At 40.7% G+C, this 138322-nt stretch overlaps 17 protein-coding genes across 25 annotated transcripts; 9 read left to right on the top strand and 8 right to left on the bottom strand.

Moving 5' to 3' along the window:
* Nucleotides 1-1193: 1193 nt before the first annotated feature.
* emx2 (empty spiracles homeobox 2) lies at nt 1194-4642 on the bottom strand. Its single transcript, XM_067236853.1, has 3 exons — nt 4252-4642; nt 2804-2988; nt 1194-1361 (listed from the first exon to the last, which is right to left on the bottom strand). The coding sequence occupies exons 1-3, from the start codon at nt 4640-4642 to the stop codon at nt 1194-1196; spliced, it is 744 nt and encodes a 247-aa protein (XP_067092954.1).
* A 3226-nt stretch (nt 4643-7868) lies between these two features.
* eif3s10 (eukaryotic translation initiation factor 3, subunit 10 (theta)) lies at nt 7869-16457 on the bottom strand. The gene is made up of 22 exons (XM_067236222.1): nt 16291-16457; nt 15445-15635; nt 15091-15227; nt 14710-14873; nt 14286-14485; nt 13947-14155; nt 13681-13852; nt 13248-13352; nt 13040-13138; nt 12821-12937; nt 12451-12636; nt 11943-12290; nt 11744-11848; nt 11525-11638; nt 11277-11399; nt 11014-11167; nt 10695-10876; nt 10487-10590; nt 9796-10241; nt 9466-9619; nt 8984-9339; nt 7869-8432 (listed from the first exon to the last, which is right to left on the bottom strand). Exons 1-22 carry the CDS (start codon nt 16337-16339, stop codon nt 8239-8241), a joined length of 3909 nt encoding a protein of 1302 aa, XP_067092323.1. The 5' UTR covers nt 16340-16457; the 3' UTR covers nt 7869-8238.
* A 395-nt stretch (nt 16458-16852) lies between these two features.
* dennd10 (DENN domain containing 10) lies at nt 16853-20105 on the top strand. 2 transcript variants are annotated; one of them, XM_067236703.1, is made up of 9 exons: nt 16853-17291; nt 17545-17741; nt 17845-17924; nt 18011-18159; nt 18282-18393; nt 18483-18583; nt 18729-18836; nt 19040-19134; nt 19281-20105. In XM_067236703.1, the coding sequence occupies exons 1-9, from the start codon at nt 17246-17248 to the stop codon at nt 19446-19448; spliced, it is 1056 nt and encodes a 351-aa protein (XP_067092804.1). In that variant the 5' UTR covers nt 16853-17245; the 3' UTR covers nt 19449-20105. The 2 variants fall into 2 exon arrangements, with proteins under 2 accessions (XP_067092804.1, XP_067092805.1); XM_067236704.1 differs by lacking the exon at nt 19040-19134.
* An 87-nt stretch (nt 20106-20192) lies between these two features.
* sfxn4 (sideroflexin 4) lies at nt 20193-23667 on the bottom strand. Its single transcript, XM_067236705.1, has 14 exons — nt 23478-23667; nt 23309-23374; nt 23158-23220; nt 23033-23059; nt 22856-22910; nt 22654-22679; nt 22492-22545; nt 22344-22406; nt 22188-22256; nt 21931-22021; nt 21666-21781; nt 21248-21333; nt 20937-21054; nt 20193-20854 (listed from the first exon to the last, which is right to left on the bottom strand). Exons 1-14 carry the CDS (start codon nt 23514-23516, stop codon nt 20777-20779), a joined length of 951 nt encoding a protein of 316 aa, XP_067092806.1. The 5' UTR covers nt 23517-23667; the 3' UTR covers nt 20193-20776.
* A 155-nt stretch (nt 23668-23822) lies between these two features.
* On the top strand, nt 23823-26027 carry prdx3 (peroxiredoxin 3). Its single transcript, XM_067235835.1, has 7 exons — nt 23823-23878; nt 24232-24346; nt 24492-24633; nt 24717-24852; nt 25049-25152; nt 25237-25402; nt 25494-26027. Exons 1-7 carry the CDS (start codon nt 23843-23845, stop codon nt 25542-25544), a joined length of 750 nt encoding a protein of 249 aa, XP_067091936.1. The 5' UTR covers nt 23823-23842; the 3' UTR covers nt 25545-26027.
* Nucleotides 26028-26076: 49 nt separating this feature from the next.
* tm9sf3 (transmembrane 9 superfamily member 3) lies at nt 26077-33344 on the bottom strand. The gene is made up of 15 exons (XM_067235834.1): nt 33180-33344; nt 31824-32019; nt 31530-31652; nt 30431-30591; nt 30267-30344; nt 29989-30120; nt 29702-29868; nt 29516-29610; nt 29269-29399; nt 28961-29100; nt 28637-28705; nt 28387-28533; nt 28165-28248; nt 27911-27987; nt 26077-27723 (listed from the first exon to the last, which is right to left on the bottom strand). The coding sequence occupies exons 1-15, from the start codon at nt 33273-33275 to the stop codon at nt 27656-27658; spliced, it is 1764 nt and encodes a 587-aa protein (XP_067091935.1). The 5' UTR covers nt 33276-33344; the 3' UTR covers nt 26077-27655.
* Nucleotides 33345-33773: 429 nt separating this feature from the next.
* Nucleotides 33774-38103, bottom strand: si:ch211-117n7.7 (Monoacylglycerol lipase ABHD12-like). 2 transcript variants are annotated; one of them, XM_067236107.1, is made up of 13 exons: nt 37927-38103; nt 37682-37803; nt 37489-37594; nt 37195-37314; nt 36992-37022; nt 36852-36897; nt 36499-36628; nt 36210-36247; nt 35951-36030; nt 35142-35224; nt 34481-34559; nt 34189-34313; nt 33774-34103 (listed from the first exon to the last, which is right to left on the bottom strand). In XM_067236107.1, exons 1-13 carry the CDS (start codon nt 38016-38018, stop codon nt 34076-34078), a joined length of 1080 nt encoding a protein of 359 aa, XP_067092208.1. In that variant the 5' UTR covers nt 38019-38103; the 3' UTR covers nt 33774-34075. The 2 variants fall into 2 exon arrangements, with proteins under 2 accessions (XP_067092208.1, XP_067092210.1); XM_067236109.1 differs by having other exon boundaries at nt 37775-37803.
* A 590-nt stretch (nt 38104-38693) lies between these two features.
* On the bottom strand, nt 38694-43904 carry mocos (molybdenum cofactor sulfurase). Its single transcript, XM_067236106.1, has 15 exons — nt 43778-43904; nt 43426-43515; nt 43146-43212; nt 42373-43023; nt 42195-42271; nt 41895-42094; nt 41606-41722; nt 40919-41317; nt 40114-40276; nt 39917-40004; nt 39711-39835; nt 39509-39602; nt 39217-39358; nt 39027-39131; nt 38694-38926 (listed from the first exon to the last, which is right to left on the bottom strand). Exons 1-15 carry the CDS (start codon nt 43902-43904, stop codon nt 38825-38827), a joined length of 2547 nt encoding a protein of 848 aa, XP_067092207.1. The 3' UTR covers nt 38694-38824.
* A 3041-nt stretch (nt 43905-46945) lies between these two features.
* On the top strand, nt 46946-53052 carry zgc:110045 (uncharacterized protein LOC664755 homolog). 2 transcript variants are annotated; one of them, XM_067236049.1, is made up of 13 exons: nt 46946-46990; nt 47700-47827; nt 47916-47939; nt 48026-48058; nt 48142-48258; nt 48354-48485; nt 48821-48949; nt 49064-49153; nt 49896-49937; nt 50376-50451; nt 51249-51301; nt 51458-51627; nt 52983-53052. In XM_067236049.1, the coding sequence occupies exons 2-13, from the start codon at nt 47750-47752 to the stop codon at nt 53017-53019; spliced, it is 981 nt and encodes a 326-aa protein (XP_067092150.1). In that variant the 5' UTR covers nt 46946-46990; nt 47700-47749; the 3' UTR covers nt 53020-53052. The 2 variants fall into 2 exon arrangements, with proteins under 2 accessions (XP_067092150.1, XP_067092149.1); XM_067236048.1 differs by lacking the exon at nt 52983-53052 and adding an exon at nt 51999-52353.
* Nucleotides 53053-59368: 6316 nt separating this feature from the next.
* Nucleotides 59369-66152, top strand: vwc2 (von Willebrand factor C domain containing 2). The gene is made up of 3 exons (XM_067236953.1): nt 59369-60101; nt 61293-61422; nt 66001-66152. The coding sequence occupies exons 1-3, from the start codon at nt 59442-59444 to the stop codon at nt 66150-66152; spliced, it is 942 nt and encodes a 313-aa protein (XP_067093054.1). The 5' UTR covers nt 59369-59441.
* Nucleotides 66153-74402: 8250 nt separating this feature from the next.
* On the top strand, nt 74403-79380 carry LOC136942741 (protein SPMIP7). Its single transcript, XM_067235711.1, has 7 exons — nt 74403-74786; nt 75473-75664; nt 75854-75921; nt 76070-76111; nt 76204-76311; nt 77008-77109; nt 78768-79380. Exons 1-7 carry the CDS (start codon nt 74448-74450, stop codon nt 78886-78888), a joined length of 972 nt encoding a protein of 323 aa, XP_067091812.1. The 5' UTR covers nt 74403-74447; the 3' UTR covers nt 78889-79380.
* Nucleotides 79381-83350: 3970 nt separating this feature from the next.
* On the top strand, nt 83351-98253 carry ikzf1 (IKAROS family zinc finger 1 (Ikaros)). Of its 5 annotated transcripts, none has more exons than XM_067235977.1 (8): nt 83351-83442; nt 88029-88082; nt 88228-88347; nt 92752-93018; nt 95019-95186; nt 95328-95453; nt 96093-96224; nt 96717-98253. In XM_067235977.1, the coding sequence occupies exons 2-8, from the start codon at nt 88043-88045 to the stop codon at nt 97424-97426; spliced, it is 1563 nt and encodes a 520-aa protein (XP_067092078.1). In that variant the 5' UTR covers nt 83351-83442; nt 88029-88042; the 3' UTR covers nt 97427-98253. The 5 variants fall into 5 exon arrangements, with proteins under 5 accessions (XP_067092078.1, XP_067092077.1, XP_067092082.1 ...); XM_067235976.1 differs by having other exon boundaries at nt 96090-96224; XM_067235981.1 differs by lacking the exon at nt 92752-93018.
* A 3187-nt stretch (nt 98254-101440) lies between these two features.
* fignl1 (fidgetin-like 1) lies at nt 101441-104634 on the bottom strand. 2 transcript variants are annotated; one of them, XM_067236635.1, is made up of 2 exons: nt 104587-104634; nt 101441-103631 (listed from the first exon to the last, which is right to left on the bottom strand). In XM_067236635.1, the coding sequence occupies exon 2, from the start codon at nt 103612-103614 to the stop codon at nt 101668-101670; it is 1947 nt and encodes a 648-aa protein (XP_067092736.1). In that variant the 5' UTR covers nt 103615-103631; nt 104587-104634; the 3' UTR covers nt 101441-101667. The 2 variants fall into 2 exon arrangements, with proteins under 2 accessions (XP_067092736.1, XP_067092735.1); XM_067236634.1 differs by lacking the exon at nt 104587-104634 and adding an exon at nt 104045-104123.
* Nucleotides 104628-110017, top strand: ttl (tubulin tyrosine ligase). The gene is made up of 8 exons (XM_067236636.1): nt 104628-105366; nt 105748-105826; nt 105958-106190; nt 106354-106489; nt 106571-106840; nt 107022-107165; nt 107618-107818; nt 107996-110017. The coding sequence occupies exons 1-8, from the start codon at nt 105198-105200 to the stop codon at nt 108117-108119; spliced, it is 1356 nt and encodes a 451-aa protein (XP_067092737.1). The 5' UTR covers nt 104628-105197; the 3' UTR covers nt 108120-110017.
* A 285-nt stretch (nt 110018-110302) lies between these two features.
* Nucleotides 110303-115695, top strand: polr1b (RNA polymerase I subunit B). Its single transcript, XM_067236223.1, has 15 exons — nt 110303-110487; nt 110624-110791; nt 110933-111079; nt 111184-111316; nt 111437-111573; nt 111677-111900; nt 111992-112163; nt 112264-112435; nt 112555-112836; nt 113051-113184; nt 113312-113482; nt 113609-113765; nt 113861-114057; nt 114146-114396; nt 114511-115695. The coding sequence occupies exons 1-15, from the start codon at nt 110311-110313 to the stop codon at nt 115391-115393; spliced, it is 3405 nt and encodes a 1134-aa protein (XP_067092324.1). The 5' UTR covers nt 110303-110310; the 3' UTR covers nt 115394-115695.
* Nucleotides 115696-115787: 92 nt separating this feature from the next.
* nanp (N-acetylneuraminic acid phosphatase) lies at nt 115788-116827 on the bottom strand. Its single transcript, XM_067236889.1, has 2 exons — nt 116693-116827; nt 115788-116569 (listed from the first exon to the last, which is right to left on the bottom strand). The coding sequence occupies exons 1-2, from the start codon at nt 116780-116782 to the stop codon at nt 115922-115924; spliced, it is 738 nt and encodes a 245-aa protein (XP_067092990.1). The 5' UTR covers nt 116783-116827; the 3' UTR covers nt 115788-115921.
* Nucleotides 116828-133734: 16907 nt separating this feature from the next.
* cyp1b1 (cytochrome P450, family 1, subfamily B, polypeptide 1) lies at nt 133735-137812 on the top strand. Its single transcript, XM_067236469.1, has 2 exons — nt 133735-135337; nt 135755-137812. Exons 1-2 carry the CDS (start codon nt 134328-134330, stop codon nt 136353-136355), a joined length of 1611 nt encoding a protein of 536 aa, XP_067092570.1. The 5' UTR covers nt 133735-134327; the 3' UTR covers nt 136356-137812.
* Nucleotides 137813-138322: the final 510 nt, after the last annotated feature.

The following is a 138322-nucleotide window of genomic DNA, read 5'->3' as shown; positions in this document are numbered from 1 at the left end:
ACCAGCGTCTTCGTACCATCTAGACACGACTGTCATAGTTTCATGGGCGTCTTATTATGCGATTGACTTACAAAAATATCTAGGTCTTAGATAGAGCCAAGATTAGTGGCCAAATTGTAAACAATGGAGAAACTCTGAAGAGCTTGTTGTGACATGATCCTCTTCAAAGATGCTCGAAAAACTGTTTTGAATCAAACCTCTGTGCTTTTAATGCTCATGTATCATATTGATAAAACTTTATTGACAAAATATTGACAATTACATACTTCTTGGAAGTATACTTTGTGTTAAAATTGTAGCAAACTTAACACAAACACAAAAGTATTTACATTCTGGTAAAAGAGGGTTTAACAGAAACATTAACTTTTAGTATCTCTGTACATGGAATACGTTCAGTGCTTGAAGATTTCTCGCCTCTACGGCTGTCAATTCTGTAATAGTCCTTCGTGGCAACTCTCATGGGAGGGTCAAGACCTGACAATGCTAGGGCCAGAATAACAGATACTTGGTAAAGCTTTAGATTAAAGGAATGTCCTGATACCTTCCTTTAAAGTACTTTATCTGTGGTATGATAAACTTTTATAAAGTTTCGAAATTAATTTTAATTATTATTTTCTTTAAAAACACTATAACGCAGCACCGCTACTTCATACTGTTTTCACAATCACTTTAACACGAGAATTATTAATTAAAAGACTGCACACTTTGTAAAAAGGAAGAAGCACAACATCTCTGAGATTGAAAATAGAGTAAAAACAAGTTATTTTTGAGAAATTTGTCAAATTAAAACAACTACCAGAAATTCTACCATGCAATTCAAGTTTTACAAAAACAGTTTTGTATTTTGGTATCTTGAGTGGAAACTTTTAACTTTCAGAAGTGCAAATGTCCAATGTGAATTGGAGATACATTTTTGGGTGATATGTGTGAGATTGTAGTGGTGGGTTGGTGCGTGGAAGGGGTCAGGTGGACTGCGACACTGTCAATCACTTTTGCCTAGGCAATTTGATACGGATTGACAGAACCATAGTAGTGACAGCAGTGCCACCAATAGGATCTATCTCACCCTCAGCTGCCGATCTCCGTAGAATCGAAATGTGACATTGGCTTTACCCTCTCTCTGTCTTTACACATCGTTATCCATGTCATCCTTCACGACACGCTGATGTCCCATGTTCAAACAATTTAGTCTTTCAATCGTCTGACGTGACGTCAATTTCCTCTGGACTTCCTTGTTTAGTTGCGAGTCTCCATCGGTTTATGTGATGGGTCCCCTTCTTCTTCTGCTGCGACTCCGAACCCTCCTCTTCCAACTTTTGGCGTTTGAACTTGGTTCTTCGGTTCTGAAACCACACTTTTACCTAAAGAAAATAAATATGATTTTTTTAAATAAATTCAACTTTGACAGAAACTTCTACTACCCAAAGTCAATGCAAAACTAACAGAAGAACAATTGCATTTTGTATGGGCTATGATGTTTTTATATGGCCTAGAGTAGCCTATTGTCCGGTGCAAATTAGCTCATGCGCAAAAAGTAGGCTATATATAAAAAATACTAAAGATTTTTAAACGTTTGGACAATTTTTATATGTAGGTCAAACACATATGCCTGTAAAGGGCATAGATGTTTTGGTGGGCCTAATGTAGGTCAACAAAGTGCATAGTCTACTGTAGGCCCAAGGTAGGCCGGCTACACTTTCATTGTCTACATGTGGGACGATAGACAAATAACCCTTTGCATAAAGGACAATTATTGAAACACGACAGCCTGATATACCCTAGACGTAACAATTGTAGGAATTCACATTTCCGAAATAAATATTATATATACACAGATTCATAAATGTAGGCTATTTTATTTCAGATCCATCCAGGCTACTACTGTATGCATAGGCCTATTGAGCCATTCGTCAGTCAGCTTTGCAAGTGAGGTGCATTTAATGTGCATTCAGTCAACTAATTGAAGGAGGTGATGGTTCATTTCTCCCTCCTACCCTTTTAAGAGGGTCCGTTCATAAAAGAACCAGCACTGACACTGGGACAATAGATATCGACCGATCCACATGCTGATAGGCTAAAACACGATCTTAATATGTCTCTGGAAATTCATTGAGTCCGCCTTATTCTTTTAAGTAGCATAGGCTATCCCGTAGATCCCCTAAAATGGTTAACTGGTTAATTGCCCTCCATTTTAAATGGAAACCTTCCCCCCATAACAAAGTAATTCAACCCTGCTTAAAACGAGGTTATGTTCATCATGGGTTTCATCCAGAAATCCTTTGGGTCGATGGCGAATGGGCCACAATTATTTTCATGCATGTCTCTCGGAAACTACGGGTTGCAAAAATAAATAAAAGAAAAAATCCTCTAGAACCTACCTATTTTACTATTTCTTTCCATATAATTATTAGCCAACACTTACCTTCAATAGACAATCCAAAACACGTCAATGTAGCCTACTAATGGACACTACTGAATTTGATACGCCTGTGGAATTGATAGTGTAGCATGGTCTACCCGGGACACAAAAACAGTGCTTTCACTGTTAACCAAAAATCCAAAATAATTTTAACGAAACAAAATGTAATATTTGGGGGGCTGTATTCCGCTATAGCAAGTATGGTTTGATTATTCAGAAAGGCTTTCTGTGCATAGGCTATATTCATGAGTTTTAGGCTTTTAATCTTAATTAAAGACGAATCAATGCTATTGGCCTATGTTTGGTGCAGCCTAATTTGTCTTCAATTCAAACCCATGTGGATTGACGGAGTATATGTGTTTATTATGAACATAATATTCTTACCTGAGTTTCTGTGAGGCTAAGGCTGTGTGCAAGCTGTTTTCTTTCGGCTCCTACGACGTAATGGTTTTTTTCAAAAGCGTGCTCAAGCCGCAGAAGTTGCGAGGGTGAAAAAGCTGTCCGAATTCTTTTGGGTTTTCTGGCCAGTGCATTGTGCAATAGGAAGCTCTCCGGGCTGGTTTCGTTTCCTGAAAACGAAATTGGAATGGATTTTTATTAAAACTGCCGGATGATTTCCATTGTGAAAATAACCATATGAGCAGGTGAATTCTAGGCTATGCTTTCGCCTGGGCTACTTCTCTTTTAGGTAGGATAGAAAGTTCCAAGACAACTGACACAACATCCTAATTGTTCCTATATTTTGTACAAATAACTGTGAATTAGGCACATATGTTTAAACAAAAGGATATCGTATCATGTAGGCTAAATATAAGGTGTGCTTGAGGTTAAGTTAGGCTATTGACCATCCGTCATTAGCCTAATAGAAGCCAACAAATTCGCAAAGGAAATGTAGGCTGACGTTTCAAAATTTGCTCACAAAACACAAGCTATCTCGTTGTAGCCTAAACGCGTAAACGATAGGACATAACCTATCAGTATTTGGTTTTAGAAGAAGCCTTGCCAATGTCCTCTTAACCTACATTTAAATCTCGTATCTTATTTAAAGCAATAGGCCTACAAACAAGAGGCTACAGTTTACACACATTTCATATAGGCCTAATTTATTTTATATTCTATAAAATCATCACACACACACACATAGCCTATATATATATACATAGAGACAGACTATATTATATATAGCCTATATATATATATTTAGGGGAGGTGTTTTGATATAAACACCAATGGGAAAAATAGAAATTAAAACTGCAATGATCGCAATTTAAATGAATTGGCTATAACTTCCCACCGCAAAGCATTACTGAACTATGGATACACAGGCTTCAAACGAACTATTTTGTATAGCCTATTTGTAAGTACTTAAAACAGTCACCTAGACCACAATAACAGTTTAGAAAATATTGGATCCTTTGGGTAGGCTATTGTGCAATTAGGCCGCGTGTTGAAAAAATGTGAAAGGTCAAACTTTAAAAAAAGAAGTGAAATTGTTAGATGCTATTTAATTCACAGTTTTAATTTACGTCAAAGCATATGGGCCTGTTCTTACTTAAATATCACCACAAATTTAGGCTACATCGATGTTTTTCATTTGCAGGCTATCCATTTCAATGTTCACACGAATCAAATGTTAATTTCTCATTTATAAATATGAAACTAAAAACAGTCAACTCTGAACTTAATAAAAAAATATATGAATTACGAACACAACCTAATCGGGCGTTCAGTTTGACTTCACCTACTTTGAACTCAACGGTATGTCGAAAATTCTAATAACTGTAAAGTTTGGTATAGCCCAATAAGTGCGTAAAAGTAAAACTAATTCTTACCTTGAAATCTGTGTCCCAAGTACCTATATCTATGTATTAACCATGGGTAAAAGGTTGAGGGGTCCCTTTGCTGGCTGGCAAAAAGAGGGTGCGGACTATGTGAGGATGAAAGAGGGTGAGCAGCCAAAGCATGTGGTGGGGGTACTGAATGCACTGGGACAGCGGAGTTTGTAGGATGTGAAACCGCCTCAGCGAACACCAAGTCCGGATTAGAATAGACGCCCCTGCCGCTGGAATGAAAGCCGTTCAGAAATGGATTCATCTGGCCAGAGTTTGCATAGCTGAGAGCCGCTGGTCGAATGGGTTCCTCGGACCTCGACGCCGGTAGAGGATTATCCTTCGCTACCAACGATTCAATAGTAAAACACCTCTTCGGTGTAGGTTGAAACATGGTTTGGTAGTCAAAATTCCCCAGTTTAAGTTGAAGAGGTGCAGGCGTTTTCGCTAGAAAATACTCCACACCCAAGAAAGACGAAAGTTTGTCTGCAATAAATAACTCTGAAACGGATTGTAGAAAGAATAGAACCGAAAGTATCAACAAATCGCCATAAAGATAGCCGACTGCTCCAGACAATCCATGGATGTGATCGGTTCCTCGCCAGTTGTGCAAGCGATTTGTTAGTTCATGAGCCTAATTAGCGCTGGAGTCACATAAACAGCTTCCTCTGAAGCCTGTAATGGCATGGTGATTGGTCGCTGCTACTCGCCTTAAGGTTGAGGGAAGAGTCTTTAAGTGCGTCAATGGGAACAGGCACAGAGAGGCGGACTCGAGCAAAACGGAACGGATTCGTTCAGAACCAGATCTTCAGAACATTTTACATACTCAGCTGAACCAGTAGAAAAGCTCAAGGTACTTACGTTTGCATTTATGTCTACCGACGAGGCCTGAGGACAGTCGAAGCCCTTATTTCCCATATGTATTTTAAAGTAGCAGCATACAGTATATAGGCTACTGCTACTTTCCTATAAATCCGTTGGAGATTCGACTTCATAAATTAGATCTATATGGCAAATTTAGCTAGTAAATACCTTGAAACTAATGCATTGACTAGTCATATGAATACACCGTCTGTGTGGATTTATCCATTCCACGCTTGACTTTATGTACAATTTGTAGGCTAGTGTTGTTTGGTTTCAGTCATTACAGAAAGGCAATTTTTTTAATTCTAGTCCTACTTCTAATTTTGTCCACCCGGGGGCTTTTAGTTTGCGTATTGAAATTAATAAGGTTAAATATTGATTCGTATAGGCTATACTGAATATTGGATGGTTGTGATGTTTATTTAATTCTCATTCAAATGTAGGCTAAGTCAATAGGCTATCATAAACTATATGTATAGAACATTTTACATTATAAGGTCCTTCGGATGCCATAGTTTCAAATGTGTTGTCTCCACTGATGAGTTTAGTCACATCGCCTGCTTCGATGTACAGCCTATAGTTCCTAATAAATAAACGAGTTCAAATGTGTTGGTTCGATTCACCAACAGCAGCCATACCATATCAACCAAAGAGAAACTGTGAAGGCCATATTTTTGACGGCTTCAATGCTTGTATTAATATCACAATTTTTTAGCCTATGTACATTTTCTTTAGCCTATTTAATTGGCCAATTGGATTATAAACATTATCGCCTAGATTATTAGCCAACTAAATCGTATTATACCTATCACATAGGCCCTATTAGGCCTACTGTTTCATTGTAACATTCTTATTTGCATTTCATATTTTGTTTGTGCATTGTTTACCTTATTGTGCACCTTATTAGTTTTACAGTTGTTGTTGTTGTTGTTTTATAATAATTTGTAAAATGATACCACATTCATCCCAGGTGTAGCCTACCAACATAACTGCATGGAACACTATCTACAGTACACTGTAGCCCACAAAATATTTGCTTAAGTTTAGATTAGTCAAAAGCTACTTAAGTAGCCTGAGCATTAACTGTATTACGACACATATGCTGGTCATAACCAAGGAGAAATGTTCTATAGCAAAATATATCCTAAAACTAAAATGAATTTTAGGCTACATCACATGGAATATTGAAAGTTCAACATTGTGTTACATACCCCAACATAGTAATTGAGACCTACTTCTAGGCTAGATTGCCTGGTAGCTTTGCCTCATGAGTACACTGTTGGACATTTGGTCTTGTTCTGTTGTTACACAGGCTAGCCTGTTTATCTTTAATATTATAGCCCATCTTAAATCAGACATATTATAGAGACATAAGCTTTGCACCACGTTTGCGTCGACTGCTGAAAAATAGTCAATTATAACAATAGCTTAGTAGGCTAATATAATTTATAGTAATACAAGTCTACTATAAAAATGTATTAATTGCCTAGTCTACTATTAATAGGTTAATAGCGGCGTCAATGGTAATAATCGTGTATTATAATTTATAATACCTACTTTATTAACCTTTTCGCTAGCAAATATATTATATTTAGGCTATTGATTTAAAAGTGGATTAATATTTGATAACAATTAGGTTTCAAATAATATTTAATTAATGTTAAGATAGGCTACACTTCTCAGTCTCAATCTGTTTTGTCTCTTTGCTCTTTGTGAGTTAGCTGCATGATTCAGTATTGCGGCACCTATTGGTTGCTCTTTTTTATTATTTTACTTTAGCCTAGGCCTAGATTCTGCTAAAGTATACAGAGAAAGTTGATATTATTTTCAGTTATATTTTGCAAGTTTCTAAGCCGTATTTTGCATTTTCATTGCAGTTTGCTGCAGTATCCTGGACACCTTTATGGGTGTCTTGCTATGAACCATGATGTGTTACTGACCTCTAGTGGACAAATGGAAGAAGTGCAGAAATATAGGCCCGTAACTTAGGCTGAAGGTGTTCGGAACTGTTAAAATATAACTAGGGTCCAGACGCCGATTTGCAGTTGGTACACCTTAATATGCGCATCTGGTCAACCAAGCAATATTCAAATGATGGCGTAGCACTTCAAATGTATTTCTTTCTCTCCATTATAATAATTTAAGACCAGAAGAGTTCTGCAATGTTAGAAATACAACCATGAACCTAACCAAAATAAAATATTCGGTCAACATGATTTAGCAATTTCTTCAACTCAACATTATAAGTATTGCATTATTTTCCCTAGAGAAAATAAAGCTATCATTAATTAAAGCCGTAATTAAAGCCTGTGGGTTTAAATAATTAAGCCTTCTGCAGATTCCTCTTTGAATGGGATCTTCTGCCCAGTTATTTTCAGTTTAGGACTCACTAATGTCGCTACAAACATGCCTGTGTGGCCCTGTGGTCGTCTGCATACATTAATTCTCAAGGCATCTAAATCTTTACCCTACACATTTATGTGAAAATCATTTGAATGCACACTAATGACATTGGTAGCCTATTCTGTTTTTGTATTTGGTCTGGGATCTACAACTGAGTTGCTGATTATTAACGAATACCAGCACTCCATTTTAAATACGACAATCAGGGTTATAGAGAAAAATATTGTTAGCTCATTGAACTACTCCATTTACGATATAAATGAAACATGAATGGCTATTATTAACACTAACACATATAAGCCATCAAAACAAGTATAATAGCTCATTCGCTTTACAGAAAACAGACCAGAGTATATTGTTTGAGCAAAACGTATTTATTAATAAATGCTTTATCAGTCCACATGCAACACATCGTTTCAATTGTGGTTGAATGCTTTACGATAGAGCCATACACTGGATACTGAGTAAGACCAATTTAATACCCTAAGCATGCACATCAAAATGGAGTTTAAACTACTAGTTGAAAAGGTTAGGAAGCCGCTTAAACATTACACAATATTTGGCAGTCATAGTTGATGAGATGAGTTTTAACAATTACCAGTATCTGCTATGCCATAGTATTTATATTTAAGCTTGTGTCAATGTTTTATCCCTAATAGCTGGAAATCAAGAAATACATTTGCCCTGCTTGCCATTTGGAAAAAGAGGCCAGAGAATGTGGGCTCAACGGCGGACTGTGGTCCAGCCATCATCATCGGTCTCCTGCTTGGTACGCCGATTTTCTTTATCTTTGTCAGAACGCCAGGAACTCTTCTCTCCATCTCCTTCACGCTCACGTTCCCGCTCCCTGGGTCTGGGTGGAGCCTCCTCTTTACGCTCCTCCCTCTTCTCGTCCCCAGCACGACGCCAAGAGCCTCCTGGGTTGTCAACATGCAAACAGTTAATAGCAAAATTCTTACAGCTAGTATTTTCTACACTACAAGTTTTGCAAGAGAGCACTTTTGTCATGGGATCAGCAAGGGTAAAATAGGGCCACCTGCTGGCTGTTGCACCACAAATCTGGTTATTCTATCAAGATTAGCCTGACAGACAAATTATAATGATGTTATTTGCATTACAACCATACATAGTTGAGATATTTTGTAATGTGTAGCACTTGGGTAATATGTCCTTCTCAGCAGAAATAAGCCACAATGAATCGGGTCAAAACAATCTAGAAAGGAAAACATCAGGTCAGGGAGTCAAGGTGGCTGAGCGGTTAGGGAATCGGGCTACTAATCTGAAGGTTGCCAGTTTGATTCCCGGCCGTGCAAAATTACGTTGTGTCCTTGGGCAAGGTACTTCACCCTACTTGCTTCGGGGGAATGTCCCTGTACTTACTGTAAGTCACTCTGGATAAGAGCGTCTGCTAAATGACTAAATGTAAAACAAGTATTGCTGAGAATTTTCAAACCAAGGCAAGTCTTACCCTCCTCTTGTTCTCTGGGTGGGGCTCTAATTTCACGGTCATCCCTGCGGTCTATCTCGCGACGTTCTCCTCGGCCAGCCTCTTCGCGGCGCTCTCCGCGGCCAGCCTCTTCGCGGCGCTCTCCTCGGCCAGCCTCTTCGCGGCGCTCTCCTCGGCCAGCCTCTTCGCGACGTTCTCCGCGGCCAGCCTCTTCGCGGCGCTCTCCGCGGCCAGCCTCTTCGCGGCGCTCTCCTCTGCCAGCCTCTTCGCGGCGCTCTCCTCGGCCAGCCTCTTCGCGGCGAGAGTCCCTCCAGCTGGACGCCTCATCGGTACCTGCCCTTCTCCAGGCTCCTCCTCCTCCACCCTCCTCTCGGTCTCTGAAAAGAAGAATATCCAAAAGATGCATTCATCATTATGAGCCCTCAAACAAGTCTATGTTGTAAGGAGCAAATGCTGGTAGGAGCAAATGCTGGTTTCTTCCAGTGAGCGAGGTGGTAGTTCACCTGGGAGGAGGACGGCGCTCCTTGAAGCTCGGTCTCTCCTCTGCTTCTTCTTCAGCCTCGTCGCGGCCACCATCACGGGGCGGGGCCCAGCTCTCCTCCCTGGCCTTCTCTCGCTCCCTCCAACCACCTGGAGCAACAGACACCAGAGCTACCTCTGATCCCGCACAATTCGGGTAAACATTGGGACAATGGCAACACCCATTACCAATACATGCTATGTAAAACCAAACAGTAAGTAGTATTAAGCGAGCACAAATCGATCAATAGGTTTTCAATAAAATCTGTGAAAATGTAAATAAAGTGTTAAGAGTAAGAGGGCTAATTTCATACCGGGTTTGGTAAGGGGTTTCCAGGGCTTGGCGTCCTCTCCACCATTGGGCCCATCATCTCCTCCTCTCCTTGGACCCCAGTCGTCATCCGCCCCCCGGCGGGGAGCCCTAGGCTCGTCCATGCCTCGGCGGGGACCTTTGTCTTCATCAAAGCCACGCCTGGGGGCACGGTCTTCATCAAAGCCACGGCGGGGGCCACGGTCGTCGTCCCCTCCTCTCCTGGGGGCGCGGTCCTCATCGAAGGCCCTTCGCGGCCCGCGGTCCTCATCCAGCGCCTTGCGGACGGGACGCTCGTCCTCCACGGCGCGGCGTGGGCCTTTCTCTTCGTCCACGGCGCGCCGAGGTGCTCGTTCCTCTACGGCCCGGCGGGGCACCTCTCCTCCCCTCCGGAAAGGGACCTCCTTTTCCTCTTTGTCATTTTCCTCTCGGCCTTCCTGTCTCCACTCCCTGCATTAAGGTTGCCAATTACAGTCATTCCAACAAGTAATGCTAGTATCACTAATACATTCAGATGTTACATTAATTCCAAATGATATGAATGAAGTGAGCAAGCATTTTTACCTCCCCCCAGGATATTCATATTCCTGTTTGTGAAATGGGTATTAAAGCAACTCTGACAAACAGAACTAGTGCAATTGCTGCATCAAAAACACGAGCAGGGCAGAATGTTTCGCAAAATAAAAATCCCACACCTATCAGGAACAGGTCGTCGCCACTCCGATTCACCCTCTGTGCGCTTCCTCCAGCCACCACTCCCTCCTCCGCCTCCCTCCTCCTTCTCTTCTCTTGCCCATTCCTGGAGAAAAAAGAAAAAAAAAGAAAGCATTAAGCTATTTTACATCTAGATTACAAATACAGTTCAGGTGTAGCAAACAAGCCGCTGGCAGGGGAGAGATGTACCTTGGCTGGTTTCTCTTCGGGGGCTCTCCTCTCCTCGTCGCGACGGCGCTCGCGCTCCTCGATCTCCTGCTGGCGCGCACGCTGCTTCCTCTCCTGCTCCTCCAGCTTGCGAAGGCGTTCCTGGTACTCCCTCTCCTCCTCCTCGCGCTGCTCCTGCTCGATGCGCTCGGCCTCCTCGCGCTCTGCGGGACAACGCGAGCTCAGTCAAGTGGCACGAACCAACAGGGAATGTGTGAGTAAGCATACATGCAATCCTATACATACGAATACGTAACCAGGTATCATGCAAAGCCCCATTCAATGGTCCACTATTCGATACCTTTTTTGAGCTGCTCCTCATGGATGCGCTGGGCATCCTCCTCTTTCTGGCGGTAGAAAGTATTGCGGCGGTCTTCCTTGCGTTGTTTCTTCCTCTCCTCCATGCGCTTCTTCCTCTCCTCCACCAAGCGCTCCTGGAACTGCGCCAGTTTTTCCTTGGAAAAGAAAAGAGCAACAGAATTGAACACGGCTCGCCACCTTACCTCCAGCATCTGGGGCTTTCAAGGACGACAACAAACTGCATGCGGGCTATCGCGCATTTACCTCGTAGATGAAGCTGCGCGCAGCTGTGATCTTGGACACAAAGTTCTCCTTGTCCTCCATCATCCTGGACATCCTCTGCTTATGCTCCAGAGCCTTCTCACGCTCCACCTTCATGTTGCTGATCTACAATTTAGACAGGGACCCACAAGCTTGGACATCAGCATTTACCGTGGTCATTACATTCTTGGGAGACCTAACATCGAATGGATTGAGTTTAGTTTGTTGGGTTGCCAGATATGTTTCCTTACCCTCTCCTCTTCCTGGAGCTCCCATAACTCCATGTCCTTGATGCGCTGCTCGTCGTAGGCCTTCTTGATCAGAGGTATCTCCTCTAGACGCTTGGCTCTCTCAAAGTAGTCAATCTGAAAAGACCCAGCCACGTGTCAGAACGGTGAGTGCTTTACGGATAAGGTTTTACAGGACCGTCGATGCGTTTCCCCTAGTTTCTGTCGAGTTCACATCCTCACCTTTTTCTCCTGGTTCTTCAACCGCTCCTGCAGCTCTTTCTTTTCCTTCTCCAGCTGCTCCACCTGCTTGGCCATGATGAAGTCTGGGTCCAGCTCCTCCAGGTCCTGTGGAAATGAAAATTAAGTGTTAACCCCCCCACCGTCTCCATTTTTATCATGACCCATTTTAGCACCACCTGAACCCTTCGGGGCGTCTCACCTCGATGTCGATGTCTTTGAAGGCTTTGGCTCCCAGCTCCGTCTTCTTGATCTGCTCCAGCCTCTCGCGCACCGTCTTCTTCTTGATCTGCTCGTGCTCCTGCATGATGCGCTCCTTCTCCCTCTCCTTGGCCTCCTGGCGGAGGCGCTCCTCCTCCGCCTTGCGCACCTTCTGCAGCTCCGCCTCCCGCTGCTCCAGCTCCTCCTTCTCCCGCTGGATGTTGAGGCTCTCCAGGCGCTCCTTGCGCTCCTCGATGGTCTGCCGGCGGGCCAGGATGCGCTGGTGCTCCTTGCGGGCGTTCTTCAGGTAGGCCGCGATGGCTTGCTGGCTCTGCTCCTCACGTTCTTGCTGCAAATGATTTCGAAAGAATTGATTACACTTGTGCAGCAAGGGTGAAGGGGTACGGGTATTCTTGAGCCAAATCCAGTAGAGATAAGTTCATTAGTGGAGGTTTAACTCTGAACAGCGTATATGGGTGTGTGTTTTAACTCGAACAGTATGTGCTCACCAAGATGGAGGCAGGCTTGATAACCTGGATGGCCTTGGCCAGGGAGGAGGACATGGCAGTCAGCTGGTTCCTGATCTGCTCTGAGGGCATGTTCTGCAGGAAAGGACCCACTGGAGAGTCTTCTTTGGTTGAGTAGTTCAGGTCGGAACCAAAGCTCAAGGTTCGAGAGGTGTGGTCAATGCGAACCTACGAGGAAATTGTCTTCTAATAAATATGCAGTTTGCCATTGATAAAAAATGTATATTAATGTTGTATTTAAACTGTGGAAATATTGACTTTGTATATTATAACAGTTTTTCCCATATTGACTACCAGTTGTATCAATGTGTATGACTATCAGTGTAATGTAATTCCATCTCCAAGACTGTACCTGCAGGTCGCAGTGTCGGGCAGCATCCACAATGGAGCGCTCCAACTGGAATGCATCCACAAAGGGAACCAGGGAAGCCAGGCGGCTGAACTCAATGCTCTGGTAGATTTGAGCGACCTACAATATAAAAACATACAAATAAGGCACGGTCACTCTTATGTTCATGTTAAGAACATTCACAAACCTATAACACTCACTCAATAAAGAACAAAACATCACCTGCTGCAGGAGCCGGAGGATGGTGTTGCCCTGGAGGTGAGGTACATACTGCTGAAGGTCAGACTCCTTCTCAGCCTGGTCTCTTACCCAGTTCAGCACCTTCAGGTCAACGCAAAAAAGGTAAATACCACAAAGTAGGAAATTACAATGTTTAATTCATGTGTCATATAATATTGTAACTGTCCAAAAACCATAGTCCATTCATTACCTTTGTCACTCTCCCACTCAGCTTCAGTGGATGGAATTCCACCTCCAGCCAATTGTACACCTCCTTCACCTCAGGTACAATGTACTGCATCAGATTGAATCTCACCTAAAAGTAAACACCACAATATAAAGCACCCATTAATAAAGACAAGAAAACAGCAACTGGTAGTCCATGTTTTTTCAAGGTAATATTAAAGTCGACCAGTTTTACCACTTATGCCAAAGTCACATATGAATCGCAGCAGACAAACAGGTGTTGCTTTGTATTACCAAAAGAAACTGAGTCTGTATTGGTACTCTATGGCAGTTAAGTCCTGAACACATTTTAAGTATGATTATAGGCCACGGCTGCTCACAAACTGAATGCATGATACCAATTTCTATAATCAATATCATGATAATGTGTATTGTCATGAAGAGCATAAATGGACTACCATATCATTGATGAGGCTCTGTCGAGTTGGTGGTGACTGCAGGCCCAGAAGGGTGGCCAGCCTGCGGTGTTTCTCCACTATAATGCCATCCATGTCCAAAAGGCGGGCAATGTCCGTGCGCTCCGGGGTGATTGGGATGGAAAGGGTGGCTAGAAGGACTCTGGTGGACATCCTTGGGAAGGAAGAAAGAGTTATAGCGGTTGGATCTCCATCAGGAGACATACAACACAAAACCATTGCTGTTCATCTGGACAATCCTGGCATACCTCTGCATCTCCTCCTGAGTAAGATTCTTGCGCATCTCCCGGGAAAGGTGATAAAGGCGGTGAAGGGTGCAGGCATGGAACAGAGCATTTCCAGACTTCCAGAACACAGTGGACACCTTGTTGTAGTAGTTGGCCATCAGCTGGGGCTTAGGAGGCTTCTTAGACAGGGCAAACAGCCCGTGGATGTCTTCCACTGCCTTGAAAGCTTCCTACAGAAAGAGGAAAAATCGAGTTATTAGACAAACAAGACTTGACATCTTTGACAAATGCTGGCATGTGTTCATTGCCATTATTACAGGGAACATTACTGTAACCAAGGTTCGTGCATTATGTCCAGACCTGCCAGAGCTCCATGCTGATGGCACTGTCCAGCTGCACCAAGCGGGTCTCCAGGTGCATAGACTGGCTTTCGGGGTTGTTGAGGTTGATGGCCGTGCTCTGGTTGTGGTGGCGCTGGATCTGGCCCAGGTGCATACGCAGGTTGTCACACAGCTTACGGAATTCAGCCTTGCGAGTGTACTGCAGGCAGAACTTGAAAGCTGTAGAGTACATAGAGATTGTTAACATGAAGGGTTCATTACAGTGAATTAAGCATTTCAAGGGGAATTTGTTTTTTTCACTTTGAAATTGTATGTCCCTTTTAGTCAGTTTAATTGAAGTCAAAAATTTAACTTCAAACATTGTTATTTTGTTTAACAGAAAGCATGCTATATTGCTAGATATTAACACAAGTTGTGACCCAGTCTCAGTACAGTGTTCTTACCTTGCTGGGCAATGTCATGGTAGAGACGCTCCACCTTGGAGTTGTTCCTCAGCAAGTCCAGGCATTGGCGGTAAGACTCCCAGAGGAACTTCACCCACGGCGTGAGCAGCAGACGGTCCGTACGATCCTGAGTGTCCTCACCACTCACAGCGCTCAGAAGCACACTGACGATACACACCAGAGAAACGCATTGTGTTACCACAACACAGTCTCACACAACAGCCCGGGACTGAGCAGATACGCAAGTGGTTTACAACGTCGCCGCAATCACTGGCAACAGTTTGTGTGACAAATAGTTAAGATAATACAGGACTAAAACATGGAAAGGTCTTATGTGACAATTGAGTTATCAGTGATTAGTCATCCTTTATCTGTACGCACCTCTCGGGGGTCTGGATGTTATCTAGATCCTCGATGTCCAGAACCATCTGCTGAGACTCCCCCTTGGCTGTCTCTGTCTTCTCCTCTGCCAGCTTCAGGTAGGCACGAACCACATCCTCAAGGGATTTGATGTTCACCTGCAGCCCAAAATATTACATTTAGTCATTTAGCAGCAGATGCTCTTATCCAGAGCGACTTACAGTAAGTACAGGGACATTTCCCCCGAGGCAAGTAGGGTGAAGTGCCTTGCCCAAGGACACAACTTTGACGCGGCCGGGAATCAAACCAACAACCTTCTGATTAACAGCCTGATTCCCTAACCGCTCAACCTACTGTTGAGTCGTTTTCACTGACCTGCTGGCAGATGTTTTTATACTGGTAGAGCCCCTCCTTAGCCAGGTGGCTCTTGCGCAGATCCACGCAGAGCTCCAGGTATTTGAGCATGATCGGCTCGTGGATTTTTTGCCATGTTCGATGTTTCTTGCTCTTGATGACATCGTACAAAACATCCAAAGCTGGCTGCTTCTTACCAACCTCCAAAAACTCTGTAAATACACTGGCATTATTATAAAGACGAACACCGCCAAGTTTAACAATTAAATAACATAATTAGATTAACAAACATCAGTTCAGATACAATATGGTCTATAACAGCAGACAGACGTAATATCAGTCTGCCAGTTTACTTTTCAGTTTACAAGTCAGGACATGAAGGTTAACTGACGACTATTTTATGTTTCTGACTTGAATAAACCAGCAGTGTGAGCTGACGTATGGCAATGTAAAATTTGCTAACGTTAGCTTGCGAGCAAGATGGCAGCCAACTACCGGTAAGCTAACTAGCTGGCAACTAAAAACACTTGTCCTCATATCGACATTCATCAGAACCAGTCGTGTTGACAGTTTATTTGTCTATGCCTTATGCCATAACCTTAAGATATTTATTCCACTCAGGCTTTTAGTCACTTAGATATAGTAATAATGCCGTCTCAATTATTTTCGGTGGGAGAAAGGGATGGACAGTCAAGGCGTAGATAGCGTTCTCGTTAGCTAAATTAATCTGTACCAATGGAGCAGCAGTGCAACATGGCTTCCCCGCCATGCTAGCTAGCTACATCCTGACACGAGCCATCCAACAATGCATGTCAGGTAGGCTAACTGGCTAAGTTGACGTGTCTAAAGTAACGTCCTTCAACTCACCGTTTGCTCGTTTAAGAGCATTCTCCGGTCGTTGAAAATATGCCGGCATGTTTATGACTTGATCACAGACACAGTGCTGGGTTGACTTAGGTGAATTTTACTTATTTCACCAGTCCATCCGCGCCAGGCATTCACCAGCTCCGACAAGCTCCTGGGAAAGGACTGCCTCGTGAGCGGCCTACATCCGTGGTGGACTTCCGGTAAGCGTTGGAGGAGCTAGATGTACATCAACTAGATTGTCCAGGATAGAAAGAGAAAGAGTTCTAGAATTTAGGTTGGCCAGTATAACTGGTGTTTGTATATTGTACCCTTACGTTTACCGATGCTATTTCAGCTTGGTTAAAACGCGTTGTTTTTAATTGAATAAATATAATTTAAGGTCTGTGAGTTGGATAATCATTTTTTTTGTTGTGTACTACAGTTAGTGTTAATATTGCTAATATGTAGTATTTATGTTGGATCTACATTGTTATTACACCACTACTACAGCAGGGGGAAGCATAGCTTCTTTGACCAGAAAGCGGAATTGTCATGTGTTTATCTCGTGTTCTTTTCGGTGCCATATATTAAAATGTCAACATTGACACATTTTAAATGTGTATTACTTTCTAAGGGCACCTTATACAAGTTTAAAACGTTGTTTGTTTAAATGCGATCGTAAAACTATCTATAGCAACAACAATTCAAATTTACCGTAGAAGAAGCAGATTCAGGAAGAAGGAAGGCGAGCTGGACTCAGAAAGTTGGACAACGAGCTATATTTACAATTTATTTACATCACTTGCACCAATTCGCTAAAGGAAGACGGAAACTTTTCAATATTAACTACGTTTATCAAGTTTGCGGGTGTTGACAATCACGAGTTAAGAGCCAGCTCGATAGTTCTACCCTAAAACATCATCTTCCTACATTCAAGTATCTCCTGTATTAGATACTCTTCCCATAGGGATGGAATATGGCATCTCCTGAGACACAGCTGATGCTAAGTGTTGGATTGATTGGTAAGGATTTTGGTAACGTAAAGTTTACTGTTAAGCGTGAATACCTTATAGATTGATGCGTGTTGAAACGAAATCAGAAGCAGTAGCTACAGATCTGCAGTTGGAATCACATGACTACAATGTGAAAGAACCTTCACATCCATTCGATTAATGAAAAATGTTACAAGCTGTTAGCTGTTAAATAAGACAATCAACTGTTAATCGGGAAAAATATTTGGTGTAGTGATTGCATACCTGTTTCGACCTTTCATAGAGAAGGATGTCAACGCAGACACCTTGTGGGTTTGGTGCTACCCATCTGTCAAACCAGAGTTGCGGGAGGTCTTGCTCAGCAAGTGCTGTCTGACACAGGGCAGAAAAGGGTTACACACTTTTGTTTTTGGCCAGTTCTGCCGAACCTGGTACTACATATCCACTGTCGAAGTGCAAGAACCCACTGCCCTTAAAAAGGTAAGTAGGGCCACACAGGTACCATACACGACTACCTAAGTTTCTACACAGATTGATAACACATTACTTAATTTTTGATGTCATATTTGATTTACACATTTAGGTCACCCATTTTTCAATGGTTGTCACATCTAAAGACTTCAACCCTGAAAAGTATGCAGCATTCAGCAGAGTACTATGCAGGTAAAGCTTACACAAGTTTTTATGTTATGTCTCTTACAGCTTAAATCAAATGCAATGTCAGCCATGGCTATTTTTCTGTTTGTCAGGATGTACATCAAACATGGCAGCCCAGTGAAAATGATGGAGGGGTACATTGCAGTCCTCACCAAAGGCATTTGCCAGAGTGATGAGAATGGCTCCTTTCTTATAAAAGATTATGATGTCAGAAAGGCATACTCTGCAGGCTCAATTAAGGGTAAACATCACACTTATAAAGAGATAAATTAAATCCACTTCAAGAAGCCAAATCAACAGAGAACGGGATTCAAATGCACAGCTATCATTAAAATAGTCTAATCTGATGTGATTACATTTCAGATGTGGTGTCCCAGTTTGGGATGGAGACCATCATACTGTACACAGCCCTTATGCTGAAGAAAAGGATTGTGGTCCATCATCCACGTGTTGAAGCACTTTTGGAGTTCACAAGGTGACTAAATGGACATAAAATAAGATTTTTTCTGCATGTTTACTTTGTCCCTATTGGCAAATTAATGAGAAGTTATTTCTAATATTTAGAGTTCTTCCAGCCTTGATGTGGCACCGAAAAGACTGGTCCATTCTGCACCCCTATGTCCACCTGAGTGACATTGAGCTTGAAGATTTGAAGATGTGCACAGGTTAGAAAGGTTAATGGGTATCATTATTGGAGATGCTCAGTCTAGTGCTCAGTGATAAACCACGATCTGCATTTGGATCCTGAAAAAAAAAAAAATACTGAGGGAAATAAATAATAATACACCCATATGCTCCCTTTCTATGTAGGATATGTTGCAGGATTTGTTGATTCCGAAGTCAGCAACAGAACCGATTTGTTTGATGTGTATGTGAACCTCCCAGACAGCGAGATCACAGTATCTCATAATGCCAAAGGTTTGTGACTGCCCTAAAAAAATGAAAGAAAGTTAACCAACTTATCCACAAGTCAGCTCCTAACTAACCATTCTGTCTTGTTGTATGGAGATATATCAGTTGATTAGACTCAGATATCCAGAAGTACATCTATGGAGGTTTCTTTAGGAACTAGTAGACCCTGGTTACAGGATTTTGTGTTGAGATCTAGTTTCACACCACAGAAGCCTTGGCTATGGGGAAGTTGCACAAGGACATTGGCCAATTCATTGTTCAGTCAGCAGAGGATGCCGACAGAACAGATGGGCAGGTTATCAAGGTGACATTTCACACAAATAATATTCTATAATCTCTTTGGTTCTATAGACTACTTGACAGGACTAAAGTATGTGTTGTGTACATTTTGTGGCATTTTTATATTTTAGAAAAACAATATATTCATTTTGTACTTCATTTCATTTTCAGGACATTTCTGTGAAGACAAGAGAGATCCTTACCAATCTTGTGGCCCTTGCTGACGAGTCGGACAACTCAAAAATCACCCTGGACACTTTAAAGCGTCATCACCTCCCACCTGCAACCGAGAACTTCCTGTTTCACCTGGCAGCTGCTGAGCAGCTCCTGAAGATATGACCACCTGTCTTCCTTTACTTAACTACTGAATGCAATGTCTCCTAATATCAGCATGGGCATTCGTCAATATGAGAATACATTGTGAACAAGTACTACGGACATCATTTTTCTTTCCAAACTCTTGAATTCCTTAGACAAGCAAATATGATGTTTTAGCTTTCAAAGAAGAGTAGCAGATCCTTACAGTCATATCGATGTATTTAGTGCAAGTGATGTCATAGTGGAATGTCGCTATTTCATTGATCATTCGAGTAATAATAATGTGCCTACGCTGTAGGTATGAGCAACATTCATGCTTAATCACCTGCTAGTCCCCCAAGCACAGAAATGCAACACTGCAGTGAAAGGACAGTCTTGAAAACAAGGATGTACCTCTAAACATTCCATATACCTTTGATTATCTTATGATAGAAATGTTTTAGAAAATATATGGATAATGCATATTTTGCTACATATTTGGCCATTGCATACCGTATGCAATTATCATTACTTTCTTACAATTATATACATTAAGTAATGTTTGGAAATGTAAATTACCAAAAGTGTCATAACCAATCTAATCCTCACACAGCCTGTTAATCACTTATTCACTGCTCGTGATTGTTAAAATTATGATTGTTTGTTAAAAATGAAATTTGGTATGTGCTTTGTGCAGAACACAGAAGTGCTGAGTTTCTTTGTGGCTTATCATACAATTGTTGCCTAAAGTTGTCTGTGTCAATTCCTAAGAAGCAGTCCAATATGTAAGTGCATAATTGTTTTAGTAGTAAATTATTATATTTTTCATAAATGTTACAGGCATAATGTGTATTAACAGTACTACTAAGTAGCTTATCACACTATTGGACACCAAAAATTGTTCAAAGAGTTCATATTTTTCCAACCCTTTACAAGTGCATGTTTCCTACAAATAAATAATGAGCAATAACAGAATTAAACAATCCTGCAAACACGAGAAAAATCTTAAAAGATTAATTGTTGTACAATTGTATTTCATCGCTTGTATCCAATCGCGTCCTGAGGCATTTTGGTTTGCACCCGTTTATAACGCCCATTCGAAGGAATCGGATATTAATTGAGAGGTTCCAAACTAATACGCATTAACAACTGGTCTGGTGATGGCAAGCTGTTGTTATGTAACAATTATCTAAAATGTATTGTCTTCTTACTTCTTTCATAAGTGTTTGTTACTGGGAAATATGACAAATGTATTTATCAGGTACACAAAGCAGCCATAAACTGTGTCTAATTTCATTGGTGTGATTCTTATTTCTACCAAATCTACAGAGTTTGGTGATGATTTGATGTCAGGCCTTTGTTATCCTTCCTCACAGCCCCCTGTGGTAGAATAGCTGGCCATCAATTGTAGCAGCCTGCAACTCCTTTTCTAGCTTTTCCCTTTTAATCTGTAAAACAAAAATGATTATATTGAGGTGTGTACTCCAGTGTGGCACATATAAGCACATATAACAGTTCTCTAAGACTTACAGTTCCAAGCTGAGGAAAGAGACTGAAGGATACTGGGATCATTAGGCCAAGGACTAATGCAGTGCTGATGTGACGAATAGGGGCAACCAACAGAGGGCTCCTGGTCAAAAGTTTTGCTCTGAAATAACAGGAAATTTAGCACATTTTAAAATATACCGAAGATAACATTTATGAAAGGCTAAAGGCAATACATACAATCTGATATGCTGAGAATGTAAACAAATGCCTTTATATCATAATGCAAGACAATACAATAATAGGTATGTCCGTGCCAAAATTACAGAGCTGTTAACATAATAAGAAAGACTCACGTTTTTGAAAAAAACACCAGGAGATTAGGAACAGCAGCCGTAGTGCCTAAAAGTATAGCTCTGGACAGAGCTGTGTCCTGCACGGCCTAAACAAAAAAACATACAATTTTAACATTTATTCTCATGTTTTTTAATTTATTTAACCCTCGTGCTGCCTTCGGGTCACATGACCCAAAGGTTCATAACGAATCATCGTTGTGTTTACCCAATTTTACCCGATACAAAAACAAATTAAAATAATTTTCTTTTAACCTTTGCAATGTGGGGGGTCTGAGACAGCCTAGCTGTTAAAAGAAAAAGCTTCACTTTGTCTTTGTATGCGGTAAATCTGTCGCAATACGACGGTGGGTCACAATGACTGATGGGTCAGAATGACCCGAAGATAACACAAGGGTTAACTTGAATGATCTTCACTTGCCTTTGCTCCAGCTTCCTTGGAGGTGCCAACAGCATTTCCATTGGAATCAAACACCAGAATTCCATTTTCAGACTCCTCACTTCTGACAACATGCACATTAAAGTAGGCCAGGGCAACTAGAGGATTACAATCATAATCAAGACACAGTCAGTAGATTAATATCACTCAAAATTAAGGAAGTGTCAGACATTGTTTGCCAGTATACTTATAACATGTGGGATAAGTGGATTAAAAAGAGTTTCTTACATAAATACAAAGAACTTACCTGAGAGGGGCACTGGCAATACTGACCTAAAAAAAACCTGGGTAGGTGGGTTGATCACGCCAAGGCGCTGTACAACTATTTGTGGAATTGCCTAAAAAACATGACAATTACACATTACTAAAAACCTAAGGCATTTGATATCCACTCTACCCTTCAATTGACAATACTGTGTCAAACAGTTTAATATAAGAAGTGGACAAATGACAGGACAACATACGATACATTAAAAAAAAGAAGCTTGGTCAAGCTGTACGCACCCCTGCACATGTTGAATATGCCACTGATCCAACAAGCAACAAAACCTGCTTCATTGAAGTATTTCTTCCCTGACAGTGAGACAACATAATCAATATAATGCATGGTACAACACAAGGAAAACACAGTGGGACATCTTGATTAAAAAAAAATAGTACCTGCTCAGCTGATGAGTTCCTGTTAGCAAAATTGAATCCAGCATTGTAACTCTGCAACAAAAACTAGAAAATGCACGTTTTGATTATTAATAAACTTTTATGGTTTATCTTTATATGTGGAATAGATGATCAGCAGTAGATTCCTCACCTGCCAAAACAGAGCTGGTTTAACTCCACTATGTGGCAAAAAACTGGCCACAATCTAAGAATGGAACACACATTAGCAGAGTTAGCTGTTCTTGTTCATCAAATAGTAAAGATATTACAGCTGAGTTCGTAGTTAAATGTCCTCAATAAAATTGTTACTTACCAAAGGGGCTGATATAGGAAACAGAGCTGATAATAAAAAATATATATATTGCAGACATTACTTTAAAATAATCAGGCATAATGCAGCAGTGACACAGTATTCGTATAGCATCACTAGTACATCTTAATTAGGCAACCACACTTAGTAAGCTTCCAGTTCAAATAAAGTAAGATTACTTAGAGAAGGTTTTTTCCTACAATACCTTGAGGACGAAAAACAACTGGTAGTACAGCACCAGTATCAGCATGGACAGAAGACTGCAAATAGAGGCACTGATAAATACATTGAACTATTATACAGGTACACACCCATGTCTTTCTAACAAATTACACAAATAATCAAAATAAATAAATATTGGTCATAAAATATCATCACTTACCAGAGAAAGCTTCCATGCATTCACTAGCTAGAGAAGAAAAACAGACCAAGATGATGAACTTAAAACACTTAATCAGTATAACGACACAAAATGCGTGGTTAAATTAGCTATGAACAGTAAATTACCGTGTCATCATTCGACAATTTTTCCCCAGTGGCAATGAGGACACGAGCCTTTTTTATTTCAGCCTAAAAAAACAATGATTACAACAATTTGGTTGACGACACTTCATGTGTCGGTAAAAAATCCATCAAAAGGGCCGGTAAGGATACTCACGTCGGAGGAGAGCAAATAACTTGGATCAAGAAGATCGAACCACAGGCGTAAACGACTGAAGAACGACTGTAAAAGAATGAACACATTTAAATCTGACATTTCTCGAAAATGTTTCTCTTGGAACACTGTTTACGGTATTGTTGCCAAAAATCTGTTGCAAGTTAACTACCTTGCCTTGGCTTTTCCAATACTGCAAGTTAGGATCCATTTTTGCCACCAATCTTTATTGATTGTCTTTGGCTAACTCTCTGGCTGTTTATAACCCTATGGCATTATTTTACGGGAGTACAACTAACTGTTCAGTGGGGTCCTAGTCAGGAGCAGGACATGTGTTTGAGGTCAAGCTCTATTTACAAACCTCTTCCTGAAACAATCACGTGATAAGTGGGCGTGTTTACACCAGTTTCATGAGCGTCAAGCCAACATACAAGTTGCGCAGTTTTAAAATAGGAATGTTATTCAACAACCCTCTGCGCAAACCAAGTGTATGATGTGTAAAACTCCATTAAACTGTTCTTCTTGTCATAGCAGAAAATGGCAGCCACCATCGGAAGATTACTGAGGACCTCTGTAAGTTCTCGTAGTCATCATAAAGTAGATTTTGAAGTAACAATTACTGTTATCATTTGTAATTGTCACAGTTGATTTTGGTTGCGTATGATATTAGATGTTTACGCATATCTAGCTCCATTCAACGATTACTTGTTAACGGAGTCAAGTTTAGCATAATGGCAGGCAGCGAATAGCTAATGCTAGTAAGCAGTAAGATCGTTGAATTAATTCCGCTTCTAATTTGTGTCCCAGTAAAAAAATATAAATACACATTGTTCGGTATACAGTCTGCAAAATAACATTTAGAAACAGTCTGGCCATCAAAGTAATGCTCGACAATAATGCAATATCTGTGTCACTCATGGCGTTAGGCAAGGGTTTCTACAGGAGTTAAAGTCGGCACCTGTCCACATGGAACATCATTAGTAAATGGCACCGCAGGAAGTCTTAGTTTTCCTGTTCTTAAAAAAGCCAGTTTTTCAACCAGTAAGTATGGAATGACAGCTGAAAACAATGTCCCACATGTAATGACACATTCATTTTTAAATGTATACGTATATTTATAAACTAGTATATTGCTAGAGAAGTAGGCCTGCGAGTGATTACTCTTTTGGTTTGATCTTTCCTTTAGTCGCTTCCAGGTGGGCTCCAGCTGTCACTCAGCATGCACCCCATTTCAAAGCAACAGCTGTCCACAATGGAGAGTTCAAGGAGATGAGCCTAGATGACTTCAAGGGCAAATACCTGGTCCTTTTCTTTTACCCCCTCGATTTGTGAGTGCTGTCGACTTATCTGTAGAAGTGCGTGATGTCTGTGTACATTTGTGTATGATCATTGGTGCTTTTTTCCGTTTCAGCACATTTGTCTGCCCGACAGAGATCATCTCATTTAGTGACAAGGCCAATGAGTTCCATGACATCAACTGTGAAGTTGTGGGTGTGTCTGTGGACTCCCACTTCACTCACCTTGCGTGGATAAACACCCCACGTAAGGTATGTTGAGAACTAGTCCATCATCAAACCCTAAATGGCAGACATTGGTTGATAGAAGCAGAATGGTGCTTACTTTTCACCCTCACACACATCTCACAGCATTAGAGGAGACAGAGCTTAGATTGGTACGTGTTGAAAATTCAAATTACTTAAATGTCAACAGTATTTCTCTAATCGGTCATTTTTCCATCTGAAGACTGGAGGCTTGGGTCACATCCACATCCCTCTGCTGGCAGACCTCACCAAACAGGTTTCAAGAGACTATGGAGTTCTTCTAGAGGGTCCAGGCATTGCACTGAGGTAGAGCATGTAGCTTGATGCAATTTAAGTTAATGTTTCAACAATAGATTCACATTCTGATGAAACTTGCATTTTTCTTATTAGGGGTCTGTTCATCATTGACCCTAACGGTGTGGTGAAGCACATGAGTGTGAATGACCTGCCGGTAGGCCGCTGTGTAGAGGAGACCCTCCGTCTGGTGAAGGCCTTCCAGTTCGTGGAGACCCATGGTGAAGTGTGCCCAGCAAGTTGGACTCCAGACTCCCCCACGGTGAGAACACACCTGACCTACAGCCGCTATTCTGCCACAGCCTTACACAAATTGAAAACCATTTTACAATATTGTTTCATGTGTCTTTCAGATCAAGCCCACCCCTGATGGTTCCAAGGAGTACTTTGAAAAAGTTAACTAGACACCCATCCCACAACTGAAATCAAATGTGGACCGAAATACATTTAGAATGATACATTTTGTGACATCTTCATCCTAGCAGGAGTAACCGGCACTTTTTTTAAATTTAATTCAGGTTTTCAGTGCAAGACTTGCTACTTGTATGCAAATATATATGACTTTTGAGTCATTTGGCTAAGTTACACTCATTCTTCTGGTTATCAGTGGGTGAATGCTGAGACTTCAGTAGTCTGTAATAGTTATATACATGTTAGGTTCTTTATAGATCAAAGCAAATTGAGATGCATTGTTGGATTTCAGATTATGGTCTAAATTGTATATGCAGACCTCTTACATGGAATTATATTATGAAATATTTATATATCACAGCCGTTTAATTCTGTTCTTCAAAATATGACCATACAATGTCTCTACCCTCCCCCTAGTGTCTTACACTCTGGCTTGTAAAGAAAAAAATATATAAAAAAATGGTCTGGTTCAAACATTCTGTGCCTGATAACATTCATTAATAAACCAGGCATAAATAACCCCTGTACATAAACAAGTTTATTTTGTTTATTTTTTACAGCAAGTTAATATGCAGGTTCAAAATGCCAGACATATGGTACACGTGAGGTGCCAAAATCAACTTCAGTGAGGGGAAAAATTGAAATTAGAAAAAAAGGCATTGCCACTTCTCATACAAGGAACATACTGTATTTACACAACAAAATGGAAAAAAGCTTTTAACACTCTGCAGCACTGTATGTAGCTATGAAAACATCTAGTTAAGTGTACATAAATCTAACTTTGTACAGTATGTTTGCAGAAATTCAGCAACTGCCTCATTCCATCTGACATTCACGTTTCAGTTTATGGTAACAAAAGATGAGAAAACAGCTGACCAAAAATGGAAAGCCTTTTAAAGCTTTAAATAAAATACATAACCAAAATGACAGAAGTGTCAATACACCTCTTCTGCAAGCAGAGCAAAGTCAACAAAACTTGCCTTTAATTTCTGAACCTGCGAGAGCACAAGAGATGCACGCACCAGGGGAATAAAAAAAAAAACTAAACTATAACTGGCAAAGAAAATACAATTTAATGAGAGGTTCATGCAAGTTCAGGCAAGATGAAAGAGTGCCACCCGCCCCATCCCCAACGCACCAAACCAAAATCTTTTTTGTTTATAACTGAATGATTCATTAAAAAAAACACCCTGTAGTAAATCTGTACAACCAAAATACATTTGGGATCTACATCTAAAGGTACATTATTAAGGTTATATACACATTTCCCCCTATCCATATATTATCTTTACAAGTAGACTTCATTCAAACCCAAACATTAAGAAAACATAAGACTAAACAGGGATTGGATCACATCAAACATCCATTTAAAACAATCTGTCATTTAAACTGTACCTCAAAAGCATTGATCCTGTTTTTATTGGTTTACTTCTTTTTATTTGTACAGTTAACTACAACAGAGCTAAAATATTTGTCCTTAGGTGGGATGGATGTCCACTACTGTATTTGGGAACTAAGATATAATTGTCAATATATGGAAATTGTGTCTACTCTGCAAGTAACATCCAGATTTACCATGGATGAACATTTTATGAATAGGTGTAGCTGTATGTGGAGACCAACATACATGAACAACACGGAACTCTGAGTGACTCCGTAATACAAAATAGAATCAAATCAGAGCATGGACGCAAACCCACCTTTCCAATATTCTAATACAATAGAACAAAGGCTTTCTATACACTTCGGCCTCTTCACTGAAGAGAGCTAGACTATACCATCAATAAAGATCTGTGTTCTCGGTGTTGGGTGGGACTGAGTTTGAAAGATTTAAGAAGCCATGTTACATTTTCCCCACAATATTGTTTGAAAGAAGTTGATAAAAACAGAACCAAAGTTAGTGTATTGTCTGCAAATGTACTCTTGTTCATCAAGGTGGATTTCATTTTGCAACATTGAAATTCATTCAGAAAATGGAAAACTACATTTGTACAAAGTGAGATAGCACAATCTCTTCCTGCAAACAAAAAAATTACTTGTGCCCTCGGCTTCAGTTGGGAAAAGCTCTTAGGCTGATCCATGGAACTCTGTGGTAACTTGCTTCTTAGTCAATTTTCACATTTGTGTAGATCTTCCTCACAAAGGCACTTGTTCCCATATACCCAACAGCCCCTGAAAAAGTAAGGTACATTATGATTTCTTTTTTTTGAGTCACTGAGTCATAAAAAATATTTTAGTTAGTGAAAACACTCCAAAGCCCCAGACATGAATACTAATCATGAATGCAGCTAGAATACTTGGCACATCCCTGCCAGGCTGGGGGCCTGAAATTAAGTGAATAAGGGTCCACGGAACTCACCACACATGATTCCCAGGGAAGTGCTGAACACAGCCATGTAGCCAAAGTAGAAGGATGTCTGGAACAGACCATACATCCTGAAACAGCCAGGCAGGATTTAGTGGTTAGTTACAGACACAACAATAACTACAGTTAAAATAAAACACTGGGATTGAATATAATTTTTCCAACAGCCAGAATATTTGCTTTAACAGTGCAAATATGAAATAACTAATTTTCATGCAAGAAATAAGGGAAAATTCAGTTGAACTCACTTAGTTTTGAAGAAGTAGTAGTAAAAGGAGTACATGTAAACATAAACAGCAGTGGATGCAGCAGAGAGGAAACTTGTCCATTGCCTGTAACAAAAAGACACGGAACATTCAATTGCAAGACACACAATCCTCTATTGATGAATTGATATTAATCTGCACATAGCAGTGCCAACTTAAATATAGTGGGACAAGCAAATGGACTAATAATGATCCTTTACTCACCACCTGTAGTCTTCAGCATTGAGGAGAAAGTATGTGCAGACAATGGTTACACACACAGTCACGATGCACAGGATCACCAGGACCAGCATCATGAACCCATACACATAGTAAATCTTGTAGGCCCAGAATGAGGTGAAGATGAAGTACCTGAAAGGTGAGCAGAAAATATATATATTTCTTTATGTAATGTCTAATATACTGTAAATGTTGGGAATTGCATAGCCTATTGACAGGTGTAGGACTGGCTTACATTTCAATGAAAATTGAACCGAATGGGAGGATTCCTCCAAGGCAGACAATGACAGCCGGCTCCATGAACCTGGAAAAAATGTGTTCATTTCTTATTGACCACAATTTGGTTTTGCATACATATGCAACCTGAATTTATTAAAAGTCAAAGCTGCATTCATATGACCTGAAAATGACATGGAAGATGTGGCCTGTCATTTATAGTCATATATACGTTCAATAAAAGAATAAAGGTCATATCTCATGAATATAAAATTATTTGAGATTAAAGTTTGAATGAAACAAAAACTCAAACAAATGACATGTCTTGTCAGTATGTTCGTACCATTTCTTCTCTGGGATCGGTCTGGGCACAGCATTAACTCGACAGGGAAAGTTAGGTTGGCCCGACAAATTTCTTCCCAGAATGGTTCCCACAAGGTTTAGTGGCAGAATTACAAAGAAGCAGATGCAGCAAACAGCAATCTGAAGGGAAAAAAGTACCAGATAAATTGATGAGAGCATCGAGGAAATACTCCTCTAAATGTTTGGTGAATATTCCACGTTGACTTTTCCTGGATTGGTTCATTTAAATGGGCTTCCTGCAGTTTGTGCAATGGTCATAACTGGAGGGGTTTTACTTTTAATACTCACCATAGTACCAAAGGGGATGGCTCGGGAGGCATGGTAGTAGATGGCAATGAAGTTGATGAAGAAGGCTGTCCCACACACCATGGCTGGGATCAGGAAGGCTCCAATAAACATCTGTTTAATCCATCGCCTGCCTACACGATGACATGGATATATAAGGTGTTAGGTCCACTTCATTGGGTGTGAACTGTCCTGTTTTCAAAGGAAAGTGGAGGTTTGGCACGTCAGAACTAATATGAAACCAACTCACCTCCTTGTTTTGCATACAAACTTCCACCAAAGTATCCATTCACTGGAGAGGTGGCGGCATAGACAAATATGGCTGTGCTCAGCATGGATCCTCTCCTGCAGAGATAAATGGTCACAGGGTTCATACAAGAGTAAGGAGTAAGATACAGCATCCATAAGGTTTTGATCCATTGTTTTTATGACTCACTCTGTGTACAGATCCTCAATCATGGCCACGAGGATGACGATGAAGGAGACGGAGAAGATCTGGCAGCCGGAGCCAATGAGGGAGGAGAAGATCATGGGGTGGCTGGAGGGTCTGAACACATCTCCATGGACCTGCTTCCACCCATACTCATCTCCTAAGTCCCGGTCCTATGGTACAAAGTTATACCATCAGGTTATATCGAAGACCAATGACACACAGAAAGATTTGACATTGTTACTGCAAATAATATGCAATCATCAGTACTGTTTATAAAAAAACACAGATACCATGTCATCCATCTCTTCCTCTTTGCTGTATCTGGCATAGTCTTTCCTGAGCGTTCTCATCAGGATCATGGATACCAGGCCCACCAAGAAAATCACCATCATGAAGGAGTTGAAGATGGAAAACCAGTGAATCTATATAATAAATTAATGAATGAAGAATACATTACAAATCTTATTAACATACAGAACATATCAAAACCCTTCCTAGATTTCACAGCGGCGCAGATATTTGGCAGGTTGTGGATCTACATACATGTCACTGTGAAAAAGCAACTTACTCTGTGCTGGAAAAAGGATGGATCAAGGTATTTGTCAAACCGGTCCTCAAACTTCACGTCTGACTTCTTCCACTTCACCTATGATGAGATGGATGGTTGTGACTTATTGCCAATGTGGTACCATCCCATTTTACACAATGAATATGAAATATAACAACACTTACAGAATAAGACATAGCAATTCTTGTGTTTGGAACAAGCTTGACTTTGCCCTCACTGGTCAAGTTGACATCAACAATTCTATTTCCATTGAAGCCAATCTCCAGTTTCTTGTAAGTCCACAAGTAATGGTCTTCTCCATTTTCATCTGCCTCTCCGACAATTCCTGCAACACGGTCAACGCTGAGTAAACTGGTAATAGCAAGGTGCTAGTATAAAACACAGCAACTGGATTTAGGGCCAAAGTCTATATTGATTCTCAGTGAGTAAACCATAAGGAAGTACTGAATTCCAATTGTATGTAATAACTAGACAAAGGCCTCTAGACCCACCTTCAGTTCACAAACATCCGGTTCAATAACAGATTAGAGTTGGGTATCGAGAACCGGTTCTATTTTAGAACCGGTTTGGAACTGGTTCAATTTTAGAACCGGTTCCTAATTCCCAAATTGGAAAATTGCTAATTTGCAAGAGGTTTCTTCCGCACTGTCACTTGTTCTCCCCCAGTTGAGCCTTTCAATTGGCTACAGGCTGATTGGTTGACTTTACAGCTCAAATATAAAGCCAAAAAGTATCTAGCCTTCTACGGCCTCTCCATTAAATGATCACCAGACAAAAGGAAACAAAAATGGCAAAATGGGGCACAAAAAGGCAAAATTGTTTAAACTAATCTGACTGAGGTATTTTTTCATTTTCTTAAACCAGAATTTCAATAGATAAAATTTGAACAATACCCAACCCTATAACAGATGAACCTATATAAATGTAAGAGTTATTGGTCATGGCTTTTGATTTACTTTGTCTAAAAGTAAAACAAAAACAAATATATGAGGCACTGGTATGTTAAATGATCAATGCAAGAAACTGTACCATGTAAACGGGAACATACATAGTCAAATCCTACTTAAAAAATCTATAAAAGAAAATTACTCATATTCATTACCATTGCTAAATCAGCTTTACACAAGAACCACCAGTATCATGGTCATCAATGTTATATGTCAACCACTGGCAAAAAAAGGTTAATATAAGCTCATACAAGGAGTGTTAAAACTTAGAACGGTAAGTTGTAACTTTACAGGCCTGTAATCCAACATCACTCACCCCAAATAGGTAGGTCATCAATGTACATTTGGTACCAGTAATGGTTCTTGATAGCATACACAAAAGCATCCCGTTTCTCTCTGTCCAGCTCAATTTCACAGTATGTGGTTTGCATGACTTCATCTGTTGAGAGAAAAACAATGGTATAAGGTAATACACAAAATAGCACACTGCATATAAATAAGAAATCTTGTGCCCACAGAATGGATTCCAATAATTGTTTTATGTATAAGACATGTTAATACATCTACTGTAAGTCTGTAAAGACTGACTTCATGGTGGAAAATTAGATACCTTTGAATTTGATGTCTAACCCACTGAATTCCAACTCCACTCCCTGCAGCGCCTCTCCGAGTGTTTCATGGTAATGGCTAATGGTTTTTTTAGTGCCCACACAGAAGGGTAGGGAGAAATACTTGTATGTCTCTTGTCTGTTATGGTAAGGCCCCACTGTATTCATCCATAGAACCACCTCTTCTTTATCTATGTACTGTTGAAAAAAGAAAACATTAAATACATAGCTCTACACATGCTGCACCCTTTTCACTTGTCTTTCTGGTTCCATAAAGCTTGAAGACATGTTATTCAACCCATAATAACTATAGCATACCAATTCAGACAAAACTATTTCCTTGGCTTGATTTGCATACTGGGAACTTTTTTAGGTAATTATAAATGTTTCAAATGTATGTTAACACTAAATGAAGTTGTTGTGTGCATTCACTGGTAGACTAGCTACAGAATTTTTATGTATAATATTGTCAAATACGCAAACGTGTATTCACTGTACGTAAACACAAAATTGTCTTTAAGTAAAGTGATTACAAGGGCTATGCAACTACAATTTTCTGACATTGCCTGGTTTTTATCAGTACAGGTCACGATAGCAAATTTAACATTGGATCGCCGAATACTGTAGTGCTAGGTCTTCTGCAGCTAGCAAGCAATCTGTAAAGTCGCTACACAAACTTGTCTTGACAAACCTGATAGAGATTGATGTTGCTGTGGCTACACGTCATACACAAACGATCGTGTGTAAAGCTACCACCGTTACAAGCACTCAACTTCCCCACACAACACAACTTTAATGTATTTATATTGGTCTTCTGCAATGGCTTTGGAGAGGGAGGCCCGAAGACCCGAACGCCTGGCTGCTTTCTTGCACTGACGTTCACATTGTGCGCTTGCTATTTACAGTAGTTTGCTTATGCCCACTAACGTAATACGTTGCTGAAATGACAACATTTAAACCATATACAGTAGCTAAAGCAACTACAAGTGAGTATGTGCATGCATCTGGTTAAATCTGTGATTATTCCGAAATCCTTGCGTTCTACCTGTCAGTGCTAGCTAGTTAGCTAACATTGTCGTTAGCTAGCTACCACTACAGTAACCCGACCGAGGTACTGTCTAGCTAACGCGACTCGCTAGCTTGCTAACAAATCAGTAAGGGCAGAACTGTTTCCACGGACTCTTCGTAGACGTAGGATGTGACAAGTCACCAATTGCATTGCTATAGCTGGCTATATTCCGATACTTATGCTAGTATCACAATCAAGCGAGTTCCTGTAGCTAACTATAGCTAAAACTGACCATTATTTTCGGCACACGCAAGGCTTCCCATTTGCAATCGGCCTCAAATGTTCTTACCGTGTGTTCGTGTTCATCAGATTCGACAGGCATTAATAGCCCCGCAATAGAGACAAAGACCATCACTGCAATCTTCCATCTGGAAGACCCCATCATTTTCTGGGAAAGTTTACACGGATTTGGGATGTTAGCTTTGTTAGGGCTATCCCACCTTCTTCCTGGTTGTATGACAGTGGCAGTTTTTTAGGATGCTTGCAGACGCATATGGCGTAAATGCCTCACACTTTACAATCGCACTCACTCCTGATTGATGAAATGATGTCACATGGTATGTCTCCTCCAACCAAAGGAAAAAACGTTGAGCAAGCTGTTGAATTTTGAAACTAGTGTGCTGCGCTGTCCGCCACCTTCAGCCACGTCATCTGATTGCTTGAACTACATCGTTTTACCTTTGGTAAAGTGATTTTATGAAACCGGACTTAACTCACGCCACAACAAATAGGTTGATTATGTATATAACAATGTTTGAAAACCGAGTTTTCCAGTGATCAAGACCGGAAACAGTAACTCCACAGAACTTCATAAGATATATAAATTCCTTGAGTCAGACATTCTCTCAGAAAAAGAGTAATGATAAGTTATTTGTTTAAAGGACACTTTAATTATTTTGGGGTATTTAATCCAGACACATCAAACTCCTTAAACATTAGAAGAGGGTTGCAGTTTTACCATAATGTTATTCTCAGCCATATTTACACAGCATAATAATACATTTAATCCGAATGCTTTCAGGGCTGTAACTTGTTGACTACTAAAAGTTTGTAATCTGGTGATCAATGACACTGATACATAGGGGTTGCCTAGTAGTCTAAAATCGTGCAGCAATATTTCACAGGCAGTGTCCTGAAATCACCTGAATCGTGATGTCTGATGAGTCTTGTGTATTCACTGGTGAATTACTGGTGCAGTGACAGAACAAATTCACTGTTGTGAAAAGGATAAACAGTTACGTACATTGTAGGAATGCATAGCATTAAAATAACCACTTCAAACTTTAACATTTTCTCACCGAATTATGTCTGGCAGGTGAAGGTCTTTGTATAATCCATTGTGCTTATACCCAAGGGATCCACTAAATGGTACCATTTTGACTTGATTCTTTAAGTTCTGGTTACTCTGCGCTATTTGATACAGCTTTAAAGGAGTGTAAAAAGTAGCAGTTGTGAAGTTAGACAATTTAAGAGTTTTATATATGAGTTTAATTTGAAGAGAGGGTAATTCAGCTTTAGAATTATGCTTATTATAAACATGAACAGATAGAAGACAAAAATAAAGACTTTGCTGATAAATGTTCATCTTACCTGCTCAGCCATGTGGATAGGGACTATGTGATCATCTTCCGCATGAAGAATTAATAGAGGACTAAGGATTCTTTTTAAACTGCAGAAAGACAGAAGCCCAACTGTGATACAAATATTATTATACAAAAAAAATATATAATTATTTTCAGTCAGGGTGAATAAAGAATTATATATATTGTGACAAACTGGCATGAAGCAATCATGCGGACGGAGATGTCTCAGTTTTTTCTAAGAAAAACATGTATGCCTTAAAACGACAGGATTGCTGTTTATTAACACTTTATTAACACTTTCAACCGGTAAACTGACCAGACGTCATCAATTCCCATCCCAAACTAGGTCATGGTGACATTACAAAAAAGTCCTCAACACTGTCCTAGACATACAAATACCAAAACCCATACAACATGAAACACAACAATGACTAAAACATGAACACAGCATTATAAAAACATAATTAAATGAAAACTAACAGCCCCATAAACCCTTGCGCTAATCAGCACAGACTGTCAACAAATAGCATGACCGTTTCCTCAGGTTTCTACAATATTTTAAATGGTGCATGTTATGGTATATGGATCATATTTGGAATTGATTTCTATATGTGCCTCTCAAACAGGCAAATGGGCGGTGTTTGAATACAAACGTACAATTTACTTACTTCTCATCATTAGGGAAGATAACATTGTTCTTTGACAATGTGTCCAGAAAAAAGTAATCAAAGCCTGGAAACCTCCAGTAAAACTAAGGGTGGAAAGATATAAAATATGTTAACAAACAGATTATATTAGAATTGGAACAAGTCCTATTTAACCCATATTTATGTATTAATATAATATACACTACCGTTCAAAAGTTTGGGGTCACCCAGACAATTTCGTGTTTTCCATGAAAACTCACACTTTTATGTATCAAATAACTTTCAAAATGAATAGAAAATGTATTCAAGACATTTACAAGGTTAATTATTATTATTATTAGAAATAATTATTTGTATTTGAAATATACATTTTGTTCTTCAAACTTTGCTTTCGTCAAATAATGCTCCATTTGCAGCAATTACAACATTGCAGACCTTTGGCATTCTAATTCTAATCCTTCTCATCATCCATTAGTCTTCTAAGGCAATTAGCAAACACAATGTACCATTCGAACACATACAGTAATAGTTGCTGGAAATGGGCCTCTATACACCTATGTAGATATTCATTAAAAACCAGACGTTTCCACCTAGAATAGTCATTTACCACATTAACAATGTATAGTGTATTTCTGATTAATTTAACGTTATCTTCATTGAAGAAAACAGTGCTTTTCTTTGAAAAATAAGGACATTTTTAAGTGACCCCAAACTTTTGAACGGTATATATATATATATATATATATATATATATATATATATATATATATATATATACACACACACACACATTTTTATAAATATATACATATATAAATACTGTGTCTCACCCAGGTGAAAGGATGATGGGCACCTTGCTGTCGAATATTTGTGAATACACCCTCAAGAATCACACCATCAACCACCACCCCTTTAAAATGTAAAATGTAATTACATTCTCACTACCAGAAGAATAGTATTCAGGAAATGTATATTATGATAATTTATGACTTGTTTGGTGTTGTATTGTTAATTTTTTTTTTTGATGTCTTTCCATTTTGTAACTGAAAAACCCCCCAATCATAACGTAAGTAGAATTTCTGTACCTACCATGTTCCATTAGTTTGACTGCAGTGTTTGTGGCCACTCTGCATTAAGATAAGGAGGTGCATTAGCGGAAGTTACTTCAGGCCCTTTTCGATTATTTATTTAATTGACACAAGTAGTGGTAGCCAGGGCAATCTAATTTTTGTTCATTTTTACCAATTCAGTATGCGTAAAAGGTAAGGTTCCAGCAAAGGACTTTTCAAGGAAAATGTGTAAAAGCTCTCAATACAGAACCAGAAAACATTGATCATCCATTTGCCTAAAAAATATATAATAATTGATTACCACTGACCCAGTGCCAAGGGAATGTCCCCAAATTAAGACCAGACTGCTACCGCTGTGAGCTTTCACCCACTGATACAAATGAAGGACATCAGTAGTCAGTCCAGCTTCAGTGGGTTTCCCTGAGGAATCTCCAAATCCTGACAGAATTTCCAATGTCAATGGCTACACAACTCATGTATGACATAATGTGGCCACAAGGTGGCAGCCAGTCAGATGGAAACCAACACCAGAAGAAGAGGTCAAAAATAGTAGAGTGGCAGCCCTAGGACATGACAAATCTGAAATATCTTGGAGTATCAAACCAAGCAAAAACATGTTACGTCATACAATAGCTTCACTAAATAGATTTAATTCACCAACCTCTGTAATCCAAAGCCAGAACATGGTAACCTACTGCACTCAGAACCTATGGACACAGCAGCGAATAAATCACCTATTTTTAAATAGTAGGCTTATAATATGTAGTAGAAAACTGAGATTTGTAAAAAGCAGTCCCTTACATTAGCTAGTCCCACACGGTGACTTGCTGCCCTATTGGAATGAACACAATGAGCACAGATATAGGTAACAAAGATCACAAACAGTTGTATAAGTAACGAACACAACTTAATTATCATTCCTGTAGTGTCTTCTGAAAAAGTATAGCAATGTCCATCATATGCAGTATGTTTAGCAAAGAATAGGCCTACAATCATCCTGATACCTTGTACCTCCATTTCCATGTAGATAAATAACAATTGGACTTCCACCTCCCAAAGAGCTATGATACCAGTCCAAGTCCTTCCCCTGAGCCTGTTTCCACTGATTTTCAGGAACTGTGTGCCTGAGTAAAATGACACATTGAAAATGGATTACATCCTGAATATTTAAATAGAGCATACACCTGGTGACAAATTGATACAACATTAAATTTCACTTAAGTTTATTAGCCTAGTAGTAGGCAAGATGGACCACATAATCTCTCCATGTGCCTCATCATAACAAATTTCCAACTCACCATACACCCAGTGATACTCCTTCTTCAGGTGAAAGGTACAGGTTCACAGTATGATTTAGAGAAAGGTCAGCAGGTTGGCTGAGATCAGTTAAGAATGGGACCCTGACTGAAAAAGAGGAGCAAAACTCAGTGGGTTCAGTTACGTCTTCTTATTTTATTATGTTAATAGACAGGCTGATGTTTAAAATCTTACTTCTGTGGGAATATACTATATGTGTCAGAAAGTCAGGGGATAGTCGCAACATAAAAGGCACGGAAATGTATAAAACAACAAGTGCCAATAAACCTCTTTTAAACCACAACCAACAGCTGGAGCTGGGGAGAGAGAGAGAGGTAGAAGACGTTATTCCTAAATTAAATATTCGCTGACTTACTTAAATTCATTTTGTGTGCATTGTTTCTTATAAACAATAGCTAGCATTTATTTAGCATACTTACGGTTTCACACTTGATGAGGCAACTTCCACAGGTTGGACCTTGGACCCTGACGATTTGGAAACATCGTCACGGTCACTGGTCCTTTTCCTCATTTTGCTTTGACTTTTCAGCAACTAACAACTATCTGCTTTTTTGTTAATTTGTAACAGTGAACTACAATTTTACAACAGTTAAAACTCAGACCATGCAAATGGGTTAGCCTACAAGTAGTCTGCGTCTTTGGGACATTGCACCTACAACCCCAAATGAATCAATATCAACCAATAAGGAAATGATGCAAATTCGAATAGATGGAAGTTTAAGGTAGTCCTTTGTGATTTGAAGATCCTACATAGAATATGTACCGAGGCATTTTGGAGTCCACCTTTACACAGTTACATAGGACCTTGACACACTCGCCACTTACATAGGACCTAAATATAGGCTAAATCGATTAAATAGGGAGTCAGGTGGCTGAGCGGTTAGGGAATCGGGCTAGTAATCCGAAGGTTGCCAATTCGATTCCCGGTACTGTAAATCGCTCTTGATGAGAGCGTCTGCTAAATGACTAAATGTAAATCTCAATGTATTCCATTCGCATGGCATTACACGACTAAGCACACTTGAGTACGGTCAATTTGTTTACTTCACTCGAGATATAACGAAATATTAACATTATAGCTAACTTAAAAAAGAAAAGAACCACATGAAACGCATGCTCTACTATTTTTACAGCGTACACATTAAAACAGCGTATTGATGTATGACTGTAATCACATGAAGGTTTATTAACATTAACAACTATTTAAAGTGTAATTAACATTAACAACACACAACAATTACAATGTGTCGATATTGTCAAACGCTGACGATATCGACACTACAAACGTGTGGAAGAAAATACAGAATAATAATAACATTATTTTAACATTTCAGGCATTACAGAAGAACCAATAGTTAAAGTATAGGCTTCAGTGGGATTTTCCTGTAATTGATGGTTGAGGTAAACACCAAAGGTCACCTGAAGAGAATGAACAGTATGAGTTTATGGAACAAAATATTTATGCCAAAAAGAGACAAGTTATCAAAGTATGAGAAGGAATCATAGTGTTTTTTCGGACCTTTCCCTTGTGGTATGCAGAGAGAGACAGAAGAGGTTCCTTGGTCTTTGCACCTGTGTCTTGATTAACCCCAATCATCTGGCACCTGCCACATTGACCTGCCACCTTTAAGATAATCATAAGCATGGTCATTAGCCTTTTTGTTGTTTATCAGTCACAGAGGTCTGATCCAATTCAAAAGAAATCCCACCTGAAAATTAGTGTTTCCAATAATCAAGTGTGACCAATCATCTTCTTCAAAGGGTTCTATCCCATCAATTACAAAATTAGCTCGGAAGCGACCAATGAGCTGCTGGATATTGAAGGACGGATGGTCCTCAGTGCCCTCCTGCCTGTATCACAGTGAAAATAAACCACATAACAGATAAACAAACTATTACTAAATTAGTATAAGTTATGATGCTTACCAAACTATGTATTAAACAGGTTTCTATTTTAATTATTGTCTGCCTTAACATAGTCTATTGAACTGATTTCTGTACCTGCTGGTGATGTGTTTCAGAAGCAACTCAACACTGGCACGGTTGATCAATAAATACTGGGCTTCATTCACCAATGAGAGGGCAGAGGGCATGCCTAATAGCAGGGGTAGAAAGCCAAAATCATTTTCAAAATCAATTACATAGGACATAGGGGAATAACTGAACGGATACATTTCTATAGACACTGTCAAATTCAATGCACCTTGTTCAAGACCATTTTTCATGTCACGAATGCCATCAGAACTTTGTCTAATGAGGCGACAAGGCTGTCCAAGGAACTCTGATAGCCATGATGCTGCCTCCTCGCCACAATCCACTGTCTTTACCCTTGGGTAGAGGAATGATCAGTATAACTGCAATGACTTGAAAGTTATTATAAAATCTTGTACGATAAAAAGTCTAACTCACCTGTCACCACAGACTTTGCTTTGACAAACCTTATTTCTCTGGAGGGTCTCATTGGGGATATTCAAGGGAACATAAATTGAATCCATTCCTTAGAACCAAAAAACAACCTTTTTTTGTAAGACTTCTGACACAGAAAATTAATCATTTGAATCCATCTTTGTTCCTAAAGCATTGTAAAATAGAATGTACCATCTAACCTGAGGCATGCAGGTGGAGTGTGTTTGAGGGAAGGTGAACTTGAGGATGAATAAGACATAAGCGTGCCTCCCTCTTCTGGCTCAGACAGATTCCATTCCCATTCACCACCATCCAGCCTCTGTCATAAAGCAGCCCCTGAGGTCCCATAGGCCAGTCACAGACCTGCAAATGATACACACAGTTCCATGACGACACAGCTAGCCCAATACACATTATTAGTGTGAATTTTGGTCTCACTTGGGACCTGCAGTGCTAAGGTTTTAGTTCATTTTGTGGACATTACTTAGTTCTATATCTATAGCACAAAGCATCCAACTAGAGACAATTAGAAGATGGTAGAGACTTAAAGTGTATAATGAGTGATAGTATTGTTATGGTACACTATATAAGGACTGAAGATGTACACTCTTGTACTCCATGTTAAGACTTGATTACCTCATGCTGTACACTAGAAGGAAATAAGTCCATGGAAAATACATTAGTACTTCTTAACTCTATTGTTTATAAGTAACCTAGAATGAAATGTTCAATTTTTCATTATCTTTACCTTGTTCATTAATTTACAACTCTTTGTAAATAGTAAAATAATTGGACAGATAAAGTGTTAAGTCACTATCATTTGGTTACCAAACATTTGACAACTGTGAAAGAAAATGTCAGTGCAATAAGCAATTGTTGAAATACAATCTGAAGGATCTAGCAATCAGAAAGATGTGTAATTTTGAATGTTCCAGATAACTGTAATCTCCCTGGAAGATTTACCGACTGCCCAGAAAACAATACAGAGAAGAAAAACGTACAGACCTGAAATGCTGCACAGGATTTGATGGGATATATGTAAATGTTCACCAGAGTGTGGCCCTTCCCATGGGTGCTGGTGTCTTTGGTTGGGGCATTGTCTTCAAAAGTGTTTACGGAAGGTTCTGTAGTGACATGTATCGCTCCTCTGTGAAAATGTCCAGCTTTCTCCTCAGTTGTTCTGCTAATCAGATCTGGACTGGAGTCTTCTAAGGAAGTGGCTGATTTCAGTCTTTTCCATCTCTTTTGATCCACCTTTACAGGTTTCTCTACAAAGCAGTCTACAACAAACTTCAGGAAGGTCTTGCAGTCTTGAAAGGTTGACATGTAGCCAAAGGAAATACGTACAGATCCTGTTGGTCGGCCATCCACTAGGTCTATGTTATCTCCACACACATGACCAACCTTGAGGTAAACAGCAGAATTAAATAATAATAATCTATAAAATATATGAAATATTTTACAATTATTGGATTGGACACAACACGATTGGACCCCCTTGTGGCCCCCCTAAATGTATGAATAATTATAAACATGTTATTTTGCCTGTTCACGCCTGCAATGCAGTGAAGAAAACAATATGACCACAATCATGTTTAATGTAACTGGTCTCTCCAACAGTACAACTGGCTACAGCTTTCCCCCCCCCTGCTTAAAGTAAAAGGTACATAAAAGGTACACTTCATGACTCACTTGTAAGTTTTTCTTCACCTCTTGATCTGATGTACCAAGGAAAAGCTGACAGGCACCTATATTACAGAAGCAACCTGTGCGCACATGGATGTTGAAAAGGCTCGCCAGCTTTTCGACCTGAACAGAATAAGATATCGGAGGAATGCATCAGAAAGTGGAATTACATTTTTGTAAGCATTCATGTTTACTGTAACTAGATACAGTATTTGTTGACTAAACTTGATGATAATATCTGAATGTAAAATACAGTCTAGTGCCACTGAATAAAAACAGAACCACTTGAATTAACCTGGGAGTATCCAATGGTATGTCCGTGACAGTCAATCAAGTTGAAATTGAGGATTGGTCCTTGTGTGCTTGGACTCTCAAACTCACTGGCAGTGTATATCTGTGCCACTGGTTTACCATTGTTATGGTGAAGACAGGATAGCAACATGTAGGTATAGCGTGCTAAACCAAATGTGTGCATCTGGATCTTGTCCATGTCACCTGAAGCAGAAAATGTAAAATAAAAAGGTTGCTGTTTAACTGTGTACTCAAGATGACAAATCTAGTGTGAATAATGGATCATGTTATGGCTTTGCAATACCTGTTATTGTCTGCAGAGCATCAAATCCATGATTTAAAGAAATTATGTCCAGGAAAGATAGAGTGCCATCTTCAAACCTATACCAAGAAAAAGTGAAATAGACTTAACCGTTTGTAAACATATCCAACATCATAAATCATGCTCACAGATTAAATGTTTTACTTATCTAATTTGCTACCTGTCAGAAATGTTTGTTGTTTGCACGTAGTAATCATCGCCTGCAAGGTAGGCTGCAGCCGTCCCCCCTCCAAAGTAACCCTTCCTCAGAAAGGCTGCAGAATCATTCCTAACCAGCAGAGCCCCCAAACCAGTGGGGAAGCCAAACATTTTGTAGAAGGAGATGGGAATGAAGTCAGCAGAGTGCTCCTGCAAGTCCAAGTGAGAGCAACTGACATAGGAGGCAGCATCCAGCAGGACAAACCACAAGCCTTGGTAGTCACTTGCTGGGTAGAGCTCCCTTGCCTTGATGCCTTTCAAATAACTCAGTGGATATTTTCTGCCTGAGAAGTTGCTCTGAGCTGGATAACAAAAAAGATGTGGAGTCTGGCAACCATTGCCTTTATTCTGTGGCCCATCTTTGGCTCTCGTCTCCACTTCCTGCGGTGAGACAGGGAGAGTAACTACTCCCAGGGCTGAAGTCACTGCTCTGATGCCCACCACTGAGGTATGGTTGTCAGTCAGGTAGCAGAACTGACTCCTGCCCCCTGCCTCTGTTGCAGTAGGAGACCTCCAGGGAAAACTCTCAGCCACTAATTTGAGTGCAGCTGTACAGCCAGAAGTGAAAATCACTGAGTATTCCTCAGATGTGGTGTTGAAATGCTGCAATACCCTGAAATAAATTGCAAGTCTATTATAGCAAAATGACATTGAAAATGAGTGTTCACTTCTTATTACTCACTACTTATTCAGACATTCAGTGTGAAGGTCTGCTATGTAAGGCAATAAAGATACCTGTCTCTGACACGCTCCACTGTATCATATGTTAGTCTGCTGCTGGGGTTTTGGCTGTGAGGGTTACCTATGGGGGACAATGTCAAAGTCCAGAAGTAAACATTCTGTTAAATTAAAATATCACATAGTGTCATAGGCTCATGTCTGAAATGTTTACAAGGCTAGACACGTATGTTCACCTAGTGAGTGACCTTGTGAACATATATACATGAGCAATTCACTAGTAGTAAGAGCTCAAATATATTTGCAATACAAAGGTAGGTTATTTTCACAGTCTTACCATACACATTTGTGGAGATATCCTGGCAGAAGTTTCTCACCAGCGATTCAGGATATAGAGTGGCCGCAGCATGATCCAGGTAAGTTATTTCTGTCAAAAATGGGATGGAATCATTTTACTCATGGCTATATTTTCAATAAGTGTAAAACTGCACCTTCATGTAAGAAGCAGCGTTGTGATCATTGGCATACGATAATAGAACGAGTCACTCTTCAACGAGTTTTAAGATGTCATGTTATGACACCGTTTCTCCCTCTCCAAGAAATATTTCGTAGCCATTTGTTCCAAGATGTTTTTTCAATAAATTGATAAGCAATGGGCTGAAGCAACAGTCGGCAACACCATAGTCTACCTCTAATCCTTCTGAAGTCCTGTTGTAACACATCAGACAAGTTACGTATGTAACCGTATTTCTTCCACACTTCCTTGTAATTGTCAAATGTGCATAGTTTTGAAAAATCCAGCGGTTTCTCCTGCATGTTGATGTATAGTTTTGAAGTGTTTCAGTGTTTTTGACAAAGTTCGAAGTCCATCCATAGGCCCACCTCTTTGGTGCTCACGAGTTTGAATGTATCGAAACGATTTACTTTGGGTTCCTCTTTTCAGAAGGACACGGATTCCTCTAACCCAACCATCAACATTAAACAGGAAACATCGATCTGCCAGTGTGTGTATACGCAAACTTGTTTTAATCGAATTTAGAAACTCTACAGGAGGTTCGGTAGGGGGCAATAAAGGAGCTAAGTTACATAAACACATTGATATGTAACAATATTAGTTGTTGCACAGTAACAGTGCTCTCAAGTCTCACGCTATCGCCGTGAGACTACATTCCAGCCATATATTTCAGCTGAGAAGTAAGGGATCACTTGTCCCACTATATAATGGACGAGGCGCAGGCATACTGAGATGATAGATGTCTAGATTTATACAGAGTGATGCCAATCAGTCTCACGCCAGTCTCAATCTCACGCCAAACTTTGTATAAAACTTGAGAGCCCTGACAGTAATAACTCCATATCACCAATTGCTAAACTAATGGAATTGACATCTGAAGGCCTGTGGCTATAATACTATAAGATGGGTCTCTATGGGATATGAGGACATAGCTCCTCTAGATAGAAATAAATGGTAAATGTACTTAGAAATGTCTGTCTTTGCATCAGCCACTCATGTAGCCCTATCCAGTGTCTGTCTTATTTCAATACACCCACACAGCACATATAAAGCTGCTAAGAGGGAGCCTGCAGCCTGTTTTTTTATGTAGGAAGGTTAAGCACATGGTCTGAAAGAGACTGACATGAATCTAACAAAGGATGTTGTTGTCTCCTTGCAGTGAACAGTAATTAAATATGCCACTTTTGCTTCGCTGATTCATTTCCCTTTACAATTTAAGATCTCAGTTGAATGCATCTCTGGTGCAGAGTGCTGTATTGTGTCCACTGTGCCCTCATTACTGGGTGTAGGAGCTTGGCGTGGGGGAGGGGCAGAGGGGGGTCAAAGCACCCCATGAAGACATTGTTTCATTCCAAACATAACTAAACACTTTATTGTACACTTCTGCCCTCATTGTGTTGATGGTCATGCCTAGTGCTCTTCTGAACTAAATAAAAATTGACATGGAGGATTTATTTTTAGTACTAGTGCCACACTTAATCTGCCAAAGAGTCTAAATGGTTAGCACGCTAATGGTACAAAAAACTGTCACAGACCGATCCCTTTGGGTTACCCACTGTAGCTGGCTTGTTTGGTTTTGTTGACCACAGAAAATAGACCTCCATAGCTTTCCTTAGTGGCTGTAACTAGCACTGTATCTGTACTGGCCAGTTTCCAGACGAAGAGACACTTTGCCCTGCCCTCAGGCCTCTCCATCAAGCAGATCCCTCTACTGAAGACCGCCTCTCTTGTAGCACTGACAGGGAGAATTAGGCGAGGGATGCGGGTTCACTTGCCCTGTGTAGAGGCTTATCTTGGGCTAAGCTAGGGGACGGACTAATAGCAAAGCCAGCCTCACTCGAGCCGGTCTGAGGGCACAGGCAGCCATCTGTCCACTCTGTGCAATAACTGACAACAAAGGGGGCAAACATTTAACAAGGACTGTAAAATAGAGGACTATTCATTCTTGAGAGACAAGGGGAGAGACGAGGGACCATTACACTGTAATAGAAGGTCAGTGTTTCATGCTAACTGTTTTTGTCACATTACAGGCCATCCAATCCTCAGGACTAACAGGATTATGGCTCTCAACTGGCTGTGTAGCCCTTGTAATATTGTGTCAGAGAAGACTGCTATAGAGGTTTGCTTCAATACATTTTATATTTAATCAACGGTTTTTAATAACTTTCAAGTGGGGCTGAAATATCTCAGACCTTCACCTTAAGGCAGAGTGGTCTTGGTAGCTTGCTGCCTTGAGTTGAAGAACACTTAAACCACTAGACTGAGCAGTCAATGGTCAGATCATCGTTGTGAATGTTGTTTAGTAGTTTTCTATATAAATATAAATGGAAGAAAAATATATGGTTTGGGTTAAACTTGTTTCTGCTCAGTTGAATTAATTAAACTGCATTTGTAAAAGTCAAATTTCAAAAGTCAGGTATCTGCCCTTTTTCACCAGGATTTTGTAAAATATTTATTTTTTAGATACAGTGCCGTTATCTGCCTCTATTTTATGACAGGAATTTGTTACTACCATGTAATACTCTGATGTAACCAAGCGCTAGGCCCTATGTTTATGAGATCACAAAACATACTCTATTTAAAGTAATTGCGTATCTCTGAATGTTTGCTGCAATATTGTGTAATCTTTTTTTCTAAAACTTAAAATGTTAATGATAAAATTCCCTCTCATTGTTCTCAAAACTTGGGTTACAAAAAAGAACATGTGCACGCGGAAATTATGTTCAATTTCATTGATCTTAATATTATTAACATCATTTTTTTGTCTGGGAGGATTTTGGTTGCCGTTGCATGGGATGTTAAATTAGATCATCTGAATCTGAAATCATGGTGATGTTATATTCTGAAGTCTTGAGTGGGTGCTGACATGCTAGAGGTGACAGAAATGGGTCAAAAGGGTCTTAGCATTAAGCAAACCAATCCAGGCCTATAGGATTAGGCTTGTGATGTTTCTGTTTATTTGATGCATTTAGTGTAACCTTATCATGCCATAGAGAAAGGAAGACTCTAGTCAGGCCTTCTATCCCATTGCTCGTCTACAACCTCAAGTCCCTAATACTATTGTCTGGATTAAGGTCTTCTAGTTTGTCTGGCATGGTCAACAGTGACTGGTTTATGTTGCTTGCTGTAAATAGACTTGAGCTTCTAGACATTCTTGCTTTAAGTTGACAACCTTTAGAATGCACAACATTTACTTAAAGGAATTTCAAAATATTGGTTATATATATATTTTTATATATATATAAGAAAGTAAGGATTGTATTGAGAAAAATGCGCCACATTTTCTTTTATTGTGTCATTGTCTAATACATTTGGTCCAGTGTGTTAATTTCACGTCTTTTTTAGGTGTGGCATGGCGGCAGAGAGTTATCTTCTTCCATTAGTTGATGTAAGTAACTAAAAAAGTCAAAGTCATGCATCACGCTTTTTGTTGATTATAAATATGTGTAGTGTGTACAGCAAAATTACATGGTGAAGGAATAGATTGAATTATGGATTGTATGAAGGAGAAATCCCACATCAGGTCATGGAATCTCTTCACTTTTGCTGTGTTGTGTTCAGAGAGATTCCACTATAGCTTTGCAACTATGACAAATTACGCTAAGTGAACAGTGAGACATTGTGCTCTCTCAGTGTGATATTTGCAAGCTCTTTTTAAAGATGGTCACACAGACATCACTTGATCTGGGCCCGATGGGCACAAGCAGCTCCTTTAGTTGTTATCTGAAAGAGTCACAAGTTCAACTTAGCCAGAACTAATGAGGAAGTCCCATGTGTAGAGAACATTAGTGGTGATGCTGATTTTACACAGGTTACTGTAACCACTGTATCATCTACAACGTTTTAATACCCACAACAAGAAGTCTTTACCATGAAGAAAAACATGGAACTATTTACTATACATATATGTAGGAACAATTGACAGTGTAGTCTACAGAATTATTGTGATTGATTGTAATACTGACTACATATGCATAAAACACCTGATTAGCAGTGATTTTACAGTGACCGTTATGTATATGGAAGATTTGTGCATACAGTACATCTGTTTGATTATGGAATAACTGATTTAAACGGTTCAATGGTTGTGTTCACAGAGCGTTTAGTGTGAAGTTTAGCAGTCTCAAGACCTTTGTTTGAAGTGAAGATGTCTGACAAGGAGGAAGTGTGCTCAGATGGAGGGTTAAATGTTACTCTCACATTACGACTCCTGATGCACGGCAAGGTAATTGCACACTTTGAAAAGAGCAACAATAATTCATACTTTGAAATGTTTTCTTTCCTTTCATCTTTTGTTGTCCCTTTGTTCACAGGAAGTGGGAAGCATAATTGGAAAGGTATATGGATTTTATCGTGCATAATCATTTGTATCTTTGTGCCATTCTCTCTACCTCACATTGTCTATCTATTTAATTCCTTTCAGAAAGGGGAAACTGTCAAAAAGATGAGAGAGGACGTGAGTAATGTTACATCTGTCCTAAAAAATGGAATGATCCTGTCTTCATCCCGATGTCTGGTAAACTTGATGTATGTTTTTAGAGTGGGGCCCGCATCAACATCTCAGAGGGTTCCTCTCCAGAGAGAATAGTCACCATCACTGGACCAACTGAAGGCATCTTCAGAGCTTTCTCCATGATTGCAGAGAAGTTTGAGGAGGTAACCAGTGGCACTGGAATTTGATCTGAAGACTTTTATGTTCATTCTTGGATCACAGTTTCACTCCATCGTTTAAATATAAAAATATATTTCAGGATATTACAGCTGCGATGACAAACAGCACAGTAACGAGTAAGCCGCCAGTGACACTTCGTCTGGTGTTTCCAGGAAGTCAGTGTGGCTCCTTGATAGGCAAAGGAGGTTCCAAGATCAAAGAGATTAGAGAGGTAGGTGTCATATCTTCTGGGTCTTCTATATCATGTACTCTATGTTGTCATGTCTATTGTAATCTGACACACAGTCTTTTTTCAGCAAGTTGCCATGTGAGAGGTTCATGTAAGAGTCATAAACATACAAACATGGGGAGCAGAATGTTTTTGATTTGCAGGGATTGAACAACAACTTGGTGTCTCTCTTGAGTGAATGGGAACTATTTATGTGTGCACCTCATCAAAACATGCACAGAATTGAATTTGTCAATATCACAGAAATCCTGCATGTTTAAGCAAATACATTCTTGTTGAAGGTCTTGTCTATCTCGTCTTCCTCCCATGGTGTTCAGACCACAGGAGCCCAGGTGCAGGTGGCTGGGGACATGCTGCCAGACTCCACAGAAAGAGCTGTCACCATCTCAGGCACTCCTCCGGCTATTACACAGTGTGTGAGACACATCTGCTCTGTTATGCTGGAGGTAAGCATTTGTATCACTTTGAATGACATTTAATTACTTTAATCTCAAATGTAAAACTATTGAGACCTACTTACATGAACAAGTACTTACATGATTTTACCTTGCTTTTCCCAGTCACCACCCAAGGGAGCAACTATTCCATATCGTCCTAAGCCTCCGCCGGGACAAAACCATGCAGTATTAGCACATCAACACGCCGCACCAGTGAGTACCAATTTCATTCAGCCACTGCTGGTTATTATTGTTGTCTCTCTAACAGTTACAACATTTTTGCATTATAATTAGCTACATTGAAGCTTTTAGTCTTGATGATGTTGAATGTAGATTTATCGAATTGATCCCAGCTTTATGTCAGTAACCATTTTCACGTCAATGTTTAACATCTCCACCACTAGAGGGAGATAAGAGCATTTCCAATAAGGAGACCTTTGTATAAGGTTGTAGGTAGCCAGGGGTGGTGGACCCGCTGTAGCAGACAGATGAAATACAAGTCTATAGCCTTGGGTCAGAACTTTTGTGATAGATGTGTAGACAAAAGCAGCATGAACAAGCATTTCTTCCTGTCCAGCTGCCTCAATGGTCTTCAGTGCTAGAGAACAAACCCTTTCATGCTGTCATGTGACATCCTCATGGACTGTAACCCTTTTCTCCCATCGCCTTTGGCATGCTACATTATGACCTGTCACACATATGCTTATGCAATTGAACATTCTAGCCACGGCCACATTTTTACAGATGACCTTTATAAAAATGTAGGTGGATCGAACCCATGGATCTAGATAAGAGCTATTCAAAAATGGGACATCATTGAATTATATTTTCAGTTTGTCAACTAAGCACTAATGAAGATCATGGATTCTACAGTATATTGATTCAAGACATAATGTGACATATTTTGAATTGATAAAAAGGAATATATATTTTTGTAATCTGAATTGCTTTTCAGGCCTTTGCTTTTCAAGGACAGTATGCTTTCCCTCATCAAGATGTAAGTGTATTTGTCTGATCAAATGACTCGTATTCCTATTACCCTCTCCTGCCCTCCACCTTCCAAGCCACTACTTTGCCCTCAGTGCACCCAATTCAGCAAGGATGAAACATTAACACAGCCCTAAACCATAGTAATTAATAATGACTAATATAGCAGCCTACTTTGTTAAAAAAAAATATATTTGTCCTGTAAACAGAAACACATTCCTTCTTGCTGATTATTTCACATGCACTTTTGACATAACACCTTCAGAAGCCAGCATGATTTTGAAGGAAAATGTCCAATTATTTCCAAAGACTACACAGAACCACGCACACGCGCACACTCTTTGAAACATATCTTTGTGTTTGAATGATAGATGGGCTGTTTTGTAGTTGTCAGCTCCTCTGAAATAATCCATGATTGGCTAGTTCTAACTACCTTCCTACCCTGCAGTTGACCAAGCTTCACCAGTTGGCTATGCAGCATATCCCCCTCCCTTCCCTTGGGCAGAGCAACCCTACCTTCCCTGGTACGTACCCAAGGCTCCCTGGGGAAGTCCATCTATCCCTCTGTTTGTCCTCCTGCTCTCATCACACCATCAAAAACACCTTTTTTTTTTGCTTCAGAGAGGAACCCCTTTCCTTTTAGTGTCTCCCATGATTTTGCTCCCTGTTTTTTCACATAAAAACAGAACCGGATGAGACGATGTAGAGAGACACAGAAACACATCCTTAAAGTATCCACCTCATATCTGGACCACTACACAATGAACACACACTTTTTTTAGTAGTGGCTCTTGTCCCGGGTTACTGAGTTTCTTTTCCCCCTAACCTCCTTTTCATACCCTCTCATCTCACTAAAACCTCCCCTTGACCTCTGCCATGTCTCGCCTGTGTCTCTGACATCCTCCGCACCGTCCCTGAGCTCCACCATTCCATGATCTCTGTCTGCCAACTAACAATGGGAAAGCTAATGACTTTGAGCAAACAGGCCGAATTGTGGTCTGGCCATGATGTAGGAAGAGCACTTACTGACATGATTTTAGGTTTGTGAAAAACCTTTCTGCTGTGGAATGAACATGTCAAATGATACATTAGCAATGGTCTTTAAATTTGTGTGAGACATTTTATTTCCAGTTTGTATGACTTTTTAGACAATGTTTTAAAATATGTAATTATGTTATTATTCATGTCCATTTCTACATGTCAATTTACAGTTGAGCCATTTACTGTTACCAGAAGGACTGGATGATGATGCTTTAGTATTTCTTGAGCGCAAAAATTAACTATTTGTATATTAGTAACTATCTCATGTCTCTTTATACAGGAATGGATGCCTCTGTCCCCACTAGTTCTCAAGAGCTGGCTATACCTAATGACGTATGTCTCTCTTAATCTGTATGAGAGTTTGCATCACAAATCACAGAAATTTAAGCTGATTACTTATTTTGATGAACAAATCAAATGCTGCCTTTTGATAAGAGTGATAAAGCTTATTACATACATGTCATTTACTTCTGCTGTCTCTCCCCCTAGTTCATTGGCTGCATTATTGGCAGACAGGGCAGTAAGATCAATGAGATTCGCCAAGTATCAGGAGCTCACATCAAAATAGCCAGCACCACTGATGGATCTCCCATGCGCCAAGTCACGATCACAGGCTCTCCAGCTAGCATCAGTGTGGCTCAGTACCTCATTAATGCCAGGTAAGACCCACCCCATTACCCACAATAAGGTCATCCATGAATCCTCGGATCTGCAATGTTGGGCTCTAGTAGTCAATATTGAAGTGAACTAGAATCGTTCCGTTTAGGAACTGACATTCAGTTCCCTGACAGTCCACTGTTCCATTCTCATTAAAGCATGAAATCCCCTTTTGTTTTGTTTTATTGTTTTTTAACACATAACATTCCTACTTTGATTCTTGTTTTGTCCTTTCTCTCATTTCCCCCCATGTCTTACCTGTTTTCTCTTCTCCATGGATATACTCTTTAACTTTGTTGCTCACCCCTATCTCACCCTATCCTCCCACCTCCAACCCTCTCCACAATGCTATCTTCCCTGTATTTGTTTGCAGCTTAGAGATGGCTAAATACACCATGCAGACTGCTTCCGCTGGCAACCCTGTTGACCTCAACATGAGCTTCTCTCAATCTGCTCCTACTGTCTCCACACCTACCTCTATGGCTGTCCTGGCTGCCTCCACCCAAGCCCCCAACACCATTAACGTCCACTCTCCCTCCACCCTACCGGCCATCCCCACCCCACAGCACTATGCTGTCCCTGTCTCCAGTCTGCTTGGCATGAAAACCCTCCCTGTGCTGGCAGTCCACCCAGCCTCTGGTCTACCGCAAGGTCTATCCCCTTACAACACTAAGATCCAAACTGCTGGGATGAAAAAATCTGACCGCCAAAAGTTTGCGCCGTATTGATATACAAGCTTTCTTGGTCTTTGTATTGGCCATGTTTCAACTGCAAACACAAACCGATGTTTAATTTGTACTGATCTTACAAGCACTGTCTAGAGAGACAGTCAGAAACAAATTGCATACTTACCAGAATATTAAGGTCAGTAGGGTAATGCTTTGTTACCTGCTACAGGTAAAATCAATGACCTACATAATAAAGGGAAAGGCAGTTATATGTCAAGTCAAGCATTTCTCTTTTATAGACATGAACATGTATGGCATGGCAGAGCACAGGGACTATAGAGGCTCATCAGCAGCATAATAACAAGCAAAGCTGATCTTCTTTATGTGCTGGAATTGTGTCCCACTGAAGTTTACAAAAATAATTTTTCATGAAATTTCTAGCTCAAAAGTTTTCTTATATGTGCTCTACTGACAATTTACTGAAAGTACTTTTTATTTTTTATTGGTATAAATAGTTAACCAGTCATTTAGATTTTAGAAAAAGCAGACAGTGTCACATTAAATTACACTTCTACCTTTCCAGGAACGTATTGATGCATTTTTCCGTAATTACTGTGAAGTTTATTTTAATGACAGTTGTTCCACTCCTTTGTTCCTCTGTCATATTTCCTCCTGTCCTTTCTCAATAGGCTCTCCTCAGTGGTAGCAGGCTTGGGTGTTCTGTAGTAGCGTTTCACAGTTGCAGTTCTGGCGGGATTACCCTAATGCCACATGGATTCTTGTGGATTTGACTCTACACAATAATCATGTAGGGTTGGACTGGCCAAACTCCTATAGGGATGTTTTTGCTAGCTGTTATTCTCTAAAATCCATATGAATTGAGTTGCTACAATATTCATATTTTGATCTGCTTTCAATTTCTAAGGTTGATGCAGAACAAATTCTAACAAATATATGTCTTTGTGTTTGTAGCCAGTGTCTACCCTTGGTTTTGGTAATGAGCTCTCCATATTTGTTACATTTTGTCATATGCAGAATTACCTTGGAATAAATAGAGCTTTTTATGATTACAAAGTGGTATTTTTTATTTTGTTTTGCACTGCACAATTTAACAATTTTGTAGTTTAAGAAAATAGAGTAATTCAAATTATAATAGTACATTTTAGATGTATACTATGTAGATACTCAACTAAAAGGAGTCAGCATATTACATTGCATGGCATAGCCCATCTGTATTTAACCTACAGTACACAGTATAATCAGGGTGCAAATACATTTCCATCATCCTGTATTCCCCATCAATCATTTATTAGTTATGAAAGTCTGTTTTTTTTTCTTCGTTTAAAAGACTAATCCAACATGAACTTGTGAGAGATTTGAAGACTCGAATTCTGTGTATTTTAAACCTTGGACCCAACTAGCAAGATATAGAAGGGAAGACAAAGGACACTTTCCATGTTCAATTTACTTGTGCTGTGTGATATGCCCCTTAGCATAATTTATAAACAGACATGGGAATGGAATTACTGGGGTGGAACGTTTGTATCTCGTCTTACTTTTGTTGGAGGGGTGCAGTGTCTTCCTTAACATTAGAGTGGTTCACAACGTCATGGAAAAGATTTTCGGACTTTACCTCTAACTTTCTATGAACTTAGGGTGACCTTCATTCAGTAAATATTCAACACAAGACATCCTTTAGAATTTCCTCACCAGTGCTACAGGAACCCATTGAGGCATGGCCCTCGCTAATGGCCAGCTAGGTTGCTCCTGCTTCTCTGCCCCTTCTCTCATACCCTGCTGCTAGCTTGCTTCCTGTCTGCTGCATTTTAAATGCCCTTTTCCTAGTAAAGCTTTATCGACTTTGAAATTTCTTACTCACAGTCCAAACCCATAAAAGCACAGAGCTCTTTATGTACATGTCTAAAATACCAATAGTGGGACATTACCACATTAAGGTCTAAAATGCTGTTGGAGATAATCAATAGTTAATAGGGATGGAAACATAATGACAGTGAGAGGTTACATTTAAACCTGAGGGTAACTGTGGGAGAGTTGCACTGTTCCATTTCTGCCGTGTGCCTTGAGCAGTTACTAGTTTACAGACTCTCGCTAATGTTACATTAATGATTTCATCTTTCAAGAGTAGAGGAAGTTGAGCAGAAATTTAAAATGTTGCTGAATAAAGTACCAAATTTAGATTTTAATTGACCTCGTTTTTTGAAATATTTGATCAACACGTAGGAGAGTGGGGTAAGTTGTGCCAGTTTTTACTTAAAGTGACTTTAAAGCGAGGCCATGACAGTAATGCTTCCAACTAAAATATGTACATATATTTCAGGATGTGGTGCATCCCTGGGAACAATCACTTTGGATCTGAAATATAGTATTTAAGAAATATATCTTTCTGAAAAAAAGTGGTCTTGTGGCACAACCTGCCCCCGGTGCGGGGTAAGTTGTGCCTTTAGAGAGAATACATTGGGGTAAATTGTGCCCTTGATTATTGAAGTAAAACAGTATATTTTCATCTCAGAAACTGTGATGCTATATAAAAGCTAGACAAGTTCAATACAAAATTACTCATTTAAGGTTTATTTAAAGTTATTTTACAACATCAAAGGCCGATTTTATACAAGCCAATTGCGCCACATGAGCACATCACAGGCATCCCAACCTGCAGAGACTCATTTCAGGGAGGTGGCTTCTCCCCCCCCCCCCCCCGCCCCCCTCAACCAGCGCCCCCCCCCCTCCGGGACGCAATCAGGACGTGCGATATGCACCTGTCTCGACCAGAAATGACCATTGGACAGTCTCTCGCTCGCTCTAAATACAAAATCCCCGATTTCCGGGAGATTGTATAGCATTTGTGGGCGTCAGGGAGCCGCTATTGAAATGCGGGAGACTCCCCGAACTTCCGGGAGACTTGGGATGTCTGACATCGAAGGTCAATTTTCTTAAACAAGGCCTAGGGCTTCATGAACTCATGAGAACAAAGTTGAGTTCAAATGAAAAAAAAAAAAGCTATTCTATTTAAAGGTAATTTACATGAACACATGTTCAGAACAAAATTAAATTCAAATGAAGACCAAATTGACTGCAATTCTCTTGACAGATTTGGCACAGTTTACCCCAGGCCCTTTGGCACAATTTACCCCAATCCCACGTTTTTGGAAAAAATGCATCATCCAGCAGTTTTGAGCTAAAATCATGCTAGCTATATTGACTCATTGTGTAGCTTACCAAAGCACTCAAACGTGTGAAATGTTTTCAAACTAGTCTATAACTGTTCAGACACAACAATCAAAAAACCTTGATCATAGGAATTTTACTTTGGAAGGCAAAAAACAATTTTTTGAACTTAAATGTGTTTACCTCTCATGCAATGAGTCTCTCTTCTTTACAGGATGAGTAAAATGACTGACTCTTCAAAAATGTGTGGTCCCATGACCAATTTCTTCTATGATTCCCTAGAAACAGGGGGTGGCACAACTTCCCCGCTGGCACAACTTACCCCACTCTCCCTACACATTTACAAGAGGTTTACACACAGACATAGCCTATCTGTTTTAAATCCCTGAACATTTGGCTGTACACTACTCAGATGTATGATGTGAGACTGTATGCCCTTGACGAGGTTTATATCTGTTTGCACAAAAAACTACTTTATTCCTTTTCTTATTTATTCCTTTTCTTATTTATTCCTTTTCTTATTCTAGGATATTAAAGCGTTATATTCTGACGAGCGGGTGGTCGTCAACAATGTTCTCTTCACTACAGTACCTATTTGCTCCATCTAGTGGTCAAGTCGACGGTCCCATTTTCATTGATTCCTTGGATGTGACGTAGGGTTCAACAGTTTTTTTCACCCTCCCTTACAATAAAGTCACAATATAGACAAGGAAAAGCGTTTGCTGCTTCGCTACTCAGTAGCATTCATCGAACGAGGTAGGTCCAAGTTGCGGTAGATGCTTAGATCACCGGAGCTAGATCTACTTTATTGGAGATACGCGCCAGATATCCTACCAGTAGTGATAATTTGTTGCTCTCGTGGGCACCTTTCATCCTTTAATGTGAGTCTTATTTATTTGACTTCTACATCAACCCAAACGGTCAACTAACGGATATCGGTACATTGAGGACCACAGGTACTGAATTATAAAGCTATCACTAAGTATTCCTGTTGTTTAACAACTTTATTTGAAAACTGAAAATGCGTTAAATATTAAATGCATGTTCCTCAAATGTCAGAATAAATTAGAGCATATCATCATCATCAGATCAGCCAAGAGTAATTTACCGTAGTAAACGGTAAATTACTCGCAACATGTAGGCTAGTGTAATCATCAGGACAAGTCCTAGGGGTATTTCAGTAATGCATGATTCCATTGTGTAGCCTACTATATCTTAGAAAAACATGTATGCTACAAAACATGTACATGTAGAAAAGCTGTTGAGCTTCTTCTCACATATACGTTATTTAACATTTAAAATGCATTTTATGGAACTTATTAGCAAACATTTAAATGCATTTAAATATATTTCTGACCAAATGCTGATATCCGTACTACAGTATCTGTGTCAACGTTGCTACAGGTGCTGGCAATGTGAAATGTACCCAACACACGAAGCACAAAGAAAAAGACAACAGTATAGCCTACTTGCAGTAATCTTGTAATTGCAATAGCAATGTAGCTCATGAAAACACGTTTCCGTTCATCATCATTATCATCATCTCCGTAATCATCTCCATCATCAACATCTCAACTTGTTAATCACATCTTTTTTTCTTTTTCTTTTTTAAGTATAATTATGTGTGTTGATTGAGAGATCACATGTTGGGTATTTACCTGCCAAGCATCTAATTCATCAATGTGCATTTCTATTAAAAGGCACAGTTTGCAGGATGTTGCCATGATAATCTAGTTTCAGTGCCTTTGGAAACTTTGGTAAAGTCGGCTGTTTTTACACAAAGGGCACATTTCACACGTTGGATACATAGATCCCAAATACAATGAGTGTGTGTATACGACTGGGTGGGGTGGGGGTGGGGTCGGGGGTAGGGGGGTGCTGGCTGTCATTAGAATGGCACACAGTATTTGCTGCCTGCAGGTGTTTTTACTTTTTGTTGATGATTTTGACACATTGACTTAATGGGAGAGTCTTATGTTTATGTGTCTGTTTGGATTATGGGTCATCAGATTTGATCACTGTCAGGGATAAGATTCTATTCTAGACAGCCCAAAGCAATATTTATTCACTTCCTGGCAGCTTTAGAATATCTTGGATATTAACATGTTCTTTCTTATTTCTGTAATTGGATTTAATCGTTTCACATCATTAATTTGTTTAAATAAACTGTGTCAAAACAAAGCACTGTGTACAAAAGTAGTTAACTCTTGAAGATGCTGTCAATGAAAACGTAATTAGAGATGACTAATTACAATTTAACAATGTGATAGCAGTGATTTAAAGTAGCAATTTAAATGCTATAAGATAGGCGTCTTTCACATTCAGTTGACCATCCATCTCTAATGAGACAGATAAGCTCAGGCTGGGCCACCGTGAGCCTAGGATACGATGACTTGCCTGAGGGCCACACACAGTCCAGTTGGAGAAAAGGAGGACAGGCTGCAGCAGTAGCACTCTAACAGGCTGAAACTGCTGTTAAGATAGCAAGGTTAGGCTGAACAGAGCCAAATTATGTCCTTTTACTAATAAGGGCTTTTCTGGCACTCTCTCTTTCTGCTGCAATCGGTATGCAGCGCATTCGCCTTCTGGCTCTAAGGATTCAGCCTCTAACATAGCAATTCAAATAAACCCCCATTCAGTTACTGCCAGTGTGGCAATGTGGCAAGGCAGATTCCCATCTCAATTCACTCAAGCCTTTCATTCTGAAAAGTATTGGAATTCATGGAGATGTTATGTTTCCCTTGCTATGCATGAAGTGACATTTAGTTTTCATGTTCAGATTTGAAATGAATTGAGCTGGAATTTATCTAGCCCTTTTCTCCACATCGACCACGTTGAGGTGGCATGGTAGACTGCAGAATCCAACTAATTTATTTTCATATTGATAATTTGTTGTTAATCCCCAGATACATGCTCACAGACAGATTTAAGTATCGATAAACCTTATGTTTCGTAACAGTTGTTGAACCGTGTTACCTATCCCTGTCTAATGAAAACAAATTCAGTTTCATGTAGTTGACATATTAATCAATACAGAATGGACTGTGTCTAAATAAACCAGGACAAGTCTACAGCTACTTCTCGAGGTGAAGTCAGTCTAACATAAATGTACCTTTCACACCAGGTTATACATACACTCTTCACTTCAATGTTGTAAGTGAACACTGAAATTCTCCAAAATAGAAATACTATCTTAAATCTTAGGCTATAGGCTTCAATTTTGGCTTTATCTGTCCCATTACATGACGCATTGGGGACAGTACATTTTAACAAAAAAGCATAAAGCATCTACACATTTAAATATAACACCAAGTGGAATAATGAATGTGAGGGGTCTTGGAGCCAATGCAAGGGATAAATTGGAGCCATTACTAAATATCTGTCTTTCTGTGAATTGCAGTCTGTGTTCTGTAGTCACTGATCATCATACATCATCTTCTGGTACTTTCTTTTGGCTTCAGTAAATGCGTAAAAAGAGTTGTGATCTATTTACTAATCAATTTCTTCTCTATTATACACAGTTTCACTCTTTAAAAAGTATGCATTGATTCATCTTCTTTGTTCCAAGAAAAGAGTGTGTGTTACAATCAGCCCCATTTTTAACCCATCTTTCTTCTCAGTCTGTCACTGCTGGAAGCAATTGATAGAAGGTAGTGTTAGAGTTAGAAACCATATTGATTTCTTAACATAGGGCATGTGAATACACACGATTCTGGAAACCCATTTCTCTCTCTACCGCCTTCTGGAGGCTTTCTGTGACTTGACAAACAGTTTGGTGATGAGTGTTATTAAAGCCGATGTGTTGACACCAATGACTAAATGTGGCAGGCCAAATCTGACAAAATGCTATGGACTTAATCCTGGTTTAATCTTCTTTTTCCAGATGGACTGGCTCACACCTGAGATGTGAAGTGTGTTATGTGAGCCAAGGTGTCATCCCACCTCGGTGGTGGTGGGGAGATATGCTGCTCTCTGTTGCCATGACAGCAGAAGTTCTCTTTGTTCTGTGGTTCCTGATGACCGGTGCTCAGTGCAACCCCATAGCGCCCTTGTCAGCCAGCCGGGAACGTTTGGAAAGGGTACTGACCCAAGCCAGGGAGGACAAACAGCAGGACAAGGAGACTTCCAACAGGCCACTGAACTACAGTTCCCTTGAGGAGATTGGATCCCTGGGCCTGGAGGGCAGCAGAGAGGTCAACAGAACCTCAGTCAATAGGCCCAGGCCAAGCTCCCTTTACCAGAAACGAGAGGCCCAGGAAGATAAGTCCCTGGAACTGTTTGGAGAGGAGGACAACCTGAACCGGATAGACGAGGGCCCTACCAGTGATGTCAACCTCTCCTTGGATGTGATTGATGAGTATGCCTACCCAGACTACCGAGGGAAAGGCTGCATGGATGAGAGTGGCTTTGTGTTCGCCATCGGAGAGCAGTTCACCCCAGGCCCCTCCACGTGCCCTTGCCTCTGCACAGATGAGGGTCCCCTGTGTGCCAAGCCTGATTGTCCCAAAGTGCACCCTCGCTGCATCAGGGTGGATACCAGCCAGTGCTGCCCTCAGTGCAAGGAGAAGAAAAACTACTGTGAGTTTCGAGGCAAAATCTACGCATCTTTACAGGAGTTTAAGGTGAGATTGTAACTGCAACCATTAATGGTTCTTAATCTGTTCAAAATCTAACATTTGGGAACTGCTTCTGTATAAGAATACAGGGATAGAGGGTATAATGGAATTAATCTAACAAACACAGAAGCAGTGCTACTTTGGAGTTCAGCAACTAAGCAAGCACATTTATAATGGCAAAGTCTGCATTTACTTCCCTCACACAAAAGCTTGAATATGATCAGAGGCTAAATCTACTGATTCTACATTCAACATGATACACTCAGTTTAGTTTTAAGAAGGCCTATTCAGTATTTAAGACCACCTTATGCTACCTGATATGGCTCATCTCTGTATTTATGTACAAAGCTCCTTTTACAACTACAGTATAATATCAGCCCTGCATTATGTTGTTGCTATATGGTATTATGTCGCTACTTAACGCTTCTCTTCTTTCCTGCTAGGGTCATACCAGGGGGCTGTGGGTAATATGGGATTAATTTTTGCCAAATGCCTTAATACAAGCAGCTATTGAAGCCCAGCATGCTGCTCTCACAGAAGGAAAGAAAAAAGGGAGAGGAAAAGGGGGGCAACAAATTAATAGCTTCCACGGGGATTAGAAACAAAGCAACAGGCAGGGAGGTTGATTGCAGTATTCTGGGGTGGTCCAGTAGGTGCAGCTGATTCACTTCTCACTGAGGTGCCATGCGGCAGCACTTGCTGTTTTGCAATCCGTTCCAGAGCTGTGTGGTTAGGATAAACCTCTGCACTCAGGTTAAGGGTGATGCCGCACCCCTAGTCACAAAGGGCTACAAAATACAGCTTCCTGCTGACACAGCTCCTCATAAGAGGTATGTCTTGCTAGGAGATTTTTATCAACCTTGGCTGCCTTCCACTTTATTTTGTATACTTTCAAACACAGAAAGGTTCATTAAACAAACAATTGTACAAGTCTTTTCACAAGGCGAAGAAATTGGAAACATCCTTCTTCCATTTCCCATTAAGCGCGTAGTCAGCAGACAGATTTTTTGCCATTTCTCTTGATTGTACTCGTAATATTATTCCTCCACTCATACAGTCCCTTAAAGGAAGGATTTGTTTTCCAATAAAGTTTTGTAATATGGAACTTCCCAGTGCTGTAAGACAAACATTTAGGGTTGTTACAGTCAGCCAGACGTGTGTGTGTGTTTTATTAAATGCACATCTCCCCCTGCCTAGGTGTCTCCATGTGAGAAATGCCGTTGTGAGCCCAGTGGAGAAGTGTTGTGTTCGGTGTCAGCTTGCCCTCTGACAGAGTGTGTGGACCCTAAGTATGAGCCTGATCAGTGCTGTCCCATCTGTAAGACTGGTGAGTACACCTGATTTATGTCCAAATACAGTAATTAAACACAAAATCAGATCACACGTTGCACAATGATATGATTAATCAGCAATGATATGATTCAACCATTACATCAGTCTATTTCAGTGAGTGCATGCAAACAGCAATGGATGTTTGGTGGTCACAAAAGCATCACTTGAAAAGCAGCTTGGAAATAATCATGTTATTTATAGTTAGATTCCTTTCATTATTGTATGTTCAGTAGAGCTTAATAAGATTACCTCTCAAATTCCCTAAACAAATGTTTCCACTGCAAGCATATGCTTCACATCCACCTCTGCTGTGTATTTCTCTGGTTTGGGTAGATTTCCACTCCTGGGGTTTGTGTGAGAGATCCCACTGGTTTGAGAGCCCTGTCTGAGCAGGACTTCCCTGGGTCACAGTGGATTATTTGAATGTGTTTCAGATCATTTCAGACAGCATGTCCTAGATTGTGTCTTCTTGTTTTCGTTCTGACTCTAATTCAACATGGCAATGTCAGCAACGTTGCCTCCTTCAGCAAAAAGAATGAAGGCTAGAGATATGTATCACCAATGTGCTGTGGCCTGTTTACTGTAAATAAGAGGAATGTAATCTGCAGAAAAAACAAAAACAGGATCTCAAATGCTGCCATAGTGACAGCACCTCTGCTCTTGCACAAATGTAAAATATGTGTTAGTAAACAAGATTAACTGCTACTTGGGAAATTAACTACTGTTGCAAATTAGGTGTGGCCTTACTCAAGGGGAGCATTACCTTTCCGGATAATTGCCCCTGACCCTAGACTGTTTAATTCTCAGTGCACATTGACCAATACTCAGTATTTCCCCTAGTCTGGCTTGATGTTCATGGGTGTGGGTCTGTGGAGGAGAGGCATGCAGCTGTGCACAAGCGGAGGATCCATGTATATTCAAGTATCTAAATAAATCCATGTGCTCATTCAGGCAATAAGGATTCATGGTTTTAAGATGAATCAAGACCATGCAGAATCCGTTCTGCATTACCATAAAATTACCATGTCTTGAATTGGGAAGTGTAACCTTAAAGCACATTTTATATACATTATAATAAATGAGAGCATAATTGAGAAACTATGGCGTGTGGAATATGTAATCCAGTGCTTTAGTGAAATAGAGCAGAATAGTATATCCATAATAGTGTAATTATTTTGTTCTACTGCATTCTTGCTGACCACTTGTAATTGACATAAATAAAGTTCTTATTCTTTTGGAATGTATTCAATAACTGTTGTCAGCATATTGGATATCCATTTTGGTTCTTGGATCAAGCTCAAATATAGATTTGTTTTGCTTATATCGGGTAACGTTGCACATTCACTTCCATGCCAGCAGAATTAAAAGGGACTTTGTTTCTGCTTGAAGCTATATTATTAGAGGCCTTGAAGATACCAACTTTATGTTTATGTCATTGCCCCAGAGTCGTTCTGTAGACTTGATGGAACTTTTAAGGTTGGAGTGTTTTTGATGTTGTTAATGATCAAAGAGATTAAAATACATGAACATATGTTTAGTTCCAAACACCTGTATGAATCATTCAGGGTTATATTGATCAAATTTCTCTTTTTTTTGTCCTTCCATTACTCAAATGTCACTACTCCAGAGGTTCCTTATTCAAATGTTGACACGTTTTGGTTACACGTTGCTCACCAAGTAATTAACATTTATTTGAGGTTGTTTCAAACTTTTCTTCTGTAATAGTGGTTAGTAGATCTACAGATGTTGTTTGAGGAGCAGACAGCTGTTGAAGCCTCCTGAGAGCTTGGTACATCTGAAGTACAACATCAAAGCCTCTCTCCTTGCTAATGGCCTCCATGGAGGAGACAGGAGAAGAGACTCAGAGATCCAGGATCACGGTTCAGGATTGTACCTCAGAATTGGTGAAGGAGTTCAGAAGAACTCTGTGGCATCTAGAAAAGAGGTCACAGTTAGCCCATCATAGAAACCTTTAATGTCAATGCCACTCTCATCACCCATCAATATTATCTATTCATATTATGGGAAGGCATATGACAAAAGGTTAGTGTTATGCCGTTTGATAACTTTATCAATTATGCAGATTGAATTTAGGGATTTTCAGGCATGCAGCGCCTTGTCTGCTGTGGCTGAGCAACATGTCTCAGATGTGTTGTTCAGGCTTTATAAGAGGAGACACTTGAGGAAGAGCCAGGGGGGGTGGGGGGATGAAAGGGAGAGGTATCGCTAACATCCACCCTAGACAGTTGTTCATGAATATCAAAGAACATCTGTGAATGTCACCTCAGTAAATGAAAGCAGGTTCACATCATCTTTTACCTGTTGATGTAAACAGAACCAATCAATCTATACTTGGATATATTATTATGAACATGTTTTATAGACCAGTGTGAATGAAATTTGTGGTTTGACCAAAGTTATAAAAACAGTTGGTGTCACGGTCTCTGCCCCCAAGAACCCGAAAAGAAAGCCAGATGAGAAGTTGATGCTGGCTCTCCGTTCCCTCCCTACCTCAGTGCTAGCCCCTCCCTCTCGACCTTAGCTCATGCAGGGCCATCGCCTTGGCAACGCATGAGGAAACAAGTGCTGCTCTTGAAGTCTCAGACATTGGGGTCGACACTAATCTGAGGAGGTTGTGATAAACAGCCTGAACCGGAGCCAAAAGCACTTCAAATATCGCAACACATAGGAAGAAGCTTTGCTGCCAGAGGGAACCAAGATCTCATTTAAAACCAGGGTGGTAGAGAGAGGTAAAAATATTCATAGAAGAGCCTTTTCAAATGCTGCAAAAATTACAAGTGCACTTTGAAAGGTGCAGGAGTGTGTAAGTCCAGTGGTCTGGTAGGTTTGATTGATTTATCCATTTGAGGCAGCACTGGACTGTCGTGATTGTAAACAGAAAACAATAGGCTTGCATGATAAACACACCTCATACAGTAAACCGTCTTAAGATCACATTATGGGAATAAAGTGAGCTTGTGAGAAGAGATCCGGATAGGAGACCAAATTGCTGCTATAGGCAAGAAACCCTTGACTGTAGTACCACCATAAGAACATGCCACTAACATGTCCAGCTCATATTAGTACCCTAACTGCACACTCATCAAGTGCAACATGTAGAACAGTAAATGATTCATGCGATTGCCAAATCACTGTTCCCAAGTCTCTCCTCTCAAAACACTTCCACCTAGCCTTTTCACAAAACCAGGGAATTTTACAGTACAGCATTCATAATGCATGTGTACTAAAGAACTGCATTAAGATAACTGATTTCCAGCCATTCAGCGGTTTCAATTACTCTGGCGCTCGCCTACAGTGGGTGTGACAGCAGTGTTAATGATAAGGATGTGTCCCTGATATCTCACCATCTTATCCTTCCCAACCGATGCAGAGCAACAGGTGCAAATGACTATTTCCTTTTCACTGTCTAACCCAGCTGATCAGTCATAGACTGATCGAGGCACCATTATGCACATTAAGGAATGTCAGTTTGTGGTTTCTCAGTCTGAAGCTGGATAATGGAAGCTACTTAGTAGTCTACTGAATTATAGAAGCTGTCCAAAAGAATAGGGATATTGTATTCACACAACTATGACTAAGAAGGTGGGTGTTTAAGTGATCCGCTGAATAATAGGGTGACAGCAATGAGTAAGCACACTGGCACACTCAATGCATAAATTAACAGATGTCATGCAAATCATCTGTGTGTAAGTAGTGGACAGGCTTTTGCATAACATTAACTCTTGAGGTCATTTCTCCTATTAATTTAGTTAAAATATATGATTATTTGCTCATTTGTGCAATCATGGTTAACTCATTATCAAACACAGTATGGGCAACTCACATACAATAAAATGGAAATATGTGATGCAGTATGTTGTTAATGAGTTGAATCAATTGATGAATCAAGTGTGACAGATGCATGTGATGAGTTGTTATTCATATGGAGTCTCTGTCTGCTCATCCGAAGACTTATAAATGTGTGAGTGCTGACATCTTGACAGCCTCTGCAAACTGTTCACATTTATTGATGTGCCAACAGGCTCTCACATGGCGCTTGCGTCGAATGAAATGTCTTAGGTGCAATTGAAAGACCACCAATCTATCAGCACCTTGTTACCACAAATGTGTGTCTGAAACCTTTGTTTAATTAATGATTTGTTTCCAGCTAAATCCTATGTTTAGGAGGAGCTTCTGCACTGTGTTTCTGTGAGTGCTTCCGAGATAGTGGATGATTTATGAGAATAAAATGTTGCCAGTGGTGGATGACGGATGGGGTTTCTTGAGACAATTGCCCCTTATATCACTTTGGCGAGCCAAAGTAGGTTATAATGTAGGTCATAGAAAACAGGTGAACACAGAAACTCCCTCTGCATCAGCCTCTCAACATTTTAACCAAATTCGTCCTCCGAGCCCACCCAAATATATTCAGATAATCCCAAAATGAACATATATGATTAATAAGTACAATATAGTCCAGAGAAGGTTGTCTGTTTGGAAGAGAGTAAACTGCGCTTGCTGAGCACTTAGAGTAAGTGAGACGTATTGAAAATTACTCTTTATTTTTCCTCAGGGCCAAACTGTTTTGCGGACACAGCAGTGATACCAGCTGGGCGAGAGGTCAAGATTGACGAGTGTACAATCTGCTATTGCACGTACGAGGAGGGCACGTGGCAGATCGAGCGTCAGGCCACCTGCAGCAAGAATGAATGCCAGCAGAGCTAGAGACTTGCCTCGGGGGTGGGGGTGGGAGGGGAGGGGGGGCCGGGAGGAGGGGGGGGGGGGAGTTGGGCTAGGGCCATGAGCGCTTTCTTAGTGCCCACGCAACACGCTGCCTTTGGAGTCCACCGGACAGCAGGGTCAGAACCCCACACTAGGACCATCTCTGCTTTAATTACCACATGTACTACTGAATAAACCTTTGTAAGAACATTTCTAATCCATGTACAGAATATCTATTTATGTATGTATGAAATTATTTATGGACATCTATGAGAAAAAACTCTGAACTAGTGGAAACATATTTTTTATATAGGCACTGTATTTTATTAAACTATATATGGGGTCAAAGGTCAATCAACATCATGGAATGTATAGAACACCTACAGCTGTCTTTGTCAACAGGTGTCACTCCTACATGATGTGACACAAGTCCTTATACCACCAAATTGAAGACGAGACTCTTGCTATCTGATGTAAAACAAAAAGCAAATACTTGAGAACACAATTAAGAAACTTTATTGATTACATAAATATGTTTAAACGTTTAGGAAATTACTCGACTGTTTATGGATTAACTGTTTTTTATTTTGATATTTGTATCAATGTGATTTAATTTGAGGTGCATTTTGTAAGCAGTTATTTTGGTATTGTGTACTTGCATTTAAAATAAATACTGCACCACCTGTGCACTGCAGGTGTTCAAATGTTAATTCAAGATAGTTCCATTCTTGCTGATTTAATTGAATCCATACGAAAACTGTTGAAAATGACAAGAAGATCAGCACTTCAAGCACTAAAATTAAACATTTTAATTACCATCTAAAACTATTTTGCCCCTTTCTGTAACTGTACTGACATTTCATATATCAAAGCATTTTTACATTGAACCAAGCAGGCTTTGTGCAACCCAGTTTCTATTTTGAAAACATCCATTGATGCAAATACGGTATTTTGCTACTCTTGGCTTCGGAAACAGTTTTTTTGGTAAATATTTAATTTATAGTCAAGAGTCTGTCAGATCATTTATTAATTGAGCAAATGAATGTGCACCAGCTAAGCATTATAATGACAAGGCCCAATAGAAACTGAGAATTTCCATATTTTTTTGCCCAAGGACAAAAGCTGTATCTGTGCTATTTCCAATAGAATGAATAAGCAGTAGCCATAGCCCCCCAATTACATTGATTCACATTTTACTGGAATTCCAGTCTGTAAAGGTCAGCTGACTTGAATATGTCAGTTCAAAATGTTACCATGCTTCAGTCATGCCAATTAAGACAGAAGGAAGTTGGTCTTAATCAGAGAAACAGTGAGGGTTTAATATCCATGGCAGAGGTCCAAACACCAGGATTTCTAGTACAGGTGAACACACACTCCTCTGCACTACAGGTGAGAGACACAACAATCCATTGGTTTGTTTGTTAGAGTAAGAGCTTAGCACATTTCATGATCAGAGGATGCAGATGGGGGTTTGTTTATAGAGGGTTTTATTCAGCTTGGCTCTCAGTGCTGTTCTCCCTAACGTGCTGGTCACTCAGCAGCACTCTTTGATCAGGGGTTGCCAGACAACGACTCTGCGCCTCCAGCAGTGAGACGTGCCTCTGAGCCAGCCTGTAGGATCGAGGTAAATAGGACTGGTTGCGTGCACATACATGATGTGCTTTGCTCAAGATAGCAGCAGGGAAGCAGTGTCACACGTAAGCATCTGAATCTGCAGCTTTTTACCATATAATACTACTACCATGTAGTCAAATGTGTATTTTATTTTCTTGCTTTGGTATAGGTGTGTGTGAAATGCTTCAAATGCTGATTTTATAATTCTGTACATAATGGTAATAAACTTTGTTAAGGATGTGCCCCCCCCCCCACACACACACACTTTCTGTCTCTTAGTGTAGGAGAAGAGGAGAGAACATGGTCTTGTAGTGTAGTGTTTCCAAGGACTCCAGGTCCCACAGCAACTATTGCTGTGTAGAGATTTCTGATTCAGTGGATGCAATCAGACCGAACTCTTGATCCTTGATTATAACTTTGGATGTACTGTCTAATTCGTATTTTGAAACAGAGAGGGTAGCATGATTAATCGTTTTACTAAAGACATATTATACATGTCGCTCAAAAGACATCAGAATGTGATCAGAAAAGTGTATCTTTGTTTACATACTTAAAGAGTAAATAAATGTATATCCTGCCTTGAAAAATTATTCCCAGTGTCTGGCTTCCAGACTGACTGGTCTCCCTTCAAAGAGAGTCAATTAATTGGACACATCTGCCTCAGAAAGCCAAGTGATATTACCTTGATCTTACTAACAGTACATTAACAATTAAGGCCTAGTTTTGTACAATACATGGTTCAGAAATATGGTCTGTGTCCATTATGTCCACCATGTCAAAATGCTGAAATTCATTATGCTTTCCTTCCATTTCAGTCAGTGCCTGCAGGGTCTGAAGCATCATTACTGCCGTCAAGTGTTCATGAAGAGAATCATTATACAAATATTAGAATACATTCCTTAAATCTCTGCTTAGTAGCCTTGCATTTTAAAGCTGAATTACTTTTAGATGTTTCCGTATTTTGTAGTTTTTTTTACCCCAGAAATCTTCACAATCCAGCAGTAGGAACAACTCACATTCACAATAGTGGCCAATTTCTTTAGAATAAAACCTATTACCTTAAGATACATTTCACTGGTGTTGAAAGCAAGATATTATTGGAGACCGGGAGCTCTTATATCCATTCAATCAAAAGGACATTGGATAGCTTAGCCTGTGTTCTGCTGTTTAGCCTGTGTTCTGCTCCTCTCTCTCACCAACCGTCTCTGGAGGAGGGGATCCCTCTCTGAATTGCTCCTCCCAAGGTTTCTTCCATTTTTCTCCTGTTGAGAGTTTTTTGGGAGTTTTTCCTTGTCTTCCTTGAGGGTTTAGATTGGTTGAGGGGCAGTTCTATGGGCATATGTGAAGCCCTCTGTGACATGCTTGCGTGTAAAAAGGGCTATACAAATAAATTTGATTTGATAGCTGCAGATTATCGGAAGACACTAGAGTTCAGTTCACTGGGGGATTTTCAACAGACTGGCCTGAACATGTTTGTTCAGGCCACATCTACAATATAACTAATTCGAATAAAACAAACCTTGACTTCATGGCCACCAGTACAAGTATAATCAAACAAGTAAAATCATTGCATTCATCTCAAGTTCCTACATCTCTGTGTCTTTCACTCATGTAATTCTCTTTGTTATTGATATACTGTGCAGGACAGTACCTTGATGTCATCAGACAGCTGCTAAATGCTGGTAAAATGCTTGTAGAAATCTATTTGCTCCTTCTTTAATGATTTCCAAGCACATCAGTTCAAATCCATTAGATCCAGCTTTAAATGCCATGCTGGTCCTGCAAATCCCCATCTGAGCGACATGTAACATTCCCTTGTGATTACAAGGCCTCTTGATCAATCTAACTGATTCATTTCATGACTGAACGCTGGGCTCCCAAGAGTTTAAGGCCTGAAATTGTCTTTATAGATTTGGTATTATATCTCCTCCACTGCCATCAGCCAGACATTCACAATTTCACCTTTCTGCGCTTGGCTCCAGATGAGGTTGTGAGAGTGTAGTGAGAGTTGTGTTTCAATTCCAACATCATTGAAACACACATTACCATGGGCCATGGCAAAAGTTAGAGATGCACTTTAAAGTCTCAGCTTCCAAACATGACTTGGATTGAGCCCGTTGGTTGGGTTATTGGAAACACACAACCTCCTACCTCCTTAAATCAACATCCGACACTAATAAATACAGGGCACACTGAAGGGAGAAAAACACATCTCCCATTTGCAACAGGCTAGATTAGGATTCTATCTAGCCCTATCCATCATAGACAGTTTCAGTGCAGGTAGGTGAATGATAAGACAGACTTAACTTCTTGGGGACGCCATCTCACTGTCTCATCCGGGAGAGAGGCAGCAAACTGCAGTGTGACCTGATTACTCAATGCATTCCAGGGGGGTTCAATTGAGGAGAGCAGCGTTTTGATACGCACATCTGCATAACTAGCTGTCAGACAGTCAGATGGCAGGATTGTGTTATCATAAAGAAAGCAGCTTTTGTTTTACCCTACTGAATACCAAGTGTTTGTGTTTGCAACAGACCATTCATCTTAGGGATTTTTCATTTTCCACAGACTCTTTTTTGTAATTTATCATCCAACTCTTGATACAGGCTGTCAGAGTTCACAGTGCATGCATTAGTAGACCAATAGTTAATCTACGTCACTGGAGGACTATGTCACTGCCATGGTCCTCCAGTGTCCATTGCCTGTTAACACCAACCAAGGGATCAGAGGGAAACCAAACAACACCTGGCACCTTTTATAAAGGAGCTCCTGCCCCAAAGCATGTCAATCTCAGATAGGTGACAGCAATTATAGGTTCTTAGCTCAAACTGAGACAACCTTATTTAATGAAAATGTTTATTTAACATTTAAATTAAAAAGTTAAAAGCAGATCAATTCTGCTTCCGTCCAATGGACAAGCACAGCTTGAGTACATATACTGTATGTGTATACATATATATGCACACATATACAAATATATACAATATATACTGTATATATACATATACACACAACACACACATGACAGCGTTAGTTAGTTAATAATGTAAGTCAAGGTCTCGGGGAGGAGACCATTTCTCCAAGCTACAGAGAAAGTCCATTACCTTCAGTGTTTCTTGGTCTAATGCAAAATCTTATTCGTAAATGAAAAATCAGAGTTGCATTATAGCAGGCAGATAAAGAGCCTGACCAGAGTCAAAGAGCCTTTTACGTCTGCGCCACCTTCAGAAAAGGCTAAATATATTGTTGTGAGCAGAGATTAAATCAAATGATTAAAAGAAGAGTACTTCCCTTTCTAGCAGTTAAATTGTTTTTTTTTAATTCTCTGTAGGTATGATTGTGTGCTTTTCAAATGTATTATGTTCTTCTTTCTTTAACATTTGGTTGACAAGAATGAAAAGACTGGATAACTGTCAACATGGGGTTGCAGGGATGGAGTTCTTCCCCTCAAAGCCAAAAAGATTATGTTATCCAAATCATGTCTCAGTCCAATGTTGGACTACCACAACCTTCTACTGGGAGAGAAGACTGCTGCTAAATAACTGATGAGTGTCTGATGATGAGAGCCTTCATGAGGTGACTCAATACAATCCCCAGGCTAGGCTCACCTCAGTGTCTTCCCTCGCTCATGTATTTGGAAAGGAGTAGAGAGTCATTATCTGTGTATTTGCAACAGTCTTTATAGTCATCCTTAGGACTGATACGGTATTCTGCTGATTCTCTGTAATATTTTCCCTTGGGCACTGTTTGCAGAAGGCATCTTGCCCATGCAGCATCATGATAGCTTCAAGGCTGGTTTGCAGGAGGAGTGTGTATGAAAAGCTCCATATTAGAAGTATTATAAAGTGCTGATTTTTCGCCCCCACCTCCCTCATGAAAAATGTACAGCGGCATATTCATGACTCCATTGAGCTAACTGAGTGTGACAAGCATGGAGCTGGAGAGACTGAGGACATGGAAGCAGTGGCACAACAGAGCCCTCGGCCAGTCTCAGAGGACATGACTGCCCCTGGTGATCATGGGAGGTTCATCTCAACATTCTGTTTGGATTGTTCTAAATGCTCGGAGGTGCTTTACCCAGCATGAGAACCAGTGTACTAAACCTACATTTCCCTCCATGCTAATGTACATGGAGCAGTTGATCATTTCTCACTGTCTTGGCTGTGTGATGCATACTGCCCATAAGCAAATACTTATGTGGCAAAAAGCTATAAATGTGACCATCCATTTTCATGGGTTTACAACACATTTTGAAAGCAGTAAATGCATAAAGCATAGGTGGGTGGTCACATTTATAGCTTTTTGCCACATAAGTATTTGCTTATTTGCAGTATGCATCAAAATGGATGGTCATAGGTAGGCCTATTGCAGGCTGTACCTCAACAATCAACAGTTACTCAAAAAAGTCAAATAGTTTACTCTGAAACAGAAATTAACTTTATTGCTATACACCAATAGCAGAGTAAATAAAAGTTTCTTAACAAGTTCAACTTTTCACATGGCTCCAACTGTTAACTCAGGCCTACTTTAAATAAATGTGTTCCAGTTGTAGCTTCTTATAGTAAAGAACCTGAGTGTGTTTATTTTAGGTTGGCTTTAGACTCTAGAATCTGGTGATTCACACCATCCCCCTAGTTCCCTTCTTTTCCCTTTCGAGTCTGATCCTGGGGTGTCATTTTGGGTCACAATCAGTCCAGCCAGTTTGGCTGATAACCAAAAATAATCCTTACCCAAGGAACGGCCTCCATCCACATTTTCAACAACAAACAAAAACAACACTGAAATCCTGACACTGCTTTAATGACCCTCTGTAACACAAAAGCTCTAAGATCCCAAGCTGCATATTCTTCCAGATGAATGCAGCCTTCTCAAATGACTTGCAGCAGCACAGCAGTGTTAGGTCTGGCACCATAGGGATGGATATGAGATTTAAATAATTTCAGAGACTGCAGAGGAGAGGAGAGGCAGACAAGCTGACTAATAACAGAGAATCCAGTAACAAGGACTGCTTCAACGGAAATAATTTCTCACTCCAGAAATACCCATGTCCTTGCCAAAAATACTTTCATCCTGGGGCAGGGGGAAATTCTTTCAACATAAATGAAAAAAGCTTGATTAATTGGAAAACAACAGGCTACAGTTCCAAGCATTTTGATATGTGAGTAATTAAATGGGTTGCAGATGCAATACATCATTAGATCTCTGGAGCAACTGCCATCCACAGCATTTCTCACTACAAGTATGCTCAGGCAAATAGGACTGACGCTACACCATTGCTCTACTGAATGGCTCTCAGTGATTAGAAATTACAAGTGAAGTACAAATAGTAATGGTAAGATGCTTACTTAAGTGTAGGAGGCCTTATGCTGAATCCACAGTCATTGGAAATATCCCCCAGTGAAGGAACAGTGAGTGGGAGTCAGTGTTATTCACAGCACTCAGTTATTAGAATAATTCTAATTAGGCTATCTTTTAACACAGCACTTTTTAACATAGCACTTGAGATATTTACATTAGCTAATGACGGCCTGAGCTACTCATACTTCAGTAGACATCAACATCATCACTGACATCTCCTTGTAAACATCTCACCATTGTGTACATTTATAAAATAAACTGTAATCAATCACAATATTAATATAATTGTACAATATGATTGATTACTTAATCATTGTCCGTGTATTTAGCGAAACATTTACTGGAATTGACTATTTAAACAAACATCCCTTATTCTATGTGCACTGAAGCAAACTGCATATGACATTTGCTCCAGTGCACTAAGTCCTTTGCAGTCAGCGCAACCGGAAGACCAGATCTAGTCATTTCTAACCGAACTGTTGAGTTTTCTATTCCGATTTAATTAATGATGACTGTGACTTAAAAACATAGGTCAGTGCGAGCAAAAATAGAAACATCAGCCTTGACTATAAAAATATAAATCGACACGCAGTAGCTACAGTGAATGGGATAATAGGCTTTCGTTATCGTTTTAAGAAGTGTTGCCATCCTTGAAAACAGAAAATGTTAAAGCTTCCCGTGAAAAAAAGTATAATTTGGTACTGTGTACAGCACAGCCATAGAGAGAAAGAGACGGTTATCTCTATGGCTCTGCTGTAGCCTACATCAGCTAGCTAGTAGGCGACTAGTACTAGTAGTACTAGTCGTCGCCTGCCGCAGCAGCAAACGGCTAGAATGTAGGCTAGGCCTATACACTAGCTCCCTCCAGCGACCACTTTAAGATATTGCGCGGATGTTATACAGATCAACAAAGGGGAAGTTGACGCAAAGTACGTAAGTGTATGTCACAACACCCTCTATAAAATTCAAAATTTCAGAATTGTTTTCTTGATTGATAATTTTAGCGAACTGTGGTGTGTAGCAGTTTTCTAGATAGCCTGTTTCAGATACCCTTCTTGCCCAATCAATCAGTAATTTGAACCCTACAGCCAACAGTATCCAGGCAACCAAAGTACGCGAGTATGCCCCATATACATTGCTTCTACTTCGTCATAGTCTGGAACATTAAAACCAACCCTAATCAGTGATGTCAACGCAATAACTCGGTGCATGGCTGCCATGACTGAAGTGTGCGATCCAGTACCTTCCTCTGCGGATTCTCACCGGGTCAGACTACTGAATGCAAATGCAAACCGAGTTGGTGCAAACCGATGCTTTCGCTGTCAAATGAACTTGCCTTGCGAGCGTGGCCCAGAGGGAAGATATGACGTCGAAAGTTTACTTCTAACAACTGGGACGGCTTTCTCAAAATTCAATCCACTGGCCTTTCCACCTGCTAGTCACGCATCACTGGCACCTTTACGAGACGAAGTCGTGTTAATAGATCCGTGCTCTGGTCATCTAAGTGCTGGTGCAGAAGTAGACTTGGCAACCAAAGGTAGACACAGATTCATAGACTTCTATCATGTGCCGTCTGGTTTACGGGTCCCTCCAGGTTACAGAGAAAGACCCCAAACGCCACCCGCGAGGCCATCAGCTGTTGCTTGTGACCTGTCGGGAGATAAGGCATGGAATTCAAGGAAAAAAAATTATTCTGCCCTGAGAGCAGACCTTCGAGGTAATCTGATCGTTGTGTTAAACTAGGCTAACTGTAGGCCGAATAAGTTGTCATTTGTAATATGCAACAGTAAACCTCCAACGAGTGGATTCGGTAGTCCTATAAAGTAATTATTGTGTTGTAGAATAATTCAGGTCTAATGAATGACAGTATAATGTCGTCATAGGATGGACTAGCCACGCAAAAGTAAGGCCAGCACCACACAAAGTTCCATGTCCTCTGAAGTTCTTCAGTTTTACCCCTGGACCAGAGACTACATCGGTAGGCCTACATCCTTTTGGTCAACATTTTTGTTATTGCTATTACATTTTGTATTGTTATTTATTGAGCTGCAAAGTTTGCACAACGACTTTTAAAGAATTATTTGACATTTTAACTTGTGATCGATTTTGAAGGATGTCAGTTCGTCAGGTCCGACTCAGTGGATCGACAAGGCAGCTCTCCGCTTCATTTACACCTCTTCAGCCCAGAGGTCTGGGTCCTTTCTTTCAAAGATTATGTGTGCACCTTACAAAAATTCAACATTTACAAAGCATTCTAATCTAGGCTACTGTATGATCTTGTACAAATACATCATAAAGTAATGTCTTTCAACCAGTCTAATAGAAATGATCTGAAACTAACCTGTATCCAGTATAAAATGAGAGTGCAGGATGAGTCATTTGGCTCTCAAATATGGACTTGCAGAAGTTTTGAAGATGTTCGTTGGGACATAAAGTTACCTCAGCGTCTGAAGCCCCCAGCTACCACACTTGAGAAAATGGCAGATCCTGTGAATCAACATTTCACTCTTAAACGTTACAACAGCAAACCAGAACTTTGGCAGGTGGGATCATGCAAATACACATAACAGCAAAGAGTAACAGTTGAAAATTGAGATTGATATATTCCTCTCTCCAGTGACAACGATTGAGTTATAATTTCAAGTGGCTGTCTGAAAAAGCAAATGTTAAATATTTAGTTGACAGAACTGAAAGTAATTTGTTAACCTTTTGCCACCTTACTTCTTTCTAAGAGTGTTGAAGCCCAATGGAAGAGACACCAGCTTCGAGTTAAAAATGAAGTCAGGAAACCCATATCGTTGTGAGTTCTTTGAACTTTGTGATGTATCTCAATACTGTAACAAAGACTGTTCATGCAAACTGTCACACATTGTAACAAGAAAGTAATGTGTGAAAAATAAGGCATTTTGTGATAATGTTCTAAGATTTGAGCTTGTTTTAATTCACAGCAACAGTCCATGTCCAAAATCTGGCCAAATTCCACTATACAGGTAAGCAGTGTCTTCAAAGAACTGGATTGAATAATATTTGTTTGTGAATTTGAACAAGATCCACTGTGTTTTTCCTTTCTGTATCTTTGCAGTGGTGTTGTCGCCTTTAAGAACATTGATGATATAGATGACGTGGACCAAGATTTTTATCCCCTGACTATGCAGAGGACCACCTTACCTCCGTACACCCCAACCACACAGTAAGATACACATGACCACATACAACACCAGTGTCTAACCTAATGTATAATGTATGTTCATCGGGATACTCAATAATACACTACATGGCCAATAGCGTGTGGACTCCTGACAATGGGGTTGGCCTTTCCTTTGCGGTAACAACTGCTGCCTCATTTACATTTAATCATTTAGCAGACGCTCTTATCCAGAGCGACTTACAGTAAGTACAGGGACATTCCCCCCAAGGTAAGTAGGGTGAAATGCCTTGCCCAAGGACACAACATCATTTGGTTGGCATAGCCGGGAATCGAACTAGCAACCTTCTGATTACTAGCCCGATTCCCTCACCACTCAGCCATCTGACTCCCATCTGACTCATTTGTGGGCAGTCCCCAGAAAGAAAGAAAAAAAGTTAGGCTGTCCACAAGATTTTGGGGTGTTTATAGGAATTTGTTCCTATTCAACCAAAACAGCATTAGGGAGGTTGGGCATTGATGTTGGGTGATTAGACCAGAAAGCGAAGACAGGTGTAGAAACATAGTGATTTTGGAATGAAAGCAAAAAGCAGTTGTCCGTTTACAGGCCGGTGTCCATATTCCATTGGCCATACAGTGTATGTATTACCCTCACTGATTGACTTAAGGACATTTCTATGTATTTCCCCAGTGCTCAATGTTAATGTATGAACCTTATTTTCTATCTTCTGTTCATGGCAGTCGTCCTACTATCCCTGGTTACACTGGCAAGGCCAACTATGACGTTGGTCTAAACTCTGGATTTAGTCTCCCAGTTCTACCCAGCTCTGCACACAACTCCTGGTCAGTCTTTATTACTTGTACTGCTCAGTTCATGACCCTGACCAAACACACCACCCCATCTGTTTGACAATGGTAAAAATATGTAGAACAATTATCTGACAGTAAATGGTTTTATTCACACTGGACTACCACGGAGATCCATTAGAGGGCATACTGCGCACTAAAATAGCATGGGGTACGATTGAGCCCTAAAGATTACCGGAGCTGTAAATGGTTGCAATAAGACTTGTCTGGTTTGATTCCCCTTTTGCTAAATTAGTTTTATGAAGAAATATTTTGCGAGAGGCACTATTTCCCTCCCCCCCCTCCCCCCCCCATTAAACGATATACTTACTCTGATCCATATAATTTGTGAATTATTATTTGACTTCTGAAGTAGTACCATCATGCAGTAGCATGTTATTGTTTCAATGTAGTTTTAATGTAATGAGGAGGAGTAATGCAGCCATGCCACTTCGATGTATGTTAACGGTTGGTTGAATTACATTACTTCATTGTAGTGGTGAGTTCAAACTGTTATAGATAGCGTTAGTCTTTACACAGGGGAGCAATTAATACAGAAAACTAAAAAAAATTAATAGCAGATTGAAAAAAATGTCCCTAATATAATTTACACGATGGAACAAAGATTTAGTGTAGCCATTACATACTTCCTTAAAATGTACTAGCTTTTAGGAGCTGCACAGACCATTGCTTGTAAAGTAAGGACTGCAGGTTAACTCAAAATCAATTTTCGCTCTTTTGAATAGCATAAACTCAGCTCTCCTCAGCTTTTGAGAAAACATTTTGGGGGAAAGAAATTGGGTTGAATGGATACAATAAAACACCTTGACACCTTGTACTGGACATATGACATCTGTTGTGAATGCAACAGTGGGTGACATTGGCTCAGAGAGAGCAGAAACACACCATGACAGAGGGAAGTGTGGGACAAAATCAGGAAGAAATAATCTTTTATCTCTACGCCAGACTCATGGCTCCAGTGATATAGATGTAGTGAGGTAATTTTTTTTTTTAATGTTAAATTAGTCTTCCACTACATTGTTCTGTTTTTGGAAAACGTCAGCAAACAAATCAAATTAGTATGAATAGGGCAATAGAAAATATTATTTTAGATTTACTTAGTTCTACCAAAATCATACATACATATTCTTCAACTATGCTTGCAGAGCACCAGAAGAAAACAGTCCCCCAGGGACAGGACTTTTGAGTGTCTGTTGAGTATGTGGAAACCTGTTTCCTAGTTGGGCCCCAGTTGAGCGAATTTTACCGACTTTTGGAGCACCTCTCTCCAGATGGTTGAATCCAGAGCAGCTCGTGGTAATCGTGGTTTCCACAACCCAGATCCATTTTCCTGGTGCCCAACACCCTCTGAGATCTGTTTCCTCTGAAGATTAAGCTGGCCTCCCATATTTTTTCCTTTGAAACAGAAAAAGACAAGTTATTTGGATTGATTCATTATCCCCCCTAACGTTCAAAACCTCTGGATTCATTGTGGCCATTGTATGCTCTTTTACCAGGGTTTTCTTGCTGTTCTCAGAAAAGAGTAGTTATATTATAAAGTATAGTCTAAATGGATGGACAGCATCAAGCACATTTTACCTCTTGTAAAATGTTACTGTTTATGTTCCTAACTACTCATGTATTGGCTTGCACAGGACCACTCGGGATCCATGGGTTCCTGCTTATGGTCGAACTGCACCTCTTTCCAAAATGGTAACCACTGTGCACCCTCATAACCCATTCCGGCATCCGAAGCGACCAGTGTTTCTCATTTAATGGCCCTTGGAGAATGCATGAAGAAATATTAAACAAAGCATATGAGAAAGTTTTGAATGTGCCAGCTACCCTTTTATGCCATTCAATCTGTATTTATGAATAGATCTATAATGATGTGATGTCAGTGACGGATTCTGGGTGAGTTTGCGAATAATGAGATGCTCTATTAGCATAATTTCCCTGATTTAGATGAGTGGTTTTGTGACTTTGGGCTTGTGAGCTCTTAGATCTTGCAGTCATTGTCTTGGTAAATACTGTGTGTATGCATATACGATACATTATGTGTGTGTGTTTGGCAGTTTTAAGGTGTGTACGTGTAAATGTGTTTGAGGAAAATACAGAACGAAACAAAACAGAGGATTTCTAGCAGCACATTTACTTACACATTATTGTAATAACTTAGAGACTATATTATTGTATGTAGTACCCATATACAGCTTAATACAGTATCATAAATTAAAACAAAAAATGCTTCAATTAAAGTATTTGTAGAACACGACTATAATGATTAAACAATTTACACAAAGATTGTTGTTTGTTACATTTTTATTTTGAAGATACATTTTTATTTAGTCGATCAAGATCATTTTGAAGTGCATGCCTAATGCATGCACTACCCTAGACCTGTGGTTTCGTCATTAAAGACAGAGTTAGTGCAGCTTCCTGCTTTAACAGGAAACATGGATGAGCTAGTTTCCTGTCTCTCCTCTTCTATGTGAAAATCATCTCACCAGAACAGATTTTGAAATAGTTCACGATAACCTCTTTAAAACATTTGTGATATGTTTATATTAGATTTATAATAAGAACTTGTAATATATGTTCCACACACATCCCATTAATCCATTGACTTCAGTAAAAGTGGAAGGACTTTGTTATCAAGTGATTGTGGTGCTACTGGTATGGGCATGTGGTAACCACAATCCCTTCTGATACACCCAACACCAAATGCTTGACCCATTCTCTTAGTACCCAGGACCCAACACAGTATGAATGTCATGACCCCATGTAGAGGTAAAATGATAGAATTTCACAGACTCTCATCTAAATTATTATTTACATTTTGGCAACAAAAATGAATTTCAGTATAGACTTATTTAAGAATGTTGTTTCATCACTGGTTTGACAACAATCAGACTAGCAGTCTGCTGAGGTCTACTTCCCTCACTAAGTTCAAAGAGCTAAGTGTCCCGAAGATACTCATTAAAGCTATGGAAACTGTTTACTCAGAAGATATGTCCCCTACTTCGAGAAATAAATAATTGGCATTGTCATGTGTCTTCAGTGCTATCATATTTATATTTGTGCTTTATCCTCCCCCTATTTTTTTCCCCCCTTTCCCATCTCATTGCCAATGGCTCGAATCTCGTTATTGGCTTCCTTTTCAATACAGGGTCACAATAATGATTGGTTCAGCCACTATCCTTTAGGATCTCCTGAATGCCTGCCTGGCCCCGAGATTAATTTCTCTCCCTCATCTTAATTTTTACTCTTCGTTTCTCCATAAAGAGGGTAAATGTCAAGCATGCCTGACTCCTTCTAGTGACACATCCATTCCAGCAGATAATTACCATAAGGAAATTGATGCTTTAGTGTGCAGAGGGGAATTTAATTTACTCTGACATCCTGCAGTATAATGCATTCCAAAAGAAAGAGTTTCCAATTGACTTTTTAGATAAATTGGACTATTTAATGTGATTACCAGTCTTGAACGTCTTTGACTTATTAAGGTGTTGAAACCAATTAAGGCATACATGCTGTTCATGCTTCCAGATTTGAAAGTGTGAATACTGCTTAAAGATCCATGAAATAAGAAACGGGCTAAACCCATTGTTCATTAGTCTACTGGCTAGGTTGCATGATGCTGCTATGATGTAATCCGGGTAATGATATTAATTACAACATGTAGACGACAATGTTTGATGTACAGGATGATGTGGGTTTCCTGGTCATTCCATGAGAAGCTGACAATTCATATGCTTGGAATATATAATAATTTTTAAGTACTGGCATTGCACAAAAAGGCACCTGCAAAACTTGACAGTCTATGATTGTATGCCTTGGTCTTTTAACTGTTGCATGTTTTGTCCATGTGTCCTGATGTTGCCTCATGTGTCCTCAGCAACAGAACATGCTGTGTCACAGGGATAGGGTGGTATCTTTGGGGCTGGGAAGGCCATGCAACTCTGCTGCTAACGATTGGAGAAGACGTTTTGCTGAGTCACTGTTCTGCTCCAGTATTCCCTCAGCCTGGCCTCAGGAGTTGGCCTATAGAGGGGCCCCTCCAAGCTGCTGTGACACACTCATTACATATACACAGACTCAATTACAGGTACCATGTCTGACTACTGGGAAAACTGTTAAACGTAGAGGAATCCATGTTTCCATGAGGACACAACTGACCAAAGTGCTCTTGCCAAAAGTTCCTCTTTTACACAGAGACCAACTGCCTGTGAATGTTGTGCTTGTGTAAAGATAAGGGTTGCCTCCCAGACTAGGTGACTTAGCATCTCCACAGAGTATTGGGAGAAAAGTCTTGTCACTGCACTTACAGAAAAGATTCACTGTACCAGAAACTTCATTTAGGATGTAATGACAGTACATGAATGAGAAATGTGTCTATTATATAAATTAAACTGGAAATATAACTCATCATTTATTGACTATTTCCATAAATATGAATCCAGAAATGATATCAAAAGATAATTGGAAGCAAAATTGGATCTGTGCACTCAATACTGCAATACACCAATGTGTTAACAAGTTAAGATTTAGGTAGTTAAATATGCACTTGAATGAATTCCTACCAGAACAAAACTGGAAAGTATTCTTTTGGTGAGTTAATAGGCCCTCCAGTATGCTGGCTGCCTCTGTTTCTGGTATGTATGTGGTGGTGGTAGAGGGGGGTTGGAGTGGGAAGGGGCAGGGAGCAGGGGGAGTTTTCACAGAATTGTCTTAAATGAATATAGATGTTAGAGCAAAGACTGTTTTTTTCTGTCTGTATCCTCACTGCCTTCATATTATTCTGCAAGTCCTCAAGTTTTTTTTTTAAACATGACCATTCAAACTAACTGTGTAAACGATTATTCTGTCATATTGTCACATTGACCTTAAATTAACAGTTTATGGATGCTATATATATACATCATAATGGCCAAAACGTTTGTACACCTGACCATTACACCTATATCAGCTTATTGGACATTCCATTCCAAAACCATGGGCATTGATATGGAGTTGCCCCCCATGTGTGGCTGTAACAGCTGCCACAAGATTTTGAAGTGTGTCTGTGGGAATGTATGCCCATAAGCCACAACAGCATTAGGGATGTTGGGCACTGATGTTGGGTTATTAGATCTGGTTTGCAGATGGCGTTACAATTTATCCCAAATGTGTTTGATGGTAGTTAAGTCAGGGATCTGTCGAGGCACCAGTCAAGTTTTTCACACCAAACTCGACAAAACATTTTTGTTTGGACAATGGGGGATGTCTTTTCTTGGTTTTGGGCTAGAGTCCTTAGTTCTACTGGTAGAAATATTAAGGCTAAAGCATTAAAAGTAATTCTTGAGAACTGTGCTTCAAACTTTGCAACACAAAGTTTTTTTATGTTTCATCATGAGAACCCCACATCAATGTTCCATTGTCTAATTGAAAGCCTTTCCAGAAAGGTAAAAGCAGTTATCAAAAACAAAGTGAACCAACTCCATACTAATGATTTTGGAATGAGGGGTTCAACAAGCAGGTGTCAGTATACTGAACATTGTCCACATACAATTGGCCGTGGTGTATCTGTGTTCATATGCAACAACAGTAACAGTTAACAGTAAAGATAAGGGAATACAGGAATTTTCAAGGATTATGACATTTAACTGAGACCCGAAGACCAGGGTTTATACTTGTCTATCCTTCAGCTTAGCTGCTGAAAGAAAGTACAAACTGCAATCCAAGTTTGAATCACAAAATGATTTCCCCCCCCCCCCAAACACAAGTAGTGGAATGATATTTTAATTTTATACCGATGAATTGTGAACCGGTAATATCTTCATAGTGTGTGAAAGTGGGATTTATAATAGGTTACTATCAAAGATAATTATAAACATGTTATGTGTCAGTGTAATCAGAACTGGTCTAGCGTCCCAGAACAGGTGACAGAAGGGGAGCTGCCCATATGCAAGTGAGGAGTCCCCGTCCGTCCCTCTCAGAAAGAAATAAATAAACAATGAATGGTCCAGTCTCCCGCGCGCCTCATCCCATCTCATGCATGGCTGCCAGTAATGGTCTACTGGGTGTCAGCTTTTATTGGCACGATACAAAGCAAGTGCCAAGGGCTGGTGCCTCGACTCCCTGAGCAGAGTCGGCCTCTGGATAAAAGCAAGCAAAATGTCTCACTCGAGCACAGAGACATAGAAATGTTGGGCTGGAACGAGGAAGTACAGTGGAGAGGGGAGGGACCGAGGGCAGAGTTCCATGGTGCTGCCGCGGCGCTTCGAACTTCTGCACATGGAGCGGGGGAGAGTTGGAAGAACTTCATATTGCAAACTCAAGGAATAGCAGGTAGAGTGATTTCCACGCTGATAATGAAACAAAACTTATTTTAAATTGTTTATATGTGTATAGTACAACAAAAGGCCTTACTTTTGAGATAAAAACAGTAAGTATACCTTGATGGAAAACATTATCCAAATATCGGAGCAGGTGCGCGAGCGTCTCTAATATCCAGTAGGGCGGATGTAACGGACTTTGAGAAAAAAAAAGAAAAAAAGAAAAGTGTTCTGCGTGTACATTTTAATCCGTAGTGTGATCACTTAATAAAGTATGTAAAGATTAATATTAATTATAGCAAAATAATGGAATATTTTCCTATTTTTCCTTACTTTTTCTCCTTGGAAATGTGGGAATACGCAGCACAGCACTTGAAAATATCAATACATATTTTCCTTAATATTTGACTTGTGATTAAAAAATCTTATTGTCAAAAAAAGTAATGCTTATTTTGATTTATTTTAGTGCAGAATAGCTGGATAGGGTAGCTACTATCAGTTTCTGAATTCTTGTCTACCAGGCCACCTGTTGCAACTATTCGCATACAGAATATTTTCATTCAAAGTTATAGATTTTAGCCTTCTGAAGCTAACTAAACATTAAGCCGTAACCCTAACTAAACATTAAGCCGTTAAATTCAAACTTTCACTGAGAAAGATTTACGATTATTAAACATACGGCAGCACATCTTTTACAAAAACAGGAAATGACCTATATCGTTGATTGCAATTAGTGATTGTAACCAAAAGTTTCTTTGTAGAAAATAAAATACACTAGCTACTCTTTGATGCTTTCAATCCACTGTTCTAGTCATTGATTGGTTTGATCTGAACCCGTGTGTTGATACTGTAATAACTTTTCGGTGGGCAGGACTCACTATACTTTTGCTCCGTTGTGAAACTGAGATGAGTAGCAAACAATATTCCATGAAACAGCACCCATGAAAGCTCACTTTGAGAGAAAATAGGAGAAACGGATTTGTCTAAAGTAATTTTCCTTTTTATTGGTGCATGTTTACACTTTTTTGGGTTAACACATAGGCCTATGCAGACCTTTAGACGAAATGCTCGCGTTATTCATTGAAACAACAATGTGTTGCACAATATTACAACTACACAGGCTACAACTTAAAATTTGGCTGCGTCTCATAGTTTTCATGTCTCTCTAAAGTGTTGCCCATCAGAATAACTTTTAGTTTGGGTCACATCACTTAGTTTTGTTTAAATACAACTACAGTTGCACCTCCGGATAATGAATACACCACTTTGAATTACAGATTAAAATGAATATGAAGTTCAACCTTTACCTAGAACATTATGAGAATATTTTGATCAGCCCTGGCTTACTGTCTCAACAAGTTCGATTTTAGAGTATAACCTAAGTACTAAAGTGTTTTCGCTTGAATAACAAATTATTCTCGGGAAAAATATCAATGCACATAGCATGGCACAATAGCTTATCAAATATCTGTATTTAATCACATTACCTACATCACATAATGGACTGGTGTTTTTTGTCCATTGCAAAAAGGTACAGCAAATACATCTAGATGGAGGCATCAGCTTCCTTGTCAGTGATAACAGAAATAGGAGGGGGCAGAAGAAGACAGGCAGTTATTAAAATTATTGTGAATACCAGACTGGTGAAGTGTGTCAAATGCAAATGAGGCCCCTTAAGGAAAGTTAAGGCCCCTATAATTTCTACAGATATTCCCACAGTACTTTCACCTCTGTTAAAATATCTTCCTATTTGCATTTCATAAAAAATATCCGTTAAATGCATAGAGGTAGTATGGAAATCATTCAGTCATATTAATTAAAAACCTACAAGTGGGTCACTGATTGTTTTTTGTGATTTTAATTAATCTTAGTTATGACAACAGCATGTACAGCACAAGTACAGCAGGGTTTCATATTGTGGTTTTGTTAGATGGATTAAATAAGGTGTTGGCTTAGGATATGCCTTACAACAGAGAGATATATATAATTGGTTTTAGGAGGAAGGAACAACCATGACTCAGATGAATAATCTACAAATATTAGGTAAAAGGGAATTTTGCAAGTATTTTTAACATATGTAGATGGATCAAACTTAAACCTTTAAATAACACATTCCCAACATACTTTCAAAACTCTCCATCTGTACTTCTAGCAAAAATAGGTAACAGCAAAAACATATTTTAAACACATATATTCTTTAAAATATATCAATTTAAAAGTATCAACATGCTGTCTAAAGCCAATATGCTCTGCTTTAGTAACTTGTCATGTGTATAGGCTTCATTGGACTGGGCCCCTTTGAAGAAGTGGGATGTTCTATGTTGATACCCTCTTTTCAAGCTCAAACTTTTTTTAAGGGATCCACATTTAGGGATAGCCTTTTTATATATTAATTTGGTCATGAATACATATGCCAAATTCCTTCATATATCCAAAGTCTTCTTCTGTAGTCCTCTGCGTCTGACTGTTTAACGGTTTGCTCTGTTTCTGGTCTCCACCCTGCTCCTTCATGTAGGTTTGTAACCTGACTTGAACAGCCCCCTCACCCCCACCCCAATCCACCCCTCATACACACACACACACACACACACACACACACACACACACACACACACACACACACACACACACACACACACACACACACACACACACACACACACACACACACACACACACTTATACCCTTGAGTTGGGACTAAGAGTGTTATACCACAACCCTCTTCCTGTCTCTTCTTGAACAGAGAGCAAACTCAGACCCACGGCCAAGACTCTTCCTGCCCTAAACAAGCGTACTCAGACCTTTTACTATAGAAGCTAACATCAGCAATGTCACAATAACCAAAAACCTTGTCTCTAAAAAGCATCTACATTCAATAAAATTTTACTTGTGTTAAGATGACATTTTAAACAACATTTTGTTAAGCTTTAATGTACAATAAAAGCTAAACAACATATTGAAACAATACAATAAAAGCTACCAAACAGTAAAGACATCTTATGTTTTATGTAACGCCTTAAACATTTAATTGTAGTCCAGTCATCTATGACAAAAACTGAAAATGCTGTATTTGGATTTAAATAATCTACTTCCTGAAAGTTGCTGTGCACCTTTCTCTCCACATGCCTACACAACTGGGTTGTGGTTGAATATAGGAATTAATGTTTTGCTTCTGCCACAGCCCCCTACAAAGACAGTCGCTATTTCCCCTCACGCCATCTGCCTAGAAAAAAGGGCACATGAGAATACCACCCCCTCCTGACCTCCCAACTCCAGATGCTTAAGAATGGTGGTACAGCACAGAGTCCCCTCCTTCAACACAGTGGCACGCAACGCCCTCTGTGCCTTACAAATCATCTGCACCAGTGACCTTTGCCCCTTCTTCCCCTACCACTTGGGCCCTGGGTGTCTGTGGCTGTCAAACATCTGACTTAAGTCTCTGGTCCGTACAACATCGTGCGTTGCGACAGAAGGGTCTGGTTGCTTCCCACTATTTGTTCCAAATGTGTGGAGCCATCTGTCAGTAAAACAGGAAGGCCTAGGTTCCCCTTCTCCCTCGGGCTCGTTTCGCTATTTTAGGGAGCTTCACTTCTCCCTGTGTGGCTGGCTGGGCTGGGCAGGGGCTCCACCAAGGGCTTCTTGAAGTGGTGGAGCTGGGGCTGAGGCTGTTGGGCCCATCTGCTGCAGGCTTGAGGGCCATCCATTATTAATGGGGCCACGCGCACTGGTGACTCCTCAGATATGCAGGCCTGGCCAGGATGTGCTCCTCACTAAATTGCCTCGTACAGAAAAAAAAGAAGTAACTTTGCCGGCCCTTCAGCCTGCTCTTTCTCTCTTTCTGTTCCTGTCCAACCTCACTCTGTTTCTTTGTCTTGCCCCTCTCACACACTCCCTGTCATGGTCCCCTCCCTTTTCTATCTCTCTCTATCTTCCTCTCACCCCCCACCCCCATCTCACCCTTCTTGCACACTCATTGACTTGCTTCCCTTCCCTCTCTATATTCCTCTCACTGCCACACCATCTCTCTCCTCCCTCTCTCTCTCTCTCTCTCCCTCCCTCTCTCTCTTTGTTTCTGATTGGGAGTCACACACGCCTGTGTTCGGGCCGCGGGCTCAGTGATGCATGCTCAGTAAATTAGAGTGAACACGGGCGCCGATCAGCTGGGCACAGCAAACACCCGCATCCTCAGTGACCTGGGGCCAGTTAATTTTCTGCTTAATTTTGCGGCAGTCAGTTTGCATTTTTGGATGATTACGTGGCAGGAAATTAACAATAAATAACAAATGTGGTCTGAACGCTCATTCCCAGCAACCCCAAACCGCCCGCCTTCCCACACACCCCCACACCTTTACGCCCAGCCACTCTTCTACCCAAGCCTCTCTGTCAAGACTCGTAATGAAAATGTCTGTAATTCTTTGTAATGTAATGTGGAAGATAGTGGTGTGTCTGCAGATGAGACAAGAGTGATCTTACTGGGGTGACAGAGTTGTTCAGAGAAAAGGGAACCCCTTTAGTTGGCTTTTTCTGAGAAACAGTATTTTCTGTCTGTTTGTTGCTTAATCTGAAACACACTTACATGTTCCTCTCTCTCCTATTAGAGTACCTGCACCGAATGGAGACGGAGGAGGCCCACGAGATGTCCCAAATGCCAGGTACGCCACACTGAAACACGGAGACAACAGTCTAATGCACATTGGAACGGATGACTCACAAAGTGGATCAAGTTTGTTTTTGAAGTTGAGGAATTGTTCCATTTTGTGGTGAGTGATTAATTGTACTTGATGGGCCTCCTCCCAGGCAGGGACAGCCCCCCTCCCAATGAGGTATCTGAGGATGGGGAGGAGGCCATGCTTGTTCCAGAGGACCTGTCTGCCAGCTCCGCCCACCAACAGAACAACAGGGACAAGGGGTTGCAAGGTGAGTGACAGCTGCTCTCTGTAGGTTTGAGCCTCTCACAGTCACACCATACTCCCACAGCTAGACTGCCCTGTGCACCTCTATTTCCTAAAGTCAATACCTGTATTTTTATCAGCATAACCTTATAAAAGGTTGTTCTCAAACAGTAATAATATGTACAACAGCAATACAAAAATTTAATGAAAACGAAAACAATAATAATAAAAAAACAAATTTTTGCTTTCCTTTATTTTAACTTATTTGCCCCTTCTGAATAACGTATATGTTCCTATCAAACAGGAGATATTCAGTGGCACAAATCCCTTGGTGGTACTGATGGAAAAATATTAATTTAGGTCATTGGCATTAAAATAGAAAGTCCCTCTCATCCATGTTCTGTTAATTATATACTTAAACTTAAGGAATGACTAATGAGTCTTTGATAAGATGATGTAGTAAAACCTTAAACCAGGGAATACCATTGATATTATGAGGATTAAGTAAATACATCAATATAACAGCTCTCCTGACATGATGATGAAGGAAATCTGTTTATCTGACAAATGAAGCTGGAATATTCTTCCAGTGTTCACATGTGGGCAGTCACTGCAATCTTGTCATGAAGAAGCTTCACTTAGTGAGAAGCAACAGGAAACAGAAAAACGATGTGCAAGAGTTTCCTAAGAACAACTTGCCATTAGGCAGTTTCAACACTCCTGGAGATAAAGTCTTCAGGAGCAGAGCCAAACTCGGAGATCATTACAGACACACACACTCACACACCACCGCACAGGCGATGCACCTGCACACACTCCCTCACTGCCGCTTTCACTCTTCAACTGTTGCACTTTTAGCACACACAGTCATCTCCACCCCTCACCAATGCTCTTTACATGAAGTATTATTCAGCTGTCTCTGTAACATCATTCTCACCTGTTCCTTCAAGCTCACTGTGAAACATAATTCTAAACTCTAGAGACTAGACTTTGACTTTAGAAATCCAGAGGACCTGGTATAGTCCTTTTTATGGCATAATGACTCCCTGCTGTTTAGTCTCCATAACATTTGCTGAATTGTTTTGACATGAAAGCAAGTTTTCTTTCGAAAGACTTACATGTAAATCCTGATCAATATGACACTTACTTGACTTTATTCAGTCCATCTGGGTGAGAAAAGAACAGACATGGAAGCAGATATAGGCAGTTGTGGTTCAGCCAGTCAGTCCTTGTTTTCTCCTTATGACTCTTCTTTAAACCTGTGATGAGTCAGTGACATTATCAAAGCTAAAAACTAAAATGCAAGTGACGCAAATATTTATCAAGATTTCCTGGGAACAATGACCAAAACTTGGTAATCTGTGTGAACCAAATATGATTGATTTGAGTGTCCTTACAACTTCCAAGTTAATTTAACAATTGTATTTATCAGATGGTTATGAGCATGCAGGGAGAAGTAACAAGTGAGGGGTCATGACAGCTAAGTAGGCAACCCTGTGTGTGTGCAGAAGCTTGTGCAAGAATATATGTCAATAATTAGTTTAAGATATAGACTATGTATGTTTTGTATTACTACTGGAATGCTCTTTTTGTATGTGAGAAAGCAAGTGTGAGAAGGGTAATGGAGGGTATCGTTTTGTGCATGTGTTAGGGTGTGAATGTGTGCTGCTCTAGACTCCCTGCAGATCTAATCACCAGTGTGAGAGGAAGTGACTGTTATATATCGGCACTGCATCACTGGGGCTTTTATAAACCCCCGAATGCATCAGGGAGGTATAATTATCTCTCAGGATTCTGAACTACGTAGGCCTTGATGAGCTAAGGATGCTGAATGTGGGCCAGGGAGCCATAATGTGGAAGCTCAACACCCGAAAGCCAGGCCACTTTTTTCGTGGGTGAAAATGTGTATCTCTAAACAATCAAAGTCCAGTCAATGTATCAAATTCACGTTCCATATGTATAGGCATGAAAAGTAATGTATATTTTTGGTGATAACAGACATACTATTTATGTGTGTATGTAAGTAATGCATGGACTAACTAACTACAGTTAAAAAGAGTAAGGAAAAGTGCACTCAGTTTTTTTATGTTTGTCATCGACAATTTGTAGCATTGGGGTTGAGTGGTTTGACACATATGTGGTTCCCCAGCCTAGCTAGCACACTGAGGTATTTTTAAGGCAGTGAACACAGTAGCAAGTTTACAGGAACCTCCAACTTGCTCTTTTAACTTCCACAATACATACATTGTGTGAAGTTATTTCGCTAGTTTGTATCCTTTAGTTGATTATGGCATTTCCAAAGCTCACATTTCCAGGTGGTTTTAAGTTCAAATCAAATCAAATCAAATGTATTTGTATAGCCCTTTTTACACGCAAGCATGTCACAGAGGGCTTCACATATGCCCATAGAACTGCCCCTCAACCAACCTAAACCCTCATGGTCATACAGGTCAAGTTATGGTCATTCATTGTCTCATTAAGTCAATTTCTGACATTCATACATGTTCATCTTGTAATGCATTTTTATTGTTCTTTTATTGTTTGTCTTCCCTCTGCAATATGACACGCTTCCCAAAATGAGTAAATCAGGATGTGTGACTGTGTGACAAGCATGATAAGTAAAAGCTCTTCTTCCCATCCCTAATTTAGTCACAACTTCCCCATATCCCTGAGAAGCTGCCGCCTGGTATTCGTAGTTCCTCTGTATGGCTGGCAGGGGTCAATAGCACTGTCTACTGCAGCTATTAGCGTGTGGGTCAGAGAGGGGCTGAGAGGGACAAGTCCAGGGTCGGCATAGACCACTGAAGCTGCAGTTTCTCCCCAAAGAACCACTCTGACACACGGCTGTAAATACCTGGAGCCAATGCGCTATTATATGAAAATAAATAACTGCTCTGAGAAACAAGAACCAAGTTATGTATAGTATCTGTAGTTTCCTTTTTTCTGTTATCCTTCAGCTTCAGGCACTGTTTAATCGGGTAACATCTACAGCAGTCATGTTTTTCGAAAGATCCAGGATGATAATCCAGTTTTAATAGAAACATTATTTTAATCATGTCCAGCATCCCATATTTATCTAGTAAGACAATGTCAGTTGTATGTGACGTATTTAACTAGTGTGCAGTCTTTCTGTGGTCCACAGTGACCTCTTCATCCCATGTAACAAGAGGTCCAGTCCTGGCTTTTGTTTCCCACATACATGCACATGTCCATTGCACTCTTACTTGGTGAATCATGCATGATGGGAACATTGTTCCCTTGTTGTTTCAGAGAAAACAGGCTTCCCACAAAGAGGCTGTTTCAGTTACACTGTTTTACAAATCCTTGTCTATGCTTCCCTTTCTGTCACTTCTCCATAATTCTTAGTATTTCAGTTAGACAGGCTCTGTTTCAAATGCTTCCCCTTTTCCTTAGATTCCTATATTTCATTATTTCCACTTCTTCCTCTTAACTTGTACAAACAAAGTTAGAGACATGAGGAAATCAGGCTACCGCCATGGCGTGCAAACCTCAGGCCAGTAGTTGGGTTTGCAAGATAGGGAACACATAGTTCTTGCTTATGGATTGTCCTTTCATTATGGTGATAAGAATTAAATCTGCCCCCAGTATGATTTGATTGACTCTTAGGACAGTTCAGTTGACTTAAGTAGACACAGATACAACATTTTACATACAACAAATTGACTACAAATCAGTCATCCTTTCTTCATGTAACACTTGACAGACATCTTAGGGTATGATTATGTGCATCCGAAAGTTTCCTTGATCTTAAATTTCAGAAGAATGTTTTATTGTTGTTTGGGGGTTATTTATGTGTGTCTGTGAGCTTGTTTGTATTTCTCTGTGTGTGTTCGGGTGTGCATTTACCTTACTTTGTTGTTGGTTTACACCGCTGCTGTCCCTAGTTTCACATTGTTTCCTGTGTCTCTGTTTCCTGTTTATCTGGCTGTCATTTGTTTCACAGAAGTGTGATGATGAGAGATCTCATTGCTTATAGATAACGAAGGATCACTTGTATGGCATTGCTGTCATTGCTTAAAGCATTTGTTAGTACTTCACTACGATGATGTGCTTTACACCACTATGCAATTACAGTGTCACTATATACGTCATTTTAGTATGAACACATTCAATTGCATCTTTTGATAAGAACTGATACTATATACCAGTTCAAGTTGGGGGAAAGGGATATCTAATAAAGCTGATTTCCTTGTTCGTTAAACAATAGCGTAGACTTCGATGACAAAAAAATATACATATATAAGAGGAATCGACACATTCCCCAAATAAAACAACCATTTAAACAATTGTCCATAAGTTTCATAACATTAAGACATACTGTACAATCATGCACTTATATATCATAGTCAAGTACTGCTGTCCAGAAGCATGCTCGTATTCTAAACAGGCCCACTGCCCTCTTTTCCAGCCTATAATATTAAAGTTGAGGCTCGCAGTGACGAGGAGAATGGGCTCGCCTGTGAGATGAATGGCGAGGAGGAGGAGTGTGCGGAAGACTTGCGCGTACTCGATGCTTCGGGGGCCAAAGTGAACGGCTCGCACGCAGGCCATGACAGCAAGGCCTACTCCTCGGCCGGGGGTATCCGCCTGCCCAACGGGAAGCTCAAGTGCGATATCTGTGGGATAGTTTGCATTGGTCCCAATGTGCTGATGGTGCACAAGCGAAGCCACACTGGTAAGCCATCTGCGATACTTATACCCCTTCCTTTGCCCCCATGCTTACTGCTAGCCTTACAGGGAGTTGCTGTATGTGGGTGGAGTAGGAGTAGTAGCAGAAAGCGTTTTACTGGGGCTTCTGTCCTGTAGGAAGTGACAGCAAAGTTTTCTAGAACATTCTAAGAGTTGGTTTGGCTCTCTGCCTTTTTTTCCTTTCAACAATACATCTTACTGATTAAAGTCCTGTGTAAATTTGTCATTACTGATTATTTAGTTTTTATTTATTTATTACACGTGTTTTTGGTGATGGTCAATGATGACGCTAATCCCTCAGTTTTGGGGTTCGCAACGTTCCAGTCGCAACGTTTCAGTCAAGTTGAACTGAATTTGTAGGAATAAGTGGTTGATGGAGGCAGCACTGTAACTTACCATTACCTTTTTTGTTTTTTTTGGCTTAGAAAGATCAGTTGTATTAGCAGGTATCTTGAAATTATTTATTGGTTAGGTTTCACTTAAGTGATAGATGACACTATTTGTGTTGAGGAATGTATCCTCTGGCTTGGAATCCTGTTGAATAAGTTGTAGATTGGAAGTACAGTTGTATATACAAATAACATATATTCCCAATGAGTAATTGTTTTTACCTTTAACAAATGTGAAAAATATTTTGAGGATTAAATAATTATCTTTTTTGTTTTTTTTCAGGTTATCAGAAGCTATAGTGTTAGCTTCTGATACATTTGGCAGATCAATTTTTAAGACTAAAAAGTCTCTATATATTTCCATATTTTAAAGTTGAAACACAACATATTCACCAATTAAATGGAATCTTCAGAAAATTACAATTATCAGAGTACTTAAAGTTTTTTCTAATTTCAAAATTGATATTCTATTGTAATGGACCCAAACCAGTGGGGGGGAACACTTTTCAAAAAGGCACTTAACTGCCAAGCTTTAGAAACTAATGAAACCCAAAATGGAAGAAAGGAACACTAGACTCATGTAAATGCAAAAGAATATATAATAAAAGATATAATGAAGTGCCTCCTATTTAAATAGAAAATATTCAGTGGTGAGTCTTTGCTCCTGAAATGCATTTTTAATGAGTTTTCTTTTTTATATATTTTTGCTGCTTCACTGGTGACTCTTATTTTATGGGTGCCTTTGAAAAAAAAGGCATATTAAAACGTTCTCACAGAATGCCACAACACTCGGAGAGGCTGGATATTGGTTTATTCCAGAAGCGCTGATCAGGAAGACTGGCTCTCAACACAAAGTGTTTCCTTCGCTTTATTCAAATGAGGTTGAATTTGCATTGTGATGTGCGGCTCTTATTTTAGAGACGAAGAAGAGGAAAAAATGAGATTTTCAGATCAAATTGACCTAGGCAGTGGTGCATTACGGAGCTGGCAGCCTGAGTCTGAAAGGCTCTTGTTCGATCAGAGCGCCAGGCGGCTCACAGGGGCAGAGAGAGCACGAGGAAATGGAGTGTCACTCCGCTCAGCAACCCTCTCACACTGTTTGATTGGGCTCTGCCCCGAGTCCCCCCATCATTGAGGATGTCCTGGTGCTTGGGATTCGTGTAGTACAGTGACCCCACACTCACACGGCAGTGGTACAATAGGGGAGACGGGTGGTTGTTTAGATCGTGCCTCTGCACAGTAGGATTCAGACAATGGCCCTAAAACTCGCTGATTATTGTCAGGGGCTTCTCTGTCGAGCTGAGCTAAAATCTTGAGTGGTAAACAAACTCACAAACAATGTGATACTTTCAAAAATATATATTTTTTGTGTTCACATTGGATTCGTTACCACAGAATGATCGTCAAATGTAGTGACCAAATAATCCCATTCAAGAGATGTTTATGTCAACATTAATACCATTTGCTCACCTCAGACTCTATTAATACCTGCCAAATTTGAATTCAAATTGGCCAGATAGACTTTACGTTCAACATTTTGATGTAAGCACTCTTTGATGGTACTAACAGCATATTCTGTGTTCTTCCTTGTCTCTAGGCGAGCGACCATTCCAGTGCAACCAGTGTGGTGCTTCTTTCACCCAGAAAGGCAACCTGCTTCGCCACATCAAGCTGCACTCGGGGGAAAAGCCCTTCAAGTGTCACCTCTGCAGTTACGCCTGTCGCAGGAGGGATGCCCTAACAGGCCACCTTCGCACACACTCTGGTGAGTACTGGCACCATGGTAGGTTATGTTTGACATGTATGATTTATCCTTTAGATTTATTGCTGGATTTGATATAATCAAAATTTATAATTTACACCTGACTTATTGAACTCAGTTTTGAAACTGTCTATCTTGTCGCAGTTGGAAAACCCCATAAGTGTGCATACTGTGGGCGGAGCTACAAGCAGCGCAGCTCTCTAGAGGAGCACAAGGAGCGTTGTCACAACTACCTCCAGTGCATGGGGCTGCAGAACAGCATCTATACAGGTTAGTCAGAGACGCGCAGGACCCACACATACACCCACACTCCACTGATGACCTACTTTACCCTACACTCACTCTCCATGACAGCAACTTTAATGTATGAACTATGTTGCAATTGCTAATTCCCCTTCAGGTCAGATTTTATGGTATTCATTTGTGTTGTTCTAATTTCTATTTTATTAAGAATTTTACTATTTTTGAACTAAGTTTTTGGAAATTCATCTTAAAATAAGACTATAGCTAAATATCTAAAATATGAAAAAAACTAAACAAAAAAAAACACTAAATACACTGTGAGTTAATGAATCTTAAAGAGTTTAGTAGAAAGTGAAGCGTTTGTCTAGATATGTTTGTAAATACAGAGTTTGATCCTCCTGCTTTGCTTGTACTGTAATCATCAAAACTGTTGATGAGTGTTGCAATGCAAGGATGGGTTTTCTTTTCCACCTGTTCAAATGGGTTGTGCTGGTGGCATTTAAAAGCACTTTTCCAAATGACCTTGGCACATTCAATTAAAAAAAATTCAGTCATTCCTTATCTGCTCAATGAAAGAACATGACACATGAATTTGAACATTTTAGTGGGTCAGATTCTCTAATCTTTTGACTCTGAAATCTACCTCTCTGTCTTGCTTTCCAGTAGTAAAGGAAGAAAGCAACCAGAATGAGCAGAGGGAAGACTTAAGCCAGACGGGATCTGACAGAGCCTTGGTGCTAGACAGACTAGCTAATAATGTAGCCAAACGTAAGAGCACTATGCCACAGAAGTTTGTGGGTAAGGGCCAAAATTTGCTTTTTTTGTGTACAATCAATAGTCTTTATTTGAAAGTGTGAACAATCTTTGTGGACAAAAAAAAGTTGTATGTACATAAGTAGCATTACTTTTTTGCCACCTTGGCTCTGCAGAAGTACATCCTGTGTATTAAAATGGCATCATCTGATCATGCTCATGCTTTTAATGTGTCGAAATAATTGCTTAAACATGTTATTTTATGAAGAAAACAATTATTTTAGCTTGCTCCTGAAGAGCATGCCCCTAATTTCAATATTACCCTAAACAGGGAAAAAATAAAATACGTTTTCAAGTGTATCAAAAACAACAAAACATCACAGTAATACCATGAATTACTGGGGGAAAAACATAAAGTGAGGATTCTCATAAGTCAAAATAAGATGTTGTGTGGATGTGGATTTCAGGGCCTGTTGTGTCACATGCCAGTCTTGGTGTAATTTTCATCATGTCATCCTCTCTCTCTCTTCCTCTCAGGTGAGAAGCGTCTGTCGGACCTCTCCTTTGACGCGGGCGGTGGGGGGGAGCTGATGCAGCCGCATGTCATCGACCAGGCTATCAACAGCGCCATCAGCTATCTGGGAGCTGAGTCACTGCGGCCGCTGGTGCAGACTTCCCCGGCCTCCTCCTCTGACGTGGCCACGGGCCCCATGTTCCCCCTCCACAAGCCCCCCTCTGAGGGCCCAACAGCCAACCATGGCCTGTCAGCTAAAGACAGCGCCGCAGAGAACCTGCTGCTGTTGTCCAAGTCCAAGTCGGCCTCCAGTGAGAAGGATGGCTCTCCCAGCCCCAGCGGACAGGATTCCACCGACACAGAGAGCAACAACGAAGAGAGAGCCGGTGGGGGGGGCCCAGGGCTCATCTACTTGACCAACCACATCACCTCCGGGGGCCGCAATGGCGTCATGCCCCTGGTGAAAGAAGAGCAGCAGCGGCAGTACGAGGCCATACGGGCCAACATGGAGATGGTCTCTGAGTGTTTCAAGGTGGTGGGTGGGGATGGGGAACAGATAAGGGCGTACCGGTGTGAACACTGCCGTGTCCTCTTCCTGGACCACGTCATGTACACCATCCACATGGGCTGCCACGGCTTCCGAGATCCCTTTGAGTGCAACCTCTGTGGCCACCGCAGTCAGGACCGTTACGAGTTCTCCTCGCACATGACGCGAGGGGAGCATCGCTACTGAGATGGACACACACACACACATGCACACACACACAAGCGCACGCACACACGAACACAGATCATGGATAACCCTACTAAAACCACTCAGATACTCTTTGAATTGAGTGTTTTTTCAACAACAAATTGCATGATTGAGACAAAACTATGTTTCAGAGAAAACTAAGTTGAGAATCAACTTTTTAGTGGAGTAAAAGGGTATTAAGATTATTCTTCAGTGAATTCAAGAGAACCTACAAAATCTGTGTGCCTCAGCAGTAGGTATCATGTCACATACTGTATTGTTCATACATTAATTTACCTTTTGAAAACCTGTATAGAATGTATAAATGTCACAGTGTACCCAGGCAACTGAGTTATGTAATTGTGAATAAAAGAATAACATTGTCTCATCTTAAATTCATTTTTCAAGGAACTGCTTGAAATGCAAATTGTTATGAAATAATCATTTCTAAACCTTAAATGCAAGATGTTTGTAGGTTTACAATAAACATCACTGTTGGAGATTATATAGTACCCTTTTAGTTTGTTTATAACCTCTTGTTCTTTTGTATTACATTTTATACATTATTTATGCTGTGTAAATGCATGTCTCTTTTTGTAATTTATTGCAGTTGGTCCGGGTATCCTATATCGTAAAACATATATCATGTTTCAGCTCGTTAATGTATTCAGTGGACTTGAGTTTTAAATACCTACGTGGCCACTGTTCACTGAAAGATGTTTATTTTTGTCAGCAGTCTTTTACAACAGGTCTTTTTGAGGTGTTAACATTTTTTGTTTGACTCATTTATGCTTGCAAAATATCAATAAACGATATTTTACATATACAAAGTATACTGATTGCTTGTTCTTGAAAATGTGTAATGGTTGGCCAGCACAAATCTACACACATTGTGTACATTTGAAGATGTGAGGAGTTCCATCCTAACCTATATTAAAATATATACAGGAAAGCCTACAGAGTACTGGCATCTTAATTCATGATTACTCAAACAATGGTACAATTACAAATTAATTACAGTACATGTGGCTAGACATTGCCTGGACAAGGTTGTACTGTGTTCTACTGTGGCACCCTCAGAAGGTACAAGGTAACAATGGCTAGCGGACATTTCTAGAAACTACTGTAAAGCAATTTTAGATACTTTAATTTAGGATATTACTAGGTATATGGATGGGCAATTTATAAAAATATAGATATTCCTGGGACACTGATTCAGATTGGAATTCTGTGGGGCATCCCTCAAACCACACACAACCTGATGCAGTAGGCTATTAATATAGGTATGTAGTTTGTAGCCTCAGTTCACTTTCTGAAACTTTCAGAGATCATTAAGCTAAAATGTTATTCAAGGTGTTGTTTTTACCTGTCAAGGAAAAACTATGAGATTCTGAGTGATTGACATTCACAATCACGTGACAAAATAAACACTTTCTAAAACATACAGGTGGTTTGGATTACCTTGAATTATAATGAATATATGAATACTCAGTGGTTCTATATATACTGTACGTTTGAATGTCAAAAGATTGATGAGTGAGTAAATATGTATACAATGTCATGTCTACACAATAATAAAGGACAATTATTCAAAACCAAACTTCAGTCTAGCTATTAATAATAAGTACATAAGGCTATTAGGACTATTATTTAAATAGCACTCATTAAAAACAGGTCTGGATACAGAAACATATCCCATGAAACAAATATAAACCAAAGTTCCATTTCTTATACAGGCATAAGTGTGTTGGCGCACATATGCATACACACACTCACACACACAAAACACAAAAAGACAGTGTTAATGCATACAGATCAAGGGCTTGAATGCTTGTACACAGAGAAGGGGACCTAGTGGAGTTCGATCACCCAGAGGACCAGCGTGAGTGAGAGGTGCCAGGACTCTCGGAGCAAGCGAGTGGACAGCTAGTACACAGAGGAGTACAGGCAGCTGCGGCAGAGATGGGACAGCAGGGATCAGGCAGTGGAGCATGAGGCTGGGGCCAGGGCTCAAAGGACCAGGCCTGCCTGGAGAGAGACAGAGGCCGGCGGAGGAGCTCATCAGGGCTGTGCAGCGACGGTCTCGTCCAGATGGCGGCTGTGGCGTTCTGCAGAAACGGGATGCAGCTGTGGCCAGCGCCTAGCCCCCCCACGCTTCACTGGGACCTAATAGGGGAGGGAGGACATTTGCATGAGAGGGATAATCCGGCCAACAAACTCACACCCCGCCAGAATCCCAAATCTCACTTCCCCTTTCGGCCAGTTACTAAAATACTCCACCATTTAAGAATCAGAGAGTTCACCAATTCAAGAGGGAGGATCCTATTTGACCATGCCAGGTTATGTCCAGGGTCTCAGATCAAGGGAAAATGTCTTCCCATTTGTAACTATGATTTAATTTAAGAAAGAAGTGTCTGATGTGGTTGGACTACATATACTATGAACCTCTTTTGAACTGAGGGTAAAAAATCTACAATGTTCACTATATGGCCAATGGCATGAGGACACAGCTAAGTGTACAGACACCTGCTTGTTGAACCTCTCATTCCAAAATCATGAGCATTACTATAGAGTTGGTTTCCACTTTTCTGGGAAGGCTTTCCAATAGACGTTGGAACATGGATGCAGGATTAGCTTCCATTCTACCTCAAGAGCATTAGGGAGGTTGGGCACTGATTATTGGACTTGGCTTGCAGATGGCGTTAGATTTGATCCCAAATGTGTCTGCTGGCGTTTAGGTCAGGGATCTTTGCAGGGTGGTCAAGTTTTCACCAAACTCAATAAATAATTTCAACAACTTAAATCTTATAGTTACATAAGATAATTTGTCCCACACATACATGGCAAAGAGAGCTTGTTTACTGTGTGCTTGACGGTCATCTTATATTGTCTTGGCTAAGGATAATTGCCTCTGTGCATTAGTAATACCACAGCTTCATGTAAAGCTCAGGCTTTTAACATTTATCACTCTTTGTCTGGGAAGAGGAGGTGTTAAATATGTGTTAGGTGGACATATTCTCCACTGTGGAAGAATCTGGACCTGCATCCAATCCCAGTACCAGAGGAATGCTATGCATCTGTCCAGGTCCACCTGGGAGGAGTCCTGCTGTTCTGAGAAGCTTCCACCAGCCATGGGGGATATGCTCACTACTTGCATTGCTGGCGTCTTCAACAAAGTTTCAATACTGTGGCCAACCACAGAACTCTGAAATATTAATTAGCATCTTGACAAAAAGATGAAAAATAAATGAAACCCTTTTTTCATGGTCTTCCAGTTCCTCAAAGATTGTTTCATAAAAATTACATGACAATTTCATTTCATGTGTGCACAATCTATAATCGTCTGCCTCTAACCCACTAGCAGTGTATGACCAGAGGCGTTCAACATAAAAGGAGATCAACTACATTAAAACTCCCTGTTGAAAACTCCTCATTCATCTAAGGACCAAGACTTGGCTGTCAGAGATCAAAGTTTCTGCCGTACAGTTATACACAAAACCTGCTTAAATTTGTAGCTACTGTATCAATAAAAACCTACAAGAGTATACTCAAAAGCACTCTTCTTTATCATTTTCCTGTTGTTGCGTGACAGGAAAAGAGACTTTGCAAGAGCAAATCTGTGGGCAACAAGGATATACTCCATGTTGCCCAACTTCCCCTGCCATGCTGCAAAACAGAACCCTGGCAAAAAACTGGAATAGTTGGAGTCTGTTTCAGTAAGCATTTCATGAATACCAATGACAAGAAGACGTTGACATACTTGTATAAGCATGACAAACATGCTGATACACTATACAACTGACTGCAACTACTGTCTTTGCAGAGGATAGATTGGAGTGAAAAGGGAACAGGTTGTATTACTCCATAGCCCACCCATCCCTAACTAAAACTTTGCCACATTTCCGTAGCTTTACAACACATAAACACCACATACTGTGCATTCTTAAGTAACTTTATTAGGAACATATTACAAAATCTTCAAATAGAATATTCCCATGACAATGCCCTTGGTCATAATGTACTGTTGGTAACATGTAAAATCTACACAGAAAGGTAGATGCTAACACATTTAAAGATATTCCAAAAGTACGATAACGTTTTTTGTTTGTGTACAGATTTTATTGATGAAAATGATTATTTTACATTCTGGAATACATATTCAAGACATAAGTCCAATTAAATATAAGTAAGGAGTAGAAGGGACCACTAAATATTTACAACAGTCCATGTTGCAGCCCTGATTAACGTCCACATCCAAAAGTCTTGTTCCAGTCCTGGTACAGCTCCAGGTCTTTGGGTGAGACACTGGGCCTCACCGTCCTCAGAGCCTCTTGGAAGTCACTGTGCAGGATGGGCCGCACCTGGTCAGCTGTGATGGTGGCCATGTCACATAACTGGATGCTCCGTATGGGCCCCAATGCTGCCTCTCGGCACAGCTGGGTCATATCTGCCCCAGAGAAGCCCTCTGTTCCTGTAACAACACTCTCCAAATCCTCCTCTCCTATCTGGCTCTTCTCTTGAGCCATGAGGTTGGTCACTATCTGTCGTCGTGCAGCAGCCTCTGGGAGGGGGATGTACAGGCGTTTTGAAAGGCGTCTACGGGCAGCCTCGTCAATCTCCTGAGGGCGGTTGGTGGCCCCCACCACCAGGATACGGTCTTCAGCAGAGGTAGCTGCTCCATCCAGCTGAACCAAAAACTCTGTTTTTATACGTCTGGATGAGTCATGCTCCCCATCCGTCCTCTGAGACAGCAGGGAGTCGATCTCATCGATGAAGATGACTGCTGGCTGGTGACAGCGGGCAATGGTAAACAGTGCTCTTACCATTTTTTCTCCTTCGCCCACCCACTTTGACGTGAGCGATGAAGCACTAATGCTAAAGAAGGTGGCTCCCGACTGGCAAGCAATACATTTCCCAATGAGAGTTTTACCTGTTCCTGGTGGCCCAAACAGGAGAATGCCTTTGGGGGGGCCACGGAGCCCAGTGAAGATGTCAGGTCGCAGCATAGGCCACACCACTATCTCCTTAATGGTGGCTTTCGCAAACTCCAGGCCTGCTATGTCATCCCAGGCCACAGGCGGTCCGTGGTCCATGATTTCACTCATGATAAGCTCAATGATCTTGGGCTCAAAGTTTTTAAGACGCTCATCAGTAACCTGACTCTCTTGAGCCGTGTTGTTGCTGGGTCCACCCTCATCCTCGTCCTGCTTTGGCATAGGGGACACAAACTTGGAGAAGGTCCCCCGTGGCCTGTTGGCTCCCAGGGATTTCTTCATGGCAGCTGCCATCCCTGGCAGCTGAGCTCTCTGGGTCTGGTAAGAATGTTTTTTCTGCTGGTCAACAATGAACTTCTCCCTTGCCGTTTTAAAGTTAGTACCACTCCGTGAGTCTGGGGCTGCATGGACGCCAGATGCCCCCCTCCCAGAGTCCCTGCCCCCATCCCCACCTGAGCTGTAGAAGTTCTTCCTCTTAGAGGAGTTAGAGGTGGGGAAGAAGGCAGACTGGTGACTGTGCGAGCCTGCTGTGGGACCTGGGGTTGCTTGTACGGAAACTGGGGTGTTCTGGCCAAATAGAGACTGAGCTTGTGGTGGTGGACAAGCAGAGGCATTGGCATTACTCAAGATTCTGTCAAAGCCACTTGGTCTGTCTGCAGCACCACCCAGTGGATGGCTACAAATGCTGCTGCCCTCAGCCATGGGCAATGGGGATCCTGTGGACTTGAATAGTAGGGGCAAAGTCTCGGTAGAGGGTAGAGACTGGGAGCTGCATCCGCTGTCTTGTCCTACAGATATGTTAACATCTGCTGGCACCACAAGGGACTTTCCACTGTCTGTCCCAGATTGAATCATCTTCTGCACGCACGGCAGCTCCAGCACACTAGCCTTGGTAAGGGATGATTCCCATTTGTCGCTGTGGTTCCTCTGACTGCGAGCCAGGTGCAGAGCACTCTCTGCATAGTTGTTGAGACCTGTGTGAGGGTCGTCAGAGTCCAGCACTGCGGCATAGCGCTCGGAGTAGGTCCTGAACAGGCTGTCCGCGCCTGCCTCAGAGAGCTGGGAGCTCGCCCATGCATATTGAATGGCGAGGATATGTGCCCGATAGGAGTCTGCCGTCTGCTCAGGTGTGCAGGTGCCAGATGAAATGTCAAAGGACCTCCTCTGCCACTCGCCCAGGTGTGGACCACTCATGCCTGGCGTACTCAAACCTGCATAAGGAGTGGGGACAGGAGACATTAACAATGCATAACCAAAGAAGCATCCAGGCAAACAATAAACTCCTGTAAGAATACGTTGCAAGTGTGGTCAACATTTCATCAGTCCATGAAAACTTGAACAAGTCACACTGTCTTTCTGAATACTTTTGTCAGTAACAGACTGTAGTATAGCCAGCTAGCTACTAATCTGCGACACTGCTGTTTTCATCATGAACTGAACAAGCAACTAGCTGGCAAACTGGTTTCACACCGTAGGCTATACAGAAGTAACTAACCTAGCTAGCTAGATTAGCATACCATAGTGTGCCAACTTCTACAAGATCCTGCAACTTGGTACTGTAGCTAGTTATGCCTTTGCCTCGACAGTTAGTCTAGCTAGTTGACGTACAACGTAAAGTACTTACAACATATATGAAGTATTTTAGGAGAAGGAAAACGTTGTTCTACCGAAGAGCCAGGCTGTCATTAAGCCTACTAAATTTGCCGCCAGCTTAATCTTAAAGGTGCACTCAACAATTTTGGGATCTTATTGTACACCCAATTCAATTTTCATGTCAAAGCATAACTGGATTAACTGCAACTATCGTATGCATCAATTTGTTTATTTATTCATACTATAAGACATAACTTAGCAATACAAATACAACGACCACAGCACAGAAACGTTTTTAAATCCAAAATGACTTGACTACGTCATCTAGCGGTCGAAGTAATGAAATGAGAAAATAGCAGTCCTCTAAAACTGACGCTAGGCTTTATGGGATATGCAGTATCAAATATGTGTGTTAATCTTATTAAATATATATTTACGATACGACCATTGTGATGAACGTTTGATATTGAATACAAATTTATGAAAAATACCAAAGGGAAACTTTTACAAAAGAAAGTCTTATTATAAGCGTTATCCAGAGGAACTATGGTAGACAATAAAAACTACAGTTACCATAATCCTGTGAAGTTCCTGTTTATCCTGACGATCGAGGATGACAGCTGCGGAGAATAAAGAAAGGAACGGGGGTGAGCCTGTGATGGAAGACAGTCACATTTAAGTAGATTTATTATGTACAAATTACCAAACCAAATGACTATCTGTGAAAGCAGATTATCAGAAAGCAGTTGATTTGTTTTGCGTAGGCGGTTACCGTCCCGACACTGTGGCACACAGTCTTCGCTGTCTGAGCTGTGTCTGTGTGGAGTCAGAGGTTCTCAAATCGAGGGACAACCCAGAAGACCAGGCACACCCTAATCTTGGGACCCATGAGTGAAAATGTCTGTCATGTAATATTAAGTATTTACAATGACTCTTTAGGCTTTCTGGCATTCACTTGGCTGTTCCACGACTTCCAGTTATACGACACGTTTTCAGTATTTTCCAGCTAAACTGGATATGACTGAATCATCATGCCACACAGACTTCTGCGGAGATAACCCTCGCCAGGCTGTAGTGTTGGATAGTAGGGCTAGCGACCCACGTAGCTTGCTTCCAATTATTTAGAAGTGGGTGATTATCGAAATTATTTTCGTCGTTTATCTGACAGAACATTATAGTTCATAATGAATTCTCCAATGTATACATTTGTCGCTCGTGATGACAACAGTAGCGTTTACGCAGAAGTTTCCAAGATTCTCGTCTCAACTGGACAATGGAAGAGGCTGAAAAGGGACAATCCCAGATTCAACTTGATGTTGGGCGAAAGGAACAGACTGCCGTTTGGACGTCTTGGTAAAACAATTCATTTTGAATTATGTCAGTATGATGATATAGAGACAAAATTCAGTGTGCCTTGTCTTATGTCACGTTTTAAATAAGTTAGACTACCTTCAGTGGCTGGAACTTTCTCCTAGGCATTGGCATGCCCATTTTCGAAGCATTCTTCCCATCCCAGACTCATCCGCATTGTCTATTCTGGAAGCAAACGTACTGCATCCTTGATCACTGACCTTTTATTGGATCTAGGCCTAGCCCTAGACCTTGCTCTGTCAAGCCTACAGTATTGCATTTACATATTTGTCAAGTCATGTGCACTGTAAACTGTTCATTTTAATATTTTTGCTTTTCTTCTTTTATCTTATCTTCATTTAATTTAATTGTTCTTCTCCCCAGGCCATGAACCCGGGCTGATGCAACTGGTGAATTATTACAGGGGAGCTGACAAGCTGTGCCGCAAGGCATCATTAGTCAAGTAGGCTTTTCTGTATTTTCATAGAATCAAATTGGCTAAGGATTGTTTTTTTGTGAAAAGTATCACGCTGTCACTGTAAAATAGTCAATAGTTTGGTGTTAGATGATTGGTGCTTGTTCTCGACATCACAGATTAATTAAGACCAGTCCAGAATTAAGAGACTCATGCAACTGGTTCCCTGAGTCCTACATCATCTATCCAACCAACCTCAACACTCCTGTTGCTCCTGCTACTAATGGGATTAGCCACATGAAAAGCAACCCAAAGACGGATGAACGTGAGGTCTTCTTGGCCTCCTATCACTCAAAAAAAGAAAGCGGAGACGGAACAGTGTGGATTGCCAAGTCATCTGCTGGTGCAAAAGGTAAGCTACAATGCTACTTTAATACATCTTTCATGTTTAAGTGTCTGATTAATTTTTAATGCAATTGAGGGAAGCATAAGAGAGGGAGATATTGTGTCTGAGACTAAATGTAAAATGTGCTTCTGAAAAATGGTTAATGGTTGTATTGCTTGTGTTATTTTAGGTGCTGGAATTTTGATATCACATGATGCAAATCAGTTGCTGGAATACATTGATAATCAGGGTCAGGTTCACGTCATTCAGAAATATCTAGAGAGGCCACTACTTCTTGAGCCCGGCCATCGCAAGTTTGACATCAGGTAAGGTATTCTTGTTATTTTTTATGAAGCTAATACTGCAGGATAGTAAAGTTTCTGATACATTACATTTGATGTTGTTAGGAGCTGGGTGCTCGTAGACCATCAGTACAACATCTACCTTTACCGAGAGGGTGTGCTGCGGACTTCCTCTGAGCCCTACAATAGCTCCAACCTCCAGGACATGACCAGCCACCTGACCAATCACTGCATACAGAAGGAGCACTCGCATAACTACGGCCGCTACGAGGAAGGAAACGAAATGTTCTTCGACGAGTTCAGGCAGTACCTGCTCTCCACTCACAGTGTTGCCCTGGAGACTTCCATCTTACCTCAGATCAAGCAAATCATAAAGTATGTTTTTCTCCTAGCCTACTTCCATTTTCATCTACACCACAGCTGGAACAAGGCTACGAGGGGCTTATCAAATGTTCAGTCCTGTGTCCTTTGCATGTCCTTTTTTTATTCTTGAACTGTACTTCTGCTTGATTGTGATTTACTTGTATTGTACCTCCGATCCTGTCTCCAACATCAGGAGCTGTCTGTCATGTATTGAACCAGCAATCAGCACCAAGCACCTGTCCTATCAGAGCTTCCAGCTCTTTGGCTTCGACTTCATGGTGGACGAGAGCTTCAAGGTGTGGCTGATCGAGATCAACGGGGCTCCCGCCTGCGCACAGTCAGTACCACTCCTTTCTGGCCTCCTTTCTTTCCTTTATCCTATCCTGCAGGCACAATTATTTCAATTTCATCACAGCGTTAGAAAAGCTAGCTTTGATGTTAACAATCCACCAGTGATCTCAAATGAACCCCGAGTCCTGGATCATACTCTCCTCAGACCTTCATTGTTTGTTCATTCTTGTTTGTTTCCCACTGAGAGTTCACCCCTTAGATTTATTGTGAAAATATTGCCAGTGTTCTCTATGGCTCTTCTATTTTATATAAAAATGTTTTTTAGCTTTGACTGTCTGGGGAACCTAAATTATAATAGAAGTGTAAAGTTTCCTTTTGAATTGATTTTGCATGCTGGATAATATATCATTTGGATTTCTATTGCTGTCTTTTGACCGTGTTTGATATAGCTGCTCTTCTTAACAGCCATGACAACACTGTTATTGCTTCTTCCTTTAGGAAACTCTATCCAGAGCTTTGCCAGGGTATTGTGGATGTAGCAATATCCAGTGTCTTCACCCTGAACAGTGACTCCTCCTCCTCCTCCTCAGCCTCTTCTTCCCCCTACTCGTCCTCCCCTTCCTTCTCAACAATCACAACATCCTCTTGTTCTTCTCCGAAATTGAGAGGGCCCCTCCATGTGGGCCCTTTCACTCGACTGTAAGCACACAAAATCCTCGTTCTCTTCTACAAATAGCCTCATTCTCTACCCTCTATCCCATGCAAACTCCCATGCTCTCCTTGAAAGGTCCCATGGGCTTGGGAATCTGGACAGCTTTTGGTAAATCTTGATTTGTTCTTCCGTATTCTCTTCTCCCCAACTCCTTGGCCACGCAGAATACACGTTCATGGAGATTTGCTGATTTTGAGGCGATTGATGAGTGATAAGTTAGAAGATTCCAGAGTGAGACGAGGAGTCTTTCCATCCCATAATGCTGCCACTGGGTCTCCCTGGGTCTGATGGAGAGAGAGGCTCAGATTTGTATCCAATTCTGAGACTGTAGTGCCTTACATCTCTATCTCCTTAAAAGATGCAAAATGTTGATCGCTTGCCTCTGCTATTGTGTGTGTTATGTGTGCTGTCGGGAAGCCAAGTGCATATCAATGTGTGGTCTGGTCCGGAGTATGTATGGTATGTAAATCTATTGGTTTTACCCACAAATGTTAGCACTGCAATAAACATTCCGCTCCCCCTGTATGTGATACCATACCAGACATTATAAAATGGCAAACCTCATATCATAGGGTGACGTGTCAGAGAGAGGTGTAGGTATTCTACTATAGGTATTGTTTCTAAGCAGTACGTTTATTGGATTTTAGTTTTACTGCTTGTTCTTTACGAAGTGGGCATGTAACTTAGATCTTACATAAAATTATATACATTTCATTTATGTCTGTGTTTGTTCTTTTTCGTATGAAGTTCCCAGTTAAGTCCTCAGGTTTCTTTCCAATTAGAAGAGACGGCATGTTGTGAAAGCATGAAGTAGTAGACTGTGCTGATCTATTTCAATTAGGACTGCTTACCCCTTTGGCCTCGCGTACTGAAAGCTCTTTGCTAATAAAGAGCTGCCTAGAGGCAGCTTGTTGTTTTCTTGTGAATCGTTCTAAGAGATCCATTTAACGCTTATTTAATAACTGCATATGTGTTTGTTTTAACTTAGATTGGTGTAATTCTGCAGACTTATCGTGTATGGATTAGCTTTGCAGTACTGTTCATGTGCTTTTAATAATGATAGTGACCTGTAAAAAGTTAGTATTTTTGGGGTAGAGACCATAAATGGAGAATACTGCAAATCTAACCCCAAAACCTGTATGTCAAAGCAATTATGTTTTTTTGTGTTAATTTATTGAAAGCCTGTTCAGTTACTCACCTGCATGCTTGGTTATATACAGTGTATAATTTTGCTTGTTAGTCCTGTATGTTTAAGTTGCACTGTGGAACACTGTACCATCTGACCACATAGTCTGTACATGGCCTTAATAGCATTGTAACAGTTTTAAATCCCATGAGTTTGTTTTCAGTTTGTTTTCATTTAGGTTTATCCCTTTTCCACCAACCTTTCGTCTGTCCCAGTATAATGCAATTTGAGTCTGTGCTTCATTATGTTTTTAGGGACACTGTTGGCACATATCCAATTGTCTTTTCTTTTTTTTTTACACTTTGAGAATGAAGGACAAGCAAGTGTGACTGACGGCATTTATTTAATATGCATGATCAGGGAACACAATTGCTTGAAATGCATAATTGTGATTGAATGTTTGGGTAGATTATGTACGGAACATACATGTCTCTAGATATTTTGCTAATCAATAAAAAGAACATGTTTCTACTCAGCACATTATTGGGAATGTATGTCCAAAAGAAATTCTCAGCATTATTATCAAATTTACAATTCTTGCCATCAAAGGGAAGAGGTGCCTTAGCAGGACTTGAGTCTTTAATATGTTTTAAAGAAGAATTTGACCTCTTGCATAAAGATGCACCTTCTATTTGTTTGATTGTTTGGAAAGAAGTGAATTTGACTGTTGTTAAACCATGTGGCTGTTAATTGTTTTTCAAGTCCTTCATGATGTACCTTTTATCTTCATACAATGTTTATTTACTGCTTGACTGGACAGTGGTGACTTGGTATATTCTGTAATCCAATTATTTACCAAAGAAAACAACTGATTGTGAATAACACACTGTTTTCTTGTCCCATTTGTGTTCTTTTCAGTATTAAAAACATTAAAGGTCAAAAACCTCTAGTGAATCTACCGAAAGGCAGAGGAATGCTATGTTGTGGTTTCCTAATGTTTTATCAAACTCTTGCACGAAAACCTGATTGTCTGTTTATTCATGTAGAATAAAACATATCTAATGTGGTTGATCTTATGTTTCTTTTCATATTAAAGACAGAGAAAGTGACTTATTTCCGTAATAATTTTAGCAAAGTAACAAAATAGACGCATAATTCGAAAACAGACTTCAAACAATCTATAAATTTAAATTAAATCCTACTGATTGATGTTCTGACATGGACGGCAATTTATATATCCCCTCTGCTCTTGTACGAGGTGCGGCCCCTTTAAATGCCTAGTAGTGTTCTTTTTTAACTTCCTGTCAGTTCACTTCCTAAGTCACTACTCCCATGTGATAAACAAGAGTGAGCATGGACTACACAACGAAGTGGAGTAGTTTACCGACCGCGCCAAGTCTCAAGAATTTGACAGAGCCAGGTTTTGGTCAACCAAAGACGCAACAACATGCTGCCGTTCAAGATCTAACCAAAGCCCACATCGAGTCGTTTGACCAGGCAGTCACGGATGGATTGTGTCGCGCTGTGCAGGTTGGTGGTGCTAGCTAGCTACTGTAGCTCTCACGTGGGTGCAGTGCTGTCTAAGCAGCCAATGAATAGTTGATTAAACTGGCAGTTCTGCTAGATATATGAGCTGACATAAACACATGACACGTCTCTTTCTTAGGCTATTCCTCCACTGGAGTTTACGTATAAAAATGACAGGATCAGTCTTGCATTTATTGAGGCCACTATCTACAAGCCAGCGGTTGCCAAAGGGAGCATCTGCAGAGACCTGAACGTGTTCCCAGCAGAATGCAGGGGGAGACGGAGTTCCTACAGGGGGAAACTGGTGGTAAGCGTGACCTGTGCATCCGTGTTTTTGAAGTGTTCTCTAATTGTCAATGTAAGGCAGGGGTTCCAACTCTGTTCCTGGAGAGCTACCTGCCAGTTGGTTTTGTCTCCACACACATATTTGTTTGTGCTATGTTTACAGGCAGATGTCAGCTGGTCTGTCAATGGGATTCCTAAAGGTATTATAAAACAGTCTCTGGGCCAAGTGCCCATAATGGTGAAGTCCAAGCTGTGTAACCTACATGGGCTGTCCCCCAAAGAGCTCATCAAGCACCATGAGGAGGCTGAGGTAGGCCTGGACCTTATACCAGTGCATACTAATCACATTTAATCAATCCCTGCTAAAATAATGTTGGAAATGATTGATGTTACTCGTAACCTTTTTACTAACAGGAAATGGGGGGCTATTTCATAGTGAATGGCATTGAGAAGGTTATCCGTATGCTCATTATGCCGAGGAGAAACTACCCCATAGCCATGTCAAGACCAAAGTGGAAGAGCAGAGGCCAGGGATACACTCAGTATGGTAAGTATCTGGCAGTTATTTAATGCTTAAAAGAAAACAACATGGATGAGCTACTCTGTGTATGTTGTGATTTATTACCAAGGATGCCACCAGGGTAACTCTGTGTACATCTGTGTTTAGGTATCTCAATGCATTGCGTGAAGGAGGAGCACACTGCCATCAACATGAACCTGCATTATCTGGATAACGGCACTGTAATGTTGAACTTCATCTACCAGAAAGAGCTTTTCTTCCTGCCTTTGGGCTTTGCACTGAAGGTGACTTGCACCTGTTTTTACGAATGGTGGTGACATGACGTAGACGATATAGCTGATCCTACATTTGGATATCACCTACTTGACCATTGTATATGTTTCCCAGGCGCTCGTGAATTTTACAGACTTCCAGATCTACCAGGAGCTGATCAAGGGTCGAGAGGACAACTCCTTCTACAAGAGCTGTGTGTCAGAGATGCTGCGTCTGGTCATGGAGGAGGGTGGCACCACCCAGGCGAAGGTCCTCAACTATCTTGGCGAGAGATTCCGGGTCAAGATGAACCTTCCAGAGTGGAACACCCACGAACAGTGTGCAAACTTCCTGCTAGAGTAAGCGTTGGAACAAAAGTATCAAATGTGATGAGCCTCTTTCTTTCTCAGAGGACAAACGCGCTGATTATGTTGTTGTTCCTGCTTCCAGTCAATGCATCTGTATCCACCTGAAGTCCGATGTAGAGAAGTTCTACATGCTGTGTCTGATGACCAGGAAGCTGTTCACATTTGCCAAGCAAGAGTGCATGGAGGAGAATCCTGACAGCCTCATGTGTCATGAGGTTCTCACGCCTGGACGGCTTTACCTCATGTTCATGAAGGTGGGCATGGAGATGGTTGGTGACAATGGTGTTAAACTGTATACAGCCCATGGTACATCAACAGACGTGATTAATCCCATAATTGTTTTTATGGCTACAGGAGAAGATGACTTCCTGGCTGGTTTCTGTGAAGCTGTCCATGGAAAAGAAAGCCCACAGGCTGACTGGAATGGTGAGCTCTGACCACCTGGCCAAGATGTTCAACCAGGGCACTGATCTCACTAAGGCATTTGAGTATCTTCTGGCCACAGGGAATCTCACGTCAAAAACAGGTCCGTGTCTGCATGCCAGTGTCTGCACTAGATTATCTGTGCAATGTTTGAAAATCTTGTTGGTTTTGTTTGGATGTGTGAGACTGCATTGTGACTGCGTGTACGTCTTGGCTCTTCAGGTCTGGGTATGCTCCAGGACACAGGCTTGTCGGTGGTGGCCGACAAGCTCAACTTCATCCGTTACCTGTCTCATTTCCGCTGCGTGCACAGAGGTGCAGCCTTCGCCAGGATGAGGACCACTTCTGTGCGTCGGCTGCTGCCCGAGTCCTGGGGCTTCTTGTGTCCCGTCCACACCCCGGATGGGGAGCCCTGCGGCCTCATGAACCACATGACGGCACACTGTGAGATTGTGGCCCAATCCTACCTTACCACCACCCTGCCAGCCCTGCTCTGCTCCCTGGGTGAGTGACAGAACAACCGAGCATCAAAACATTGTTTTTCATAACCACTTTTGGTACACAGGTTATGAGAGGATGTGCCACAGTTGTAGTTGTCTTGTAAAAGTCCCACAGGAATACCTTTTCCCCTAGTGTTTTACTCTGAGATTTTTATGGTGGGAGATCTAATGTTTGAAGAAATGCTCAGAATCCCACAACTTGCACCTCTGTAACCCAGGTGTGACGCCTGTGGATGGGTCCCCGGGCCAGGCCTTCTCTGACTGCTACCCTGTGGTCCTGGATGGAACCATGGTGGGCTGGGTCGAAAGCGAGCTTGCGCCCATCTTAGCAGACACTCTCCGCGGATTCAAGGTAAGACCTCGAGCATCACAAGCCCATTGCTTACAGTACATGTTTAAAATTGGGATATAGGTTTGATGTACTGAGCACCCATCAGTGACTTGTGGGATGTGACTCGATAGTTTCAAACTTCTTGCAGGTCTTGAAAGAGAAGAAGATCCCACCCTGGACGGAGATTGTGTTGATTCCTAAGACGGGCAAGGCCAGCATGTACCCTGGCCTCTTCCTCTTCACCACACCCTGCCGCATGGTGCGCCCAGTCAGAAACCTGGCATTGGGCAAGCAGGAGCTGATTGGCACCTTTGAACAGGTGCAGCACGAGTAGCCCCTCTATGGCTGTGTGGTTGCAAAAGTAATTGATGGAAAAGCATCCCTAGACTGGGGCTCACAACTGTAAAACATCACTAAAAGGGTGGTCCTCTCCCCTTTCCTGCAGCTGTACATCAACGTGGGCGTCAGCGAGGATGAGATAGAGCCAGGTGTGACAACCCACCAGGAGCTCTTCCCCCACAGCATGCTGAGTGTTGTCGCCAACTTCATCCCTTACTCAGACCACAACCAGAGTCCCAGGAACATGTACCAGTGTCAAATGGGTAAGGCTTTCCCACTCCCCATGGAGTAGTATTGTTAACCAGTAAGTTAAAAAAAAGTCATCTGAAGGCTATAAAATTGTGTGTCTCCTCCCCAGGTAAGCAGACCATGGGCTTCCCCCTCCATTCATTCCAGGATCGTTCTGACAACAAGCTGTATCGCCTGCAGACCCCCCAGAGCCCTCTGGTCAGGCCCTTAATGTATGATCACTACAACATGGACAACTACCCCATTGGCACCAACGCCATTGTGGCTGTCATCTCCTACACTGGCTATGACATGGAGGATGCTATGGTGAGACGCTTGTGAAACTTGTGTTCCATTTCCTGGCTGTGCGTGTGTTTTTATAAACAAAAATGCTACTAACCTGTTTTCATTGCAGATCCTGAACAAGTCTTCGTGGGAAAGAGGTTTTGCATATGGCAGTGTGTACAAGACTGAGCTTGTGGACCTGACTGAGAAGATGAAGGGGGATAACAACCTAGTCTTTGGTGTCAAACCTGGAGACCTAAAGGTGATGGATAAACTGGACGATGATGGCCTCCCTCCTATTGGGGCATTACTACATTATGGAGACCCCTTCTACAGCTATGTCAACCTAAACACCGGCCAGGGCTTTGTCCACTTCTACAAGTGAGGCTCCTTTTATTTATTTTTTATTTTTGCATTTAAATGCTTCATCTTTTGTATTTCTTTATGCTTGTTGTGATGTGCTCTTTAATCCGCTGTTTACCATCTGTCTGCCAGGAGTCAAGAGAGCTGTATTGTAGACAACATCAAGGTCTGCAGCAACGACTCTGGCTCAGGGCGCTTCAAGCGTGTCTGCATAACTGTGCGGGTGCAACGTAACCCCACCATCGGCGACAAGTTCGCCAGCCGCCACGGTCAGAAGGGCATCCTGAGCCGCCTGTGGCCCGCCGAGGACATGCCCTTCACAGAGAGCGGCATGACCCCTGACATCCTGTTCAACCCCCACGGCTTCCCCTCCCGTATGACCATCGGCATGCTCATTGAGAGCATGGCCGGCAAGTCCGGCGCCCTCCACGGCCTGGCTCACGACGCCACCCCCTTCACCTTTTCTGAGGAGCACTCAGCACTGGAGCACTTCGGGGACATGCTGCGAGCAGCCGGCTACAACCACTACGGCACAGAGCGCCTTTACAGTGGCCTGAGCGGCCTGGAGCTGGAGGCGGACATCTTCATTGGCGTGGTCTACTACCAGAGACTACGCCACATGGTGTCCGACAAGTTCCAGGTGCGGACCACGGGGGCAAGAGACAAGGTGACCAACCAGCCGGTGGGAGGGAGAAACATCCAGGGGGGCATTCGCTTCGGGGAGATGGAGCGCGACGCTCTGCTGGCCCACGGGACCTCCTTCCTGCTCCACGACCGCCTCTTCAACTGCTCGGACCGCTCGGTGGCCCAAGTGTGTGTGGACTGCGGCAGCCTGCTGTCGCCCCTGCTGGAGAAGCCCCCGCCATCCTGGTCGGCGACACGCCACCGTAAGACTGTCTGCACCCTGTGTGGCAAGAGCGACTCCATCGACACTGTGTCTGTGCCTTACGTTTTCCGGTACTTTGTAGCAGAGTTGGCCGCCATGAACATCAAAGTCAAATTGGAAGTAAAGTGATTTTCACCGGTACACACACATCTATGCATATCCATTACTGTGCCTTTCACAGAATGCTTATCTTATTTTACATTGTGAGTAGGACTGGTTGGTTAGTATTTATAAGATTCTGAGATAATGTTGCATCCTCTTATGGTATTTTCTCAGCATAAAAAAAAACTAACTAAGTCAAAAAAAGTTTGTTATTAATGTCAGTGTTTTATGTTGACAAGATGCTTTCAGATTGTTTGACAGAGTGGAGAGACACACTGTATAATGACGACAGACTAAGTTATGATCGGATGATGCATCTTGAATGGAACATGGGGGGGGGGGGGGGGGGGTTAAACAATAACGTACAGTAATAAAGAATTCAAAGTTTTATAGTACTTTTTAACAATAAAATTGTGTTTATTTTTATTTAATTATTCATCCACAGCATTGGAATGTTAGTGTTAATTTTTGTCTGAGTGCACCCACCACACAGATTAATGGGGAAAATTATTTTAGGACTATATTTATCTTGGCACTCTCCATATCAAGTACTTTTCAAGAGCCTTGTTTGAAATGAGCCAGAATGTCTGGTAGTTCTAACACACTGGAAATGGTATAGTCCGGTTTGACTGAACCCTCTGGTGGCGAGCCACCCCTGTTGTTAATCCACACGGTGGCACGGACCCCTGCCTTGAAGCCCCCCAGGATGTCTGTGTACAGAGAGTCACCCACCATCACACAGTGAAGAGCCTGCACCCCCAGCAGGCTGAAGCAGTGGGTAAATATGGATCGCGAAGGCTTCTCCTCTGCATGCTCTCCCCCCACCACTATGGCATCGAAATATCCCTGACACCCCACTGCCTCCACCTTCTCTCTCTGGGTATGGGTCTCTCCATTCGTAAGCAATAGTAGTTTATAGCTAGTCCTCAGCTCCTTCAGTAGATTACACACTGGAGGTGATAAGGTTAGAAGCTCCAGGCGAGTGTTCTTCCAGAGGTAATAGCATTTGTGTCCCAGGCTAGGGTAGGAGCTACTCACTACTTCCAAGATGCTCTCCTCCCAATGCTTGACACGCACCTCATCAATGGATCTACCCTCTGCAGGGTCGAAAGTTTCGTGTAGAAGCTTCCTTTTGAACCTGTCACAGATGTCATCAGTGCAATGGTCATTTTGGCCCAAAGCGGTTTTCAGGAGCTCACTTGTCTGTGGAAGGACATGGTACATTGTTAGCATTTCCATTACAGGTTGATGGTGAATGGTGTTGTATGTAGTTAAGTGTGCAGGCTCTGTTCTGAGTTGCACTTCGGTTAATTTATTTCTCCTCACTTTTTGTATGGCCACCACTCCTGCGCCCGCTGTGTCAATAAGCGTATTGTCCAGATCAAACAATATTGCCTTTAAACTGTTACGGTCCATTCTTGCAGACTACATATATTATTGGCAAAGGTTTATAAGAATGAATCGTAATTGACACGTGTAACAAAATCGGAATACTCAATACACAATGCGGAAGGGAATACGTTGAATATTGCATTATGGGTGTTATGTTTTTAGAGCAACAATAATCACCTCCCCTAGAGGGCGTTAATGTATCAAATATGGAAACTGTCTTTATCTACTGCGATTATACCAACATTGGTACTAACCGTGTCTGTTCTATTTTTTGTGTGAAATACGCACACAAAAAAGTATGAGAGACCAAGCAGTTCTGAACGAAACGGAACCGGTGTCATTTGAATACATAGACTTGAAACGAGACCAGAAGCTGTAAATCTTGAACTAACATAGCTAGAACAAACATGCATTGAACCCTCTGTTGTGAAACCCCATTAACAAGTTAGTGGCCTATTGTTCTTGCCGTGATGCAAAAATAGAGAAGCAGGTGGCTTCCCCCTATGGGTGCCCATTCAACAATGCTCCATCTAAAATAAATTCAATAACCTCAATTAAACATGAATGTACTGTGTGTTGGCTCACTGCTAAACTTCAATCCTCCAACCACCCACCCACCCACCCACACAGACACACCCCCACCAATCCATGTACATTATGTAACCGTCAGTAGGCTATTTTCTTCCGTGCTTTGCGTGCTCTCACACCTGGCCAGATGCCAAAAGTTCGCATGCAAACATTTTGTTTGGTTTAGCCATACCTAAACTCAATCAGAGAACACATCTCTCTCATACGTGGATCGTTCTCATAGCTAAGATGATTGGCTGTATAACAATCCCTGAAAAGCCACACAAACAATACCACAAGTCAAGTGTCTTGTGCTGAAAGGCAAAGAGATTGGCAGTACTAGAAAGAACCACACCTGCAGTTTGCATGTGAAGGAAATGTATGACTACATAAACCAACAATTCTAACAAGTTGACCCAAGTTGACAGCAATATAAACAGTGGTTTTGAGATACAAATATTAACCAGAAATCGAAGTTCCTGTAAAAATAGTATGATAAGTCATATTTGAGCCCTCACTAGGAATTTGAGTGTTTTGGTCCTCTGTTTGCAGACACTACCGTAATCTCTTTTATCTCTGTGGGTGGCCATGGCTGCATAGTCACACACTATCTCTAAACTACACGGGCACTCCCCCCATCCCCAACTGATAATACTGCTAGATCACCTCAGACAATGTCCCCTTTAGAACATTCTGGCTACGCCTATGCATCTCCCTCTATTGGATGCCACTGAGATGGCATGGTTTTGGGCAAAAAAGGTAATGGTCATCAAATCAAATCAAATTTATTTGTATAGCCCTTTTTACACGCAAGCATGTCACAGAGGGCTGTGGTGATAAGAACAGGAGCTGTTTGTTTCTGGAGATAAAAATAAACAGAGATGGGGTAAATGACCATGTATATTTGTCATTGGTGGTGACACCATGTCAAGGTGAGGATCTGAAGGCCCTTCTCAGGTACAGGTGATCCTGAGGGGCTGGAGCCCACCAAAGCGGTAAGCTTCGTGCATTGGATTCAGTGGATTGTGTAGCTGCCATTCCAAGGCTTTAGATGATAGATCTTGTAGAGGGAAGGCAGTTGTCAATTCTGAGTGCCCTTCAGCCCTCTACCCGTCCATTCATCCCTCCCTATCTGCGCACCAGTCCTGCCCAAACCCTATCAGTTATGCAGGCTTGTGCAGCGAGCATTAAGGGGGTTTATGCAGGTTTCTGAATGTAATCATCAGAATGTCTTTCATCATGCACCAGTCAACCAGACCATCAAAAGAACCTAGAGAGCAACTAAGTACAGTTCTAAAAATGTTGTGTATTGCAAATTGTATATGCTTTAGATCACCATGATATCTTACTTAGTTTTCTGATAGAAAGTGGAGCTATGGCGAAGCAGCTGTTTGGACTGTATCTATGTACTCTGTTGACCTCCTGTTGTCAGGGTCCTGATCAAACCAGCTTGCCTCTGATATACACTCAAACGTACAAACACTGGCCGCGCACACACACACACGCACACATACATGTGAGATTTTATCAAGTGCAGGGGAATGTATGAACCACAGTCTAAATAGAAGAGTGCTAATTCTGTTTGTCATGGTAACTGGGGGAGTATGACAACATGCACGTACACACAAACAGATCATCCGGGGCAGGTCAGTCTCTCCAGGTGGTTATGTAACATAGCTACTGTATACTGATGCAGTGATATCCCCTCTTTATAACATGTAATGTAAATAGGAGATATATCTGTAAACTGAGGCTACTCGTCACAAGATAGACCTCCCGGACTGCAAGTGCTTATCTAGATCCTTCCTTCTCTTTCCATTTCTCTCCCTCTACTTTAATCTCTCTCTCTCTCTCTCTCTCTCTCTCTCTCTTTCTCTCTGTTCTCCACAGTCAAGTTCTCCTGACCAACCACTGAACCATAGAGACAGCAACGGAGAGAACCCCTCTCTCCTACTGTACAAATGTGTGTGGTCACATGGAGCACAGCCCAGGGACCCTGGTCTACTGCACACAGCCAGCATGTAATCCCTCAGTGTAGTTGGATCTGGACTCCAAGCAAGGAGAGGACATTGGGAGGATGGAATTGGTGATGGTTAGATTTTAGGGGACAATTAAGTTAACATAAGAGGTGTTCAAGGATAGTAAATAGAAACAGTCAGTTTGCATTTTATTGAACTATTCTCTGGAAAACTGTAGCATAATAACACATTCTGCTTCCCTTAGCACATTTCAGTTAAGCAAGCTCATCAATAAATCACAAAATATTAAGCAGGATATCAAGAGTGTCGTATACATGGTCAAGGGTGTGTAAGAACTGGAGAAGGAGATGTTTCATTTTTTAGGAAAGAGTAACATCAGAGGTACAGGATCACGTCACTGCATCCCAAGGGCACAATTTTCGGCCTGACTGGCCAAGACTGGGACAGGTTCAGACAGAGATGAGGTGTACAGCATGTCTCAGAGGCTTCCACACTCCCCACCTACACATGTAACCCACCAGGTACGCACAACAGACCACAGTCACTTGCTATGGAAATATACTTGACATGTTGTTGTGCAGGTAGTTAATGGGGTTTATTTGCATATCAAGGGTCTTCTTCGCTGTTGGTTTACCAATTGATAAGGCCTCCCATTTTATTTTCCACCCACCTATGTATGAGTAGCTGTGAATTACACCCATTATCCCTATAGGACTCCAGATCCGAAAACACACAGTTCCAAGTAAAGTTGCTTTTACACACTGTAATTGGATCAAGATGTGTAAATCGATTCAATGCATAAAATCATTGAGATATGGGAGGGGAGACAGGGAGGAGGGTGAATGGGGGCTGGATGGGCAAGGAGATGGTGTGTCAGTTTTACGTTTCAATTGTGCAAATGTTTTCCGTCTGAATCCTTTTCTGTCATTAGAGAGAAGGTGGGTTTCTAGACAAGCCAAGTGTCAAGAATGGTGATGTAAGGAGTCTGGGGTCGGCCTGGAGCACAGACATGACTCCATGTGGATGTGTGTCACACGCCTGACATGACTGCAGTGGGCGACAAGGAGGTAGACATTTTGTGGGCGGTTTTCACCTATTATTATATCATTGTGAGGCTATTTATTCTGAAGTGGAACACATACACACACACATCTGGAAATAGCTGGTCCATAAAAAATGCATACATTGATTCATGTGATGATGCGGTATGGCGTATAGTTGCTGGTGAAGGAGTGCTAGTCCACGCTTGAAGTAGTATTTCTTCAATCTTTTCCATTTTGGCAAGAGGAAAAGTCTGCAAAGAATCCTCCTTTTAGGAGTGACTAAATGGCTTATGCCATTGCATAATTGGGATCAACTGGATTTAGTTACCAGGGTGCTGCAAGCAAGCATGCTTCAAAATATACAAATCCTGGAAAAACTACTGAAAAGAAACGTATTGTAACCTTGTCTGCCTATGAGTATGAAATCAAAGAATGTACACATTCTGAACCTTCCAGCCTCTTGGTTCCATTGAGACTCTTTCAATACTACAGTACAAGAAATTCTGTACTATAAAGTCTGTAGTGTGGAGAGCAAGAAAGGAGCTGATCAAGAGGGGTTTAGAGGTCTTACCTCCAGTTCCTACATTCCTCTAGATGTCCCAGGGACTCTGCTTGGTCTCTCTCATGATTCTCCCAGGGCGGTGATAAGGCTGTCGACAGATGTCTTCATCCCTTAAAAGACGGTCTAGGCTATTGGCTCCCTTATCTCACCTGCCCGATGGAAACAGGACCTCTGACCTGGCCCACAGAACCTGAAGGGAACCTTTGTTTTTGCCATGGATAACAAAGGGGCCCTCTCCAATGAGCCTCAATCTACTTCTTTCATCACTGGGTTCTATAGAACAATTCCACCTGTGTCTCTAGTGTATGTCCATCAAACAGTGGAGAATGTAGAGTCTGATTAGTTCAACAACATCTACCTGTTGTGGATTATCACTATGTGGATCAAATGACTGGTAATAATTTGCTTGCCCTCTTCTAGGTTGTCATAATGACCTTTTAAATGATTTCCTCCTGAGGTCAATGTCAAAATATCCAATTCTATATTATATTTGACAAAGGAAGAGCACACAGTTTGTGATATAGTCTACCACACCTTCCATTGTTTTATGACTCTAAATGCTTGATCAGAGGCCTTAGTCTTCAAAGAGCCTGCACAGAATAGGAACATAGCACACTGGTTTCATCAGAGATTAAATGAAGAAATGAGGATACAGCCTGATGTAAGTTACCAAAAATGTATGTGTGTATAGACTTGGTTTTTCCTGATACGTTTTTCCCATGACTAAGGATGACTACTGAGACTGTAATGATATGTTGCCGTGTGCCCACAGGCACAGTTCACAGGTGAGCTAATGATGACCCAGTCCATGGAGGTATATTCCTTCTTTTTTTGCACAAATAATAATTAGGCTTCTTGCTTGGTCAGACTTGTCTGTATGTCACCTGTATCAAATTGAGTAAACCTCTGTTATTACTTTCTGAACATAGAACTTTACATGAACTTTACTTTACATGGTGTGTGTTACCACACAAAAACTACGATGTCATGTAGCTCTATAATTATGGAACACACAACCAATCATTTCTGCTGCCTACAGTATTTGGACATCTGCCACTGCTGCTGCCACCATGCTTGTGTGTAGCTGCCACCACTCTTGCATGTAGCTATCAAAGTTGCGGGAGTGAAACAGCCTTGAAAATAATACTGGTTGCATGAAAACTAATCTAGGACATATTTTCCTTTTCATTTCCACATAGCATAGTGCTAAGCAAAATACCAGTAGGATGTCATGTTGATCATTTCAGACAAAATGGCACCACAATGTTCTTTACACAATGATACCTTGCCACAAAGTTTTTTTTACGCTTCCTGAGGTGTAGGTTTGGCTAATAAGGTGTGTGTGTTGATTTCCCTGTCAAATTCACATCTCCTACAGCAACATCTGTTACCATTCCAATTTCCTGCCATGACCATGATTTTCAAAGTGAAGGGGACAACTAAGGAATTTCAATATGCAGAGAAGACATACATTATATTGTAATGTACGTCAGTAGGGTTTTGCTTTGCAGACACGTTGCCCAGGACTAGCAGTGCTGTGATGGAAAACAACAAATCTCTCTGTCACACTCTCAAGTCAAGCTACAGTTGATGTCAGTAAGTATTTTTCCTGGGTGGGACAGAAACACACCCAATATGTCTAAATAGCTTTAAATAAAATCAAGGATTGATCTGTCTACAGTGACGACATTGGTCTCAGAGACCCTGTCACAATATGTAGAGAACATAAAGTTTTTTTTAATAAGAAAGTGGGTTGCCATGATTTGAGGCTGATTCCCTAATTTAACATGAAGTCAAGAGCCTTTGTTGGGCCAAACTGAGGGATGGTGTAGGAAATTACTGAAGTCATAGTGGGTGCCAACAGCATATGACTTAAGGAATCAAAGCAAAGCCAAAACAATGGAATAATACAACCTTTACAGGGCTCACTATTTTTCTGATGTCGCATCATCTATTTCTTGAAACTCTCTCAAATATCTGTGCAGAGGGAAATAAACAATCACAGATGACTTTGAAATGTTGACATCAATTAGCAACGCACAAACAAATGAAAACAAAGGTTTGTCACTAAGTCCTGCCAAATGTGTTGAATTCTGCACCCTCCTCAAAACGCAAGGAAGGAATGGTGAGGCTTACACACCACAATGGGAAGCTGTCAATGGCACTTTCAGCAAGCCGGTAATTACTGAAGGGCTTAAATCACACATCCAATACTACATTGAGGAGGACAGCTTTGAGTCTCACTGTAAAAAGCCTTCTGAAGATCAAATACTAAATGCACAAATAAAGGCAAAAACAAAGAATTCAATTGGATTATAATTTTAATCCGAACTCAAGCTGTTTGCCAACAGTTTGAAAAGAGAGCTAGGCTCCCCAGGTAAATAGAGAACCCTTCTTGGCCTACTTACAGACTGGTATTTCAGTCTGCCATTTAGGTAACCACAACATTGTTTGTGTTTTGCAAACAGTATGTGCAATCATTCAATTAACTGGATAAGTGTTCTATGCAGACAACGTCTTTCCGAGACAGTGGTTACAGTTTTGTGGGCCTGCTGGGAAGATGGATTGCTCAGGATTGGATTGGAAAATAGTGCCCCATCTCACATATGGAATCAGAGCTTTCTCCATAAGTAGTTGACCCTTCACCCTCTCTTTTGCAGAATGATTGTTGGTTTGTTTTGAGCTAACATTAATGTATCCACATGTGGACCACCACCCTGTAGCTGTCGGCCACAATGGACAGATGAGAGGAAGATGACAGGAAGGATACATTAAAGGCTAATTGTTGTACGAATATCTTTGTCACAATCAAAAGTGCAGTTCTGATTCACCAAGCTGTAAACAACAAACGCAAAATACAAATAACATTGACTCATTTGTTTTTGTTTTCATTTTATTTTGCAAACAGTACGATCAGCACAATTTATTAAGAGTTACACAAGAGCTTCATGTAGTATTTGAAAATACAACACTTAATACTATTTTCTAACAGTATGTTGTGTTATACAACAATAATTTTTCAAGTGCTGAGCAAAATTAATTTGAATAAAACACTTAATTTATTACAGGAAATATCCAGAGGAATATAGTGTTATGGTTCCCAAAAGTAGTTTTGAGTTAAACATACTTTGTCTAGAAGATCCGTCACTGTCTCTGCCTGGTTTCCATCACATTTTCCCCTCCTTCATGGTATCATTTCGTGACAAGACAGTACAACAAAAAGTTGTCCGGGCAGAGCTGCCACACGAAAGGGTTGCACTAAAACAATAACTCAACAGCAGCTCACCTTACATCTACGCACACTGCTTCTACTTAACTCTCCCACAGGAACAAGGCCTTGCCCAAGTAAAAAAAAAAAAAAAAATTACCAACAGACCACACATTATTAATTTAATTTAGCAAAGCATAAGCATGTGAGCAAAGCCTACATTCCATATCATAATTATTTTGTCAAAATTCCACAGTAAACAGAATGTCAAACACTGTTAATAAACACAGCAATGCCATGATAACTGCCTAGTCTATCTGTCTAGTACAAGCCCAAGAAAGGGGTGTGTACTGGCTTGTGTGTGTACGTGTTTGCGTGCGAGAGCCTGGAGATTACATAGTCCTCGTGTGTTCCTACAGCTGAAACCTTGCCAATCCAGTTTGGGATGTTCCATTCAGCCTGACACACACTCCATTACCTGGTTACATAAAGGAATGTAAACTAGAAAGAATGGAATGGGTCTGTCTGTAATAAAAGGCACTCAGTCACATTTTACAGAACACAAGATTTTATCAATGGAAGGGGACATTTTCTCTCATACCATTCATAAATCCTGCTCACCTGCTGGGTCACATATTCCCAAACAAGTATCTCACTGAGTGACAAATGTCTACCAAATCTCTGTGCAGTGATGAGCAACTGTAGAAAACTTGGCTGCCCAAGCCATCTCCTGTATAACTGCCCTCCTGCTGTAACTCAATTCTATCATCTTATCATTGTTGGAATTGGAGCAAATAACCTGCAGAATGGTCGAATATTTTGAAAGACACTTCAGTCTCTAAGATCTCAAATGGTAAAACCCAAATACACATACAAACATGCCAACACACACTTATGCATGCAGGCACAAAATTAACCACAGCATTTGTCTGGGTCGTCTCTTAGTTATAGGAGCCAATCCAAACACAAAAAGGAAGCGTAGGTTCCTCAGCGTGTCAAAGTTATCTGCTGCTGTCACCATACATCAAAGCCTGCTGAGACAGAAGTAATCCAAACTGACAGGCCAGCCCTCACCTACATGCTGGAGTACCAACTCCATGACAGCCCATCTTAATCTCCTCTTCAACTGCAAAAACAAAACAACCCTGAACAACCCTGGCACAACTCAAGACGTCTTGTTAAACCCTTAGCAACCACTGCCACAGCAAGGGAACTGAATGGTTGGCTCCCGGGTTGGACTGGCTGTCGGGAGAGCTGTGAGATTTCCTGAACAGCCGGTCAAACGACTGCGGCATAATGCAAAAAATAAATAATAATAATAACAATACACGGTTGGGGGCTGGTCTGCGTTCCAAAATCCCGGCCTGTTTTTCAGTCCCAGTCCAGACCTGGTTGGCTCTAAACATGTATGCAAAAATCACAACAACACGGTAACACTCAACATATGAGTGAAGCAGCTAGATCACACGCTAGAGTGTAAATGTCATAAACAGTCATAATTGCCCGAACTCATGTCTGCTACAAATGTAATTAATAACTGAAATGGACACATACACCGTATTTACCTATGGGTACAAATAAAGAAACCTGAACCTACTTCTAGGGGTCAGGGTAAGGCAGATGGGTGTGTGGCATTATTTTGGGGTGTGGTAGGTGAATGGGTTCTAGTTCTGGTGGGGTTCCTAGGAGGACAGCTGTACTGGTCTTCCTGGCAGGCGGGTCCACAGAGCTCCTTCTGTCAGTCCATGGCTCCAGCAATGAGCAGGACAGAGACCAAAACAATAAAGAAAACTCATTAGAGATCTACTCAGTTTATTGGAGCATGGCCGTCTTTGTGGCTTTGACGGTTAGGAAACTCAAGCTGTGGCTGATGGGATCTAAATTGGACTTTCGTTTGATGGAAACATCCACATTTATTTTTTAGATGAACACTCAGCAAAGGAAGGCTCTGTTGAATACGTTGTGTATGGTCATTCAAAGAAAATGTATTCATCTTTGTATACAGTTGGAGAGAATCTTGGACAAAAGAAAGTTGGACATTATTTTGGTACTATAATTCTGTTTCCCTTTCACACACCCCTCTGTTAGCATGAGGGTTTTAAGACTTCCTCAAACATTCCATTACATCATACAGTAACAAGTTAGAACAGCAGAACTGCACACAACATGACATTACACTATAGTTATGGGCTGAAGCTTGTTGAAGCCGTAAACAGGGATAACAGTTTGCAGGCTTCCTGAAATCTGTAAACATGTACACCCTAATTACTTTAAGACATAAAATGGACAATAGGAATTTGGAATACTCTAAATCAGCAGTGTTTACACTAATTGTTCAAATACTGTAACACCGGCACCAGTTTTTTTAAATACTGTATGTTGGTTTATTGTTTTTGGACATTGTTTCATAAATAAAGTTGAATATTATAATGGTCTGTGCCCAGATAGAAGAAATGCAGACCAAATATTTGCCATAATGAGCTGAACCTCATGGTTCATTTTGTCTACCTGACACTTTTCACATTCTGCTGATGTTGTGGCAACATAGTGAGAAAGTTCTGCTTGAAAAACTCAAAAGGTTTCCAGACTCTTTGAATTCTTGAAAATGTTGACCATCTAACTTGCAATTTTACTAACTGTATTAAGTTGTCAATTAAAACAGTCTCTAAGAATGACCGCCAGGTATACCTCAGACTGTGTTCATAAGAGAAGAGAAATGTATGGACACAAAAACCTAAAATGGGTCAAAGACATACAGCCATCTGAAAACACTTTTTAATTTCTTCTTAACTTAATTGACTTATTATTATGTCCCCTCATCTTAGAGGTTGAACCTTAACAATAGCTTTAAGACCAACACAAACCAGAACCTGAACAAATTGTCCTCCACAAGACTTTTGGATAAACCGTTGATGACGTTTCAGCAGCAACCAAAAGCTTAGACGAAATACCAAACCCTCTCTGAAACAAGACACTGAAAACTGCAGGGACCCAGAAGAGACTGTCAAGGAATTTTCTCTTTAAGGGGAATTTTTCTCTCTTTCCTCCAGTGTACCGAAGTCACGCAAGCCTCGAGACATACTGGAACACCCTGACACACGTGAGTCATCGTGAGAAAAAAGACGATCACTGGACAACATAATCCTTTGTGTCCTCAGTGGCTGAGACAAAATTTGGTCCTGAAGATTGATTTAAGAATTATTCCTGCAGTCTCTTTTAGAAGCAATAATTGAAGATTATTTCCAAAGCATTGGGGTATTCTTATGTATTCTAATATGTACAGTTTACACAGTCCAGTGTTCACAAAACACACATCCAGAAACAAAGATGAGCACTAAGGAATTCCCCAAAATGTAAAAGGAGCCGGGTTTTCATCTTCCTTGTCCAGACAATGAGTCCAAAATACGATCATCGGAGAAAAAAGACAAAGTTCATCCTGCGTTTGTGTGGCAACAAATTTTATACACTCTTGGTTTTCGCATGAATGGCGAGGTAAGTCACGGTTTAGTGCTCCAGAGAACAGTCTGACAAGCCTCTTTCAGGTCGTTCCCAATACCTTAAACTTTTTAACTCTATATACACTTTGGGTCCCCTCTGTGCAGAGATTGTAAAAAGAAGCATATAGGTAAAACTGTGATGTCAAATTAATTACATGTATTCAATGGCAATGGGTTGATCATTGGGGTTTCATGGAATTGGGGTCGATCCGTTATTGTTTGTGTACACACAATAAAGGTAACCTGACGGGAAATGTAGAAGTTGGTAGAGATCTGCAAAAGCATTCAGAAATCGCTTTTAAGAAGCTGGTGTTATTAGAGTCGGCCTAATGACTGTCCATGAGCATGCTGAGCCAGGCTAAGGTGCCCCATGACTTCTGAACCATGAAGCAGACAATACACCTCGCGTGACTAGCATGCTGCAGGCTCATGCCCATCGTATGTGACGCTCAGTCATCATTACCTGCTAGTGAAAACACAAAGATTGGCTTTAGAAGGGGGTAAGGGGGAAGCTTTGCTTGTCTTTGAATTCTGCTTCACCTCTGACCTCTCACAGGGGGAAACAGATCAACAGAAGGGGGGGTGGGCTGCTAAGCTTCAGTGACTTTTAATGACAGACTTCCTAAGGGTTGGAATAGCAACACTGTCATCTTGTAGAGAAGCAGGGCAGAAAGCCTGGTTATCCACAAATCTCTGTTCCTAGTGTTCAAATGCCTGAAAGATTCCCGCAACCACAGGAAATGTTTAAGCTATGTGGTTTGAAGCCGAAAAATACACATCTTGTATCTATCTGAAAATAGAAGCAACAAATTGTTTTATATTATCTGGACAGTTATTTATGTACAGGCCAAATGTAATTTGTTATTACAAGGAATATATCCAGTCCCCTGTCAGGTCACACAAGACAAAACAAAATATCTCTAGACTCATAATGAGGTTTTTCTTTCTTGCTTTGATTGACTAAACCTTTTACATAAAGTAAGTACATTTGTCTCTTTACATAAGACTATAAAAACAATGATAGCAACCAAAAAGGAGTAGTGAGGATGCGTCAATCTTCCCAGAAAGCGCAGTCATGCGATTTGACAGGCACTATACAGACGGGCTTCCATTCTTCCCAAAGTACCAATAGTTCAGCTGGCCTTCCCAGACTTGTGACAATGGCTTTCCTTCAGAATAACAAAAAATCGGATTCAGGATTCAGAGGGGAAAATGCCCTTTTAGTGTGGGGATGGAGAGAGACGCCTTCACGGGCTGCTGGCTACGCTTTTGGAAAGGGCCTCAACAGCAGTTGGCCAGACAAAAAAGACCACTCACATAGAGGTACCTCAATGAACACTCAGTTCATCCGCAAGGTCATTAGGATACTAACACTCATTAGCATGGTTCCCTTTTCATGAACTTTTAGGGTTTTTTTCCTGTCTGTTTCAGCAAAACACTGGATTTGTGCTTCTCTGGGTCGTGTCTGGGGGGAGCAGGAGGGAGGGTGTAGTTGTGGGGCAGTTTGACATTGGGAGTCAAAGAGGTCATTCGGTTAACGAGGAGTAAGAGAGAGCGGGCCACGGGAACAGGGTATGCCTCTATGTATAACCCTAGCTGTGTCACACCGAGGGACGCTTCACTTGCCTGGTAGTCAAACAACCAGCGTCAGGTTACTTCATCTCTCACATCAGAGAGAGGCAGGATAAATCCATACGGACAGGTATTCTTATATTGCTGTATCAGTAAGGCATGTGGATATGTGTACGCGTACATTTCAGAAACTTGTGAGAAGAACAGGGTTTATCTTCCCGTGGTGTTGTGCTCCAATCACAGTTGTACTGAAACTAACCTGATCACGCTTGTAAACCCACTCATTAACATCAGGACAGTAGCTATCCATGAAGAAAGTTGGGCCCTGTATTGAAATAAAACTGCACAAGGAACATGCTCAGGTATGTGTAACAGGTCTTCATTTTGGTTAACATTTGTGTCCGACGTCTTTCAATATACACAAGATCATAACTGGTTTGTGGCTTCAGTACAGTATATCTAATCTATGTCATACTGTGTGCACCTGAAAGGCCTAAGGAATGCACATTACTCAGTGGTCATGTCTGCCTGACAAATATATGCCATAGGCACTGGTATGTATCAAGGACTTTATAACCTGTGTGTCACTACACGTTATTACACAGTTCCTATATGGTCTGTGTGTTTGGCCTCTTCTGAATAAATGCAGTAAACACTGAAAAATGGGATGTCCTTGAAGACTGAGAAGTCACGTAACAAGTTGGTGTGATGTGTTCAGATGCTTTTTAAAAGGCTGACTGCAAAACCCATTCCACACACTTCACTCAGTAAGCAATGCAATTCCAAACCACACGCAGCGTTGCGTTTTAGTGAAGCTGTCAACAGCATTCCCCTCAAAAGTCACTCTCATGATAGAGTGCACTTGCGTGACTGCTCTCTATGTTTGGAACAGCCTAAGGCCATTCTCTCTGGTCGTCTATCTCCACCAGACTTTCATAGCATCAATCTGAAGATGAAGATAAGCCAACTGAGAGCAGAAAAGTGCAGACCTCTCTTTCGTGAACAGTTCCACTAATTAATGACATAAATCAATGAATGGGCCTTTTCTTGATTCATTGATGTTGTTGCCCGTCTTGTGTTTTTCTCGCTTTCAGCAGTTGCCTCAACTGTCTTGTCTGCTGTACAGAAAAGCATACCCTAAAGATACATTCTCACATCACCTTTTATTTGTTACCGTTGTTTTTATATGCAATGTCAAGGAGGGATACACAGACACCCAACCTAAATCCCTCAAGGATGATAAGGGAAAACTCCAAAATCCTGGAGGAAAAAATTTAAGAAACCTTGGAAGAAGCAACTCAGTGAGAGATCCCTTCCTCCAGAGATGGTTGGTGATACAGAGAGGTGCAGACCATAGGCTGAATAGACTTATGCAGTAATAATAGATATAATAGTAAAGATTTTGCACGTAAATGGAAGGTAAAACAGATATGCAAAGTTCTGAAAAAGTAAAGCATTTGAAGTGTTCTACATTGGTGTTTGTCAGTTTGGGATGTGGTCAGCTAAAGGGCTTGGGAGTACAGAATTAGCACAACACCAGAGGATAACAATGCAGGAACCAGGAGCTCTGTGTGGTCCATCAGAGGGCATACGTGACCAAAGTCCACGCTGCAGTCTAGGTACACAAGATCTAGTCTAAAAATGTGTTTTAAATTTTTTCTAGCTTTACAATTCAGTCAATAGTGAAGGAGTTATCTCCCATAGATTATTTGGGCTTGCTTGGGTCGGTCAAGATTCATTGCAGAGAAAAGGTCCACACACACGCATGATGTCCCTGACCTCATAAATCTAGGTTGCCCGACACTGAGATGCTGACAGATGTCAATATAACACAGCTTGGTGCCAAGGGAGATCACAAAACATTGTAGTGGAACCCTGATTTCTTAGCCATTTTTTGGGCAAAGTCTGTATTGTGAGGAATTTCGAAATGTAATTAGCTTAAGTGAGTTTGATGTGAATCAAAATGTTAATTTAGATTGCAGTGCATTAAACGGACTAGGTACAGAAGAGAAAGATTGTCGAAGGAGAATGTGTCTTCGGAATTGGATTTGACTGTGTTGTTTGCCACATGAACCCTTTCTCATGACCGCAGATGTTCAGGATCACCAGTTTGATTGAGCAGAGCTGGCCAAATCCAGCTCATAGGCACACACACACACACACATAACCTTCTGTCAGGGTTCAGCTCACTTCCTGAGTCTTGAGTCCAACAAAGAAAAAAGTGTGTGGATGTAGTTCCAATTACTGAGGTTAAGAATGGGTTTTTCCAGTGACAGGGGCTGGGGATAGTCTGTGTTCATCTACTTCTCTCCGCCCTTATGGGTCCCGTTACCAAAGGAACACTACAGGCTGGCACACAATCACCAAGCCAGGAGGAATTCCATAGAACCAGTACAGCTAGAAGGCTCTAAGTGTTCATTTATTCTTAATAACTCAGGATTCAAGATCTGAATCAATACCTAAATCTACAGGAGCTCCAAAAGAAGCTTTTATGTTGGATATGATATCTGACAATAAAAAGGGTTCTGATAGGACTTCTAATTAATCCAACTTTGATAAATGTACTTCTAAGACTCAAATAACATTTTAAAATATTGCAGATAGTGTTTATAATCACATATTTATTACACTCGCATTTATTGTCTCACCATGTGAGGTATCGTGGAGGTATCATGGGGGTCTACTATCCTGTATAAACATTGACAGTAATTATAAAACACATAGGTTGAAGTTAATGCAGCCCAAACTTTCGACAAGGAAATTTAGTTTTGTAAATCAGATTTGGCCTACTTTAAACCAGTTGTAGGAATATATTAATTATACAAGGTTCATGGAATAGTGTGCCAAATTAAGTGTGTCTATGCTGACTGGGCACATGCCCAACAGTTAATGTACACACTAGTCAATTATTTTGTCTATACCAATTTTTTTAAATGGCTGTGGCTTTAAATAGCATAAGGTAATATGATCCATGTTATAAATAAACAAGAGGTTATCTCGTATGCGCTGTCCGTGGTACTGAAACCCTCAACAAGTCCTAACAAGTGCCCTACCGAGCTCATGCTTGTGTAAATTAATATTGATGCTGGGTGTTTATAGAAAGACGATGCTTTCTATAAATAAGAAAATCTGAGGCTGTGAACAACATTGCATGTCTTACCTCATTAATTTGCATACAAAATATTCTGTAAAAGTAGCCTAGGTTCGTAAGGTTAACTTTACACAGGCTTAAATATAGGTCGATACGCGGGATTAGGCTTTTCTTGCGCTGTAAGTGATATTTTAGTTCTAGACAAACACAGATAGTCGGATACAGGCAAGGACAATAATAACAGCTGTTATATTTTTCTTCTGTGAAAAATAAAACTGCTTAAAGATGATGTTAAAGTAAGCTATATTTTGCAAAACATTTGAATGAATGCCGTTTTGACATTATGGTTGCTAGCTTTTGACGTGGGTCACATATTGCCTAATGTGTTTAGCCAATAGGCCTATGTGTTTATTCAGTGCCTGATAACAATAATAATAATCCCCATCACATGATAAAAATATTACCTGCTAAATAAAAAGATGCACGTAGCCTATGGGGCAATATTGTTATGGATTTTGAATAGAAATGCCGGCTAAACGGTATAGCTTTAGCAATATCCTTATATCTTTTACTAATTGACTGTAGGCTAATTCACGAAATAAACGAAATAGGCTAAACAGTGATGACTGCACAAAGCATTATGTCACAACCAATTTACCAATAACAAAATAAAACTGTAAATATATTCTCCGTATTACATTTCAATCACAGTTGGTTCAGTTATTTTATGGTCATATAACGTTTGAAGTTATAACACAAATAATTAAAATGTCATTTTAACTGTAAACTATATTTTTCATTATTAATACAAATTACAATAGAATAACACTGCTGTTAATAAACAATATGCTAAAAATAATATGAACCAAATGTTTGTAAGCCTACAATTCAGCTCTAAGATTTTGTATTCCACATTGTACCTTAAAGCTTCTACAATAGGGGGCTAGCCTACATTCAAACATATGCAAACGTTTTAAATGCATTTTTGCTATTAAAGAGACATTGAACAGAAACTGCAATAGGAAAAGGCAAGTATTTTGAAAACGAAGCTCCACGAGGACAGTCTTGTGCAGCTGCTTGTCGGAAAGTGCGCTACAACTATTTGAGAGAGAGCAAGAGAGAGAGAGAGAGAGAGAGAGAGAGAGAGAGAGAGAGAGAGAGAGAGAGAGAGAGAGAGAGAGAGAGAGAGAGAGAGAGAGAGAGAGAGAGAGAGAGAGAGAGAGAGAGAGAGAGAGAGAGAGAGAGAGAGAGAGAGAGAGAGAGAGAGAGAGAGAGAGAGAGAGAGAGAGAGAGAGAGAGAGAGAAAGGGGGGGGTGAGAGAGTAGTTGGTGGTAGCGGGGCTGAGGGGGCTGACACTATGCAACCTACCCACCCATTACAACAAATCACGACGGTGACGGTCTATGATGCTATTTAACACTCCTCTGTTTATGATAAATCATTTGACTCTGGGCTGTCAGGTGTTTGATAGACTACTTGTGGAGAACGAGTGGAGTGCCTGGAACTTTGCGATACGTTAGGTGAAGATGGTTGTCGAGACATTGGAAAATGATTGGTTATAGACTTTTTAATAATCCGTTATGAGGACACAACAATCGGACATCTCGATCGTCAAACGTTACCAATTCAAGTGATGGATATAAACTTTTTACAAACAGCAAAGTAATCGTCGAACATCTAAACAGACAAAATATCATCGCATTTAAGAAACTTTGTGTCAAAACCCAAAGCCTTTCTTTAAGGACGCAACTTATTAGGCTAACTGCAAGGTGGTGTATTCATAATTGCCTATTTGATGTCTAGCATGGTTTGCATTCTGCTTATGCTTAAAATAATATAAATATTAATTACAATAATAACCCCTGCAAAACACTCTGAAATCTGACTTTTTGTAACCTGCAAATGCACTTTTACATTACATTTGACATTTTATTCATTCAGCAGACTTGCAAAAAAAAGTTTGACAGAATGGAAGATATGTGTCATAGCCTATAAATACATATATTTGGTTGTTTCTGACATCTGATATTTACTCATTATAGGCTTCATTATGAACGTTCTAGTTATGTTTAAGGAGGTCAACCGCTTATCAACACAAGCTATACTACTGGCGTCTGTCACTGTACTGTTTACCATTTACCTATGGCGATGCATTCGGCAGTACTGGGACGTACACCATCCGCCAGGACCCTTCCCGTGGCCGGTTATCGGTAATGCTGCACAGATAGGCAACATGCCTCACCTCTATTTCTCTCGCATGTCTCGGATATATGGGAATGTATTTCAAATCAAACTCGGCCTCCGGACCGTGGTGGTGCTGAACGGCGACGCAATCAGACAGGCGCTCGTAAAGAAAGGAAATGATTTTGCGGGAAGACCAGACTTTACTTCTTTTAAATACGTTTCGAATGGCAATAGTCTTGCTTTTAACACATTCACTGAGTGGTGGAAAATTCATCGAAAAATTGCTCAGTCAACTGTAAGGACGTTTTCTACTGGGAATATAAACACCAAAAAAGCGTTTGAGAACCACCTAATTTGTGAGGTCAGGGAGCTGCTTCAGCTGTTCATTAAAAAGACCGAAGAAGAAAAATATTTCCAACCTGCTGCATATCTAGTGGTCTCAACGGCCAACATAATGTGCGCGGTGTGCTTTGGAAAGAGATACTCTTACGATGACGCTGAGTTTCAGCAAGTGGTGGGACGAAATGACCAATTCAGCCAAACAGTGGGAGCTGGAAGCATTGTGGACGTGATGCCCTTTCTTCAATATTTTCCCAACCCAATCAAAACAATATTTGATAATTTTAAGGCTCTAAATCGGGAATTCAGCATTTTCATCATGGAGAAAGTAGTCGATCACCGAAAGACAATTGATTTAAGCACAATTCGGGACATGACAGATGCTTTCATTCTGGCATTTAAAAATATCAGCGGTAACACGAACGAATTATATCCTCATTGGAAGGACTACGTGTCTCCCACTATAGGTGATATTTTTGGAGCAAGTCAAGACACACTGTCAACCGCACTTCAGTGGATCGTCCTTATTCTCGTGAGGTAGGTTGTCAATAAAAATCTATAGCCTACTAAAATAAAATGGGCTGTACGTTACCGTGCATATACCTCGGTAGAACAGTATTCTGCTGAAACAGTTGATAGCTGCTTATATGAAACATTATAACAGTAGAAAATGTTTTAATTTGATTGTTGAATTTCAGTGGAATAAACTAGGTAGTTAAATAAGAACCGACAGACAGCTGTATAAGACTCATACCCATTAGAGACATCACGTCAATACATTGTATACATTTGAGCCTCTCCATCTTCATACAATCTCAAACAATCCATGAACAATGTCCATGAAACTGAACAAGAACATTAAATAAACGCTGAAAGTCTATAGTGCGGCTTAAGTATAGAGCATCAAAATACATCCCTATTTCTAAATCTGTTACCTTTACTTTGACCTTTAAGGTTTCCGGAATTGCAGTTGCGTCTCCAGAATGAAGTGCACGCTGTGGTGGAACGCAGTCGGCTGCCAGTCATCGAGGACCAGGCTCATTTGCCTTATGTCATGGCCTTTATCTATGAAGTAATGCGCTTTACTAGCTTTATTCCTCTCACCATCCCCCACAGCACCACCACCGACACCTCCATCATGGACTACAACATCCCCAAGGACACTGTGGTCTTCATCAATCAGTGGTCCATCAACCATGACCCAAACACATGGGCCGATCCAGAAACCTTTGACCCCCAGCGCTTCCTGGACCTGGATGGGAACCTGAACAAGGACCTGACAAGCAGCGTGCTCATCTTTTCAATGGGCAAGAGACGGTGCATTGGTGAGGAGCTGTCCAAGATGCAGCTCTTCCTATTCACATCACTGCTGGTCCACCAGTGCCACTTCAGTGCAGACCCAGACAAGCCGGTGACCATGGACAGCATATATGGCCTGACCCTGAAGCCTCAACTCTACTCTGTGGCAGTGACGCTACGAGACAACATGAATCTTCTGGATGAGGTCTGCATACAGCCTGTACGTAGAGGGCCAAGACAACAGAAGACTGCTTAACTCGTTACAAAAGACAATACAATTAATGAAGGTTGAAGGACAATGAAGTAGTCTTATTAACTGCAGTTTCATCCTTGAGTGCCATCAGGTAGTTTATAGTTTATGCTAAGTGAGCTCATTAAGGATAAGGAAAAATATGCAAAGTCCAAATGTACTCATAAATGTAATAATGGACTCAAATAACTCAGGTTAAACACACATCTTACACATCTGCATTTTACCTGATGTACAGGATCTACTCTTCAGTGTTACGCTGGATGATCTCATTCACTGGAAACCCTGATTGTACAGTACTACAGTTTACAATAGAATTCTTATCAAATGAGAGGTTCTATCATAGCCAGTTGCATTACCATGTGTTTGATTCTGTCCTTATGCTTGTTTCCCCCTAAACTTGTTCACTATGTGTAGTGCTGACATCATGCCAACATTAAATTCCAATCTTCAGTCTTGAATGATATGGAGATATATATAATTATTAGGCTCACATGTAGTTGAATAAATATTAACATTAGAGATATAATCAGAAGTGTTGCAGAATACAATGTTGTGTGGCAGTACAACATTTGTACAATCTTTGCAATCTTAAGTTTTTGCGGTGGTTGATAAAAAATAATAATTATTATGTATTCCCCATAAAATGGTTTGTAAATATAACAGAGGAATGTCAGTGAAATCATTTGTTCCTTTTGTCACAACTGACACCCATGACCGGGTCTGGACTGGGACTGAAAAACGGCCCACGACCGTATATTATTATTATATATATATAAAAATTGTTATATATATATATATATATTGCATTATGCCGTTTGACCGGCCGTTCGTGAAATCTCACAGCTCTCCCGACGGCCATTTCGAGCCTGCCCATGACTACTATACTGTAACTGTAGCAAATCTCATAACATTACAAAACAACACAAACAGAATGGACCAAACAAGCTTTTGATGAATACATAGCATAGGCATATTTATCACATACTCTAGGCCTATCTGAGCAGCTACACAAATAATAATAAAACATACAATTATTCTAGATGTGACAGTACATTCAATTCACATTTATATGTGTAGTAGAATATTCAGTAATTACAGTACTTTGTTGTTGTACCTATTAGTTCCCTGTTAGTTTAAATATATGACCTATGTTTTTGAATGTTAACTAACTTCTACTTTCAAATAACAACCCAAAGGCAATGATAGGATAGATTAAGGGTACAATCCTCTAGTACGGTTTGTGAATGTTACTGGTTTCTGTGAACTGTTAGCTATTTCATTTGATTAATCTAAATACTAAAATCAGATCTACGAGATGTGTTATCTTGTATATAGTCATATTCAGAGAGATGGTTATTTTTATTACACAGTACTCAATCATTTTGCTTTCTTTCGATTGTATGTTACACTTTGAATTATCTTAAATGTGCAAGATGCTGCTCTTCAGAACTGTTGGGTAAACAGTATATCAACACTTAATAAAGAACTTTTATTCTCTAATTTGTAACTGTGAAAAACAGCATTTTATGGCAGTAGAGCATCCTGTATCATACATGCCCAACAGAGTCAAAGAAAGAGTGGCAGTTTAATTAAGAACATCCTCATTTAGCACATCCTCAGTGTAACGTACAGAGTATGTATCAGAGCAAGTGGGAAGAAAAATTGGAAGAATTTAGTAGAAACCTTTTGGCACGTTTATCCAGCTGTTTATCTTGGTGAGGCTTGCAGCTGGCTAGCTTTAGTTTTGTGAACATTTTGAGATAAAGCCACTCGTGAGAATGAACACTGAATGTTGCCTGACAATGTCATCCCCATCAGTAATTACTAAAGTATATTGTTAACAGGTCCTTCTCGGCCTCACCTCTAGGTTACAAGTCCTGGTAGGCCTCACCTCTAGGTTACAGGTCCTTCTCGGCCTCACCTCTAGGTTACAGGTCCTGGTAGGCCTCACCTCTAGGTTACAGGTCCTG

The sequence above is a fragment of the Osmerus mordax genome, chromosome 5 (assembly GCF_038355195.1).
Source record: "Osmerus mordax isolate fOsmMor3 chromosome 5, fOsmMor3.pri, whole genome shotgun sequence".
NCBI classification, from domain to species: Eukaryota; Metazoa; Chordata; class Actinopteri; order Osmeriformes; family Osmeridae; genus Osmerus; species Osmerus mordax.
This window is presented reverse-complemented; position numbering and strand designations above follow the sequence as displayed.

What these genes read in the sequence shown, in the direction of transcription:
- si:ch211-117n7.7 (XM_067236107.1), bottom strand. Translation starts at nt 38,018, where the DNA reads ATGAGGAAAAGGACCAGTGACCGTGACGATGTTTCCAAATCGTCAGGG. An exon ending in ACCGTGTGGGACTAGCTAAT is followed by an intron (nt 36,898 to 36,991) that starts GTAAGGGACTGC and finishes CTGTGTCCATAG; the next exon opens with GTTCTGAGTGCAGTAGGTTA. An exon ending in AGTCAAACTAATGGAACATG is followed by an intron (nt 36,031 to 36,209) that starts GTAGGTACAGAA and finishes TACATTTTAAAG; the next exon opens with GGGTGGTGGTTGATGGTGTG.
- zgc:110045 (XM_067236048.1), top strand. Translation starts at nt 47,750, where the DNA reads ATGTCTGACAAGGAGGAAGTGTGCTCAGATGGAGGGTTAAATGTTACT. An exon ending in GACTCCTGATGCACGGCAAG is followed by an intron (nt 47,828 to 47,915) that starts GTAATTGCACAC and finishes CTTTGTTCACAG; the next exon opens with GAAGTGGGAAGCATAATTGG. An exon ending in CACATCAACACGCCGCACCA is followed by an intron (nt 49,154 to 49,895) that starts GTGAGTACCAAT and finishes ATTGCTTTTCAG; the next exon opens with GCCTTTGCTTTTCAAGGACA.
- fignl1 (XM_067236635.1), bottom strand. Translation starts at nt 103,614, where the DNA reads ATGAGTGGTCCACACCTGGGCGAGTGGCAGAGGAGGTCCTTTGACATT.
- tm9sf3 (XM_067235834.1), bottom strand. Translation starts at nt 33,275, where the DNA reads ATGATGGGGTCTTCCAGATGGAAGATTGCAGTGATGGTCTTTGTCTCT. An exon ending in TGATGACCTACCTATTTGGG is followed by an intron (nt 30,592 to 31,529) that starts GTGAGTGATGTT and finishes ACCGTGTTGCAG; the next exon opens with GAATTGTCGGAGAGGCAGAT. An exon ending in ATTGAGGATCTGTACACAGA is followed by an intron (nt 29,611 to 29,701) that starts GTGAGTCATAAA and finishes TTATCTCTGCAG; the next exon opens with GAGAGGATCCATGCTGAGCA.
- eif3s10 (XM_067236222.1), bottom strand. Translation starts at nt 16,339, where the DNA reads ATGCCGGCATATTTTCAACGACCGGAGAATGCTCTTAAACGAGCAAAC. An exon ending in ACTCAGGAGGAGATGCAGAG is followed by an intron (nt 13,853 to 13,946) that starts GTATGCCAGGAT and finishes TTCCTTCCCAAG; the next exon opens with GATGTCCACCAGAGTCCTTC. An exon ending in TCAAGCCTGCCTCCATCTTG is followed by an intron (nt 12,291 to 12,450) that starts GTGAGCACATAC and finishes AATCATTTGCAG; the next exon opens with CAAGAACGTGAGGAGCAGAG.
- vwc2 (XM_067236953.1), top strand. Translation starts at nt 59,442, where the DNA reads ATGCTGCTCTCTGTTGCCATGACAGCAGAAGTTCTCTTTGTTCTGTGG. An exon ending in CATCTTTACAGGAGTTTAAG is followed by an intron (nt 60,102 to 61,292) that starts GTGAGATTGTAA and finishes CCCCCTGCCTAG; the next exon opens with GTGTCTCCATGTGAGAAATG. An exon ending in CTGTCCCATCTGTAAGACTG is followed by an intron (nt 61,423 to 66,000) that starts GTGAGTACACCT and finishes ATTTTTCCTCAG; the next exon opens with GGCCAAACTGTTTTGCGGAC.
- LOC136942741 (XM_067235711.1), top strand. Translation starts at nt 74,448, where the DNA reads ATGAACTTGCCTTGCGAGCGTGGCCCAGAGGGAAGATATGACGTCGAA. An exon ending in GCAAACCAGAACTTTGGCAG is followed by an intron (nt 75,665 to 75,853) that starts GTGGGATCATGC and finishes CTTCTTTCTAAG; the next exon opens with AGTGTTGAAGCCCAATGGAA. An exon ending in GGCCAAATTCCACTATACAG is followed by an intron (nt 76,112 to 76,203) that starts GTAAGCAGTGTC and finishes GTATCTTTGCAG; the next exon opens with TGGTGTTGTCGCCTTTAAGA.
- ikzf1 (XM_067235976.1), top strand. Translation starts at nt 88,043, where the DNA reads ATGGAGACGGAGGAGGCCCACGAGATGTCCCAAATGCCAG. An exon ending in CGAGATGTCCCAAATGCCAG is followed by an intron (nt 88,083 to 88,227) that starts GTACGCCACACT and finishes GCCTCCTCCCAG; the next exon opens with GCAGGGACAGCCCCCCTCCC. An exon ending in TATGCCACAGAAGTTTGTGG is followed by an intron (nt 96,225 to 96,716) that starts GTAAGGGCCAAA and finishes TCTTCCTCTCAG; the next exon opens with GTGAGAAGCGTCTGTCGGAC.
- nanp (XM_067236889.1), bottom strand. Translation starts at nt 116,782, where the DNA reads ATGGACCGTAACAGTTTAAAGGCAATATTGTTTGATCTGGACAATACG. An exon ending in GAGTGGTGGCCATACAAAAA is followed by an intron (nt 116,570 to 116,692) that starts GTGAGGAGAAAT and finishes GTCCTTCCACAG; the next exon opens with ACAAGTGAGCTCCTGAAAAC.
- polr1b (XM_067236223.1), top strand. Translation starts at nt 110,311, where the DNA reads ATGGACTACACAACGAAGTGGAGTAGTTTACCGACCGCGCCAAGTCTC. An exon ending in CATGTACCAGTGTCAAATGG is followed by an intron (nt 113,766 to 113,860) that starts GTAAGGCTTTCC and finishes TCTCCTCCCCAG; the next exon opens with GTAAGCAGACCATGGGCTTC. An exon ending in ATGACATGGAGGATGCTATG is followed by an intron (nt 114,058 to 114,145) that starts GTGAGACGCTTG and finishes TTTTCATTGCAG; the next exon opens with ATCCTGAACAAGTCTTCGTG.
- sfxn4 (XM_067236705.1), bottom strand. Translation starts at nt 23,516, where the DNA reads ATGGATCCTAACTTGCAGTATTGGAAAAGCCAAGGCAAG. An exon ending in TTCCTATATCAGCCCCTTTG is followed by an intron (nt 22,546 to 22,653) that starts GTAAGTAACAAT and finishes TTCCATTCTTAG; the next exon opens with ATTGTGGCCAGTTTTTTGCC. An exon ending in ATTGCCAGTGCCCCTCTCAG is followed by an intron (nt 21,782 to 21,930) that starts GTAAGTTCTTTG and finishes GTAATCCTCTAG; the next exon opens with TTGCCCTGGCCTACTTTAAT.
- emx2 (XM_067236853.1), bottom strand. Translation starts at nt 4,642, where the DNA reads ATGTTTCAACCTACACCGAAGAGGTGTTTTACTATTGAATCGTTGGTA. An exon ending in CTTGGGACACAGATTTCAAG is followed by an intron (nt 2,989 to 4,251) that starts GTAAGAATTAGT and finishes TTTCGTTTTCAG; the next exon opens with GAAACGAAACCAGCCCGGAG. An exon ending in TTAGCCTCACAGAAACTCAG is followed by an intron (nt 1,362 to 2,803) that starts GTAAGAATATTA and finishes TATTTTCTTTAG; the next exon opens with GTAAAAGTGTGGTTTCAGAA.
- mocos (XM_067236106.1), bottom strand. Translation starts at nt 43,904, where the DNA reads ATGCAGGAGAAACCGCTGGATTTTTCAAAACTATGCACATTTGACAAT. An exon ending in TGCTCTGCAGACAATAACAG is followed by an intron (nt 42,095 to 42,194) that starts GTATTGCAAAGC and finishes TTTCTGCTTCAG; the next exon opens with GTGACATGGACAAGATCCAG. An exon ending in AATCCTGTGCAGCATTTCAG is followed by an intron (nt 40,277 to 40,918) that starts GTCTGTACGTTT and finishes TATCATTTGCAG; the next exon opens with GTCTGTGACTGGCCTATGGG.
- cyp1b1 (XM_067236469.1), top strand. Translation starts at nt 134,328, where the DNA reads ATGAACGTTCTAGTTATGTTTAAGGAGGTCAACCGCTTATCAACACAA. An exon ending in ATCGTCCTTATTCTCGTGAG is followed by an intron (nt 135,338 to 135,754) that starts GTAGGTTGTCAA and finishes TTGACCTTTAAG; the next exon opens with GTTTCCGGAATTGCAGTTGC.
- dennd10 (XM_067236703.1), top strand. Translation starts at nt 17,246, where the DNA reads ATGGCATCTCCTGAGACACAGCTGATGCTAAGTGTTGGATTGATTG. An exon ending in TTCAGCAGAGTACTATGCAG is followed by an intron (nt 17,925 to 18,010) that starts GTAAAGCTTACA and finishes TCTGTTTGTCAG; the next exon opens with GATGTACATCAAACATGGCA. An exon ending in AGATTTGAAGATGTGCACAG is followed by an intron (nt 18,584 to 18,728) that starts GTTAGAAAGGTT and finishes CTTTCTATGTAG; the next exon opens with GATATGTTGCAGGATTTGTT.
- ttl (XM_067236636.1), top strand. Translation starts at nt 105,198, where the DNA reads ATGAATTCTCCAATGTATACATTTGTCGCTCGTGATGACAACAGTAGC. An exon ending in CAGATCAAGCAAATCATAAA is followed by an intron (nt 106,841 to 107,021) that starts GTATGTTTTTCT and finishes CTCCAACATCAG; the next exon opens with GAGCTGTCTGTCATGTATTG. An exon ending in GGGGCTCCCGCCTGCGCACA is followed by an intron (nt 107,166 to 107,617) that starts GTCAGTACCACT and finishes TTCTTCCTTTAG; the next exon opens with GAAACTCTATCCAGAGCTTT.
- prdx3 (XM_067235835.1), top strand. Translation starts at nt 23,843, where the DNA reads ATGGCAGCCACCATCGGAAGATTACTGAGGACCTCT. An exon ending in TTCTTTTACCCCCTCGATTT is followed by an intron (nt 24,634 to 24,716) that starts GTGAGTGCTGTC and finishes TTTCCGTTTCAG; the next exon opens with CACATTTGTCTGCCCGACAG. An exon ending in GGATAAACACCCCACGTAAG is followed by an intron (nt 24,853 to 25,048) that starts GTATGTTGAGAA and finishes TTCCATCTGAAG; the next exon opens with ACTGGAGGCTTGGGTCACAT.